Source organism: Dipodomys spectabilis, unplaced genomic scaffold, assembly GCF_019054845.1.
Source record: "Dipodomys spectabilis isolate Male_0828 unplaced genomic scaffold, ASM1905484v1 ptg000422l, whole genome shotgun sequence".
NCBI classification, from domain to species: domain Eukaryota; kingdom Metazoa; phylum Chordata; class Mammalia; order Rodentia; family Heteromyidae; genus Dipodomys; species Dipodomys spectabilis.
Window position 1 is genome coordinate 7,303,842 of NW_024871099.1, and position 102,121 is coordinate 7,405,962.

The following is a 102,121-nucleotide window of genomic DNA, read 5'->3' on the forward strand; positions in this document are numbered from 1 at the left end:
GCTCTAAGGCCATGCCTCCTCTGTGTGTGTGTGTGTGTGTCTGTATTGTGAGCCACAACTCCACTTACAGCTTGTTCTGATGATTAACTGGAGATCAGAGCCTCTAGGATTTTTCCGCCCGGGCTGGCTTTGAACTGTGATCCTCAGATCTCAGCCTCCTGACTTGCTAAGCTCTGGGCCTCATGCTGTATTTCAGAAAGGATGTTGTGCTTTTTTTTTCTTTTGCTCCCTGGGCTGGCCTTGAATTCATAACCATCCTGCTTTCACCACTCAGAGAGCTGAGATTACAGGTGTGTGCCATTTCGAGAGAGGAAAAAATCAAGGCCCAGAGACACTTGGTTTTGCCAAAGGTCACACAGCCAGGCTGATCTAAACTAAAATCATCAGGGAATAGGGAGGAAGAGGAGTTTACCTTGAAGACTCAGGGGATGATGGGGGGGGGGATTGCTTAGTCTCCAAGGATGGGTGGTCGCATACAAACCCCTTTAACAGCAGGGCTAGGTGGAGGTCACAGCTCAGGCTAGGGAGGGGCAATGTCTCCGTCCCAGCACCTCCCCCCCCCCCAAAGATGCAGCTAGAAGAAGGGATGTTTGTTTCCCTACCACCCACCCTCTGCTGACATCACCCCTGAGCAGCCAATGGCTGGGGTCTTCCTCTCCTATCCCTCCCCATCCCTTTTCCCCCTCAGCCTAGGGCTGGGACAGGTCAGACAGGCTGGAGCTCTGGAAGTCCTGGAGGCACCTGGAGGTCCCAGGGTAAGCAATCAGCTGGCCGGGCCCCTCCAGGCCCAAGCTGAGAAGTCTTGGGAACGAACTGGGGGTGGGGGGAGGACCCGGGGAGGTTTGGGAGGTGCTGGGGCTAGGGCGGGAGGGTGACAGAAGAGTTCAAGGCAGGCAGGGTGCTGGTGGCTCACACCTGACATCCTAGCTATGCAAGACGTTGAGATCTGAGGGTCACAGTTCAAAGCCAGCCTGGGCAGGAAAGTCTGTGAGACTCTTTTATTTCAGTGAACCATCAAAAAAGCCAGAAGTGGAGCCGTGGCTCAAAGTGGTAGAGCTCTAGCCTTGAGCACAGCACCCAGAGGCTGAGTTCAAGCCCGGGACTGGGGCCAAAACGACAACAAGCAAAGGGAAAGGGACAAACTTGAAAGCCAGACCCCGGGTTCAAATCCCAACTTCCTCTTCTTTCTGGCTGTGCGGACTCAGGCAAGATGTTTCGATCTCTGTGCCTCAGCTTTTCTATCTCTAAAATGGGCTGGTAGACGCCACCTCACTGTACTGAGGTGGTACATGATGCGGTTTATAAAGCTCTGGGGGTGAAGCTTTCTGGCCCATGAGAGGGGGGCGGGCTGGGGAGCCTGTCTCTGGGGATTGCACCTCTCACTGCTGCAGTTAAGGGATAGTGATCACTGGGGAAGCTGAGGCTGGACAGGGGACCCCATGAGATAGATGGACTGACGGATGCTGTTGGAGGCTAGTTAATATCCATTAGTCATTTCCTGCGTACTGGGGCTATTCTACGTACCTGCCAGTCTTCTAGGCCACTTGATTGGTTCCACTTGACAGGTGGAGAAACTGAGGCCCCAGAGGGAAGGTCCTCATAGCTGGGAGGGGTGGGAGCGGGGACAGAGTGAGGCAGTCCAGCCAGTGCCTTAGCACCTCCCCTGCTGGCCCCTCATGGCTTCAGCCAATGTCCAGGGGCCTGCAGGCGTCAGGAGGCCTCTGATGACATCTGAGCTTGATGGTGGTCTCTGGGGAAGAGTGGGCCAGAAGGGTCTCTGGCTCCACAGAGGGGTCCTAGCCCAGGTGACAAGGCCCCCCCCCCCCACCTTCCCGGCCACAATGAAGATGTTGAGCAGCCCTGAAGGGCGCCTCCAAATTGTGGGCCCCAGTGTTAAGTAAGGGCTCCAGACAGCCGGGCACCAGTGGCTCAGGCCTGTCATCCTAGCAACACAGGAGGCTGAGATCTGAGGATCATGTTTCAAGGCCAGCCTGGACAGGAAAGTCGATGAGACTCTTATTTCCAATTAGCCAGCAAAAATAAAAGCCAGCAGTGGATCACACCCAGGTCCTGAGTTCAAGCCCTAGGACTGGCACAACAACAACAACAAAAACAACCAGGTCAAAACAATGGTTGGCATCTAGAAGGTTCTGCCCGGTTTCATTCACCTGGGCAGCCCTGTGAGATTTTCCATCCAACCTCAGTTGGGACCCCTGGAAGGGGTGTATGTGGGTCTCCTCTCCCCCTGCCTGGTGGGATAGGCAGGGCTGGGAACAAGGAGTACCTGGGGTGGAGTGGGTTTCCTTCCGGAAGCTTCCCTCACCCCACCCCAGGACCTGCCACTCAGGAAGGGCACAGTTAGGCTAAATATAACCTGGGCTGGGCAGCTGTCCCAGGCAGGGATGAGGAAGGAGGGTGCTCTCTTGCCCCTGGTGCCAGGCTCTGGGTAGGACTCTCTTTGTCTAGGCTTGGAACTGGGAGCCTGAGGCCCATAGGAGGGGTTCCGCACCTCTCCCACACTTGACATCTACAAGTGCTACTAAGCCCTATGCCCCCCATCTCTCCCCACCCCAAGGTAGAGTGCCACCTGTTCCATGGTTCCTGGTAGCTCTTCCCGGCTGGGGTCAATCTTTGTCTCTCACTTGTTTTATTTTTGTCAGGTGCTAGGGCTTGAACTCAGGGCCTGGGCATTGTGCCTGAGTTTTGGTGTGCAAGGCTATCACAGTCTATGACTTGAGCCACAGCTCCACTTCTGGCTTTTTGGTGGTTCATTGGAGATCAGAGTTTCAAGGACTTTCCTGCCCTGGGCTGGCTTTGAACCGTGATCCTCAGATCTCAGCCTCCTGAGTAGCTAGGATGACAGGCATGAGCCACTGGCTCCCAGTTCTTATTTCTCAACTTTTGAGAGGTACCACCGGGCAGGGTGAGCCAAGGCCTGGCACAGGAACACATTCATGGCACCCTCAACCCCTCCCTGCTCATGTCCCGGATGCCCTGCAGCTCAGGCTCTCCCAGGGCTCCACACCCTCCGTGCAAGTTGCCTAGAGCAGGCACAAGGGCCCTGGGTGCTAACTCTGCCTGGCTGTGTGATTCTGGACAGCTCAGTTTCCCCTCTTGGAGCCTCAGTTTCCCCTCTTCACCGGTGTGATTTTGAGGCCTGTGCGATCTAATCCAGCACCCAAACCAGAGTGAGCCCGCCCTCCCCCAACAAAGGAGCCAGCCTGGGAGCCCCCGGCTGGGACCCCTGGGAGATCCAGGGAGGTGCCCTCTGACACTGTGGGGGCCGACTGTGAGGTGGAGGCCGCAGGGTGCTGAGGGGGTCTTGGTTCTGAGTCCTGGCTGGTAGTGGGCTATGAAGGGCCATTGTGTCTGCGGGTGGGTGGGTAGCGGTGGAATGCGGACTGGCCAGCAGACGGGCCATTGTGTGAGAGAATGTGCTGCGTGAGGTCTGACCTTTCTCTGCCAAGTAGGGGTTGGCGGGTTGGCATGCCAGGTGGGGGCCAAGCTTGGAGTTGGAGGTGGGGGGGTGGGCAATCTCTATGTCCATTCCTCCAGAATGGGGCCAGGCAAGAGGCCGTGAACCCCTAGCTCCGTGCGCTGAGCCATGTTCTCTGAGCAGACAAGATGTTCAGGGTGAGAAAGCAAAGTTCAAGCTGGGCACCAGTGGCTCACACTTGTCTAGCTACTCAGGAGGATGAGATCTGAGGACTGTGGTTCAGAGACAGCCAAGGAAAGTCCATGAGGCTCTGATTGCTAATGAGCCAGCCAAAAGCCACAAATGGAGCTCTCTAGTGGTAGACTATCTTAGGTACTTAGGAGGCTGAGATCTGGAGAATCACAGTTTGAAGCCAGCCAGGGCAGAAAAGTCTGTGAGACTCCCAACTCTAATTCATCAGCAAAAAGCTGGGTTAGAGTCATGGCTCTAGTAGGTAGAACACCAGCCAAGCAAGCAATATGAGGGTGAAACCCCCGACTTCAATTCCTGGTATAAGAGGAAAAATAATTATCAACTTCACAATGGTCTGTGGGGCACTTAACTTCAGCCAAGAACAAGGATATTCTTTTCTTTTTTGTTAGTCATGGGGCTTGAACTCGGAGCCTGGGCACTGTCCCTGAACTCTCGCTCAAGGCTAGTGCTCTACCACTTTGAGCCACAGCACCACTTCTGGCTTTCTGGTGGCTCACTGGAGACAAAGAGTGTCACAGACTTTCCAGGCTGGCTTTGAACCGCGATCCTCAGATCTCAGCCTCCTGAGTAGCTAGGATGACAGGTGTGAGCCACCGGCGCCTGGCACCACTTTATACCTATTAACTCACAGCACCCTCAGAACAGCCTTGCCAGGGGCTGCCCTTCTCCCACCTTATTAGCCAAGGAAGGGGAGGGGGCTTTGTCCACCGGGGGAGGGAGGGAGGGACTAGAACTATTTTACAGGAAATTCTCCCTCTTTCTCTATGCCCTGAAGTGGCTGGCACGAGGGCTCAGCTGCCAGACAGATCTAGGAGTCAGTAAAGGTTTCACCATCTGTGGCCCATCTGGGCCATTTGGGGCTAAGGTTCGTTGAACCTCAGTTTCCCCACCTGCACGCTGTAGACGAGGTGCTGGCAGAGCCTGCTCTGGGAGGGCCAGGCCCTGAGGAAGTGAGTGGTGATTGATAATAGTATGCAATTGATTCTTCTAGAGTCCCGGACCCAGGAGGCCCAAGGTGCTGGAGGTGACCCTCAGGTGAGCTCTGACTGATGCCACATGTCCCTTCCTGCCTCCCTCCCTGGCTTGGGTGGAGCCTCAAGTCCCGTTCTCTCCCTGGCAGGCAGCAAGACCCCAACGGAAGGGTTTGAGCCCTGCAAACAGCTGTCCTGCACCTTCGGCTGGGCTCCTGTTAGGAGAGAGTACCTGTACCCAGGCGGCGGTGAGGGGACACCACGGGTGGGGCTCTTCCCACCCCCTTTTTTCCCCCCTCCAAATTTTTGGTGGTAATGAGGATTTGAATTCAAGGCCTCCAGGAATTAGGCATGTGTTCTACTGCTTGAGCCATGACCCCAGCTGGGTTGTTTTTTTTTGGTTTTTTTCTTTTTTTGGTTTCATAGGGCCTGAACTCTGGGCTTGGGCGCTGTCCCTCAGCTCTTCAGCTCAAGGCTAGCACTCTACCACTTGAGCCACAGCGCCACTTCTGGCTTTTTCTGCTTATGTGGTGTTGAGGAATCAAATCCAGGGTCTCATGCATGCAAGGCAAGCGCTCTACCACTGAGCCACCTTCCTAGCCCTGGGTTGGGTTTTTTTTTTTTTTTTTCCCATATAGGATCTCAAGCTTTTGCCTGGGCTGGACTGGGATCAAGATTCTCCTACTGCTAGGTGCTGGTGGCTCAAATTGGTAAAGCACTACACCTGTAAAGGATTACACCTGTAATCCTAGCTACTCAGGAGGCTGAGATCTGAGGATCTCGGTTCAAAGCCAGCCCGGGCAGGAAAGTCTGTGAGACTCTTATCTCCAATTAACCACCAGAAAACCAGAAGCGGTGCTGTGGCTCAAATTGGTAAAGCACTAGCCTTGAGCAAAAGAGTTCGGGGACAGCGCTCAGGCCCAGAATTCAAGTCCCACAACCACCAAACAACAACAACAACAACAAAAAGATTCTCCTACCTCCACCTCCCAACTAGCTAGGATTAGAGAAGTGCCCTACCGCACTTGGCCATTCCCTTCTGACACCTGCCCAGACCTCCCTAGTAAACCTAACATCCACCTTCATTCCTTCCTGATCTTGAACCTCTATATGTGCCCTGGCAGGCTCAGCGGCAGCTGCTCCATGCAGAACTGAAGTTGGTCCTGCAGCAGAAGGAGGAGAGGAAGCAAGAGCTTGGGGCTGGGGAGACTTCCAGCAGCGCCATGGAGGTCAGGAGCCGGAGTGCAGAGGTGAGTGGCCACTGGCCTTTCAAGGGGCACAGAACAGGGCAGCCACAAGACACCTCCATGCTTCTTTGTGCCTCAGTCTCTCCATCTGCAATATGGCAAGAGATTTAACTGTGAGAGCCAAAAAAAAAAAATACCATATATAAAATGCTTAGTTCAGTGCCTGATCCAGACCTCAACACACAACAGCTAACTGATTGGGTCATAGAGGACTTAAATTAATAATGAGCTACAGAAACTCAGTAGAACCAGGCACTGGTGGCTCACATCTGTAATCTTAGCTACTCAGGAGGCTGAGATCTGGGGATTGAGGTTTCAAGCCAGCCAGGGCAGAAAAGTCTGTGAGGCTCTTGTCTCCAGTGAACCAGCAAAAAGCCAGAAGCTGTGGCTCAAGTGGTAGGGTGCCAGGCTTGAGCAGAAAAACCCAAGTGAGAGCTCAAGGCCCTGAGTTCAAGCCTCAGTACCAGCATGAGCCATGCCTGCTTTCTCACCTACTCAGGAGGTAGAAAGAGGAGGATTGCAAATGTAAGGCGGCTCCAGCAAAGCTATACAGACCCTGTCCAAAAGAGGACAAAATTAAAGCAAGAGGACTGAACATTCTTGAGGCTGTGGGTTCAATTCCTAGTGCCAAGCAAGTATGCAGGAAAAAAAAAGAGGAGACAGGAAAACAAAACAAAACAGGTAGAAATCCTTCCTCAGAACAAGAATGAACAAACAGTACCTACTTTGGCTGACATCACCTCTTTTTTTTTTTTTTGGTCGGTTGTGGGGCTTGAACTCTGGGCTTGGGTGCTGTCCCTCAGCTCTTCAGCTCAAGGCAAGTGCGCTACTGCTTGAGCCACAGCGCCACTTCCAGTTTTCGAGTGTTTTATTGGAGATAAGAGTCTCACAGACTTTCCTGTCTGGGCTGGCTTTGAACTGCAATCCTCAGATCTCAGTCCCCTGAGTAGCTAGGATTACAGGCGTGAGCCACTGGTGCCTGGCCCTGACATCACCTCTTAAAGTCTCAGTTTCCCCATTGATGAAATGAGGCATCTCTGGCCATTTGCACAGTCTGGTGCTACAGCATCCTCAAATAGTGGTGACTATGGCTGTGATGATGATACAACATTTTCATTGATTTGTCCTACTATGTGCCACACAGAGTAGGTCTACTTTTATAGGCTCTTCACTAACGATGGGGTGCTAACAAGGGGGTCACTAATGTCTATAGGATGACCTATGGTTTCTGGGTTCAGAGATGAACGGACAAGGCCTGGCTCTTTAATTTGCTGATTGGTATTAGGCAAGTTACTTCACATCTCTGAGACTTAAGTGTTCCTCAGGTGTGATTGCCCAATGTTGTAGAGAGGATGAAATGAGATCTTAGGTAAAATGCTTAGCCCGGGGCCTTTGAAGCCAAAAAGGAAGTGGAGATGGCCTTATTAGACCCTGTTCTCTTAGAGACCCTAGCATGAGAGTCTGGCCCAGCCCTGCTCTGTTCCTCTCCAGTCCTGTCTGGTCTCAAAGCCCCCTGCCCTGCTCTCTGCTTCTTGAGGTCACAGTTCACAATCAGACATTCCTTTCATCTTTCCCGATGCTACCTTCTACAGCAGAGAGATGGGCCAGAGACAGCAAGGTGGTCCCTGAGAGACACAAGGGATTGGATTCCTAGACAGAACTCAGGTATCTCACTTCCTCTTTGGGGAGGCTTCTATGCGCACCCCATTTCGTGCACTCCAAAGTCAGAGTGAGCCTGCACCATTTACAGTAAATATCAAGAATGCCACCATTCATTACCCATACCGTGCCCCCCCCTTCACTGGATTCCCTCTCCTGTGGGCGTTATGCAAGAACACGGGGTTATACAGTCCACAATAGAGCTCAGTGTCACATCATGTGTGAGCCCACAGCGGAGCAAGTCCCCCACTCCTCCATCCTGCATGGTTTAAGAGCCCAGCCCTGTCCTAAGAGTCCCATCCTTAATCCCATTGAGGGTGAGACTACTGCTCATACCTGTATTCCTGGCTACTTTAGGAGACTGGGATCTGAGGATCACGGTTCAAGGCCTGCCCAGGCAGAAAAGCCTGGGAGACTCTTATTGTCAGTTAAGCAACTAGTCAGAAGTAGAGCTGTGGCTCATTGGTAGAGCACCAGCCTTAATCAGACAAAACCAAGTAAGAGCGCCAGAGGCTAAGTTCAAGCCCTAAAACTGGCATTCACACACACAAAAGCCCCACAGTGCAAATCTACCCTTAGCATTAGATTCTTTCCCTGCCTCAAACCCAGCGTAAACTCCAGCCACACCTCTTTCTTTTCTCTGAGAGAACCTTGAGGAATCTTATTGGGCCTCTGGAGCCTGGGCGCTTAGTCCCGCCCTCCCCGATTGGGCCCACCCTAGACATGGCCCCGCCCTCGAAGAGAAGCCCCGCCCCCATGTACAGCCCCCGCCCTCCCCGGCTGGCCCGGCTCCTATTGGTCCCTTCCCGGCCATGGCCCCGCCCCCAGAGCTTCCAGCGCTCGTGGGACGGGCTGTTAAACTGTAAGGCGGATCCTAGGGGGTGAACCTCCGGCGCTCACGTGCGTGCAGGGAAGACGTACCCCGAGCTCCCGCTACGAGCCGCTTTTAAGCGCTATGGCAACTTCTGGGCGAGGTTTAGCCCAGGCTCCCCATGGAGACCCCTTGCTGCCTTCCGCAGGAGCTGAGGCGTGCGGAGTTGGTGGAGATCATCGTGGAGACCGAGGCGCAGACCGGCGTCAGCGGCATCAATGTCGCGGGCGGCGGCAAAGAAGGGATCTTCATCAGAGAGCTGCGCGAGGACTCACCCGCCGCCCGGTCTCTAAGCTTGCAGGAAGGTGGGCGTGGTCACGAACTGGGCGTGGCCTCTCCGCGTGGGTGGAGGCCCGGCGAGAACTGACAGGGGTGTTGTGGGCGTGGCCTGCGTGTAGGAGGCAGGATTAAGAGCCTGGGGCGGTGCTTTGCGTGTGGCTGCCTGCTGATGGTTCTGAGCATGCTCTGAGGGTTCTCGTTATTGTTTTGGGATTGAAAATCCTTAGTTAAACCCGGTGCTACTCAGGGGGCTAAGATCTGAGGATCACAATTTGAAGCCAGCCAGTACCGAAAGTGTCCGTGAGACTCATCTCCAATCACTCAAAGATCGGAAGTGGATCTGGGGCTCAAAACGGTAGAAAGTAAAAAAAGAGTTCAGGAAGTAGTCCCAATCCATGAGTTCAAGCCCCACGACCCATAAAAACACAAACCTTGCGGGGCTGGGAACGTGGCTCAGGGGTAGAGTGCTTGCCTTGCATGCATGAGGCCCTGGGTTCGATTCCTCAGCACCACATACACAGAAAAAAACTGGAAGTGGGTGCTGTGGCTCAAGTGGTAGAGTGCTAGCCTTGAGCTGAAGAGCTCAGGACAGTGCCCAGGCCTAGAGTTCAAGCTCCACGACCAGCAAAAAAAAAAGAAAGAAAACACACACACACACAAATCTTGGTTAACTAGTGCATGCTCTTTCTGTGCCTTAGTTTTCTCATCTTTAAAATAGGAACAATCAACCGGGCACCAGTGGCTCATGTCTGAAATCTAGCTACCTCAAGAAGATGAGATCTGAGGATCATGGTTCAAAACCAGTCTAGGCAGGAAAATCTGTGACCCTTATCTCCAGTGAGCTACTTAAAAGCAGTGAGAAGTGAAGCTGTGGTCCACGTGATATAGCACCAACCTTGAGTTAAAAAGCTGGGGACAGTGTCCAGATCCTGAGTTCAAGCCCCAGCACTGACACACAAAACAAATCAACAAGATAGGAACAAGCCGTACTGATCTCATGGGGTTATTATGTAGAACAAATGAGTCAGTATTTAAAACAAAACAAAACACCTTGCACAAGGTTAAGTGGCAAATAGTAAGCACTTTGTAAGTGCTAGTTAATAGTTGTGCTGTTAGGGCCAGAGAAAAAGGGTGGAGTTAACTTGGGAAGGGCATGGAGATGCAACTTATTCATGCAACAATTATTAAGTGCGTGCTTTCCTTCTGAGACATTACTTAAGTGCTTCCTAGTGGGCACAGACATATTTAAAGAAAATAAATAGTAAATTAGATGTGTGGTTGTGCCTGGAGCAAAGCTGCATTTTTACATCAGGTAGATGAGAAACATGGAAAGGCTGAAGGAGATAGGGAACAAGCTCCCGAGGAATATAGCTCAGTGGTAGAGCCACTTGCTTAGCATATTCGAGGCTCTAAGCTTGATCATCCTTGAGCAGAAAAAGCTAAGGGACAGTATCCAGGCCCTGAGTTCAAGTCCCCCACCACCCTACCCCCCCCAAAAAAAGACTAAGTATTTATTTATTTTGCCAGTCCTTGGCTTGAACTCAGGGCCTGCGCACTGTCCTTGAGCTCCTTTTGCTCAAGGCTAACACTCTTGCACTTGAGCCACAGCACCACTTCCGGTTTTTTCTGTTTCTGTGGTACTGAGGAATCGAACCTTAGGGCCTCATGTATGCTAGGCAAGCACTCTACCACTAAAACACATTCTCAGCCTAAGATTGGAGGTCTTTTATTCCTGGAGTCTGTGAGTGAAGGGGGAGGAGGAGGTTGATCTTGGTGAACTGGGGCATCAACAGTACACTAACTGTAGGGGCAGTGTTGGGAGCAGAGACAGGATGCTTAGTGTTAAATGGTGTTGGAGATGGAAAAGAAGGATTTGAATTCTGGACCCATTTTCAAGCTGGAGCCTAGCTATTTGGGACTAGCTATAGGGTATGATGAAGAGAGAGGAGTCCCAGATCCAGGGAGGATGGAGTTACCAGTTCTGCAAATGGAGTACCCTGGGGCTGGGGCTTGCTTGGGAAAAGACTAGAAATAGTAGCATGTTTGCAAGCTGATGGGGATTATGTAGAAGAGGTGTGGGGAGAGGAGAGGAAAAATTGTCCTTGGGCAGGCAATGGAGGATTGGTGTGAGCTAGTCATTTCATCCCTAGGAACAGGAGAAAAATCACCACTAAAGAAGATAAGTCTGGGAGAGAGTGAGGGAAGAAGTGACATTGTCCAAAAAGAAATTTACTCATTACCTGATTTATGTAACCCTTTTGCACATCATCGTTATAATAATACTAAAACAACAACAACAATAATAATAATGAGAGCCAGGCACTGGTGGGTGGCTGTAATCCTAGCTACTCAGGAGGCTGAGATGTGAGGATCACAGTTGGAAGCCAGCCAGGACAGAAAAGTCTTGGTGTGACTCTTGTTTCCAATTACTCACTCAAAAACCAGAAGTGGCACTGTGGCTCAAAGTGGTAGAGTGCTAGCCTTGAGCAAAAGAGCTCAGGGGCAGTGTCCAGGGCATTAGTTCAAGCCTCATGACTGGGTGTGTGTGCGTGGGGGCAGGGGTAGGGGGGTGGAGGGGAAAGACAGGTCTGTTGGGGACCAGAGGCTCCTACCTATAATCCTAGCTACTCAGAAGGCTGAGACAGAGATCTGAGGATGGCAGTTCAAAGCCAGCCCGGCAGGAAAGTCTGTGAGACTCTTATCTCCAATGAACCACCAAAGAGCCAGAAATGGAGTTGTGGCTGAAATGGTCGTATTAGCCTAGAACACAAAAACTCAGGGACAGCACCCAGGCCCTGAGTTCAAGTTCCAGGACTGGCACAAAAATGAAAGAAAAGGCATGGGAATGTAGAGAAGTCACCATCAGATTCGATTTTCTCAATAAAGAACAGCGTGTGAATTGTAAGGCTGGAGGAGGCGACCCTAGGTAGCACTGATTTGTTTGGGATGGGGGGGGGGCAGGGTCAAACCAATGGGGCGGAGCTCCTCGGGACCTCGCTGCACCGGGTGGGTGGAACCAAAGGACAGGACCTTAGACTTCAATTGGATGGGCGGGGCAGATGGGCGGGACCAGATGAGACCACGCCTCCGTCCTCCTCCTCCCTCCCTCCCTCCCCCCCTTTGCAGGGGACCAGCTGCTGAGCGCCCGCGTGTTCTTCGAGAACTTCAAGTACGAGGATGCGCTACGCTTGCTTCAATGTGCCGAGCCTTACAAGGTCTCCTTCTGCCTGAAGCGCACCGTGCCCACCGGGGACCTAGCGCTGCGGCCCGGGACCGTGGCTGGCTACGAGATCAAGGGCCCGCGGGCCAAGGTGGCCAAGCTGGTACGCGTGCTTAGCCCGGCCCCGGCCCCAGCGCAGGCCCCGGCCTGCCCCAGCGATCCGGTCTGTGCGCCGTGAGCTCCCTTCCCAGCCATCGTGGGCCAGCCTTGCCCCCTCTGTCTCATCACTAATCCAATTCTAATCCATCCTCTGTCCTTTGCTCTCTGCTCCCAAAAACTCCTCCCCCAGGAGGGGTCCCACCTATCCCAGACCATGCCCCGACCCCCCATCCCATCTTAGGGAATCATCCTTATGATCAGATTCAAGCTCCCTAGGGGTACTGGAAAGCAAGAAGGCTGAATTCCATGCATGAGTGATGCTCAGTTACCGCTGGACAAGTGTCTGTCCTTCCCTGAGCCTCAGTTTCCCTATCTCTGCAATAATGGTGTTGGGGAAATGCCTGGAGAAGGGCTTTAGAAGCCTTGGGTCCCAGTTTTCATGCTCCTGTAGGTTCCCTGTGAGATTCTAAAGGCAGCCTGTGCCTTCCTGGGGAAAAATGGCAGGCAGGAAGAGGGGGACAGTGTTTTGGAGACAAGAGATTACCCCCAACATATCCCCAGTCTGGTGCACTCAGTGGCAGTTCGGGCTCTTTCTGTCCGCTCCCAGCCTCCCACTGTCCCACCGCCTCCCGCCTCTCTCCTCTCTCCCCAGAATATCCAGAGTCTGTCCCCTGTGAAGAAGAAGAAGATGTTGGTGGTGCCTGGGGCTCTGGGGGTCCCTGCAGACCTGGCCCCCGTTGACGTCGAGTTTTCCCTCCCCAAGTTCTCCCGTCTGCGCCGGGGTCTCAAAGCTGAGATCTCCAAGGGTCCTGTCTCAGCTGCCCCTGCCCGCCGGCGCCTCCAACTGCCTCGGCTGCGGGTTCGAGAAGTGGCTGGAGAGGCCCAGGCAGCCCGGATGGCTGCTGCTGCTCCTCCCCCCAGGAAGGCCAAAGTGGAGGCTGCTGAGGTAGCCACAGGAGCGAGGTTCACAGCCCCTCAGGTAGAGCTGGTTGGGCCTAGGCTGCCAGGGGCTGAGGTGGATGTCCCTCAGGTCTCAGTCCCCAAGGGGGCCCCCTCTGCGGAGGCAGGCAGTGGTTTTGCCCTCCTGCCAACCCTTGGGCTAGGAGCCCCAGCTGTACCTGCTGTGGAGGCCCCAACTGTGGGGATCCAGGTCCCCCAAGTGGAGCTGCCCACCTTGCCCTCGCTCCCCGCTCTGCCCACCCTTCCCTGCCTGGAGACCAGGGAAGGGGCCGTGACGCTGACAGTCCCCACCCTGGATGTAGACGCGCCTTCGGTGGGGGTGGATCTGGCCTTGCCAGGCTCAGAGGTGGAGCCCCGGGCAGAAGTGCCTGATGTGGCTCTGAAGATGCCCCGCCTCAGTTTCCCCCGCTTTGGGGTTCGAGGGAAGGAAGCCCCTGAGACCAAGGCAGTCAAGGGCAGCCCTGAGACCAAAGTGAAGGGTCCCAGACTTCGAATGCCCACCTTTGGGCTTTCTCTCCTGGAGCCCCGGCCCTCTGCCCCCGAGGCTGTTGCAGAGAGCAAGCTAAAGCTGCCCACCCTCAAGATGCCCTCGTTTGGCATTGGAGTGGCAGGGCCTGAGGTCAAGGCACCCAAAGGGCCAGAAGTGAAGCTGCCTAAGGTCCCTGAGGTCAAGCTCCCCAAAGTGCCAGAGCCAACCCTTCCAGACATACGAGTCCCTGAGGTGAAACTCCCAAAGGTGCCAGAGATAGCCGTGCCAGAGGTTCGACTCCCAGATGTGCAGCTCCCAGAGATGAAACTTTCTGAGATGAAGCTGCCCAAGGTGCCTGACATGGCGGTGCCTGATCTGCAACTCCCAGAAGTCCAGCTCCCCAAAGTGCCAGAGATGAAGCTGCCCAAGGTGCCCGACATGGCGGTACCTGACCTGCGACTCCCAGAAGTCCAGCTCCCCAAAGTACCAGAGATGAAGCTGCCCAAGGTGTCTGAGATGGCTGTGCCTGACGTCCGACTTCCAGAAGTCCAGCTCCCCAAAGTGTCTGAGCTAAAGCTCCCTGAGATGAAGCTGCCCAAAGTCCCTGAAATGGCTGTGCCCGACCTGCACCTTCCGGAGGTGCAGCTCCCCAAAGTGCCCGAGATGAAAATCCCATCCATGAAACTCCCCGAGGTGAAGCTCCCCGAGATCAAACTGCCCAAAGTCCCCGAGATGGCCGTCCCCGACCTGCACCTTCCGGAGGTGCAGCTCCCCAAAGTGCCCGAGGTGAAGCTCCCCAAAATGCCCGAGATCCCCATACCTGACCTGCACCTCCCAGAAGTACAGCTCCCCAAAGTGTCAGAGATGCAACTTCCGGAACTGCAAGTGCCGAGCGTCCCAGAGGTGTGCCTCCCTCAGGCCCCGGAGTTGAAGGTGTGCAAGGTGCCAGATGTGCAGCTCAAGGTGCCAGATGTGCAGCTCCAAGCTGCTGCAGCCGAGCAGGTGGAGAAGATGGAATTTGGCTTCAGGATGCCAAAGATGACCATGCCCAAGTTAGGCAGGGTGGGGTCTCCAGCACAAGGCAAGGTGGGTCCTGAGGACTCCGGGAAGCTGGTCAGCCTTCCCTGTTTGCAGCCGGAAGTGGGAGCTGAGGCTCGAGGGGGTGTCCCCTCCCTCACTCTGCCTTCCGTAGAGCTGGATCTGCCAGGGGCCCTTGGCCTGGAGTCACAGAGCCAAGCAGTTGAAGCAGCTAAGGTGGACCGGCCAGAGGGTCCCAGAGTGGTAGCAGGTGTTGGCGAAGTGGGCTTCCGGGTGCCATCCGTTGAGATCGTGACTCCACAGCTCCCCACTCTGGAAGTTGCAGAAGAGCGACTGGAGATGATGGAGATGAAGTCCAAGCCCTCCTCCTCCAAGTTCTCCCTGCCTAAGTTTGGACTCTCAGGATCAAAGGCGGCCAAGGCAGAGGCTGAGGGGGCCGCACGAGCCAAGCTGAAAGTGTCCAAGTTTGCCGTTTCACTCCCCAAAGCTCGAGTGGGAACTGAAGCTGAAGCCAAAGGGGCCGGGGAGGCAGGCCTGCTGCCCGCGCTCGATCTGTCCATCCCACAGCTCAGCCTCGATGCCCATCTGCCCTCAGCCAAGGTGGAGGCCACAGGGGCCGATGTCAAGCTCAAGGGGCCTCGATTTGCACTGCCCAAGTTTGGAGTCAAAAGCCGGGACACTGAGGCGGGAGAAGTGGCACCAGGGGTAGTTGAGTTAGAGGGCAAGGGCTGGGGTCGGGATGGGAAAGTAAAGATGCCCAAGTTCAAGATGCCATCTTTCGGGCTGGCCCGAGGGAAAGAAGCAGAAGTCCAGAGTGGACGGGTCAGCCCAGGGGACAAGCCAGATTCCACAGTTGGAGCACTTAAGATCCCCGATGTAGAGTTGGTGACAATGGTGCCCCAGGAGGAAGGTGGGGCCCAGGGGGCCGTGGCTGGGAGTGCGGCACAGCAGGTGTCCTCAGCCAAGCAGGCCCACACTGAGGGCCATGATGGGGTCCTCAGGATGCCCCCACTGACCATCTCCGTGCCCCAGGTGGAGCTAGCCAGCTTTGGGGAGATGAGGAGCCCGGGGCAGCAGGCTAAGCCTGGAAGCCAGGTGGCAGGGGGTGAGCTCTTAGTGGGCGAGGGGGTCTTTAAGATGCCCACGGTGAGCGTGCCCCAAGTTGAGCTCGATGTAGGGCGGGGCCACGAGGCCCAGGCAGGCCAGGGAGCCACAGGCGAAGGTGGGATTCGGCTGAAGTTGTCCACCCTGGAGGCAGATGCCAGGGGAGAGGGTGGCGAGGAGCAGTCCCCAGGGGCAGAGCGGACCTTCCACCTCTCACTGCCCGAGGTAGAGCTCTCCCCACCGGCCGTGGGCAGCCACGCCGAGTACCAGGTGGCCGAAGGTGGAGGGGATGTAGGACATAAGCTTAAGATGCGTCTGCCACGGTTTGGCCTCGTGCGGGCCAAGGAAGCTGGGGAGGAGGGAGAGAAAGCCAAGAGCCCCAAGCTCAGGCTACCCCGAGTAGGCTTTGGCCAGAGTGAGTGGGTACCCGGAGAAGGGTCCCCCAATTCCGAGGAGGAGGAGGAAGAGCACACTGGGGAGGGAGCCTCCAGCCACCGCAGCCGGGTTAGGGTCCGCCTGCCCCGCGTGGGTCTAACAGCCCCTTCTAAGACCTCCAAGGGACAGGAGGGCGAGGCCGTCTCCAAGTCCCCTGTTGGGGAAAAGTCACCCAAATTTCGTTTCCCTAGGGTGTCCCTGAGCCCCAAGGCGCGAGGCGGGAGTGGGGACCAGGAAGAGAGTGGGTTCAGGGTCCGGCTGCCCAGCGTGGGGTTCTCCGAGAACGGGCCTCCAGGGCCCAGCAGGGTGGAAGGCACTCAGGCTGCTGCTGTCTGATGCCCTAAGTAAATGGAACCCTCCCTCCTGTCTTCCCACCCTCCCCTTTCCTCTCCCAATCTCCCTCCCCTGTTTTGTGTGTGAGATACTAGCACTAACCCCCTAAAAGGCCCACAGGTGGCCAGCTGACCCCCAACAGGGCTCCAAGACTTGTGCACTGCTCATTGGCAGGAGCGTCTGTCATGCCACGCCATGTGAATAAAATAATCCCCACGTCACTGTGCGTGCAGTTTTCTGTATAGGTCTGGGTATGTGGGTGGGTGCAGAGAAAGGAGCCCCCCAAAAGGAGGTTCACAGCTTCTGGGGAGGAGAAACAGGCCACCCAGGGTCTGAGAAACAGTAAAGTAGTGTTGGGTAGGCCCTGGTGACAAGTGGCCCATCCTAGCTCTTTAGAGGGTTGTGTGTGTGTGTGTGTGTGTGTGGAGGGGGTGTTACTAGGATTTGAACTCAGGGCCTGAGTGCTGTCTCTGAACTCTTTTGCTCAAGGTTAGCACTCTACCACTTTGAGCTACAGCACTACTTCCAGTTCCCTGGTGGTTCATTGGGGATAAGAGCCTCACAGAAGCCCAGCCCTGGTGGCTTGCACCTGTCATCCTAGCTACTCAGAAGGCTGAGATCTGAGGATCAAGGTTCAAAGCCAGTCCAGCAGGAAAGTCCATGCATGATACTTATGTCCAATGAATCACCAGGAAACTGGAAGTGGGGCTGTGGCTCAAAGTGGTAGAGCACTAGCTCCCAGGCCCTGAGTGAAAGCTCCAAAACTGACAAAAAGAAAAAAAGCGTCACAAACTTTTCCACCTCGTCCTGGCTTTGAACTGTGACCCTTAGACCTCAGTCTCCTGAGATCTAAGCTCTAGGGTATCAGGTGTGAGCCACCAGCACCTGGCTTCCCAGAAGCCTTTGCAGAGGACTCTGGCGAGTCCCCCAGCAGAGTGTAGCTGTGGACCCCTCTGCCTTAGGCGCCCCCCACCCCATGACACCTATCTTTTCCTCATCAGGCTTGTTTCATGGCTCTGTTCACCTCAGCCCTATCCAGGAAGTCCTACCCATTCCCTCTTGGCAATCACAGATTCGAGCCTCCACTCTACACACTAGACTGTCTCTTAGGATGAGGTCCCAAGGTCCTGGAGTATCTACCTGTCCACCTGTTCTTGAGCCATGAGCCATTTGTCCCGCTGCCCCTCCCTATTTAGGTTCTAGGCCTCCATCGCCTACCTGCTTATTCCTAAGTATTGCCCCTCCACACCCGACTTTGGCCCCTTTTATTCTCACACCTGCTCATCTCGTCACAGGGGCACTGGCTCCTTCCTCCCAGCCTTGGCCGGCTTCGAACTGTGATCCTCAGATCTCAGGCTCCAGAGTAACTAGCATGACAGCGCCCAGTTTTTCTTTTTGAGGCAGGATCTGCTAACTTGGTCCAGGCTGGCTTTGCACTTTGATCTTCCTTCCCCTCTGTTGTGATTACAGGCATGTCATTTCCTGGCTGTCATTTGTGCCTGGATTTTCTCTTCCATATGATTGCTACTCAATCAGTGTTTAAGTGTTTAATCTGACCTAATCTGACCTCATCATCTTCTCCCCTACACTTCTTGTCCATGTCTCCAGAGACTGCCCTGGACCTGGTCCGATACAGCCCCCCACTTTCAGTCTGTCGGCCCCTGGGTTGTCTTCCTGAACTTACCAAAATGACTGATCTACCACCTTCTGTGTTTTATCTGCACCCTGGGTCACCTGAGTGCTGCCCTAGCTTACTGCTGGGTTTGGCCCTTTCCAGTTACTCTTAGCACATAGAAAAATACTTTGTGACGCTCAGGCCTTAACTTTGCCCTCTCTCCCTCAAAGACCCTGTGTGGCTCCCTAGGGCACCTAAAACCAAGTATTCAGGGCCATGCCCTGGCAGCCATCCGCTCTGGCATGGATTCGCTGGAAACACACACACACACTCACACACACACACACACAAACACACACACACCCCTAACTCAAAATGTTTGCCTTTTCTCACTCCGGCCTGTCAGTTGGTCTGCATCCATGTGTAAAGGTCCCACGCCAGATTCCAGGGTTCCACCAGTGGGTGGGGGAGGGGACCCGACCTGGCACCCCATCCCCCCATTCCAGCCTGGGGCTCAGGTCTCCAACAACAGAACCAGAGCCACTGAGCAACGCTGGAACCCATTCGGGGTGGCCTGGGGCCCCTCGTCCCAAGCCGGGAGGGCTTTGGGGGAGGGGTGCAGCCCCTGACCGACTTGCCTTGTGGCCAAGGGGGTTGAGGGGTACTGGGGAGGCAGGAGGGCCAACCTGCTAAAGACAGGCACGAATTCAGTTCTCTTTCCCCCCCTGGGGGTCTTGAGGGGTCGGCAGCTTGTGCTGGCTCAAAGCAGACAGCAGAGCCTGTGGTTCCCGGGACAGAGCAGGGTGGTGATTGGTGGCATCATGGCCACCATCCAGTCGGAGACTGACTGTTATGATATGATCGAGGTGCTGGGCAAGGGGACATTTGGGGAGGTGGCCAAGGGCTGGCGGCGGAGTACGGGCGAGATGGTGGCCATCAAGATCTTGAAGAATGATGCCTACCGCAGCCGCATCATCAAGAACGAGTTGAAGCTGCTTCGATGCATGCGGGGCCTGGATCCCGAAGAGGCCCACGTCATCAGATTTCTGGAGTTCTTCCACGATGCCCTCAAGTTCTACCTGGTCTTTGAACTGCTCGAACAAAACCTCTTTGAGTTCCAGAAGGAGAACAACTTTGCACCTCTTCCTGCCCGCCATATCCGTACCGTCACCCTACAGGTGCTCCGAGCCCTCGCCCGGCTCAAGGAACTGGCCATCATCCATGCTGACCTCAAGCCGGAGAACATCATGCTGGTGGACCAGACCCGATGCCCCTTCAGGGTCAAGGTGAGTGGGCACACCTTGGGTGACAGCTTTGCCCAACAGCGGAGACTCAACATTCATGTCTTGCTTGGCCTACTCTCAGCCCTGAATTTCCTCCTCCCCTCCCCTTTGTGTCTCTTCTCACTGCTGGCTCCCAATTCCTCCATTTCCCCTTCCTTCCTTCCTTCCTTCCTTCCTTCCTTCCTTCCTTCCTTCCTTCCTTCCTTCCTTCCTTCCTTCCTTCCTTCCTTTCTCTCTTCCTCTCTCTCTCTCTCTCTCCCTCTCTCTCTCTCTCTCTCTCTCTCTCTCTCTTCTTTCTTTCTGTCATGGGGCTTGAACTCTAGGCTTGGGCACTGTCCCTGAGCTCTTCAGCTCAAGGTGAGCGCTCTACCACTTTGAGCACAGTGCCACTTCTGGTTTTCTGGTGGTTAACAGTAGATAAGAGTCTCATGGACTTTCCTGCCCAGGCTAGCTTTGAACCTTGATTCTCAGATCTCAGCCTCCTGAGTAGCTAGGATTGCAGGCATGAGCTACCAGCACCTAACTCTCTCTTTTTTTGGGGGGGGGGGCGGCGTCTGGTCGTGGGGCCTGTACTCTGGACCTGGGCGCTGTCTCTCAGCTCTTCAGCTCAAGGCTAGTGCTCTACCACTTGAGCCACAGCACTACTTCTGGCTTTTTTCTTTTTGCTTATGTGATGCTGAGGAATCGAACCCAAGGCCTTAGGCATGCAAGGCAAGCGCTCTACCACTGAGCCACCTTCCCAGCCCTAGCTCTCTCTCTTTTTATGTGTGCTGATGCTTTTTTTTTTTTTTAACTCAAGGTTAGCCTTCTACCACTTCAGTAGAGTGGTAGTATGTTAGCACTTTACCATTTCTGGCGTGTGTGTGTGTGTGTGTGTGTGTGTGTGCACGTGCACCATCCTGAGGCTTAAACTCAGGCCTGGGCGCTGTCCCTGAGCTTTTTCACTCAAGGTTGGTGCTCTATCACTTGAGCTCCAGCTCCACTTGTGACTTTTTTGGTGCTTCAGTGGACATGAGTGTCTCCAACTTTCCTGCCTGGGCTGGCTTCAAACCACTATCCTCAGATCTCAGCTTCCTGAGTAGTGAGGATGAAAGGTGTGAGCCACCAGCTCCTGGTTTCCCCATCCTGCTGCTGAGCTCCCCTCCATCCCAGACTTGAGGACTCCCTATTCTATACCATTCTCCATTCAGCACCTCTGACCCTTATGAGGCTGACACTGTATTGGGGAGACTGAGTGATCAAGGTAAGGGGTAAAATGTGGTTTGTGAATGAGGAGAGAAGAGGAGATTGTGGAATCTTGGTTAGGGGTGGCAGATGGTCATGACTGGCAATTTAGGTGATGTAATTGGAAAGACCTCTGCAAGTAGGTGATATTTGAAGGATGTCCTGATGAAGGGAGAAAGGGAGCCATGGAGGCATCTGGAGAAGATACTGGACATCTGTCCAGATAAGAGCCAGTGCAAAGACCCTGAGGTAGGAGCACATGCTGCTGAATTGATGTATAAAGAAGCACTGAGGACGTCTATGGGGTTGCAGCATGAAACAAAGTGAATAAGATCAAGATGTGATAGGGTTAGGGCTTTGGCTTGGACGCTGAACAGAGGAAGGACATGGACAGGCTGGGATGCACGTGCCGTCTATGGCTGTGTGGTGGGAGGCAGGAAATGAGCAAGAGGACAGAGGTAATGAGACAGGGTCTAAACATGGTGAGTTCTGGGTAGGCCTGGGAGCTTTGAAGCCAACCTGGGTAAGAAAGAAAAGTCCCCAAGATTCTGATCTCCGATGAACCACACCCAAAAAGCTGGAAGTGGAAGTGGTGGCTCAAGTGGTAGAGCACCAGCCTTGAGTGAAAAAGCTCAGGGACAGCACCCGGGCCCTGAGCACAAGCCTTAGTCCTAGAACATAAAAATAAAACCGGAAGTGAAGGTCACAGGCAGCCAGCCAGCCAGAGGCAAATGGCAGATGTAGAAGGACCCCCTAAGAAGAGAGAGCAGGCTATCCCCAGCACTGCACCCACCCAAGAGGACCTTTTCTCTCCCACCCTGCTCTCCCACAGGTGATTGACTTCGGCTCCGCCAGCATTTTCAGCGAGGTGCGCTACGTGAAGGAACCCTACATCCAGTCTCGCTTCTACAGGGCCCCCGAGATTCTGCTGGGCCTGCCCTTCTGTGAGAAGGTGGACGTGTGGTCACTGGGCTGCGTCATGGCTGAGCTGCATCTAGGCTGGCCCCTCTACCCGGGCAACAATGAGTACGACCAAGTGCGTTATATCTGTGAGACCCAGGGCCTGCCCAAGCCACACCTGCTGCACGCTGCCCGCAAGGTCCACCATTTCTTCAAGCGCAATCCCCACCCAGATCCCACCAACCCCTGGCAGCTCAAGTCGTCAGCTGATTACCTGGCGGAGACCAAGGTAGGGAGGCAAGCAAGGGGCATGGGTGTGTGTGGGGGGACAGTCATCCAGTAGACTGCTCCAAGAAGAGTCTAAATTCACTGGGTGCTGTGGCTCATGCCTATAATCTCAGCTACATGAGAGGCAGAGATGGGAGAATTGTAGAATCTGAAGGCAGCTCTGGGGAAGAGTGGGGGAGGTAAGGGAAAAGACTGAGACCCTACTTTAAAAATAAAGCACGGGGCTGGGAAGGTGGCTCAGTGGTAGAGCGCTTGCCTTGCATGCCTGAGGCCCTGGGTTCAATTCCTCAGCACTACATAAGCAAAAAGAAAAAAGCCAGAAGTGGCACTGTGGCTCAAGTGGTAGAGTACTAGCCTTGAGCTGAAGAGCTGAGGGACAGCGCCCAGGCCCAGAGTTGAGGCCCCATGACCGGACCCAAAAAAACAAACAAACAATAAAAATAAAGCAGCAGGGTGCTGGTGGCTCACACCTGTCATCCTAACTACTCAGGAGGCAAACATCTGAGGATCACAGTTTGAAGCCAGACTGGGCAGAAAAGTCTGAGAGAGACTCTTATCTTCAATGTATCACTCAGAAAAAGCCAGAAGTGGCCGGGCGCTGGTGGCTCACGCCTGTAATCCTAGCTACTCAGGAGGCTGAGATCTGAGGATCACAGTTCAAAGCCAGCCCAGGCAGGAGAGACCGTGAGACTCCTATCTCCAATAAACCACCAGAAAACCGGAAGTGGCGCTGTAGCTCAAGTGGTAGAGTGCTCGCCTTGAGCTGATAGAGCTGAGGGATAGCGCCCAGGCCCAGAGTTCAAGCCCCACGGCTGACCAAAAAAAAAAAAAGAAGAAAAAAAAAGAAAAAGCCAGAAGTGGGCTGGGAAGGTGGCTCAGTGGTAGAGTGCTTGCCTTGCATGCATGAGGGCCTGGGTTCAATTCCTCAGCACCACATAAGCAGAAAGAGCCAGAAGTGGCGCTATGGCTCAAGTGGTAGAGTGCTAGCCTTGAGCTGATTTGGCTGAAGAGCTGAGGGACAGCGCCCAGGCCCAGAGTTCAAGCCCCATGACCAACAAAGAAAGAAAGAAAGAAAGAAAGAAAGAAAGAAAGAAAGAAAGAAAGAAAGAAAGAAAGAAAGAAAGAAAGAAAGAGCCAGAAGTGATACTGTGGCTCAAGTGGTACAGTCTTAGCCTTGAACACAAACAGATTAAGGGACAGCCCCCAGACCCTGAGTTCAAGCCCAAGGACTGGCAAAAAAAAAAATAATAATAGAGAAAGCAAAAGAGGCTGGAAGCATACTCAAGTGATAGTATACCTTAGTACATCTGCCTAGCAAACATGGGATCCTGAGTTTAAAACACGCCTCCCCCCCCCCAAAAAAAAAAGAAAAAACAAAACCTGCCAGGTGCCTGTGGCTCATGCTTGTAATCGTAGCTACTCAAGAGGCTGTGATCTGGGCTGGGAAGGTGGCTCAGTGGTAGAGTGGTTGCCTTGCATGCATGAGGCCCTGGGTTTGATTCCTCAGCACCATAGAAGCAGAAAAAGCTGGAAGTGGTGCTGTGGCTCAAGTGGTAGAGCGCTCGCCTTGAGCTGAAGAGCTGAGGGACAGCGCCCAGGCTTGGAGTTCAGGCCCCACGACCCACAAAAAAAAAAAAAAAAGTTTAATATCTGAGGATTGTGGTTGGAAATCAGTTCAAGCAGCAAAGAATCACTAAAAATCTGGAAGGAGAGCTGTGGCTCCAATGGTAGAGAGCTAGCCTTGAGTGAAAAAGCTGAGTGCCCAGGTTGTGAATTCAAGCCCTTAGGACTGACTCAAAGAAAAAGAAAAAAGGAAATAAGATAAACAAAAAAAGTACCCCTCCCCGCCAAAAAACAAAAACAAACAACAAACAAACAAAACACAGGGTATGAGTGATTAGGTTAGAACTTCCTAGCAGCAAGAGAGCCCTAGGTCTAATCACAGACAGAACTGGATGTCAAGGGGCCCCCATAGGGAAAGTCTGGCATGCGAGGCCTGGACACTGGACACTGGTCAGTGCAGTGTCTCCCTTCACCCCGCCTTCCCTCGCCCCTGTGTCACCAGGTTCGCCCCTTAGAGCGTCGCAAGTACATGCTCAAGTCTCTAGATCAGATGGAGACGGTGAACGGCGGCGGGGCCAGCCGGCTGAGCTTTCAGGACCGTGAAGCGGTGGCCGAGCTGGCCGACCTCAGGAGCATGGTGGAGCTCATCAAGCGCATGCTCACGTGGGAATCCCACGAGCGCATCAGCCCCAGCGCCGCCCTGCGCCACCCCTTCGTTTCCATGCAGCAGCTGCGCAGCGCCCACGAGACCACGCGCTACTACCAGCTGTCCCTGCGCAGCTGCCGCCTGTCCCTGCAGGTGGAGGGCAAGGCCCCCCCGGCCATGGTGGCCACCGCTGAAGATGGGGCCCCTTATTACCGGCTGGCCGAGGAAGAGGAAGCCGTGGGCATGGGTACCGGGCCCTTCTTCTGGGATGAGAAGGCACCAGGCATGCAAAGAGCCATCGATCAGCTGGATGACCTGAGCCTCCAGGAGGCAGGGCAAGGTCTGTGGAGCGAGGCCCGGGCTGACACGGTCTCTGACATGCTCACTCCACTCAAAGCAGCCACCGCTGGCCGCAGGGTCCCTGACTCAGGTCCGGAGCCCATTCTGGCCTTCTATGGCAGCCGTCTGACCGGTCGCCATAAGGTCCGGAAGCCACCCATGGGCTCCAAGTCCAACTCCAACTTCAGCAATCTGATCCGGTTGAGCCAGGCCTCCCCCGAGGACGACGGGCCCTGCCGGGGCAATGGCTGGGAAGAAGGAGAAGGCCGAGGGGCTTCCGTAGAGCTGCCCACCATCCCGCAGAGGGACGGGGACGGGCCCAGTATCAAGGACATGACGATGGATGCTGAGGTAAGCCACATGGGCAGGTGGATGGGGAGGGGTTTCCTCCAGCTGTTTGTTTTTTTTTTTGAAGGGGGGGAGCAGTCCTAGGGCTTGAACTCAGGGTGCTATCCCTGAGTTTCAGGGCTCAAAGCTATGCTCTACCCCTTGAAGCCACAGCTCCACTTCCAATTTTCTGGTGGTTTATTTGAGATCAGAGTCTCACGGACTTTCCTGCCTGGGCTGGCTTTGAACCGTGATCCTCAGATCTCAGCCTCCTGAGTAGCTAGGATGACAGGCATGAGCCACCAGCACTGGGCTCCTCTGTTTTATCTGCAACATATTAATTTATCTTTGAATATGGCAAGACTTACTCCACACTAACCCACATCTGGGATGTAAGATTCAGCAGAATGCTAACCTATCCTGCTAGGTGATAGATAATGGCGTCTTGCGTTCACACTGATACTCCTAAGACAGGACAAAGGCTTGGCCATTTTTGCTGTGGTTCAAGTGGTAGAGCACAAGCCTTGAGCTGCAGTGCTCAGGGACAGCGACCAGGCCCAGAATTCAAGCCCCACGACTGACAAAAAAATAAAAAAATAAAAAGGCTAGGCCATTCTAACCCACCTTCAGACTGTAACTAAAACTCAGGACCTAGTAATATATCTGGAAGAACTGACATGTGCGGGAGAATACACCTGTCATCCAAGCCACTCAGGCAGAGGTAGGAGGATTTTGAGATTAAGGACAGTACAGGCAAACCTAGCCACATCCTGTCTCTATAGCAAAACAAAGCTAGGCCTAGATGGCTCACACCTGGATATGAGTTCAGAAATAAGAAAGGAGCCGGGTACCGGTGGCTCACACCTACAAACCCTAGCTACTCAGGAGGCTGAGATCTGAGGATCAAGGTTCAAAGCCAGCCTGGGCAGGAAAGTCTGTGGGACTCTTATCTCCAATAAACCACCAGAAAACCGGAAGTGGCGCTGTGGCTCAAGTGGTAGAGCGCTCGCCTTGAGCTGAAGAGCTGAAGGACAGCGCCCAGGCCCAGAGTTCAAACCCCGCCACCGCCAAAAAAAAAAAGAGACGCAAGAAAGTTGCTGGGCACTGATAGAATTGTCCTTACAGAGGACTATACTCCATCTCTGAGGTCAGAGGTCACCCACACTTGTTGCTGACACCTCCCCTCCCCCTTCTCCCCTTGCAGAGGTCTGGGCCTGAGCTCTTTGAGCCCAGCAGCTGTCCTGGCGAGTGGCTGAGTGAGCCAGAGTGGACCCTGGAGAGCGTGCGGGGATCGCGGGCTCAGGGGCTCCCACCCCGGCACCCCCACCCGCATCCTCACGGTCCACCCCGCGCTACCACTTTCCTGCAGCACGTCGGCGGGCACCACTGATGGTGTCACCCAGCTTTGCCCATGACCGGGACCGCGCTAGCTGGGCTGGCATTCTTCCTCAACCTGAACTGCTCTACAGAGCCATCCCCAGAGCCTACAAATTATTCTTACACAAAAGATAATTATCCAGAATCCTCCCTTTCCCTTCCCTCCCCCCCAAGTGCATGCCTGCACCCCTCCCTCCCCAAACACTGGAGGCCTCTCAGGGTCTGGCCCATGGCCCCCTCGGCCAGGAAGGCAGGAAGATGGATGCGCGCTACTGGCCCCGAGCTCGCTCCCGGCTCTGCTGTCTCTGCCTATTTCAATAAAGAACTGTTCTAGCACTTCCTTGTCTCTGGATTGGCACTTAGGAATCTGCCTCCAGAACATTCTCTGGGTTTCGGCGCAGAAAAGTCCTCAGGCTTAGATCTTGCCTTTGGTGCACGCTGTGGTGTTTAGGCACGCTGGTTCCCCCTGGGGACAAGGGTGATGATGGTTCAGGTCATGCTGGATCTAGGTGCCTGCTCCCTGTGTGTAGCACGTGCCAGCCCATGCTGGCTCCATGCATGCTCAGCCTGTGCCAGCTCATGTGCATTGTCCACTGGGGGCTCAGGACACACCAAAACACACAGGTGTCCCCTGTCAAGGGCTTAGCATATTGTCACACACACACCCAGAGACCCACACCGGCTGTCCCTTAGCCCTGACACCCCCATCTGACAGTAGTCGGTCAGACACAGGTGGTACAGACAATTATTTACTTATTATAATCTTGGGCCCTCTTTGCCCTAGAAAGGAGGGATAGCCTAGGGGTCTGGGCCCAGCATGCACCCCCACTTCTTTGGGGGTTCCCTCCCTCAGCCCTGCTAGGCCCCAGGGGCCACTGCATTAGGCTGGTGGAGGGTAGAGGTAGAGGGGGAAACTCAGGGGAGAGCCTGTGGAGCCACAACGTGGGGTAGATAGAAAGCAGGGATATGGAGAGGGGGACCGGAACCCAGAGTCTGGGTCTCTGGGACTGTGGAGTGGGGTGGCAGGGGTTGGGGGGAGCTTGAAGGTCTTGGCTTGTCCATTGGACCAGGTCTCAGAGCAGGCGGCAGGCATTGCCCACGCTGTCGGCTGAGGTGTCCAGGTCGTGGCTGTAGGGGGAGTCCCAGTCCCTCAGGAAGATGGCCTCCAGCTGGCTTCGCAGGCCGCCATGCCCATTCTGGGTCACAAGCAGGGAGGTTCCTGCCGTGTCTGTGAAGTAGCTGCCTGACCAGTTGGAGGTTCCTTTGGATGTGGGGTAAAGAGTTACCGGTTCCGTGGGGTGTCCAGGCCCTGGCACCTGCACACTCCTTCCTTCCAAACCACTCCCCCACACCTAGCCATGATGCTCCAACACTCACCGATGTAGGCCGCACGTTCGGTCACCATGTATTTGTTGTGGTTCACACGGGCATAAGGGATGCGGGCCTGGGCCTCATCTGCAGGGACCACGAAGAGTTTCTGCCAGGGAGAAGAACAGAGGGGAGGGAAGGGAAGAGGAAAGCAAGGAAAGTGAGGTTCAGGTGTGGGTGGAGGGGGGTCAGAAAAGTCCCAAGAAAGCTGGGCACTGGTGGCTCACACCTGTACTCCTAGCTACACAGGAGGCTGAGATCTGAGGATCATGGTTCAAAGTCAGCCCAGGGAGAAAAGTCCCCGTGAGACTCTTATCTCCAATGAACCACTCAAAGCCTCAGGATTGGAGGGTGGTAAGCAAGTGGTCCCCAACTGCTGCACCTGTCCTCCATCCTCTGCCTGTGTCTCTTTGTTTAAAAAAATTTTTTGTCAATTGTTGGGCTTGAACTCAGGACCTGGGCACTGTCTCTGAGCTTTTTTGCTCAAGACTAGCACTCTACCACTTTGAGCCACAGTGCCACTTCTGGTTTTATAGTGGTTCACTGGAGGTAAGAGCCTCACGGACTTTCCTGTCCCAGCTGGCTTAGAGCTGCAGTACTCAGATCTCAGCCTCCTGAGTAGCTAGGATGACAGGCGTGAGCCACAGCACCTGGCCTGGGTCACCATTTTTTTTTTTTTGGGTCCAGTCATGGGGCCTGAACTCTGGGCCTGGGCGCTGTCCCTCAGCTCTTCAGCTCAAGGCTAGCACTCTACCACTTGAGCCACAGCGCCACTTCCGGCTTTTTTTTCCTGCTTATGTGGTGCTGAGGAATCGAACCCAGGGCCTCAGGCATGCAAGGCAAGCACTCTACCACTGAGCCACCTTCCCAGCCCCTGGGTCACCATCTTGTTCCAACCCTCTGCCCCTGTCTCTCATCAATCCCCGACCCTCTGCTGGTGTCTTTACTTAGTGCCTCTCAATGGCCAAAGCTAGTCTGGTAGAACTTACCACCTGGATGTCAGAGTGGGTGTGGTTGTCCCTCAGGGCAGCCAGGGAGAGCAGGAAGGACCGCATGGACGGCTCTGAGTGTCCCCAGCAGCTGATGAGCAAGCGAATCTTGACTCCTCGCTCATAGGCTGCCCGGCGCAGCCCATCGTCGATGGTAGGCCAGAACCTGGGGACGGAGATGAGGAGGGCAGCCTTACCTACAGCCTGCACCCTCAGCTCTGGGGATCCAAGCCAAGCCCTTGTGTTGGCTTCCAAGAGCACCCCTAAATATCTACTGTACTCACGGCTGGCTCCCAGCCCGTTCCTGTCTTCTTTGAGCCCTCATCCCCGTTCCAGACCCCCAAAGCCTTGTCCCCCATCATCTTGTCTACTTATCCCCACACAGCCTCCTCCAATACCCCCTCCCCAGCCCAATCATCCCTTTGTTTTGTTTGTTTGTTTTTTTGGGTCCGGTTGTGGGGCCTGAACTCTGGGCCTGGGCGCTGTCCCTCAGCTCTTCAGCTCAAGGCTAGCGCTCTACCACTTGAGCCACAGCGCCACTTCCGGCTCTTTTCTTTTTGCTTATGTGGTGCTGAGGAATCGAACCCAGGGCCTCATGCATGCAAGGCAAGCGCTCTACCACTGAGCCACCTTCCCAGCCCTCATCCCTTTGTTTTGTGTGAGATAGGGTCTCTCTCTCTCTGTAGCTCAGGCTGTCCTCAAACTCAAAATGCTCCTGCCTTGGTCTCCTGAGTTTTGAGATTATATGTATCTCTCCTCTGTGTGTGTGTGTGTGTGTGTGTGTGTGTGGCGCGCGCGCACGTGTACACACACACACCAGCACACACACACACACCAGTCCTAGAGCTTGAACTTAGGCACTGGGTGCTGTCCCTGAACTTTTTTGCTCAAGGCTAGTACTTGAGCCACAGTTCTACTTCCGGCTTTTTGGTGGTTAACTGGAGATCCATCTCATGGGTGTCCTTTCTTCATTCCTGGCCTTTGAACCTTGATCCTCAGATCTCAGCCTCCTGAGTAGCTAGGATTACAGGCGTGATCTATCAGCATCTGGCCAACCTTAGTATTCTTAGCTACTTCCTACATCCATTTCCAATCTCAGCTTGTGCTTAGATACTTCCATATTCTCCCTCTCCGTCTCCCTTGCTCCCTCTTTCCCTGTTCCCTCTCCCCCTCTTTCTCTCTCCCTCTCTTGGAACCGAGGGCCTTGCAAATGCTAGGTAAGCACCCTTCCCCTGAGCTGTACGTCCTTGACTTTTTTGTTTTTGAGACAGAATCTTGCTATGTAGCTCAAACTGCCCAGAACCCCCCATCTCAGCCTCTTGAGTGCTGGGATTACAGGAATGTATCACCACACCCCTTCCAGACCATGATTGCAGCTGCCCCAAACCCCACATTTCACACCCCTGGTTCAGGCCTCTAGTTGCCCCGTTCCTTTTGTTTCCCTCACCCCATCCAGTCCCCGCCTCGGACATCCGGTGGTGTGTCTGCCACTTCCGTCTCCCTGTCTGCATCTATGCTCTTGTCTGCTCTCTGAGCTCCTTCATTCCCTCTCCCCACGCAGGGGCTCCCCATCCCAGCCCTGTCCACGCCCAGCTGCACCTGCGAGGGTGGGAGAATTCCATGGTGGGCAGGTAGTTCATGACTGCGATGTAGATGAAGCTCCGTGCACTGTCCACCACGTTGAGGAGGGCCTTCAGGTCTGGGGTGCGGCTACTTGGACACAGGGGTGGGGGTGCACTCTGGGGGTGAGAAGAGAATCACAGAAAATGTCCCGCAGAGGCATGGTTGGGGGTTGAAGGCGTGGCTCAGTTGGTAGTCTGCTAGCCAATGAGCGAAAACATCAGGTACCGAGTTCCGAGTCCTGATCTCAGATCAAAAACAAAACAAGAGGCATGATCATAGTGACCCCTGTGTATGGCCAGCTCCCCATGAACCAGGCCTTCTGGGTCTTATTGAGTTCCTCACCTCTGAAGGTGAGGGGACAATAAACTATGTCAAAAATAGGCTCAGAGACTTGCCTACGGTCACACAGCTGATGGATGAAGCCAAGATTTGCACCCAGACTGCCTGGTTCCAGAATTTATGCTTTGAGTGGTTCCTCATTCAGCATCAATATTGCTTGGAAACTAGTTAAAAATGCAAACTGTGCTGGGTACAGGTGGCTCATGCCTGTAATCCTAGCTATTCAGGAGGTTGAGATCTGAGGGTCATGGTTCTATTCCAGCCTGGGCAGGAAAATATGTGAGACTCTTAACTCCAATAACCAGCAAAAAGCTGGAAGTAGAGCTATGGCTCAAGTGGTAGAATGTCAACCTGGAGCAAATAAGCTAAGGAAGCAGGTATGGTAGTATATGCCTGTAATCCCAAAACTTGGGAGGCTGATGCAGGAGGACATTAGCCAGCTTGGGTTATATATCAAAACCCAGTCTCAAAAAAAAAAAAAAAAAAGAAGTAGCTGGGCACCAGTGGCTCATGCCTATAATCCTAGCTACTCAGGAGGCTTAGACCTAAGGATTGAAGTTCGAAGCCAGCCCGGGGCAGGAAAGTCCATGAGATGCTTTTTTTTTTTTGGTCGGTCATGGGGCTTGAACTCTGGGCCTGGGCGCTGTCCCTCAGCTCTTCAGCTCAAGGCCAGCACTCTACCACTTGAGCTACAGCACCACTTCCGGTTTTCTGGTGGTTTATTGGAGATAGGAGTCTCACGGTCTCTCCTGCCCGGGCTGGCTTTGAACCGCGATCCTCAGATCTCAGCCTCCTGAGTAGCTAGGATTACAGGCGTGAGCCACCAGCGCCCGGCCATGAGATTCTTATCTCCAATTAACCACCAGAAAACTGGAAGTGGTGCTGTAGCTCAAGTGGTAGAGCACTAGCCTTAAAGTGAAGAGCTGAGGGACAGCGTTCAGGCCTAGAGTTCAAGCCCCACTACCAACCCCCCTCCCCACCCCCAGACCCCCAAAAGTAGTCAGTACTGCCTGATAGAACTTTCTGGAATAAAAAGGTTTTCTCTGCACTCCCCAATATAGCAGCCACTTGTCACATGCAGATTGTCACCATATTTAATTTTAATTAATAGATTTTTTTTCCCCTTTCAGTTGTACTGGGGATTGAACTCAGCCTTGCATGCTCTGAGCAAGTTATTCTACTTCTTTTGTTTTGTTTTGGGTCCGGTTGTGGGCCTGAACTCTGAGCCTGGGCGATGCCCCTCAGCTCTTCAGCTCAAGGCTAGTGCTGTACCACTTGAGCCACAGCGCCACTTCTGGCTTTTTTTTTTTTCTTTTTGCTTATGTGGTGCTGAGGAATCGAACCCAGGGCCTCAGGCATGCAAGGCAAGCGCTCTACCACTGAGCCACCTTCCCAACCCCAAGTTGTTCTACTTGTTGAGCCATGCTTCCTAGTCCTAATTTTCATTAATTTAAATGGAAAGAGCCACCTCTTGGTGACTGCACCAGACAATAGCAAAGGTTTGGTGTGTACTATACCCAGAGGTTGGAAAAACGTGGTACCTATTTGCCAGATAAAACAGAGGCCAGCCAGCCAATAGTGGCTCAGGCCTCTAATCCTAGCTACTCAGGAGGCTGTGAGCTGAGGATTGTGGTTCAAAGCTGGCTGGGCAGGAAAGTCCATGAGACCCTTATCTCCCATGAGCCACTGGAGCTGTGGCTCAAAGTGGTGGAACGTTAACCTTGAGTGAAAAAGCTCAGGGACAGTGCCTAGGCAAAAAGAACAACAACAAAACAGAGGCCAATGGAGACTGAACCCCAGCCCAGGCCCCTGACCAAGCAGAATGCCATCACTAGGCAGGGCCATGATGGAGGTCATGACCGTGGCCTGCTTCTCCCAGACTTACCGCCAGATAGGCCAGAGCTGGGGTGCCATTGAGGCAGATCTCCATTGGTGTCTCTTGATTGTAGTGTGTGTCATAGGACTGGGGCCAGGTGGATGGAATGGAGCTGCCTGCCTGGCCCAGGAACCAGTAGGCCTCAAAGATTTTGGTCAAGTCTTGAGCCAGACAGCTGCAGTTGTACATGACCACACCCAACTCCTTGACCTGTGGGACAGGGGCGGTACTGAGCCTGGGGACAGCCAGGGGACAGGAAGACAAGAGAGCAAGGAAGATCCCCTCTGCCTGCTCCTCCTCTTCTCTGTCCTTTGGTCTCTTCCACATCTTTACCCTGCATGGATAATATTCTAGATCTTCTTCTCAAGTTCACAGGCATGAACTTGACTCACATTCCAGCTCTCCTGAAGGTTCACATAAACTCTTGCTTCTACCCCAACTCCTGTTCCATCTTTGGCATAGGCCAATGTGTTTCCTCCTCCAGGAAGCCTCCCTGGACTGCTCAGATTATGCATCACTCCAAGGCTCTGACCCTTCAGCCTCCACCACCATTCTATCTATCTATCCTGTCCCAGATGCTCTGCCTGTGTCTTATCACATCCTTGCCCCTCCACCTGCCCCTCTCCATCTACCCCAAACCCTGAGGCCTCTGAGTGCCACTGGTGCTGGTCCCGGCTTCCAAACTGAACTGCAAGGTCAAGATATTGGCAATGTGCCCAGCATCCCCCAGGGTAGAGCAGGGTTTAGAAACAGATGCACAGGAAATGTATAACGAAGGCCACCTGGATGGGCAGGGTTTTCAATACCTTGTATCTCAGGGGTGGCTTTCATGAGGAATTAGAGGAAGCCCGGGGCTGGAGCTGAAGGTGGGGAGTAGGGACAATAGAGAGATGCACTGAGGGTGTTCAGGCCTGGGAGGAAAGCTGGGCAGGGTGAGGGCTGACCTGGGTCAGGGACCGCCAGTCCATGTTGGCACTGCCCAGGTAGAAATGGGTCTGGTCCACCACCCAGAACTTGGTGTGTAGGACGCCATGGGTCAGCTTCTGCATGTCCACCATGCGGACCTGGGCACCTGAAGCCAACAGTGACCACAATCAGGGGGCTGGCTTGTGAGGGGGGGCCCAGGCCTGCCACCCCAACCATTCCCAGCTTACCACTCTGCAGCAGGGCTTGAAGGTCCGCCGGTAGCTGAGGCCCATTGGGCCTGCTCACCGCGACACGGACCTTCACACCCCGAGGTGCCAGGGCCTGGAGCTGCCGGAAGACCTCCTCACCCTGCAGGAAAGAAGCAGATTCTCTGGGGCTGGGCCAGCCAGTATGCCAACCTACCCCCAGTCTTGAGTTACCCCAGTAGGGTTGGATTTGACTTTGAGATGTCCAGGAGCCTGTAATCCTAGCTACTCAAGAGGCTAAGATCTGAGGATCACAGTTCGAAGCCAGCCTGGGCAGAAAAGTCCTTGTTAGACTTTTTTCTTGTGGTCGGTTGTGGGCCTTGAACTCTGGGCCTGGGCGCTGTCCCTCAGCTCTTCAGCTCAAAGCTAGCACTCTACCACTTGAGCCACAACACCACTTCCAGTTTTGAGTGGTTTACTGGAAATAAGAGTCTCACGGACTTTCCTGCCTGGGCTGGCTTTGTGTTTTTTTGTTTTTGTTTTTTGCTGATAGTGGGACGGAACTGAACTCTGGGCCTGGGCTCTGTCCCTCAGCTCTTCAGCTCAAGGCGAATGCTCTACCACTTGAGCCACAGCATCACTTCCAGCTTTTTCTGCTTATGTGGTGCTCAGGAATCGAACCCAGGGCCTCATGCATGCAAGGCAAGCACTCTACCACCAGGCTACCTTCCCAGCCCCTGGGCTGGCTTTGAACCTCAATCCTCAGATCTTAGCCTCTTGAGTAGCTGGGATTACAGGCATGAGCCACTGGCGCCTGGCTTTTGTTGTTGAGGTGAAGTGTCACTGTATAGTCCAAACTCCATCCTCTTATCCCAGTCTCCCACATGCTGGGATTACAGGCAGCACCATCACACCCAGCTGAATAGCAATATCTTAACAGCAAAACCTTACAAAGGGATGATTCTGTGTCGGGCATGGATTTGGCTCGTCTATCCTAACATGAGCCTTGCAGGGCAGCCATGCATTTTGGCCCAAAGGCACTGAAGTTGCAGTGCTGTATAAGGCTGGAAGGCTGGCAGCCTCGCTCAAAGCTGGGAGTGAGTGATCACTTGTCTTCTCTCCCATGTCTTTGTGGGATAGAGTCAGGGTCACTTTGTAGCAAATGACATCTGCCAGTCTAATTCCCCTTGTAAGCAAACCTACCGTCTGGCATTCAGAGGCCTCCAGACGATAGTGAAAAACACCCCAGTCCAGACAGCTGCTTCTGAACATCTGGGAGACAGGTCTGCCTGTCTCCAGGGTGTGTGTGTGTGTGTGTAGGAAAACTTCACCTTTCCCCACTGCCACTCCCTCCCCCCCCTCGATGCTCCCTAGGGTCCAGGCTGATGATGGGTACCTGCTGGGCAGAGGGCTCCTGTGTGTGGGTGTCATTGTTGGTGAGGGTCCAATAGAAGGAGGCGATGTCCAGGCTGCTGTGGGCCCCAGCAAGCAGACCCAGCCAGGCCTGGCTAGTGGAGGGGTTACTGGTGGTGGTATTGGGGAAGTCCAGGCCCTCTGGAATGCTCTCTACCAGCACTGCTCTGGGAGGTGGGGTAGGAGGGAGAGATAAAGGGACACCATCAGCCACAGGGGACAGGAAATAAAGGGCTAGGAGGTTGTAAGTATTTGTACATTTACTCAGGACTCTTGTGGGTCTCCATGTGTCTAGAGGTGATGGGGAAGGTGTGTGTGTGTGTGTGTGTGTGTGTGTGTGTGTGTGTGTGCGCGCGCGCGCGTGCACGACAGCCCTGGGACTTGAACTCAGGGCCTGGGCACTGTTCCTGGGCCTCTTTGTGCTCAAGGCTAATGCTCTATTACTTGAGCCACAGCACCACTTCTGGCTTTATTGAGTAGTTTATTAGAGATAAGAACCTCATGGGATTTTTTGGCCCAGGCTGGCTTAAAATTGCAATTCTCAGATCTCAGCCTCTTGAGTGGCTGACAGGTATGAGCCACTGGTGCCCAGCTTTCTGAGCTTCTTTTGCTCAAGGCTAGTGCTCTACCACTTGATCCACAGCTCCACTTGTAGCTTCTTTTGTGATTATTTAGAGATAAGAGTCTCAGGGATATTTCTGCCTGGGCTGTCTTGGACCCTCAATCCTATTCAGCCTCCTGAGTAGCTACAATGATAGGCCTGAGCCACTGGCACCTGGTTGTCTGTGAGACTTTTACCTCCAATGAACCACCAGAAAACTGCAAGTGGTACTGTGGTTCAAACTGGCAGAGCTCTAGCCTTGAGCAAAAAGACCTCAGGGACAGCACTCAGGCCCTGAGTTCAAGCCCCTCCACTGACAAAAAAAAAAAGCTAGAAGTGGAGGTGTGGCTCATGTGGTAGTGTGCTATCCTCGAGTGTGCCTGTGTGTGCGTGCATTCAAGTGCACACGCGCGTGCATGCACACACACACAGCTCAGGGACAGTGCCAAAAGAAAAAAAGAGAAAAGAAAATGCCATGCGTATGCGTGTCTATTTGTTCCCAGACCTGCATAGAAGATGACGCTGTGGCTGCCATGGAAACGGTATGCGTGGGGAGAAGGGGGTGGGCGTATATGTGCTCGGACATCTGCATTACCAACTTCCCCTCCATACTGGGTGTGGCTGGGTGGGTTTAAGTGTACCTGGTTTGTCAGGGCCCCTTCCCCCTCCTTCCTCTCATCCCCCCCTCTTCCCTCCCCCTCCCCTCCTCCTACTTACTCGCAGGGGTCATAGCATGGGGCTGGGCGCTGGTTGGGCCCAAAGAGATGCAAGTCTCCATATTCCCAAAGGAACAGCTGAGTCATCAGGGCACCAAAGCCCACCACTGCCAAGATAAGGACCAGCAGGACCCAGCGGGCTTTCTGCGGGAGGAGGAAGAGGAGGCAATCAACCTGCCCAAGTCCAGCAACCTAATCATCCTGGGACACATCAAGGGTTAACAAGGCTAAGTTTACCTTCTCTGCTGCCTTCCAGGCCTCGATCTCATTCAGGTGCAGCTCAATCGCTGACTCTTCAGCAGGCACCTTCAGCTGGAGGATGGGGACAGGGCAGGCCTGTGGGTCTCCTGCCCTCCACTTCACCTGGACCCTCCCCACGGAGTCCCCATCCACCTACCTCCTGATACATTAGTTTAGGCTTCATGTTCCCTGACAGCTGGGGTGCAAGGGTTCGCAGAGCACAAACGGGAAGGGTCTCCAAGCTGGGGTGGGGGGAGGGAAGCAAGCACCATAGAGGGGTGTTAATAGGGTTTCAAGGGGATATCACACAGAAAGCAGATTTAGTCTTGGCCAGTTATCACTGCCCAGGATCACGAGACCCTTGGCACTGTGCCAAATCATCCCCCCAAAAGAGGGAAGCTAGATGGTGTCTGGTCAGCAGGGATTTCGAAATCCTCCAAAGGTTCCACGCCTCTGCCTGTCACCACTGTGTATCACCTCCCCCCACCCCCCCACCCCCCGTGCCCACGCTGCCGCCCTTCATCCTCATCTGAGCTCCAATAGAGATCTCACCCCCCACAAAGATTCCCCTGGAGGGAGTCAATGGAACCCCAGATCTCTGCCCTGGGCTGACTTTTCTTTCTTTTCTTTTCTTTCTTTTTTCAATCCAGCCCTGGGAAGCTTTTTCCAGGTGGCATTTCTGACCTCACCTTCAGGTAACCACCAGACCTGACAACACAGGACCCCAGCCTCAGGCCCATCGGGGGCCCCCCCCTCCACCCATTCTCCCGATTTCCCCTCCCCTCTCTCCCCGTGAAAGACTTGGGTCTTACTCAGCAGGCGGCTTGCTGCTACGTCTGCGTCCGCGGGGCCCCAGCTTCTGCCCCAACAGGCTGGGCAGGAGGAGGGGCGTGGCTTCGCTGAACACGCCCACTGCAGCGGGGCGCCTGCGCAATACATGCGCGCCGGCTCCGCTGCAGCGGGGTAAGGGGGCGGAGCCTCCGGATAAGGCCCGCCTACCTGGCCGGGGGTGGAGTTCTGTGTTAACTGGGAGATGGGGTTTACCCTCTCCTGGACCATGAGGAAGAACAGGGAGGTTACTCCAGGTTAAAAGAAAAAAAAAAAAAACCCAACAAATTTTATTATCATTATTTTTTACCATGGGTTTACAGCACCTAGTTAAAAAATACACAAAAGTTGGGCTGGGAAGGTGGCTGAATGGTAGAGTGCTTGCCTAGCATGCATGAAGCCCTGGGTTCGATTCCTCTGTACCACATACACAGAAAAAGCAGGAAGTGGTGCAGTGATTCAAGTGGTAGAGCTTGAGCAAAAGCAGCTCAGGGACCAGTGCCCAGGCCCTGAGTTCAAGCCCCAGGACTGGCAAAAAAAAAAAAAAAATAACACAAAAGTACTACTGAGGCTGGGAAATGTGGCTTAGTGGTACAGTGCTTGCCTAGCATAAATGAGGCCCTGGGTTCAATCTCTTGATACCACATAAACAAAAATATAAAATAAACAAAAAATTTTAAAAGTACTAATGAAAATGCTTATAAATAAAATGCAGAAGGGAGATCAAAGTTCAATAATCTAGAGATGAAGTGGGCAAAATTCATAGCAAAAGTGGAGGGATATGGGAAGAAAAGGGGAGTGATGGTGGCTGGGAATGTGGCTCAGTGGTAGAGCGCTTGCCTTGCATTCATAAGGCCCTGGGCTCAATTCCTCAGCACCACATAAGCAGAAAATGTCAGAAGCGGTACTGTGGCTAAGTGGTAGAGCGCTAGCCTTGAGCTGAAGAACTGAGGGACAGCATCCAAGCCCAGAATTCTGGCCCCATGACCAACAGAATAAAAAATAAAAAGAAAAGGGGAGTGATGGTATGTTTTCTGTCTGGCTGTCTGGATTACAGCATTTGATTTGTATTTTAAAGGCAGATGCTGTTTTGATAAGGATCAAAACAAAATATTTTTTGAGGCTCATTTCTCAAAGCAGGATTTAAAGCCATAGCTAGAGAGGGAATTAAGAAGTACAGAAGAATCTCTCATTTTATCGCTCTCACTTTTTTTTGGGGGGGGTCCGGTCGTGGGGCCTGAACTCTGGGCCTGGGCGCTGTCCCTCAGCTCTTCAGCTCAAGGCTAGCGCTCTACCACTTGAGCCACAGCGCCACTCCGGCTTTTTTCTTTTTTCTTATGTGGTGTGAGCGCATGCAAGGCAAGCGCTCTACCACTGAGCCATCTTCCCAGCCCCGCTCTCACTTTTTTGAGCCACCATCTTGCTATTCAGGCTTTGAATATACATATACACATAATATGTATATATATTTATATATATTTGTATATATCCATATACATATATGTGTGTGCATTACACAACTTTTGGTGTCTCCAGGTGTTCTTGGCTTGTAGGCATATCACTCCAGTCTCAGCCTCTGTGTGGCATCTAGTCCTTATACAGACACATGTCTTTGGGTATGAGGGCCTAATAAAATTCAGGTTAACCTCATCTCAAGATCCTAGGTATTTGTCTATGTGTGTGAGGGTTTCACTGTAGAGCCCAGGCTAGCCTCTTGTGTGTTTTTGTGTATGTTGGGATACTGGGGTTAGGACTCAAGGCCTCCACCACTCAAGCTCTTGAGCTATGTCCTAGCCCTATTGGTTCAAACCTTTTGTTGTTGTTGTTCCTGGGACTTGAACCCAGGGCTTAGGTGTTGTCCCTGAGTTCTTTTGCCCAAGGCTAGCACTCTACCACTTTGAACCACAGCTCCATTTCCAGTTTTCTGGGGGTTGACTGAAGAGACTCACAGACTTTCCTGCCCAGGCTGGCTTTGAACTGCAATCTTCAGATCTCAGCCTCCTGAGTAAATAGGATTACAAAGGTTAGTCACTGGTGCCCACCCTCTTTTTCTTTTTTTGTGGGTCAGGGGGCACTGTGCTCAGCACTTCAGCTCAAGGCTAGTGCTCTACCACTTGAGCCACAGCACCACTTCTGGTTTTCTGGTGGTTTACTGGGATAAGAGTCTCACAGACTTTGCTGCCTGGGTTGGCTTTGAATTATGATCCTCAGATCTCAGCCCCCTGTATAGCTAGGATTACAGGCGTGAGCCACCTGCATCTGGCTCTTTTTCTTATTTTTGAGATAGGGTCTTGTGCTTGTTTGTATGTGCTTTTTAAAAAATATAATAGTTTATTTTATTTTTGAAGTAGCCTACATTTGTAATATGAAGGGGGTACATTGTGATATTTCTACACGTGCACACAGTGAACTTTGAACAAATTCACCCATCATATTAATCATCTTCCTATTGGTCCCCTGGGTCTTGTGCTTTTTGCCTGGATGGCCTCAGACTGCAATTCTCCTTCCAGAGCAGCTGGGATTATAGGCATGCACTCCTGGACCCCTAAATGCACATGATTTCTATATAATTCTATATATATATGATTTCTATAATGAGGCTTGGCCCTCCAGGTAGGGTGCACCCTCTCCTAGATCCCAGCTTCAGAGGATGGTGGCCCCAGCTGCAGAAGGAATATGGTTCCCTCACTCCAGTCCCAGATCCAAGCATGAGGGGCACAGGACAGGATATAACTTAAGTAGTCAGGGCAGCTGGGAACATTCTAGTGACCCCAAGCCACTTGAGTGACTCCAGTGCCACTAACTCAGGCTGATCTTCCTGCTCTGCTTCCTCTTGGATTTGGGGCACACCTTGGCCAGGTAAGCCACCCCTTCTAAGCCATAGAATGACTATTGTGAAAGCCCAAAAATCCAAGCTGTGAGACCCCAAAAGGATTGGGGTTTGGAATGCCTTCTCCCAATGTACTCTCGTAATGCTGAGAGTTTTCCTGGAAAGTTCAATCAGTCCTGGCTTAAGGGAAACTCAGATTTTACCTTAAACTGTGTGGGAACCTAAGGGTAGACTTAGGTTTATGCAAATTGTAGACTGTTGACTGTTTAGCTCTCCTTCCCAGAATAAGGTCACTTACCACTTGTATACAAAATATTGTCACAAGTTAGTACCTTACTTCCTTGAACAAGACCAATAAAAACTTTGGTTAATGGAACCTTTGATTTGTTGCCTGTGGAAGACCACGGGTCCCCTAGTACCCCAAACCTCAGTTGCATGGTCTGGTCTGTTACTGCGTTGCTCCCGGTTGCAGCTGATTAAGGAGCTCAGAACTCTTCTGTGGTTTCCACTGTCCACAGAACACCTAAATTATTATTAACTCCTCCACCACCACCTCCTCTTCCTCCTCCTCCTCCTCTTCCTCCTCGTCTTCTTCTTTTTCTTTTTGCAGGATCTGGGGCTGGAAGACAGGGCCTGGGCGCTGTCCTTGAGCCTCTTGGTGCTCAAGCCTAGCACTCTACCACTTGAGCCACAGTGCCACTTCTGGCTTTGAGTAGTTTATTGGACATAAGAGTCTCATGGGGGACTGGGAAGGTGGCTCAGTGGTAGAGCACTTGCCTTGCATGCGTGAGCCCCTGGGTTCGATTCCTCAGCACCACATAAGAAAAAAAGCCGGAAGTGGTGCTGTGGCTCAAGTGGTAGAGTGCTCGCCTTGAGCTGAAGAGCTGAGGGGCAGCGCCCAGGCCCAGAGTTCAGGCCCCAAAACTGGCCCCCCCCCCAAAAAAAAAAAAAAAAAGAAAGTAAGAGTCTCATGGGGACTTTTTGGCCTGGTCTAGCTTTGAACTGTGATCCTCAGATCTCAGCCTCCTGAGTAGCTAGGATTATAGGCTTGAGCCACCAGCGCCAGGCAGAACATCTAAACTTCTAACCATGTCCGATAGGGACTGACTTGGAAAGAGACTGACTTGGACAGGCTGCATGGACCCTCACTTGCCAGGGCAGCTTCAGTTCCGCCTTCCCCCTTCATTCCTGTCTCCATTCTGCCTCCCTTTGAAGTCCAGCCCTGGCGATCCCAGGGTGTCCCATGGGCCCTGACCCTCACACGCCCCTTACCCCTGTTGTCGCTCTATTTCCTACATCTCTTCCACCTCTGGGTCTCTATTTCAAAGACACCTGCCTGCAGGTCTCAGCCTGGGTGGCCACCCTATTCCTAGCTTTTACTTAACTTTCTGATCTCCCTTTCACCTAAATTTGACTGGCTCCTCCCCTGCTCAAAGTTCCCCGGTTTTCCTAGAACAAAAATCCCAGTTCAGCTGGGCGTCAGTGGCTCACGCCTGTAATTCTAGCTACTCAGGAGGCTGAGATCTGAGGATCAAGGTTCAAAGCCAACCCTGGCAGGAAAGTCAGTGAGACTCTTATCTCCAATAAACCACTGGAAAACCAGAAGTGGCGCTGTGGTTCAAGTGGTAGAGTGCTCGCCTTGAGCTGAAGAGCTGAGGGACAGTGCCCAGGCCCAGAGTTCAAGCCCCACGACCGACTGAAAAAAAAAAAATCCCAGTTCCTCCTCATTGGCTTTCAGGGCCTTGAGTGAGCTTCCCTCAGTAACCTCTTTCACCTTTTTGTTTTTTTTTTTAAACACCCCAAGCCTTATTGAATATCTTTCAGTTCCTTGAACTGAAACCACATATTCATCACTAAATCACTGTGGCTTCTCCTGCGCAGCACAGCTTCCTTTGAACCCTTCCACACTTTGGTATCCCGCTCAGCATATATACCACCTCCTCCAGGAAGCCTTCCCTGATCTCCCAGGGAAGCCACTACAGGCATCTCTCTGGAGTCCCACAGCCCTCTGTGCCTTCCCATCCCTTCTCCAAGCCCAGAGCTATCTCTGGGCTGTCACTGAAATGAAGGAAGGTTGGTGATGGCCCCTGGGCACCCTCCAATATGGAGACCAGGAGGGGGAGTAGAAGGAAGACTCTGAAGGTAGCGTGAAGATCGTGGGGGTGGAGTGACTGCTGTGGAAGAGGGGATGACACCACGGGAATGGAATGACAAGTGCAAGTGGGGTGGGGGTGGGGAGCAATGGCAGTCAGCTGACAAAGGGAGTAGAGGAGATTGGATGGGGGAGGGGGATGTGCACAGCTAATTACCATAATGGTCTAAATGTCGCAGCAAACCAGGCATGACACCAGGACACAGATGTGTCCGCAATTGCCACACGCCTCCCCTGACGTGGATGTCCTCCTGTGCAATTTACACACGAGGAATCTGGGGTTGGGATTGAATTAGATGTTCAATGTTTAGGGAAGGGCTGAGATTCTAGGTGCACCTCAGGTAACGGCTCCAGAATGGAGTTATGATGGGAGAAGGCGAAGCCCAACACAAGGATTATAAATGATGGACACACGGAAGGAAGGAAAATGACTATAAGGCTGGGTATCTTCTGATGGAGAAAACGGTGCAGGAAGCACTGACATGACTGTTGCAGCACGGGGAGGGGCAGGGAAAAAAGGAAGGACATAAGAGGGCAATGACCATAGCCAGGGATGAGATGCTCACGGTCACCTGTAGCCTCAGCACCCTGGAGGCTGAGGCTGGAGGATCGGGAGTTTGAGGCTTAGCAGGGACTTCAGAGCGAGACCTGGTCTCAAACAAACAAATCGGGGGAGAGATGGGAACAGGAAAGGGGGCGGTGGGGGAAGAGAAAGATTTAGAAGTGAGGGCTTCACGAAGCAGAAATGGCAGCGAAAGAGGAGAGAGGCGGGAGGCTGGAGGCGATGACGATTCAAAGAGGGGGCGATTGCACACCTAAAGGCAATGAGGGCTTAAGAGGAACGCAGGCGAATTTAAAAGGTTGATGACGACAGAAGGAAGGTGATGCTCACAGGAGAGTACTGACGATGGGCGACGGAAGGGATGGAGGACAACATAAGGGGGATGCATTGCAAACGAGGGGGTAACTCAAGGGTGGCCAGTGAAGTGTCGTACCCCTAGATCGCACAGTACCTGTACTCCGCGTCGGCCGCTCAGGACCCAGCCAGCACGCAAGCAACCTTCGAGGCCGGAGCCCCGCCTCTCCAGCCCACCTGTGCGCCTGCGCATTCCAACTCCGGCCGCGAAGGGGCGGGGCCCATGTCTGCGCCCTTCTCATTGGCCGCTTCTCCTCAGCTAGCGCGCGGGGGCGTCGAAGCAGTCACGTGATGCCCTCTCGCTGGTTGTGGCGGACCGGAAGGCTAGAGCGTCCGTGGTAGCTAGCTCAGAGTGACTTCGGTGCGGGGCGGAACTTCCGGGGCGGGAGGAGGGAAAAGGGTTATCTGACAGTTGGTACGGTCTGGAGGGCGGGCGGCGCGTGTCGGTGCTACCGGGCCGGGTGAGCTAGATAAGGCGTGAACCGGGAGAGGAGGGACTGGGCTGGGTGGGATGCGGGATGGAGGGCGTCCGGGGCTCCATAATCACAATCCAGGCTCGGAGCGCTTTCTTTCTTTCTTTGCGCCTTAGTTTCCTTCTCTGGAAAATGGGGCGGGGGGGGGGGGGAGGGAGGTGGTCAAAATCCGACGGTAGCCCTCGCTTTGTGGTGACCACTTCGTCACTAGTCGTTTACCATTGGCCTTGAGGCGCGGGAAGGCTCCTTGGGTTTTCAGGCCGGTGGATTTGAGTTCAAGTTACAGCCCCGCTGTGTGGCAGCGGGCCCGTGCCTTTCCCTCTCTGAGCCTGTTTCCCCGCCTTTGCTGGGAGGGCTGATGGTCCCAGTAGCACAGATTCATTGGGTGGATTCTGAGATTTCTTCTTAAGCATAGTAAGAGATAGATCCGGGACTATAATAAAAATATTTTTTTCCAGGGTCTGGTAGCTCACGCCTAGCTACCCAGGATGCTGATATCTGAGGGTCGTGATTTGAGGCCACCTCTGGCAGGAAAGTCTATAAGACTCTGATTTCCAATTAGCCACCAAAAAGCCGGAAGCAGAGCTGTGGGTCAAGTGGTAGAGCATTGGCCTTGATTAAAAAAACAAGAAAAAAGAAAGCTCAGGGACATTGTCAGGCCCTCAGTTTAAGTCCCCAAACCAGCATACCATTGCAGGCAGGCGGGCATGCGGGCGTGCACACACACACACACCACACACAGAGTTCTGAAAGTCAAGGGTATACCTAAAAATCCCCCAAAAAAGTAACAGGGAAGAAGCTCAGAGATGGCCATAGGAGACATAAAACTGGTCCTGGGGCAAAGTGACTTCCTGCTTGGCCACATTTGTGGGGTCCTGTAAGTATAGTTTTGTTTTTTTTCTTCTTCCTTGAAGATGACTGGTTCATATTCATCAATTGGACAAGGAAAAAGTGCTTTGCCATCCTAATGGAAAACTTAACTTTGCTTTCCATAAGAAAAAGGAAAACTTAACCTGAAATATAATGGAAATAAAATAGTCCAATTATAGGCAGTCAATGAAAGGTAATTGAGAAACAGATGATTAATACTATTTGGTGATATGTTGTCAGATCCCATGGACCCCATGAAGTGGTGGTGGGGGCAGTGTATGTGCATGAATGCATACGTGTGCTGGTGTTATGGCTTGAACTCATGGCCTGAGTGCTGTCCCTGAGCTTTTCTACTCCAGGCTATTGCTCTACCACTTGAGCCACACCTCCTCTTCTGGCCTTTTGCAGGTTAATTGAGCTAAGCATCTCGTGGACTTTTTCTGCCCAAGCTGGCTTTGAGCTGTGATACTCAAAGCTCAGCCTCCTGAGTAGTTTAGGATTACAATGAGCTACCAGTGGTCAGCTCAAGATTTATTAATTAAGTACATACTTACCACTTGCTGAATATTGCTCTAAGGGCTTTAAGATTATTCCCCTACCTTTTTTGGGGGACAGAGTCTTCTCATATGGAACCCAGGCTGGTCTTGAACTTGAGATCTTGCTGTTTATTTTATCCTAGTGCTGGATTATAGTCATGTGCCACCATACCTGGCACTCATATTTTAAAGAATAATCTTAATTATTTTTACTATATAGTTGAAGGAGATGAGTTCCAAGAAATTTAAGCCACTTGCTCAGAGCAAGGGTTAGGAGGTGTTAAATCAGTCAGAATTTGGATTAGTGCTAGTAGTTGGTAAATTACTATTAATTTGGAAAATGGTAATTAAATGAGTAGGGATCTGACCTTTTATTTTATTTTTTACCAGGCCTGGGGCTTGAGCAAAGGGCCTAGGCACTGGCTTTGAGCTGCTTTTGCTCAAGGCTAGCACTCTACCACTTGAGTCACAGGGTACTTCCAGCCTTTTCTGTTTATGTGATACTGAGGAATTGAACCCAGGGCTTCATGCATGCAAGGCAAGCACTCTATCACTAAGCCACATTCTCAGCCTGGAGATGGGCTTTTAAGATGGTAGAGGAAATTGTGCATGGTAACACATACCTGTAATTCTAGCACTTGGGTAGCAGAGTCAGGGTCATGAGTTCCAAACCAGACTGGCTTCCATAGTGAGACCTGTATCAAACAAAAACAAAATGATAGGGAGAGGAAATTGAGTCCAGTGAAGACTTCTATCAGAGTGGGGGGGGGGGGAACAGGAAGATTTTGGCAATGATTACTTGAGGCCTTCCAAAGGCAAACCACAGTCCCTAGCTCTCCATCAGTCAGGTGCTAGTGGCTCACACCTGTAATCCTAGCTACTCAGGAGGCTGCAATCTGAGAATCACAATTGGAAGCCAACCCCAGGCAGAAAAGACTCTTATCTCCAATTAACCACTCAAAAATCAGAAGTGGCATTATGGCTTAAGTATACTAGCCTTGAGCTCAAAGAGGCTCAGGGACAGTGCTCAGGCCCTGAGTTCAAGCCCCACAACTGACAACAACAACAACAAAAGTCTCTTCATCAGCTTTAACCATAGCCATTGGATTGACTTGTGTTCAAGTCCTGCCCCTATTGTTACTTGCTTTATTATGTTGGGCCTATCACCCACTTTTATATACATGGGGCTTGGACTCAGGGCCTGGGTGCTGTCCCTGAGCTTCCTTTGCTCAAGCTAGCACTCTTCTACTTGTGTCACAGCACCATTTCTGGCTTTTTCTATGTATTTTGTTCAAGATAAGAGTCTCATGGACTTTCCTGCCTGGGCTGGCTTTGAACCCGATTCTCAGATCTCAGCCTCCTGAGTAACTAGGATTACAGGCGTGAGCCACCAGTGCCTAGTTCATCTATTTTTAAGTTTTGTGTTGTTTTCCTGTTTTGCTCATTTTTTGCTTTTTTTCTCTTCCCCCTCTTCCCCCTCAGGTTCTTTGTGAGAAGTCACTGAGATGTATGTACTCAGTTCCTGGCACATAGTAAACACTCGAAAGGATCTGCTCCATGGGCTTCTGGATCAGGAAGAACTTGTTTTTTAATCCCAGTAAGGTCAGTTGCATGATGTGACCTTTGGCAAATGACTGGTCCTTACTGAGTCAGATTTTTTCAATTGATGAAAACAGAGCTAATTATAGTCTTTGCTCATGAGGCCACTGTAAGACATGTGTCGAGTGTTCAGCTCTATCCTGGTGTGACTAAGTTAATACAGCAAGACCCTGGCTCAGTAACACATACAAAACTGGGAGACAGGGAAGGAAGGGAGCTTTCATCGTTCACACAGCCTGGTCTCAGTTCCTTTAGACATAGAAACTAATCTAACCTTCATTGCAAACCTCTAAGGTGAGTGACATTCATATCACCCCACTTTTCAGAGGGAGACACTGAGGCCAGACTGGCAAAGTAACTTGCCAAGACCATACTGTAGTAAGCAACAGAGGCCCTTCCATCTGGTTCCAGAGCCTTTACACTTAACCATTATGCCATCAAAATAGGTTAGGGAGCTGTGCATCAGAAACTCCCACCTGTCAGCTACTCAGGAGGCTGAGGATCACAGTTCAAAGCCAGCCTGGGCAGGGAAGTCCATGAGACTTGTCTCCAATTAATTACCCCAAAAGCCAAAAGTAGAGCTGTGGCTAAAGTGGTAGAACACCAGTCTTGAGTGAAAGAGCTAAGGGACTAAGTCCAGGCCCTGAGTTTAAGCCCTGTGACCAGCAAAAAAATAAAATAAAAAAGGCAAGAGAGTGGGGCTGTCTAGAGTGCCTGGCAGAGGGGAGGGACAGCCTGGCCAGGTAGGAAGGAGCCAGGGTAAAAGGAGTTGGAGGGGAAGGACAGGGCAGTGTGGCCAAGTGGTCCTGGAGGCTGATGGCATCGCATCGCATCATTGCTTTGAGTGTTGCCGTTCTTCTCATCATGCTTTTAAATGAAACTTGGTCGTTCACTCGCCTCCAGCTACACAGGCTCCTTGCTGTCTCTCAGATGAGCTCCTGGCTCCGGGCACTGCACTCACTGTACCTTCTGGAACACTGCTTCTCCATCAAACCACCCTGCTGCTCCTCTCCCCTCCAACAGTCTCCAGGGGTCACTTTCGGGCTTTTTTAATCACCGTGTTGAAAATTGCAACCTCTCTTCCCAAAGCCATCCTGCCAGCTTTTAACACTGCAGTGTTTGCCATTTGCTTGTTTTCTGTCTGCCTTCTCCACTCACCTGCCCCTCACCTGCAGGCTGGGCTCCATAGTATGGTCCCCTTGGGGGTCTCTGAGTGCTCTTACATAGTATTATGCTCAGGTGGTCTTTTTTTTTTTTTTTTTTTTTGGTCGGTTGTGGGGCTTGAACTCTGAGCCTGGTCACTGTCCCTCAGCTCTAAAGCTTAAGGCAAGCGCTCTACCACTTGAGCCACAGCACCACTTCTGGTTTTCTGGTGGTTCATTGGAGAGAAGAGTCGCAGACTTTCCTGCCCAGGCTGACTTGGAATCATGATCCTCAGATCTCAGCCTCCTGAGTGGCTAGGACAAACAGGCGTGAGGCACTGGCAACCTGGGCTAGGAGGTCTTGTTTGGCTGGCTGGCTGAGTATACCTGGTAGGTATTTAGGGCAGAAGGTATCCCTTTCCTGTCCCCTGTTCCAGCCGGACCCCTTGGGGTGTTTGGGACTGAAGCTGTGCCTCATCACAGGCAGAAAAGATAGTCATAGCCGCTCTGCCCCAGGCCAACTCCTGCCAGCTGCTCCAGGCTATTCTTGGTTGATGACCCCCTAGCCCAGGAATGCTCTTGTGCAGGCAGACAGACAGACAGGCACCGGGAGAGGGAGAACACACTCACAACCCCAGCGACTCATGGTCTCTCTCCTTTCTTCCTCTGTTCCAGGCTCCAGGGAGCGGGGTCAGGGCCAGGGAGAGGATGGTGTCGGTTACTATGGGTGAGTCTAGCCTTCCCTGTGGGGTCCTCTCTCCCCACTAGCCTTCCTGAGGTCCGCCCTTGTTGGTGGGGGAGGGAGAGCCAGGTCTCTGTCAGAGCAGCTGTGTTGTGATGACGAAGGTAGGGGTGGGGCTAGGGCCTTGCGCCAGGCAACCTCTGCCTGCCCCTTCTCCATGTCTGTGCTCCTGGCTGCCTAGCTTGACCATGAAGAACTTGGAGTTCCACCTGGCCAGTCAGCTTTGCTTTCCTTTCCTCAGCTGTGAAATGGAGATAATAATTCTGTGTGTTGGGTTTGAAGTGGTTAAGCATGTAAAGTCTTGGGCATAGCTCTCAACCGATATTAACTTGGTATTGTTATGTGACTTACCCTCAGATTCTTCCTTGTTATCTATATCTATTTGTCTGTCTATTTATCTATCTATCTGTCTAGCTAGCTAGCTAGCCAGCTAATTGTACTACTTGGGATTGAACCCAGGGATTTTTTTTTTTTTTTTTTTTAATTTTAATCGGTCATGGGGCTTGAACTCTGGGCCTGGGCGCTGTCCCTCAGCTCTTCAGCTCGAGGCGAGTGCTCTACCATTTGAGCCACAGCGCCACTTCCAGTTTTCTAGTGGTTTATTTGAGACAAGAGTCTCACAGACTTTCCTTGCCTGGGCTGGCTTTGAACTGTGATCCTCAGATCTCAGCCTCCTGAGTAGCTAGGATTACAGGCATGAGCCACCGGCACCCCGCTGGGATTCTTTCTTCAGGGCTGATGAAGGGCTCTGGTCCTATGCATGTCCTCAAAGATGAGCTTTGGCTGGCTGTCCAAAAATCTCCTTGGGAGAGATGTGGCCCACAGATCTGCCCCTGAGCCTTCTATGCCACCCATGCAGTAGCTGATCCCTCATGTCTTTCACAAATATTTTTTTTGGGAGGGGGGGGTTTGGGTCCAGTCGTGGGCCTGAACTCTGGGCCTCGGTGCTGTCCCTCAGCTCTTCAGCTCAAGGCTAGTGCTGTACAACTTGAGCCATAGTGCCACTTGTGGCTTTTTTTCCCCTGCTTATGTGGTGCTGAGGAATTGAACCCAGGACCTCATGCATGCAAGGCAAGCGCTCTACCAATGAGCCACCTTCCCAGCCCATCCCTCATGTCTTGTGCTCCACTCTGTACCTCAGTTGTCTTATAAGTAATACAGATTTCTAATTCGCTAAAATAGTATAAGCTGGGCATGGTAGTGCAATGCCTGTAACCCCAGCTACTTGGGAGGCAATGCTGCTTGACTCCTAGGTGGTCCATTGTGTGCAAAGTGTGCAAGCCTGCAGCTATTGCAGTTTTGTTGCTGTAAAAGATGATGGTTCCCACTTTTGGGCATTTACCCAAACGATTACAAACAAGGGTATACCAAAGCTATCAGCACAACCGTTTATCACAGTATTATTTACCATAGCTTAAATATGGAACCAACCCAGATGCCCCTCAGTAGATGAATGGATCAGGAAAATGTGATAGATCTATATGCTGGAATTCTACGCCTCCATCAGAAAGAATGACATTACCCCATTTGTTAGGAAATGGAAAGACTTGGAAAAAAATATATTAAGTGAAGTAAGCCAGGCCCAAAGAAACATGGGTCCCATGGTTTCCCTTATTTGCAATAACTCGTATATGTCTAGGACGAGCAGAAAAGTTAAAAAGTTATGTATATATAACCATATAAGATGATGTTAAGCAAAATGAACCCTAAGATAGGAACACAAGTGGTTTTTTTCTTTCTTGCTGTTATTTTTAACATATTTATGATGTACTATGTGATTTTTTTTTTTTTTGTTTCTTTTGTATGTTCTTCTCCCATGGTATAACCCCTGTTTTCACTGTATTTGATTCCAGTGCCCTGCATCTTGTATATACTTTTTTCTAATTTGGGGAGGGGAAGAGAACTAACAAAATGCTGAAATAAGGATACAGGCTGACCTACTGTAACAATGAGATGTACAAGACACTATGTTGAAAACAAACTTTAGAACTTGGTTGGGGGAGGAGTTGGGGAGGTGGGGAGGAAAGGGCTATTAAGGGTAAAACAAAGGAGGAGGTAATAATGCTTCATAGGAAATGTACTCATTACCTTACTTGTGTAACTGTAGCCCCTCTGTACAGTATTTTTTTTTTTTTTTGGGTCTGGTTGTGGGGCCTGAACTCTGGGCCTGGGCGCTGTCCCTCAGCTCTTCAGCTCAAGGCTAGTGCTCTACCACTTGAGCCACAGCACCACTTCTGGCTTTTTTCCTTTTGCTTATGTGGTGCTGAGGAATCGAACCCAGGGCCTCAGGCATGCAAGGCAAGCGCTCTACCACTGAGCCACCTTCCCAGCCCTCTGTACAGTATTTTTAAAATAAAAAACATTAAAAAAAAAAAATGATGGTAAGAATAACTGCACTCTGTCCTGTCTACCCTGAAGCCACTTCTGAGTGGATCCAGTTTTTTAAAGAAGCCGGCATTCCCCCGGGCCCTGCTGTGAATTACGCTGTGATGTTTGTGGATAACAGGTGAAGCAAATGAAGGGACAAGTGAGCTTGGGCGGGGGGAGGCGGAGCTGGCCCGTCCCCGCCCACCTTCCCCTTCCATGCAGGATCCAGAAGAGCATGCTGCTGGACCTCAACAAGGAGATCATGAACGAGCTGGGCGTGACGGTTGTAGGGGACATCATCGCCATCCTCAAGCACGCCAAGGTGGTGCACCGCCAGGTGGGTGTGCTGCTGCAGAGCCAGCAGGAGACCTGGTGGCAAAGGCAGGTCAGCCTGGGTGCCAAGGCTGGGTCAGCTGTTTGCTGTATGCCACAGGCATGTCACCTCACCTCTGTGACTTATTTTCTCTGTTCAGCGAGCATGTCTATTGTGAAAGGTGTTTTTGAGTATTAAGTGGACAGGCACAGGCAAAACTGCTAGAATCTGGCCTCAAGAAACGTTCTCTGTAATTATGATCATTGCTGACTCTTATTTTCCTCATTCTGATTGTCACCTGCCTTCCTGGCCTTCTCTGTCTCCAGGCAGGAGTTTGTGCTGTGGGACTGGGGTGACATCCTGGCCCTTCCAGTATGGCTTCTCCACTTGTCATAGTGACCCACCTCCCCACACCTCTGAATAGGCTGCACACCCTGCATCGGGTGCTGGTGTCTCTACCAGAGATTATGTGGCCTGGAGGGAGGTCCTTACTGAGTACCGGCGAGGTATGGGGTGCTATCTCTATCCATTGCACACACGAACTCCTTGACCCCTTAGGACTCCGCTGGCCCCAGCAAGAGACTTGCTGCAGAGCTGAGCTCTCAGGACCCTGCTTTATCCCTATACGGTTTCTGATTCCTTCTAGTAGCTTCTTCTAGCTCAGGCTCAGGCCTTGAGCTGTCCATCCTATGGACAGGATTCCTCAGTAATGCTTCCTCAAAGAGGGATATTAGCTCAGTGGAAAGGGCAATGTGCTAAACATTCTTTTTTTCTGTAAGCTTTTTGTTTTTAATTTTTTTGTTTGTTTGTTTATTTATTTGTTGGTCATGGGGCCTGAACTCTGGGCCTGGATGCTGTCCCTCAGCTTTTCAGCTGAATCAGCTGAAGGATAGCACTCTACCACTTGAGCCACAGCGCCACTTCTGGCCTTTTCTGCTTATGTGGTTCTGAGGAATCGAACCCAGGGCCTCATGCATGCAAGGCAAGCGCTCTACCACTGAGCCACCTTCCCAGCCTCTCATTTTTAATTTTTTGTGGTAAGCATGCTGGGGCTAGAACTCAGGGCCTCCTACATACTGAGCAAGTGCTCTACCAACGAACTCCTTTCCCGGCCTCCTGTTTGTATTTTAAACTTTTACACTTGGGATTGTGTGTGTGTGTGTGTGTGTGTGTGTGTGTGTGTGTGTGTGTGTGTGTTTTCCTGGAGCTTGAACTCAAGGCCTGAGTGCTATCCATGAACTTTTTCACTCAAGGCTGGCGCTCTACCACTTGATCCACAGTTCCACTTCCAGCTTTTTTGGTAGTTAATTGGAAGTAAGAGGCACAGATTTTCCTTGCCTGGGCTGGCTTTGAATCAGGATTCAAAGTATTTTCATTGTCCTTTCCTTGTTTCAATCGTCTTGACCATTTTGGTTTTAGGGATGGAGACCAAACCCAGGGCTCTGAGATTGCTAGGCAGGCTCTCTGCCACTGGCTGCCTTGACAGTTGTTTGTTTTTTTTTGTTGTTGTTGTTGTTCCCCACGTGCCCTCTCCTCCCCCCAATGGCCTGGGCACTGTCCCTGAGCTTTTGTGCTCAAGGCTAATACTCTACTACTTTGAGCCATAGCTCTACTTCTACTTTTCTGGTGGTTAATTAGAGATAAGAGTCCCATGGAGCTGGGCACTGGTGGCTCATGCCTGTAATCCTAACTACTCAGGAGGCTGAGATCTGAGGATTGCAGTTCAAAGCCAGCCCTGGCAGGGAAATCCATGAGACTCTTATCTCCAATGAACCACCAGAAAACTGGAAGTGGAGCTGTGGCTCAAAGTGGTAGAGTGCTGGCCTTGAGCAAAAGAGCTCAGGCATAGTGCCCAGGCCCTGAGTTCAAGCCCTATGACCACCACCAACAAAAATTAATCTCTTGCACTCTCCTGTGCAGGCTGGCTTCAAACCATGATCCTCAGATCTCAGCCTCCTGACTAGTTAGGATTATAAGGATGAACCACCATTGCCCTGCCCCTTGACAGTTTTAAAGTTCTGCTCAAATATTTCAGGAACCATCCCTTTGTTTCTGGGTACGTGATACTTTCCTCTGGTCAGGAGCAAGATGGTTCATGCCTGTAATCCCTGCCCTCAGGAGGTGGAGGCCAGCCAGGCTGCATAGCAAGTTTGAGGTTAGGCTGGGCTATTCACTGCGACCTCCGATCTCATCTCCAAAAAACAAAATGGGTCAATGCTGCTTCTTTGGTGTTGAATTTCTGACCCTCCAACTGCTGCCCAGATCTCCAGTCCCCATTCCTCTGGCTGACTCTATTCCTATTTTTCATAGGACGTATGCAAAGCTGCCACGGAGTCGGTGCCCTGCAATCCCAGCTCCCTCTCAGGCGAGCTTCGCCGTGCTGCCTCTAGCGGTGAGTGTTGTATGCCCAGAACCACCTCTTCACCGCCCTGGCAGGAACAGGGAAGGCACTTTTGTTTGTCCCATCCTGTGGTTTGCACAGGTAGAAACAAAGCCACCTGAGGCCCTCCTTCCCAGGGAGACAGTAGACTGGGCAGCAAGTAGCCATTGTCTGTCATCTGTCTGTCTGTTTCTGTACTGAAGATTGAACTCAGGGCTTTGCGCTCACTCCTAATCCATGTGTATGTTTTTTTTGGGGGGGGTCATGGGGCTTGAACTCGGCCTGGGGGCTGTCCCTGAGCTCTTCAGCTCAAGGCTAGCGCTCTATCACTTGAGCCACAGTAGTGGTTTATTGGGGATAAGAGTCTCACAGTCTTTCCTGCCCGGGCTGGCTTTGGGCTGGCTTTGAACTGTGATCCTCAGATCTCAGCCTCCTGAGTAGCTAGGATTACAGGTGTGAGCCACCAGCGCCTGGCCATGTGCTTGTTTTTGTGCCAGTTCTGAGGCTTGAACTCAGGATCTGTCCCTGAGCTTTTTTGCTCAAGGCTGGTGTTCTGCCACTTGAGCCACAGCTCCACTTCTGACTTTTTTGGTGGTTCATTGAAGATAAGAGTCTCATGGACTTCCTTGCCCAGGCTGGGCTTCAAACTTCTATTCTTAGATCTCAACCTCCTGAATAGCTAGGATTATAGGTGTGAGTCACTAGCACCTGGCTTTTAAAAAATCATTTTTCGAGATGGGGTATCTTGTTGTGTAGCCCAGGCTGGTCTTAAACTCTTAACCACAAATGACCCTCCTACTTCAGACTCCTCAGTAGCTGGTACTACAGGTGCTCACCACTATGCCTGGCAAAACTGTGGTTATAAACACAGACATTTATTCCTTATGATTTTATGGGTTGGCTGGTTATTTGGGCTCAGAGCCAGCTCAATGGATCCCAGTGGTACCATGGCAGCTGAATTAAGGTTGGATGATCAATGATGGCTCCATTCACAGGTCTGGTAACTTTGTTATTTGGGCTTACAGAGGTGACTTGGCCAGTGCCACTTGTTGCACAGCAGGCTAGCCCAGGCATATGCCCACTGCAGTGGTCTCCGTAACAGCAGGCCCCAGTGCTCAAAGCCCCTTGCATAGTATTTGCTCTTTTTTAATTGTCAAGAAAAGTCATGTGGCTGAGCTCCATCTGTGTGGGCTGGAGCGACCCAAAGGCATGGATGTGGGGAAATGGAGCCAATCAGGGCTCATTTCCACAGCATCCATAGCACAGCCCCAGGAAAGGATTCCACTATGGTGAATGGCTTTCCAGACATAGGACACTCCATGCAGCCCCATGCTCACTGACCCCAAGTTCCAGTTCTTCCTCCTGGGAGCACACCCAATCAGCATTGCTATCCTTCCCTGCAGCTGCCTCCCGAATGATCGCCAACAGCCTGAACCGAGACTCCCCGCCCAGCACTCCCCCCAGGCGGCCAGACACCAGCACCTCCAAGATCTCTGTCACTGTGTCTAACAAGATGGCTGCAAAGGGTGCCAAGGCTGCCGGTGAGGAGGCAGGCTGTGGGGGAGGGGCTGGAGAATATAGATGCAAAGGTTTTGATGGTGGGGGTCATGTTCCCCATACCCTAGATGTGTAGAGCATGTGGGCCTGAATTGCCTCTGAATTCGGCCATCATCTCCACCCTGGGAGCCTCCCTGGTGGTTCAGGAAGACACAGAGGTCTTTTTGAGACCGGCTCTCATTCTGTAGCCCAGGCCAGCCTTGAATTCTCCATCCTTCTACGTCAGCCGCAGGAGAGCTGGGGTTTCACATTGTGCGCCACTACACCTGGCCACTCAGTCTTTTTTTTTAAAAATCAGGTGTTCCCTGAGTTCCCACTGGTGTTTGATGCCTGGGGACAAAGGTAAAGAACCCACCATCTCTCAGCAGCCAGAAGGGTCCTTGTAGACCTCCAGTCTGACCCCCTAGGGGTTCCTCTTAGTTGGATAATGAGGCCCAGCCTTCCCCACAGGGCCCCTGGAGCCTCCATCGCCTGCATCTCTTCCTCTTGACCACTAGCTCAGTGTGCCTCCCAGTCCTCAGTGTGGGCCTTCATCTGGAAACTCCTACCTGCCTGGATTTCTCCATGGCTGGTTTTTGTTCCTGTGCCCTGTCTCATTCTAAAAGTTGGGAGCCTTTCTAGCCCCCATCTCCAGCATACTCTGGCTTTCTTTGTCAGCTCATCATGATGGTCTAATGCATATGTAGAAACTGAGGCCTGGGGGTAGGGGGGAGCTTCATTTTTCTAATGTCCTGTGTTCTCATATGACACCCCCTGTCATTGCTTGTGTGTCTGGAAGAGCCCCACCCCTTCTGGCCTTTGATTAGTGTGCCATGAACTAGAAAGTTCAATTAGCAACTATGGCACTGAAACAATGGTGATCAAGAGGGACTGGCCTTTTCATCCCTTGACACTTGAAGGAATTAATTTTTTCTTGGTACCAGTACTCTTGAACTCAGGGCCTGGGCTCCGCTCCTTAGATTTTTTTGCTTAAGGCTGGTGCTCTACCACTTCTGGATTCTTGGTGGCCAATTGGAGATAAGAGTCTCATGGAAGCCAGGCCTGTAATCTTTAGCTGCTCAGGAGGCTGAGATATGAAGATCATGGTTCAAGGCCAACCCAGGTAGGAAAGTCTGTGAGACTCTTTGCTCCAATTAACCACCAAAAAACTGGAAGTGCCATTGTGGCTCAAAGTAGTAGAGCGTTAGCATTGAGCAAAAGAGCTCAGGGACAGTGTCCAGGCCCTGAATTCAAGCCCCATGACTGACAAAAAATAAAAGTAAGAGTCTCAGACTTTTCTGCTGGACTGGCTTTGAATGTGATCCTCATATCTCAGCCTCCTGAATAGGATTATAAGTGTGAATCACTGATGCCCATCCTGGAATTTTGTGTGTATGCCAATATCTGGCATTGTACCACTTGAGTCATGCCTCCAGTCTGCTATTTTGCTACTTAATTGGAGATGGAATTACAATAAGTTTTCTGCCCTTGCTGGCTTCCACAAGTAGTCCCCCAGGTCTCCTCCTGAGTAACTAGGATAATAGGAGTGAGCCACTGTGCCCGGCTTGTTTAATTGGGCTACCAGATGTGGTAGCCCAAGTCTGTAATCCCAGCCTTGAGTCTGAAATGTCCCAGGCTAGTCTGGGATCGCAGTTAGTTCAAGGACAGACTGGGCTGAAAAACAAGCAAGCCCGGGGCTGGGAAGGTGGCTCAGTGGTAGAGCGCTTGCCTTGCATGCTTGAGGCCCTGGGTTCGATTCCTCAGCACCACATAAGCAAAAAGAAAAAAGCCGGAAGTGGTGCTGTGGCTCAAGTGGTAGAGCGCTAGCCTTGAGCTGAAGAGCTGAGGGACAGCACCCAGGCCCAGAGTTCAGGCCCCACGACCGGACCCAAAAATAAAACACAAAAAAACAAGCAAGCCTTTTGCTATTACAAAGAAAAGGGCACCTTCTGCCTGGCAGCAGCTATTAAGTAGGCTGGGGCAGGGGAGTCTAGTAAAAAAACCATAATTTATAGTTTACTTTTTCACTCTGGATAGTCTTTTTTTTTTTCTTCTCTTTTTTCTGGTAGGGGAAATAAACCCAGGATGTTGCACTTGCTAGGCAAGTGCTTTGCCAGTTACATGCCAACCACTGTAATTTCCAAATAGAAATAATTCAGCTTGATTACTTGTTAAAAAGTGAGCATTTAAAAGAGAGAGAATGGGAGAGAAAGCGAAGAAAAAAAAGTGTAGCTGTGAAAGTGGTACCTGTGGTGTTCTAGAACCTTCCCACTATCCAGTGGGTTCCTTGTGTAAAGAGATTAGGCTGGAGACCCTGGTGGGCCACAGAGAGCCTGAGATCCCCAGAGCTTCCTGTGACCTCATCCAGGCCTGGGAGCTCCTGGCTATGTCAGAGCTGTAGGATAAGGGGTTCCGGTCAGGCACGGGTAGAGATGAAGGGCAGCAGTGTGCCCTCTGCCAGTGCCAGGAGAGCGGCCTATCCCGGTGGGTGCTGACCCTGTCCGTGTCTCCCCACCGCAGCTCTGGCCCGCAGGGAGGACGAGAGCCTGGCTATTCCTGCCAAGAGGCGCCGGGTCACTGCGGAGATGGAGGGGAAGTACATCATCAACATGCCCAAAGGCACCACCCCCCGCACCCGCAAGATCCTGGAGCAGCAGCAGGCCGCCAAAGGTACTGGCCTGGGGTGCACATGGCATTGTGCGCATGCCCAGGGCACGCTGGCTGGCATTGCAGATGGCTCTTCCACCCCTCGTTCCTGAGGGCGGGGCATGGAGTCTGGGAAGGCTTTCATTTTTATGCCAGTTGTGGGGCTTAAAGTCAAGGCCTGTCACTTGCTCACAGCCGTCTCTACTCCCTGAGCCACACCTCTAGCTTTTTGCTGGTTATGTGGAGATGGCGTTTCTTGGACTTTATTGCCTGGATGAGCTTTGAACTACGATCCACCCGTTCTCAGTCTGAAGAGTAGTTAGTTAGGATCACAGGCATAAGCCACCAGTGCCCAGCAAGATTTGTGTTTTACTTAGGGAAAGCACTCATGATCAGATCCTCAGAGGCTGTGTCCCCAATGTAAAAGGAGTAGGAGGGGCTGGGATGATGGCTCAGCGGTAGAGTGCTTGACTCCCATGCATGAGGCCCTGAGTTCGATTCCTCAGCACCACGTAAACAGAAAAGCGGAAGTGGTGCTTGGCTCAAGTGGTAGAGCACTGCCTTGAGCTGAAGAGCTCAGAGATAGGGCCCAGGCCCAGAGTTAAAAAAAAGCCCCACGACCGACCAAAAAAAAAAAGGAGTAGGATTAAGAACCCTCACCCCCATTTCATGAACTTGTACTAAGGTACAGGGAATTTTCAGTGTCAATTTGAGTTGATCTTTGGCATTTGACATTTGCCAGTGAGGAGGCAAAACCTGACCATCCCTGCTGGGGCTGAGTGACCGGTGTCGGTGCCAGCTGTGCCATCCCTTAGTATCTGCACCTGGGACCCCAAGAAGGGCTCACAGTGCTCCCTGATAGTTTCATTCTCTTCCCAGGTCTCCATAGGACATCTGTGTTCGACCGCCTTGGAGCTGAGACCAAGGCAGACACGACCACAGGGAGTAAGGTGAGTGGCATGGAGAAGTGACTGCCCTGGACATCTCTGCCCTCTTCCTGCACCTGCCCTGGCCCATCTCCCAGCCCCACTTCTCTTCATTGCTCTGGTGGCTTTCCTGGCTCTCTGATCACTACTAGGTTTGCTCTCTGCAGCTACCCCTTTCCTGGGGCCCAGCCTAGGGTGCCCACCTTCCCACACCAATTCCTGAGTCCGAGGATTCCATGTCCAGCTCCTCCACCACCCTCCCTCCTTGGAGAGGGCGGTGACCTCCTGATCAATCCCCACAGCTGTCACACCACTGCAGGAGCATGTGCTGTAGTGGACAGCTGTCCTCCTCCCCCTCAGAGACCCAAGGCTTTTCTGTGCCTACCATGAAATTCACACTTCTTGCTGGGGCCCCCGAGCCCACTGGCTGTCTGGGTGACCATGGTCAGGCACTTAAGCCCTTATGCCTATTTCCTCAGATCAGGCAGGTACATGTGAGAGGGGGCATCTTGGGGGTGGTAAGCGCATCTTAGATGCTACCTTTGAGGGACTCTATAGAATATTTCCTTCCTGCCAATCACCAGCGCACGCTCTGCCTCTGTCCCGCCTCCCACAGTGACATGTGGAAGCACTCAGGGGATGGACTGTGTCCTAGTGAGTAGTGATTCCCCTGGAGGGCCTGGCCGTCCCTTTCTTCCCTGTCTCCCACCCTCAGATCTCTCTCTGTTCACACTCCTTGAAGAATACACCGCTGTCTGACAGAAGCACTGGTGGTGTCGTGTCTGGTTCCATGCCTGACTCCCTACTGGACTGTAAGCCCATGAGGGCAGGCTAAGGCCGTCCTGGCCATCTCTAGGTCTCTAGCCTGCCCAGCCTAGGACAGGGTGCAAAGTCAGGCTCACCAGATGGCCGAAGGCATCTTTGTCTCTGTGCTGTCCTACAGACCTGGCCGCTGTCTTCCCTCTGAGTGGCACATGCTGTCCCCCCATGCCCACATGAGCCCACTTCCTCTGGCTCTCAGAGCTCAGTAGCTGTGTTCTTTGTCAGGGAACCTTGCTTGCTGCCAGGCCAGCTCCCTGAGTCCCCCATCACGGTCCTCACCACTGTCTCAGTTGTCACCCATGGCTGTTTCCCCTCCACTTGCCCCCTGTGTGGAGGAGGAGGTGGTAGGTTGAGTGACTTGGGCCTCTCTGATGTCAGCCCACAGGAGTTTTCAGCCGCCTGGGGGCCACCCCAGAGATGGATGATGATCTGGCCTGGGACAGCGACAATGACAGCAGCAGCTCTGTCTTGCAGTATGCTGGGGTCCTGAAGAAGCTGGGGCGGGGCCCAGTGAAGGCCAGTCCCCAGCCAGTCCTGCCGGTCAAAGCCAAGGCCACAAGCTCCAAGGCAACAGTACCCACTGCCCCAACGCTGCGGCGCCTGGCGCTCTCCTCACCTCCCAGGCTCGAGAAGAAGTCAGAGTCCCTGGCCAAAGTGAGCATCATCCACAGACTGGGCAAGGCCGCCCCAGTGTCCGAGGCCCAGGACAGCCAAGTCACCAGCACCAAGAGTAAGTCATCAGCCAAGGTGAAGGTCACCATTAAGAGGACTCCGGTGGGGCCCCGGGGAAGCAGTTCCAGTGAGGGCCTTGGTGCCCAGATGGATCACACAGGCACCGTGAGCGTGTTCAAAAGACTGGGCCACAGGACCTTCTAGCCCACGTGGAGGGTGGGAGAGGGGGGCGGGCTTCCCTGTTCCCTCCTCCTGCTGATTCTGGACAACATGGCTGTCGAGTGGCCCCGCTGGGCTGAGCCCTCTGCTCTGGGATAGTCACTGTGGCTGGACCTCACCTGCTCTGGGATGGCCCCTTCTCTCCTGCCCTCTGCCCTCCCCCATGGCCTTGGCAAGACCCTGCTTTTCTACCTCTCCCTAGCGCCCTCCCCTCTCAGCTGCCCCAAACTCCCTCTCCCTATTCCTCGTCCACAGAGACATCACCCTAAGGTCCCCTCATATCCCCCCCACTTACTTCCCTTACCCCCCCCCCCCCCCAGCCACTCTAGCCTCCCTTCCTCCCTTCACTCTTTCATTTCTCTTCTGTTTTCTGTCCCGGTGGCAAGGCCCGACTCTCCGCTGCATCCTGCCCGACCCTCCTGTGCCTCCGGCCTCTCAGCGACCCCCTCGCCGACGCTGGCGTTGAGCCTGTCGAGACTCTTAGCTGTCCCTGGGCTGCTGTGGGGTACCTGGGTGTGTTTTCCTCTCTCAAAAGCCCTGCCCGGGACTGGTGGGCAAGGGGGTATCACAGGGGAGACTGATCGGAGAGAGAAGACAATGGCGTTTTAATATATTTTTTGTGAGTTCCCATCTGTTTCCCTCCCCTCCTTGGGGTGAGAGGCAGGTCAGGTTTTCACACCAACACAGTGCTGGGGTTGCAGGGGCGGGGCGGGGGGTGTCACTGGCCAAGTGACGGGGCTCGATCCCGAAAAGCTGAGTTCCTGCACACACTCAGGCCCCATCTCCATTCTGTTAAGCCACCTCCTCCCCCTACAAACAGAGCTGTCACTCTGCCACCTCCCATCCTGTTTCTGTCACTCTGCCTGTTGTTCCTACCTGGGCTCCATTTGTGAGCACTGATGGGTCCAATCTCGCTCCTTGCTCTCAGCAGCCACACTTCTGTCATAGAGACTGCCATGGGCAGGGCAGGCCAGGCTTCCCCCCCCCCCCCGCCTCCCCCACCCCCACCCCGGTTGGAACTCTGTCCTCTTTAGTGAGGGAGAGGGTGTCTGTGAGGATGTGGTCCATAGAAACTGGCTAGGGCACTGCAGGGGTGAGGTGGGAGAAGGCTCAGAGGAGGTGACACAAGCAGTTTTGCAAAGTCCAGAATATGCTGGCACAGGGAGGGCTGGGACAAAGGCCTTGGGCAGGGGGACAAAGAGCATGAAGAAGGCTGGCCTACAAGTACAAGCCTTCAGTTCTTTCAGGTTAGGCTGGTGGACTGAAGCTCTGACGGCCTGGGATGGCTCTATGTCCAGTGTTGGAGAGCTCCCATCTCAACCAATAAAAGCTGGGTATGGTGGTGCCTGCCTGTCATCCCTGTTATGGTGGCCCAGGCATAAGCCAGGGATCCTATTTGAAAAGTCTAAAAGCCTGAGAACATGTCTCAAGTGGCAGAGCACCTGCCTGAAAAGCTTAAGACTGTTAAGTTCAAATCCAACTACCTCAAAAAAAAAAAAAAAAAAATCAGGCTAGGCATGTCTATAATCCTAGCTTCTTAGGAGGTTGAGATCTGAGGATTGAGGTTCAAAGCCAGCCTGGGCAGGAAAGTGTATGAGGAGACTCTTATCTCTAAAAAACTACTCAGAAAAAGCTGGCAGTGGTGCTGTGGCTCAAGTGGTATAGTGCTAGCCTTGAACAAAGGAAGCTCAGGGACAGTGCCCAGTCCCTGAGTTCAAACCCTAGCACCAGCATCAGAAAAATACAGATAGATAAATAAATAAATAATTAGGCTAAGTGTTGGTGGCTCACGCCTATAATCCTAGTTCAAAGGTTCAAAGCCAGCCTGCACAGGAAAGTCCATGAGATTCTTAAATCCAAAGAACCACAAAAAGGCTGAAAGTGGAGGTATGGCTCAAGTGGCAGAGCACTAGCCTTGAGCAAGAAAACCTTAGAGACAGTGTTCAGTCCTAGAGTTCAGACCCAGACCTGGCAGGAAAAAAAAATCTGAATACAAAAAAATCACTTTTTTTAAAACTTAATTTTAAAGTGAAGGAAAACTTAGAGAAGTGAGAGAAGCAGCACCAGAGATTCAGTATGCTCTTTACTCAACTTGCTACTTGTTTATAACTTATTCCACCATGCGCTTAACCCCTGCTTCCCCCACCTCCAGGAGACATACCTGTCCATCCTGCTTATGTGTACATTGGGTTTTTTTGGCACATCTCAGAGTTCACTTGGAGAACTTCGTGCCCCCTTTGCCTTAGAGTACTTCAGTGTGCAGCCCTAAGGACAAGAGCATCTCTTTCATAAGTACAGTATAACTATCAAAATCAAGAATCGAGGCTGGGCATGGTGACCCATCCCTATAATTCCAGCTATTGGGGAGGTGGGAAGTGAGAAAACTACACTCTGAGGCTAGCCCTGGGCAAACCTATCATCGTAGCTACTCAGGAGTCTGAGATCTAAGGATCTCAGTTCAAAGCTAGCCCAAGAAGGAAAGTCCTTGAGACTTTTATCTCCAATGAAACACACGCACACATACACACACACACACACACACACACACACACAGCTCAAGGACAGTGCTCAGGCCATGAGTTCAAGCTCTAGGACTGACACAAAAAGAAAAGGGGGTGCAAATTGGGTTGCCCTTAGAATGCATGAGGCCTTGGATTTGATCTCCAAGCACTGCAGAAAAAAATAAAAATAAAACAACAAGGAAGCATTGGAGACATGAATGGACATGTTACATTGTAAATCTCAGAACAACCATTTGGAGTTGAAGAGAAGCAAGAAATTTAAAATGGAAACAATCTACAACTCATGTTGCAATTTGTTTCAGTTGTCCTAATAATTGTTCCTGATTGTTACTCCCCCTGAGGCCTCACTGAAAATCCAGTTGAAAATCATGTGTTTTTCTGTTTTTGTTTTGATCCGGGAGTTTCACTGTTTAGCACCAAGCTGACCTTGAACTCATTGTCTTTCAATCTCAGACTCTTGAATGCTGGGATTATGGGCTAGTGTCACTACAGCTGATTCATTTGTGGCATTAAGGTGACATAAAAGCTTGCTTTTGTACCATGAGTGTTAATGTAACAGCACAAATATCCTCCAAATTGCTCAGAAATTGAAGAGACAGCTGAGTTCCAGCTGCATGGCCAGCTCATGTGGCTCCATCTTGTGGCAAGATCATGAATAGAGTTAAGACCTTGCCCCATTAGGTAGCAGTGAAATTGTACTATAAATATCTCATTTTTTTTTCTTGATAATATGGACACTATGTTTTAAGAATGTGACTTTGATAAGGTTAAAGCTCCGTCTTGATCTGATCTTCATTACAGGCCTGAACTTGTCTACTAACGAAAGATTGAACAAATAAAATAATGTCCTACCTTCATTATGTATCCCACACAGTGCAGGGTCTATGTTCACAACCTTGTTAAAAGTTGCTTCGGGCAGGGACAGATCTCTTTAACCGCTTCTCTGTAAAGAGTGGGCGATGTTGCAAAGCAGTTCAACCACAAGTCTAACTATTCCAGTCTAGATCTCTTTCTGAACCCCAAGAGATCTCCAAATGAGAGAAAGTCTCAGCTATCTTGTTCTGAAAGAGAGAGCTTTCCCTCCAAACTCCTTCCTCCCAAATCTGAACAAGCAACTCTGGGGGTACAGCTTTCAAATCCAACCTCCGTACTCTTCCCCTTCTTGCCAGGGAGCCTAAGATGTATCTCTTCTTCCTTGGAGGGAAAGAACTTCAAGTAAAGTAATCCAAGAGGGTTCTGGGGCCTTCCCAATAGCTAGCTATTAAGTGTGAGCCACCATGCCTGGTTTGTTGATGGAGATGAGGTCTTGCTAACTTTTTTGCCCAGCTTCAAAGGGGGAAATGGTTAAATATTCCTCAACAATCCCCACTCTGTGTAGGATCTTTGTGGGGTAGTGCTGGATACTCATTGATGACTGAGTCCTGGTCTCCTTCCAAAAAGGACCCTTTGTGCCCAGGGAAACAGATTTGTCACCAAACAATACTCTAAAATGGTTAGGGATGTGAAAGTAGACACTGGGCAGAGTTACCAATACTGTTTGATGTGGAAAGACTATAAATTAGGAGTACAGAGTTGTGCCTTACTTATCAATATAGGGCAGTGTATTAAGGACTGTTTTCAGCATTGAATAGTTTATTTTGGGGAAAACTAAGGCCCATCCTTGAACAGGACTTGCCAAGAACCTGAGAACTTGTTAGTCTTGGGCTTGAACATAGGGCTTGGGCTTTGTCCCTGAGCTTTTCTGCTCATCTACCACTGAGACACAGCTACACTTCTGGTTTTCTGGTGGTCCTCTGGAGAAAAGAGAACATCATGGGGATGTTCTCTGCCCCGCTGGCTTTGAACCATGATCATCAGATCTCAGTCTCCTGAGTAGCTAGGGTTACAGGTGTGAGCCACCGGCACCCAGAAGGATTCAACTCTTAACCAGTCATTTTTCTCCCCAGTATGTATTTGCCAAGCTTCCTAGCATACTGTAATCCTAAGTTTAGTAGGTAGCAGTCACCTCCCAACCTGTGAAAGAAAAAGAAAGGGACTGGAAGCCAGATGCTGCACAGCTCTCTAGAACCCTAGTTAATACATGAGTCAGCCAGAATCTCTGTAAAGCTTTTTTTCCTTTCTTTTGATTTTTTTTGAGACAGGGTCTTGCTACATGGAGCTCAGGATGGCATTGAACTCACAATCCTCCTGTCTCCCCTCCCTAGTGCTGGGATTACAAGTATGTTCCATGCCCTTCAGGCTTCTAAAGCTTTTTGTGAGGGAGGGCAATTATTTTTTTTGGGGGGGGGGGGTGGGGAGGTTGGTCATAGGGCTTGAACTCAGGGCCTGAGTGCTGTCCCTAAGCTCTTGCTCAAGGCTAGTGCTCTTACCATGTTTTTAGCTACAGTGCCACTTCCGGTGTTCTGGTGATTAATTATGGAGTCTCAAGGACTTTTTTTCCTTCCTGGGCTGGCTTTGAACTGTGATCCTCACATCTCAGCCTCCTGAGTAGCTGGGATGACAGGCCTGAGACACAGGCACCTGGCTGTGAAGGAAATCATTACTAAAGCATCTGTGGGCCCAAGTTGCTGCAGATTTTCTTGGCATTCTGTAAGGTTTTAGGCAAGGAAAGAACACGCAGGAGGAGGTAAATGTGAAGAAAAGGAAAGCTTATTGGAGTATGCTCCTGGGCAAACTCCCTGGTCGGGATTAGAAAGGTCACCCAGAGTCTGGTTGTAGCAGGGTTATTTGGCCGGGGTCAGCAGGAAATTTTAGCACATAACTTGTTTTGCGAGTTTGAACAGTTTCGGGCTAGTGCCCCTGAAGGACAGGACGATTGGGACGGTGGTGTATAATTGGGACAGGTGGTATGTAAGGAAGTGGCTTTTTCTCAGCTTCCTCTGCCCTCCAGTGACCTGTCACATTCGCATTTTGGACTCGTAGACTGTCGTTCTGATAAAAACATTCTGTTTCCAAGACATCGTTCACGGTTTCTAATTTACAGCTAGGTATACTGAGGCTCAGAAAGTGGGTTCGTGGTCATCCATAAGGATGAAATTCAAATCTGATAATAGTGCGGCTTCACAGCCTAAGCTTAAGACAGGCCACCACACTGAAAAAGAAACCCCTGTCAGCGGGGCACTGGTGGCTAACCCCTGTCATCCTAGCTACTAAGTTGGCTGAGATCTAAAGATCGCGGTTCGATGCCAGCCTGTGCAGGAAAGTTGGTGTGAGACTCCTATCTCCAGTTAACCAGCATCAAGCTGGAAATAGAGCTGGAAATGGTTCAAGTGGTAGAGTGCTAGCCTTGAGCAAAAAAGCACAAGGGAGGACCCAAGCCCTGAGTTCAAACGCGCACGCGCCCCGCGCACACACACACAGAGAAAGAAACAAGCCCTTCCCAACTCCCCAGGACACACACACACACACAGAAGCCCAGGAGACACACACACACACACATACACGCCCTTCCCAACTACACACACACACACACACACAAAGAAACAAGCCCTTCCCAACTCCCCAGGACACACACACACAGAAGCCCAGGAGACACACACACACACACACACACATACATACATACATGCCCTTCCCAACTACACACACACACACACACACACAGAAGCCCAGGAGACACACACACATACATACACGCCCTTCCCAACTACACACACACACACACACACACACAAAGAAACAAGCCCTTCCCAACTACACACACACACACACACATACATACATACATGCCCTTCCCAACTACACACACACACACACACACACACACACACACACACACACACACACACACACACACACACACACACACACACACACACACACACACACGCCCTTGCCAACTCCCGCTCAGGCTCTTTAAGAAAGGCGGAAGCCAAAGCACCAATGAGAGCAGAGTAAAACAAGATCAAAGCGTGAGTAAATAAGAACCAAGGGCTGCTGGGAAATAATCACAGCCCGGGGCCGCCAGGGAAAGTCTGTGCAATGGGGTTCTACTGCGCCTGCGCCGGAATTTTATCACGCCTGCGCAATACCCTACTTTCAGTCCTGCGCCTGAGCGAGGTTCCCCACGCAAACTAACATTGCCTCATCCACGCAGGCGCCTTACTAGGAGCCCGCCCGCGCTCCACTCCTTGCGCCTGCGCACTGGTGCTCTCCGAGCCCAGTCCTCGCTCTTTGTACGTCAGTTCCTGTTGACGGCGGGGGGCGGTATTTCCTTGGGAGGGGGCGGTGAGCGGGGGCTGGGGGGAGGGGGCGGGGGGGCCGCGCCGCGCGAGCCGTTGGGTCTGGCTCGGAGGAGGCGTCGCCGCTTTCACTGCCGGCCCGCTGCAGTCACCAGGAAACACCAGGAGCTGGAGCCAGCGCTGCGTGGCGATGGGCGGGGGTAGAGCCCCGCCGGAGAGGCTGGGCGGCCGCCGGTGACAGGTGAGTGCGCCAGCGCGGGTCCCTCAGCGTCTCCCCCTCCCCCGCGATGGTCGCGTCCGGGCCCCCCGCGGTGCCGCGCTGGGCCGTACCACCCGTGCCCGCCGGGAGGGGACCACAGTCCCGAGCCTCTTTCCCTCCCCCCCCCCTTTTCCGGAACTGAATGGGGGTGGCTGCGCGGGGGCGGTGGGACTAGCCCAAAGAGGACGGGGGCGGCGGGCCGTACCACCGGACGGCCGCGGGGGGGGGAGAGCACCTAGTGTGTGAGGGTCTAGGGACACCGACCCTAATAACGTGGGCGGGCTAGGTGTGTGTGTGCGGGGGGGGGGGGGGGAATCTCATGCCTAGTATGCGAGGACGGAACCTCTGAAGGGGCCCACCACGTCGTTCCTACAGTGTTTTTTTTAGAGGGATGGGGGGGGGTGTCTGGAGCGTGGCCTATACCACGGGTGGCCATGAAGGGGGCCGTCTGGATTATACCAACAAGGCTGGGGGGGGCGTCCTTAGGACCCAGCGCCGCTTTGCGAGGGGGGGCGCAGGGATGTTTTTACTCTCTGAAGGACGGGGCACTGACGGGTGGGGAGATCAGGACCGGCACCAACGGGCGTCAGGGATGTACTTGGGGGCTCCGTGCTGCCGAGCCGTGTGGGGCACTTCTGTTTCCTGTAGTTTAATGTGTATCGGTGGGCGTTTACACGGAGCTCACCCTTAATTTGGGTGGTTACTAGGCTGCTTTGAACCCTAGGCCTGGACTGCCCTGGGCTCCTTTTAGAACCCTCTCAGATTATTGACTTGGAGGTGTGGGATATCCTTTTGGCAATGGATGCCAGCCTTTGACATCTCTTCCTTCCGGGAGGCGGAAAGGTACGTCTTAGAAGTCGCTGAAAGTTGTCTGAGCTTTAGGCTCCCTGTTATGAAGGCGAGAAGGGCATTGGGCTTGGATTTGAGGAGTTGTGTTCCTCTCTCCTCCCCCCCCCCCCCCCCCCCCCACCAGTTGCTTGTTGAGACTTGACAGGAAGAGTGTTTGGAGGGACAGTTCTCCCTCAGGGCAAGGTAGTTGAGATTCCGAGGTCCCATTCCTCTCATTTTGAGACCTCTTGGGATTCAGCAAGAGGCCTAGGCTGGAGTAATTAATCCGGGTTGTGGTTGGGCTGCTTTTCAGCGTTGTCCACTCTTCCCAGAGTAACAGTTGGAGATGAATCTGTTTCTGATCTAGGTGGGCAGTGGGTGTGAAGGGGACCAGGCACCCACCGAGATAACCACAGGCTCCTCCATCCCCAGCATCCGGGCTGTTTGTGTCTTCAGTTACCAGCCCAGCAGCCCTTCATGTTTATGCTCAACTGTTGAGCGATAACAGTTGGCCTGTCCTACGTGAGGCTGATCACTGTTTTCCCAGCTGTTCCTCTCTGCATGGGCTACAGGAGCCCAGAGGGGGCTTCCCCCACCCCCAGCCCAAGAAGGAAGGCTGCTCTGAAGGACTCAGGCCAGTCAGATCCCCCGAAGTGGTTTCTTTTGTGGTTTCTGGGCTGCTGCTTGGAGCTACCAATCCTAGAAGCACATGACCAGTGCCCCTGCTCCCTTGGCCAGCTTGTGACCTTGGCTTACCCTGTAACCTTCGCTCTGAGTCTGGTTTTCCCGGAGGACTGGCTGTAGTCCCTGATTGACCCAGCTGATGGGGATGGGGATGAGGTCAAGAGGGCGCACTGTCCCCAAAGCCTAACGCCATTCCTGGAGAGACAGATCCCTGGGTCCTTAGAGGCAGTGTGTTCTCCAGCTGTTAGCTCCTGTTCACCTGATGGAGTCCACCGCATCAATAAAAACAACCATTGAAACCAACAGCCAACCTTACCTGAGTGCTTCCTGGGGGCTTGACACTTGACACTCACCTCACAGGTGAACTGCCCAATATCCTAGGTGAGGAAACTGAGGCACACACACATTTCCAGAGTGAGTGACTAGCAAGTGTTTATTGGGCATTTGGCCCATGGTTGGCACATGCAGGCTTCTTCACACATGACTGAAGCCTCAAAACATACATAGAATTTCATTTACAGAGCCCTGTGAGTGACGTCAGAGTGTGATACCCATTTTACAAATAAGGCTACCTAGGCACTGAGCTAAGACGGTGGTTTTGTTTGGGACCTAACACTATGCCTGGCTCTGGGCTTGGAGCTTTATCCACAATTTGTTTCTCTTACTTTTCTTTTTTTTTCCAGAGTCAGAAATTGAGGTCTGGAGGAATTATCTTTTTCCATGTCTTATCAGACTATTGGAAGCCAGGCTGGGGATTGAACCCAAGCCCATTAAGTCCTGGTGTCGTACAATCTTTCTTTACCAGGTCTCAGGCCTGGTGTGACCTGTCCTCTTAACCTCTTCCCTGGTCACTTCCTTCCCTCAACCTGAGCCTGAAGATGCTGAGTGCTTTCTGTCCTGTCAGTGGCTAGTTCAGCACTTCTGTGCTTTCTGGGAAACTTGGGGTCTCCTCCAAGTTGAGAGCGTTTTTCTTCCTGAGCAGATGCTTTTAAACCTGAGCTCTACCACACCTCACCCCTTTTAATTTTTATCTTATTTTCCAGGTATGGTCTTGCATTTTTGCCCAGGGCCAACCCCAGACCTTGATCCTTTTGATCTTGTCTTCAGTCGTTGGGATTACAGTTGTGTGGGGACAGGAGCCAATGGGAAGGCCACACAGGAGTAGCAGGGAATGACACAGCCATCATGGACCAAGCAATGCTACAGGCAGGATAGTGATATATTCTGGTGCTTTCCCCTGGGGGCTGTGTGAATGCAGCCACAACATTGCCTCTGTCATGGGTTCTGCAGCTAGCTGTAGGAGTGAGTGAATTAATACACAAGAAGCTCTGAAGTGTCAGTGGGCAGTTACACCATTTCTTTTATTGGGGGGGGGGGCTGTCCGGTCGTGGGGCCTGAACTCTGGGTCTGGGCGCTGTCCCTCAGCTCTTCAGCTCAAGAGGAGCACTCTACCTCTTAAGCCACAGCGCCACTTCTGATTTTCTGCTGCCTAATTGGAGATAAGAGTCTCATGGACTTACGTGCCCAGGCTGGCTTTGAATCATGATCCTCAGATCTCAACCTCCTGAATAGCTAGGATTATGGACATGAGCCACCGGTGCCTGGCTTGTCTTTTTTTTTCTGCTAGTCCGGAGGCTTGGTCTTAGGTCCTGGGCACTGTCCTTGAGCTTCTTTTGCTCAAGGCTAGCACTTTACCACTTGAGCTACAGTGGCACTTTCAGCTTTTTCTGTTTATGTAGTACAGACCCAGGGCTTCATGAATGCCAGGCAAGCATTCTACCACTAAGCCACATTCCCAGCCCAGCATAACACATCTTCATCAATAACATCCTCCCCACCCCCACTCCCACCCCCACCCTCTCACCCTGTCCTGAGGCTTGGACTCAGGGCCCCAGTGCTGTCCCTGAGTTGCTTTTGTTCAAAGCTAGTGCTTTACCACTTGAGCCACAGCTTCACTTCTGGCTTTCTTTGGTAGTTTAGTGAAGGTAAGAGTCTCATAGCCATTCCTACCTGGGCTGGCTTTGAGCAGTAATCCTCAGATCTCAGCCTCCTGAATAGGATTACAGGTGTGAGCCACCAGTGCCAACAATAGCTCTCCATTTCAAGTCTCCTACTGTAGCTCCTGGAGTAGCCAGGAGGGGGAGAGTAGGCATGGCAGCCCTTGCATGAGTTATGGGTTTGGTCCTGAAATCACTGGAGCTCAGAACACCATCTGTTGAGTGTTGAGTATTACATCAAGTGCTAGACATGTGGGGTACACACAAGTGTACCCTTGCAGAGCTGAGGGAGAGCAAAGAGGTAGACTAGGTGAGAGGGTGAGGAGGTGAGTGCCTGGCAGGGAATTCAGAGCAGGAGGGGACTGCCAGGAGCATCTGTACACGTAGGGCTGCTCCTGACGGGCAAGGTACGCAGACAGTTATGTGGGAGCAGTGGGACAGGCTCACTGAGGTGTGTGTAGCTGGGCAGAGCCAGCGGGAACAGCTGGGGCCTAGGGCCCCAACAACCTTGTCGACTGTGGAGGAGTTTGGATTGGGCAGATTTCAGGTGACTTGGCCCTGAAGGGTCTTGGCTTCTTAGGGGCACTGGATTTGACCTTGCTTGGGCTGGAAGTTTCCAATGCCTTCCACTTCCCCTTTGAATGAAATCACTGGGCAGAGGCTCCGAGACCCCCCTCTCTCTGCTGTGGTTTTTCTCACGGTTCCCCTGAGCAGGGGGTGGAGGGTAGGGGCTGTTGCCCTTAGGGAGAAAGGCAGCTGGAGGGGGGTTTAGTGGACTGACTTTGCTGTCCAGCCCTGCCAGCCGCACTGATGACAAGAACAGAGCAGAACAACAGTCCCACCGATAGCAACCGCCCAGCGACTGCTCTAGAATGGAAGGCCTGGGTCCTGGGGCTTGCCTTCCAGCAAGGACTGCACATCATGTTGGGGTTGATAATGTCCTGATAATGGTGGTGGGGGTGGGGGTGTCCTGGTCTGGCTTGGGCAATCAGGGAGGCCTCTCTGGGGAGGTGACCCATGGACAGGGCCTGAGGGCCATGGAAGATTATTGTAGGTAGGTCTTAAGTGAAGATCTTATGGGCTTGAAGGAACTGTTGTCACTTGGGTGGTGACAGCCTCTGAAACCAGTGATGGGTCTCACTTCCTAAGCTTAGCACAGTAAGCAGAAGGCTAGTATTTGTTTCTCCCAGGCTCGGTCTCATCTGGGGTGCTATCCTGAAAGGAGTGCCCTCTCTGCCAACATGAGGCTCTAGAAGTCCTCCAGGCTAGATTGGCAAGTACTGCCTTCTGCTCTTGATCTTGGACCATGGAGGACGACAGTCACCCCTCCCTGGGCCTCTAGCCTCTCAGGGCTCTCGGCAGAAAGCCGGCAGCCACTAGGCATCTGGGCTGAGTAGTGGGGTGGTTCTGTGGCGGGCTCTTCTGGACAGTCAGCCAAGCAGTAAGAGGCCCAGCTGGGGGAGCAGCAGGCCTGGGAGCCGGACCAGGAGGACGGAGGGAGGGAGCAAGTGTGGGTGGGGCCTGGGGTGGGATCGAGGCCTGTCCCCCTGAGGCAGGACCTGCTGCCAACTCGGCAGGCACCCACAGCAGGGCCCGGGTGCTGTGGGTGAGCTGAGCAGGACTGCAGGGCCGGGCCAGCCGAGGAGCCTCCGTGGCAGAGGTCCCTGTCGAAGTTCCTCCAGCCCAGCCACCCTGGCAGAAAAGCTCATCCACAGACGTTGTTTCTAAGGGTGAGGCCAGAAATCCCAGCCTTCCTTGGTTTGCCACCTGGGGCCCCTTTCTGAGCTGTCTATAGCAGCTGCCACTGCCAGGTCCCCTCCTGGCCTGCTCCCAGGCTCCTTAGGGGCAGTTGATCATTAGCCTGCCCTCACTCGGCCTGGCCTGCCTAGTGACCCAGGCGCCCTGGCTGATGGGTGGACAGCCCTTCTGGCACCCCACAGGTGCCATGGAGCCCCACTTCTCCTGGGTGCAGCTTGATTGCTTGAAGATGATAATGCTGAGCAGGGCTGTGGGGGAGGGGGTTAGAGAGCCTGCCTCCAAGTGGGCAGGCAGGGGAGCGGGGTGAGCGTGGGGATCAAGGACAGCCTGTGTGTGGTTGGCAGGGTGGGTTCCTGATTGGAGTACTGGATGTGTGAGGATTCTGCTAGCTGAGTTCCTTCCCAGGTGGGTTCTACACTGAGCTGCTGTTAGGGTTCTCTAAAGACCTGTGTATAAATGGGAAACTGAGGCACAGAACATGCTATATAGCATTTTCAGGTTATTCTTTATACTTTTTTTTTTTTGGTGCTGGTCCTGGGCTTGAACTTGAGACCTAGCTGCTGTCTCTGAGATTTTTTTTGCTCAAAGCTGGTGCTCTACCACTTGAGCCATAGCTCCATTTCTGGATTTTTTGGTGGTTCTTTGGAGATGAGTCTCACAGACTTCCCCACCTGGGCTGCCCTCAGATCTCAGCCTCCTGAGCAGCTAGGATTACAGCTGTGAGCCACTGGGCTTGGCTCTTTGTTTTTTGTTGTTGTTGGTTGTGGGGCTTGAACTCTGAGCCTGGGTGCTGTCCCTCAGCTCTTCAGTTCAAGATGAGCGCTTTACCACTTGAGCCATGGCACCACTTCCAGTTTACTGATGGTATATTGAAGATAGGAGTCTCATGGACTTTCCTGCCCTGGCTGGCTTTGAACCACAATACTCAGATCTCAGCCTTCTGAGTAGCTAGAATTATAGGCATGAGCCACTGGCATCTGGCTTGTTTTGTTTTTTGAGCCAGGATCTTTCAGTGTAGCCCAAACTGGCTTAATACTTATGTTCCTCCTGCCGCCGCCTCCCCAGTGCTGGGATCACAGGCCAGCACAAGTCTTAACTCTGTTCCTCTTGGGAGAAGCTCTGTACTCAGCCTCCTGCTGGGCCCTGCTCTGCACCCTGGGAGCTGGGTACAACTGTTTGTCCCCATTTGCGAGGTGAGGAAACAGGCGCAGGGAGGCTGTGGCACTTCTTGGGGTTGTAAGTGAATCCTCTGGGGCCATTCTTCTGACTGACACTGTGGCTGCAGTTCTGGGGTTATCACCATGTGTGTAATGAATTCTAGACAGAGCTGGCTGCAAGTATTTCCCCTGGTGTCCTGGAAAAGCCTCCATTTGGCTGCTGGGGGAGGTGGGTGTGGCTGCTTCCCACCCCTCCCTAATGTGGGCGCAGCCTTGGCCCTGGCCAGCCTTTCCTAGAGGCAGGGGAGAGCTGAGTGTGGGAGGCCGCCCACACGGAGTCCCGACTTCCCGAATGGCCATAGGAGCTGGTCCCTGGCTGGCTTTTGGCCATATCTGTATTGTGGCCCCTATGTCCGTGTCATTTTGGGTGCCAACAGCCTGCCAGAGGGGCAGAGAAGTAGCATTTACCTATGAGAATGGCTGAGGAAGAGACAGTGGGATAGGTAGCTGGACTTGGGGGGCTCCTGATGAAGGAGAAGCTGGCCAGAAAAGGCAGAGTGAAGGGTGCACAGGACAGGGCACCTGGGGAAAGCCCTACTCAGCTGGCTCTGGGGCTAGAGCAGAGGCCATGGGAGCCGGGCTATGGTGAGGAGCCAGGCCAGGGGGGCGGGGGGGGGGAGGGGAACGGACACGTTATCCAGATTCAGGTGGGCCCCTAGACAGGAGCTAGAGAGAAGCAGCTAGGGCAAGAGGCAGGCCAGGTTCCACTTTGGGTCCCCTAGGACTGGCCTGTCTGGGGTGTGCAGTGGAGTTTGCATCTCTGTTTTGCTGCCTCTTTGCTACACAAAGCCTGTGCTATCGCTGCAGGAGCTCAGCACAAGAGCAGTGTTCTGGTTGTCACCCCTCTGGACCTGGACCTACCCTGTGCTGGGACACTGAGAACACGGGACCAGAACTGGCTCTGCTCCTGCTTTGTGAGGCTTCTGGTCCAGAGGACGCCCCATTGCTCAGATAATGGTGGGGCAGCTGGGGAGGGAAGGCTTACTCTGAGGGTCTGCCCTTGTGGGAAAGAGGCAGTCAGGAAGGGCTCCTCTGAGGAAAGGAGGAGTGGGCAAGTTAAGATGGGTGAATAGCAAGCTGGCCAGGGAACGTGCTGAACATGTGCAAAGGCCCAGGGGTCAGGGAAGTAGTTTTCCAAGGGACTAGCAGAAGGGGAACTTGGGTATGTTGGGGCCAGCAGATCCCTGAGGCTGCAGAATGGGCCCTGAGGCAGGTGGGTCCTGGCAGTATCCATAAGAGTGTATGTCAGGCCCCATGGGCATCTGGGAAAGGCCCTGGGTAGTGTTAGAGCTGGGCCGAGAGGATCCTGCTGGCTAAGGCTGGGGCTGCCCATGTGTGTAGCCCACAACAGGAAGCCCAGAATATTGGATGCGGTTTTTGAGGGAGCCATAAAGCCTTGGCCAGGCAGCATGAGGGGGAAGGTGTTGGGGGGCATGGTAGAGAAGACAGGAAAGTCTGTTCTGGAACTTATTCTTGTCCCAGTTTCTTTCGCAGCCTGCCCACGCCTCCATCTCGCCCTCAATCCTACCTGTTCCAGCAGACAGATGGGGCAGGCGGGGCACATGGTGGCGGAGAGAGGCGTCTAGAACGCTACCTTCTCACCAAGGAGGCGGAATAGGTAAAACTTCACATGTTCAGAAATATATAGTGTCTCCACCCACTGAGGAAAGAATGATTTAACCTGATGTGTGCTGGGTTCTTGCTGTGTCCAGATTTGGGGAGGACTTCCGGTGGAAAGTTCAGCCAGTCCTCTGGGAGGGCCATATTCTTTTTTTTTTTTGTCAGTCGTGGGGATTGAACTCTGGGCCTGTGCACTGTCCCTGTGCTCTTCAGCTCAAGGCTAGCACTCTACTGCTTGAGCCACAGCACCACTTCTGGTTTTCTAGTGGTTTATTGGAGATAAGAGTCTCACAGAGTTTCTTGCCCGGGCTGGCTTTGAACCACGATCCTCAGATCTCAGCCTCCTGCGTAGCTAGGATTATAGGTGTGAGCCACGAGCACCTGGCTTAGGACCATATTCTTCCATCTCTAAAGTCCAGGTGAGGTGATATGCCCTGGGACCCACCATGAGCCATAGCGCTTGGGTTGGGACACCCAAGTGCCAGGTCTGCACCACACTGCTGGGGGTCCTGGCCATGTCCTGTACCTCCTGTCTAGGTGGACATGACTCCTGCATTGAAATAGAGGCAAAGTGTCCACCTCACCCGTTGCTGTGCCCTTAATGCTTGCATACACACAGCAGGGACCTGGCACCTTCCATGCCATCCTTTGTCACTGCTTTGTAGTGGCAGGCCCTGTGGCAGGTATAAGGGTCATTTCCTGTAGGACACTGGTTCTCAGTTGGTATGGCTTTGCCCCACAGAAGACGCTTGCTGCTGCGCGAGAAGGGGCCAGGCGGCTGTGGCACAGGCTGGCTTTGCCACAGGCGGCATTTCATCTGTTTTGCCAAAATGTCCTCAGATTGAAAGCCAGTTTACAGGGTGGTGAGTGGCCAGTGAAGGGTTTGAGCAGGTCTTCCTCAAGACCTGGGCGAGAGGCTGATGGCAGAGGCTCCTGGGGTACGAGCCACCCACTCGGGAGCACAAGTTCTGCTCCCCATGGAACCCCAGTCAGCTAGGGGGCGAGGGAGAGCTCAGCGAGCACAGCAATGGAGCCCGGCTGAGTTTGAGCTGTTTTCTATGCGAGCATTCCAGTTTTGCTAAGTACCTACTCTGTCCATCCCAGCAGGGCAGTGGGGGTCCCTGTCCTCCCTGCTCCATGGCAGGGCAGGGCGAGGCCATGAGCAGATGGGTCAGTAAGGTGACGTGGGAGCAGAGTAAGCCTCAGACCTGTGGCCTGTCCACTCCCTTGGGAAGCAGGAGTGAGGGGCATCCAACCTGGAAGGCCTGTGGGAGGAACGGCAGGAGGGTTTGACCCTCACAGAGTCCCAGACTTGAGGAGGGTCAGACTCAACTCTAGGATTCATCTAGGCCCCACAGCCCCTACGTGGCAGAGCCCAGAGGCCCCCTTTTACAGACAAGTGAACTGAACTTTGGGAGGCCTAGAGCCATGTGGTGCTTCTGAAGGGGGTCCAGGCTGCCCCCTGAGAGCCAGCTGGGTGGAAATAAAATGTCTTCAAGCCAGGCACCAGTGGTTCATACCTGTAAATCCTAGCTACTCAGAATGCTGAGATCTGGGGATCACGGTTCAAAGCCAGCCTGGGCAGGAAAGTCCTTGAGACTTATTGCCAATAAACCACCAGAAAACCAGAAATGGAGCTGTGGCTCAAAGTGGTAGAGCACTAACCTTGAGCAAGAGCTCAGGGACTGCTTCCAGGCTCTGAGTTCAAGCCCCACGACCACCCGCAGCACCAACAAAAAAACGTCCTCAAGCATTTTTTTTTTTTGGTCATGGGGACTTGAACTCTGGGCCTGGGCGCTGTCCCTCAGCTCTTCAGCTCAAGGCGAGCACTCTACCGCTTGAGCCACAGTGCCACTTCTGGTTTTCTAGTGGTTTATTGGAGATAAGAGTCTCATGGACTTTCCTTGCCCAGGCTGGCTTTGAACCGTGATCCTCAGATCTTAGCCTCCTGAGTAGCTAGGATTACAGGCGTGAGCCACCAGCACCCGGCTGTATGAATGCCTTGGTTGGTGTATTTTTGCGGGTGGTGAGCTCCTGGTCGGTTACTAGTTTAGGGGTCACTGAGAACATTGCTGCTTGTGATCCTTCTCGTGTTTTTTTTTGTTTTGCTTTTAGTAAACAAATCACTGATTACTGTTGGGGGACTGGAGAATTGCTGGCGTCACAGAGTAGCCATATATTTTTAATTCCTACTGCCAGTTCTGTAGGGTGGTCCAACTACTTTACACTCCCTCCAGTACTGAGTAAAGAGTTCATGTACTCTGCTTTGCCAATAGGTGGCATTGTCAGGGTTTGTTTTTTTGTTTTTTGTAACTGTCTTAGACAAATGGTTTTAATCTGTGCTTCCCCATCCATGACCCATGGGATTGAGTGTTCCTTAATTGAGTGTCTGCTGTGACGCTTTTCACCTTGCCTCCCTGGTGACTCCCATCTCTTCTGCAGCTGCCACTGGTGCACACTCAAACCTGGGCTCTCTAGCAAGCCGTGGGGAGGTGAGGGGTCATGGGGCTCCCTGCTGTGGGGTGCCAGCGCCCAGGCCCCTGTGTGCTGCCTGGCCTCCCCGTCCTCCCGCCTGCGTGTCCTCGGCCCACAGCTCCCCAGCGGGCAGGCCGTCCTCTTGGCTGTGCTGCCCGGCATTTCATCACTCTGGACTGCGTCACAGACACCTCGGCTGAGGCGCCACCCTCAGTGGGAGGACAGGCAGCAGCCAGCAGGGCGCAGGGGATCTTCCAGTTCCTCCCTGCTCTCACCGCCCGCCTGAGCTGCTGTTGCCGCTGCCACCGCTGCCACTGACTTCTTAATCACTGAAAGGAGATCGTAAAAAGTGGCTGTGGTGTGCCAAGCCTCAGCTGGGGCCGCTGCCACTCGGCTGGGGACCCAAGGTAAATGGCTTCCCCTCTCTGAGCCTCTGGCCTCCCCTCTGGTGGGGTTGGGAGTGCTGGCACATTGCCCAAGGCCACCTTGACCACATCTGGCCATACCTGGCTGCCTCTCCATAGCTTTTGAACAGTGGTGATTGTGTGGCTCGGACAGTGGGCTGAGCCCTCAGCCTCAGCAGGCTCTTACGCTGTTGCTGGCCCTGGTACTGCCGGACCAGGGAAGGCAAGGGAGAGTCGAAATGGGACCTGGGCCCCCACTACTCCCCTGGACCCTAGTTCTCCTCAGCTCTTTGGGAAGTGTTCCAAACTGATCTTGTGGCTGGGGAGTGTGGTGTCAGACCCTACCTCACAGCCACAGTCCTGATGCCTGAGTGTCCCCTCCTTTCGCCTGCATCTCTCTCCCTCCTGTTTAGCATCTTGGCATTTGCCATTTCCCTGTCTGAATTTTTAAAAAAGAAATCAGTCAAGGGGCTTGAACTTAGGGCCTGGGCGCTATCCCTGAGCTCTTTTGATCAAGGCTAGCAGCCTATCATTTGGAGCCTCAGCTCCACTTCTGGCTTTCTGGTGGTTCATTAGTGATAGGAGTCTCATAGACTTTCGTGTCTGGGCTGGCATCAAGCCACGATCCTCAGACCTCAGCCTCTTGAGTGGCTGGGATGTGAGCCACCGGTGCTTGTCACGTCTGAATTATTTCCCCTGCATTTCTGCACCCCTCTCTCCCTTGTTTGCTCTAGGTGTCTGCACATGTATCCCCTGCACTTAGTGGCTCATACAGTCCCCTGCTCCCTTCCACCCTTACCCTTTCCCTCTTCCTTCACGTGTGTGTGTGTGTGTGTGTGTGTGTGTGTGTGTGTGTGTGTGTGTCTCAGGGTCTGGAATGGAGACCCATTCAGGGAAGTTTGGTGGCATGACTGATGAGCAGCTGCAGCAGGCCTGGTCATTGCTCAGAGATGTTGCTCCAGACTGGCCTCCTGAAGGTGCATTAATTGGAGTGGCATGAGCCCCCTGAGGGGTTCACAGGCTCTGAGAGCCAGGGGTGTTATAGGGATGGCCAGTTGCCTAGGGGAGCCTATAGAGGGATGAACAGGAGGCTGGAGAGGTGTGGGACTCACTGTCCTGGTCAGACTTTCCATTTTGGAGCAGGTCTCAGCCCCATCAGGCCACCTCCAAGTGATGGATGGGATTGTGTGTGCTGTGCACACTGGCAGTCATAACTGAGATTTGAGCAGAAATGGGTGAGGTCAGACACAGCTTGAGTGTGGGGGTCTGGCATAGTGGAGAAGCTCACAGGAGGCCCACCAGCATTGTGGGGACTGGGCCTGAGCCCAGTGGACAGGAGGCCGCAGGAGCAATGGGTTGTCCCAGACGGCCTTGAGCACTGAGCCCAAGAGTTGGGCTCTTTTGCCAGGAACTGTAGGGGACAAAGGAGACGTTGAGCTGGGGAAGGTCAGGGCCAGGTTAGAGGGGCCCACTAGCTTCAGGGGTGGGGAACAGAGAAAGGGGTCCAGTGAGGAAGAGGCCAGGGCCCTGCTAGTGCCCATGGGATGCACACATTGGAGGCTGACATCGGTGGGACATTGACAGTCGAAGGCTGTGGTCCCAGGTGCAGAGTGGTGGCCATGCCTGCTGTCCCAGCCCAGCGAGTCGGAGTCCAAATGTGATTCTCACCATCCTGTCTCTCCCCGTCATTGTCCGTCTTGCCTTTCCTCCCACTTCCTCCTGCTTACCGCCCTCCCTTCTGCCGGCCTGGGCAGCCTGCCACCATCACATGCCAGGCAGGAGCATGTCCGGCCCCCCACTCCCCTGGGGCACGGGAGAAAGCTGATGCCTATGGTGTCCCTAGAGTCAGCTGCCACTTCTCTGGGGGCTCCCGCAGCTCCTGACCTGCTGTCCGCAAATAACCCCAGGCTAGGAAAGGCAAAAGGCGCCTTCGGCTCCATGGCCCATGTCCTGGCCCCAGGCTCCAGGTAGGGGCCCAGCTGGCAGCTGCCTGGTGCCCTTCTCCCCTCTGCTCGGGAACCTGAGAAGCAGTGGCCTTGGCGTCTGTCAGTCTGTCGGCTGCTGGCCCCTGAGGACAAGCACAGAGGTCTTGGGGAGAGGACAGGCCCTTTGCTCAAGCCCCTAGGCTGGCTTTTGGGGTCTATGCTCAGCGGCTTGGCTGTTAAGGGTCTTAGAGCTTCCGAGATTCAGGATCCATCGGTTGTTCATGGACTGGCCTGGGAGATAACTAAGGCTGGGGTGAGGTGGGGTGGCCCTAGTGGGCCTCAAAGGTAGTAGGTCGGTGGCTTCATGGTTTGAAAGGGAAGAGAGTGAGTCTACGCACATGCGTGCGTGCAGACGTGGGGGCGCGTGCCTGTACGGGGAGGGGAGGGTGAGATAGATGCCAGTAGCTTTGAGCACACCCACAGTGCCTGAGGCTGTCTGATTCATCCTGGATTACCTCAGCGCTGGGGTATGGGGGTGACGCAGGGGGCGGGGCTGCCGCTACCTTGGTGCTGCCCAGCCAGGAGCAAGGGTGGAGGGCAGGGCCTAGGCCACAGAGAAGTGATTCCCCCCACATTGTGGTCTCTGGGGCCCCAAGAGAGAGCTCTGCCCTTCCCTCTCCCCCTAGCAAGACAGGCAGCCAGAGGGCCTCAGCTGAGGGAGGAGCTGGGGGTCCCTTCCCCTCTGACGCTCCCCTCTTGTCTTGCAGCCTCTACTCCATCCACAGCGCCTCCTGCATGTCCTGCTGCCCTGAGCTGTCCCAAGCTAGGTGACAGTGTGTCACGCTGCCACCATGAACGAGGTGTCTGTCATCAAAGAAGGCTGGCTGCACAAGCGTGGTAAGGGGCTGTCACTGCCCACCAGACTGCGTGTCCCCCCCTCCCTTGCACCCTGCTCTCCTCTATACCCTAAGGGGCAGAGGGGCAGGGCGATGCAGCCTAAGGAACCGGCGAGGGCAGCCCCAGGCCATTTGCCACCTGCATGCCACCTGCGTGCCACTCCCTGAATCTCTCAGAGTCATCCAGAACAGAGCTGTAGGTCTCCCCGCTCTGAGTCTCCAGACCTGCCGAGAGAGGGGTGACACGGCCAAATGGCAATCATGGAGTGTCTTGAGTGTCCTGGGACATCCCGGCACCTCCTGGAGGTGACACTGCAGAGGGCAGCAAGGACAGAAGTGAGTGAGGGGGCATGTAACATGAGGTGGAGAGAGCGCCATTATGGAAAGTCACAACTTAGAGCAAGGGGCTGGAGCCATGTGCTGCTGTGAGGTGCGCTGAGGTACCTGGGCAAGCTCAGAGCCTGGCAAGGGTGCCCAGAGAGGGCCAGCAAGGACAAAGGCTTGGAGGTAGGTGTGTGCCTGCCGTTTCTAGGAACAGTGTGGCTGGAGCAGTGTGAGCAGGGGCAAGGTGCAGGAGGCCAGGCAGAGCAGTGACTCGGAGCCAACAGTTTGGAGCCCTGCGGGCCATCGCTGGACCTTGGCTTCACAAAAGCCCAGGGTGCTGGGGGCCAGGCTGGACTCGATCCAGATGTATTGATGGGGAATATAAGGACCAGTGACTTCCTGGGCAGGAAAGTGCATAGATTTTGAGATCCCAAGGCTGCCTGTCCACCGGGCCAGCTGCTATGTGACACTGACAAGCAGATAAGGGAATGCTGCAAACCGGCCTTGTCCTGGGTCTGGGGAGCCATTGCATTATTCTGCAAACGTGTACTTGCAGGCAGCTCCTATGGGCTGGGCACTGCCTTACAGGCAGGCCCGCCCGGTATCACCTTGACATTGGGTCCTGATGGCGGAGTAGTGGCTTCCTGTATCCATGGTGAGGGCAGGCATCACAGAGTAAAGGCCTCTGGAGGTGGGAATGAGCTTGGCAGTGCGCGGAGAGAGGACACAGCTGGGGTGTCGCGAGGGGACCGGGTAGCAGCAGAGCAGAGGGTTGATGGGGGACCACACCTCCCCACGTAGAACAGCAGGAGAGCTGCTTCCTGCTGATATTCCTACACCTCAGTCTGGGCTCACACTGAGCCAGGGTTCTAAGCTGGCCTCGGCCACTTGCCCTCAGTGTGATGGCGATCTGTGCAGTGGGTTAGCAGCCTGGCCTCCTGACCTGCTCAGCACCAGGAGGGCAGGATTCCCGCATGGCTGGAGCACCCCAGGGTCTCCTCAGGAAATGTGAATGAGTTCTTTAGTGACTGGGGTTGTGTGGTGCGAATAGCTTTGGGGTCCAAAAGGTTCTGTGGCTCCTGTGCCTCAACTGTGTGCTGTGGGGCAGAAGGCCTGGAGGCTGTTGGAGAACTGCTGAGGGCGGGGCATGGCTCCAGCTGAGACCCAGCAGTGGCAAGGGAGGGGCCTGGCCTCTCCTACAGCATCACTGCCTCCAGACCACAAGCCTAGCCCTGCTGCTGAAATGACCCAGCCTGGACACCCCTGTCCTGGCCTTTCCCTGCCTCCCTCCCTCCCCCTTCCCTTCCTCTTCTTCCTGCTTCCCTCTCTACTTCCCTCCCTCCCAGGCTTCCTTGATGCTGTAGCTGGCAGAGGTAGTCTGAACAAGTGGGCCATGCTGCTCTTGGCACCTGTGCCAACCACCCTGCTCCTACTGGCAGAAATAATTTCTGCACTGGTTTATTGAGTTTCCACCCTGTGCCAGGCCCTGAGCTCCTGAAGAGCCCCCTGAGAAATGGGTCCTTGTGATATGCCTCTGTGTGTCTGTGTGTGCGCGCTCGCGCATGCACGCTCCTGCGTGTACCTGTGTGTGTCTGTGTGTGTGTGTGTGTGCGCGCGCGCTCGCGCATGCACGCTCCTGCGTGTACCTGTGTGTGTGTGTGTGCGCGCGTGCGCACGCACACTCCTGCGTGTACCTGTGTATGTGTGTGTCTATGTGTGTCTGTGTGTCTGTGTGAGAGACAGTGAGCAGGTGCTTGAATATTTACAAGCAGGACAAAGGGAAGGGATCTTGGGGTGGTTGGAGGGTGGGACAGCACCTGTGCCCCAGCTGGCACAGTAGTTTGGTATTTGCACTGCCCACACAGCTGTGGGTGAATCCCAGCCCATGGGACTCAGCCTTACAGGGCCACTGGGCCACATGCATTTGGAGGCCTGGGCCTCCCCTGGCCAGTGCTGAGCTGCCCTGGCCAGGATAGCTTGCTGCTTGCCACATGCTGAGGCAGCTGGTGCCCTGGGGCACTGCCACGGTGCCTTCCTGCCAGGCTTGGCCTGTGGATCACTCGATCAGTTCAGTGCCCCCACCTGCGTCAGCAGGGGCCACCTTAAGGGCTTCCCTGGAGTGGCCCTCATAGCCCCTCCCGCCCGGCACCCCATGCGTCACCATCACAGGAGCTGCCAGTGGGTGACCTCCTCCCCTCCCGCCTTGTTTCAGGTGAATACATCAAGACTTGGAGGCCCAGGTACTTCCTGCTGAAGAGCGATGGATCCTTCATTGGGTATAAGGAGAGACCCGAGGCTCCCGACCAGACCCTTCCTCCCTTAAACAACTTCTCCGTTGCAGGTATGTATCGGAACATGCAGGTCAGAGTACTAAAGCCAGTGCAGGGCCGGCAGGTCTTGGGGACATGTGGGTGGGTCCTTGACCTGGAGCCCATCTTGGGCCTTCTGCCTCTGCTGTCAGCCCTGCAGGGCTGAGCTGCTAGGTGGAGAGCAAGAAGCAGAGAAAAGCCAGGGTTCCTGTGCCCACCCAGCCCAGCCTCCATGCCCCCACTCTGTCCTCTTCCACTCCAGTTCTGGCTGCTCTGTCTTCTCCCTCTGCCTCTAACCTAACAGAATGACAGCTTTCACTCAGCTGATCACAGGGCCAGCTATTGACAGCCAGACCAGCTTTACAGACCCACAGCTCTTGATGGAGCCTGACAGGGCTGCTCCAGCCCCTGCCGCCTCCTTCCCTGCTCCCCAGAACCTGGGTGCCTGCCCTTGCCCTACACACTTCCGCACAAAGCCTTTTCTGGCAGTGTTCTCCACGTGCCCATGGCCACGTCCCTGGCAGCTTCTTGAACAACTTTCCCTGGAAAGGAAGGGGTCTCTGGCTGCCTCATGCTCATGATGTCCCAAACTGACCCAGCAACCTCCCATCTCAGTGGTGGGGATTGCCCTGTTGCACCAGAGTCCACCTTCAGGGCCTAGGCCTGGCCCTCCAGCCTGCTGCCTGTCCTTCCCTGGCCCTGTCCACCCTGTCCTTTGAACTCAGATCTGCTCAGACGGCCTCTCAGTCTCTAGTCCTCTCTTCTGTCTCTTTCTGACCCCATCCCTTCCATGGCTCCCTGATACCTGAGGACTCTCCAGGATTGGCTCTGTTTTCCCTCTGATAGCGGGCTTCTGGGTGACATGGCCTCCTTTCTTGGAGCTACACTCCTTGATGCCCTAGGCTCTGTCAGATGCCTCCTCTGGCTTTCCCTAACCCTGCCCTCCTGGCTGAGTTGTTATTGCTCTTTTGGGCACCTCCCACACACACTGTATCTCTGAGGACAAGGCCAGGGCTTTTGTCACTAAAGGGCCCCTGACACCATTTGGCTTGGAGCTGGGCACACAGGAGGTAGCTTGGGGACGGTGGTCCTGCCAGAGCTACATTCTTGCTCTTCCCTCATCCTTCATGCAGAATGCCAGCTGATGAAGACTGAGAGGCCACGGCCCAACACCTTCGTCATCCGCTGCCTGCAGTGGACCACGGTCATTGAGAGGACCTTCCATGTGGACTCCCCTGATGAGAGGTGAGGGGCTCTGTGCAGCTTCCCTTTGAAGGCCAGGGCGGGGGTGGGGGGTGGAGGGGGGGGCCGCACGGGGGAAAGGAGATGGATGGTCAGATTTCCACGGTCCTCACATAAGTCGTTTGTCTCCAGCCCTTGTGGTATGGAGTTACAGGCAGAGCTGGTTTGGCCATGATCTCTTCAAAGGGTCTGCAGGTCCCATGAGCCTCTGTTTGTTTCTAAGTAGTGAACCAGAATCAACTATAACGATCCACTTAATAGTGAGAGCTGGTTATTGAGACTGATCTGTCCTCAAGTCAAACTGGCCAGGCTGTGTCTCAGGGGCGGCCTTAGACTGTGTGGGACCCGGCGCCATGCCCAGACACACTTCGTGGGAGGGATGTTTGGCAGAAGCCTCATTCATCCATAGAGCTCTTCCCCTCCCTGCATCCTCCAAGAGGAAGTCCTTTTTGCTTTTTAATTGTGTTTTGGGGAGGATCTTCCATCTATTCACAGACTGTCTGGAGCATGATCCTCCTATTTAAGCTTTTTATAGCTGGGATGACAGGTGCATACCACTGTGTCCAACTGGTTGATTTAGATGAGATCTCAGTAACTTTTTGCACAAGCTAGCTCCAAACCATGATCTTCTTGTCTCTGCTTCCTGAGTAGCTGAGATTATAGGTCTGAGCTACTGCTTCCAGTCCCTTTTGTTTGGCAGTCCTAGGCCCTGAACTCAGAGCCTGGGTGCTGTCTCTGGGCTTCTTTGTGCTCAAGGCTAGTGCTCTACCGCTTGAGCTACAGTGCAACTTCTGGCTTTTTTTCCAGCCCTAAGGCTTAAACTCAGGGCCTGGGCACTGACCCTGAGCTTCTTTTGCTCAGGGCTAGTACTCTACCACTTGAGCCACAACTCCACTTCCGACTTTCTGTGTATATGGTACTGAGGAATCGAACCCAGGGCTTCATGCATGCTAGGCAAGCACTCTACCACTAAGCCACATTCCCAGCCCAACTTCTGCCTTTTTGTGAATAGTTTATTGGAGATAAGACTCATAGACTTTTCCTGTCCTGGCTAGCTTCAAGTTGAAATCCTCAGATCTCAGCTTCCTGAGTAGATAGGATGACAGGTGTGAGACACTGGTATCTGGCTTCAGGCCATTTCTCTCTCTCTCTCTCTCTCTCTCTTTCTTCTTTTCTTTTTTTTTTTTTTGGTCGGTTGTGGGGCTTGAACTCTGGGCTTGGGCGTTGTCCCTGCACTCTTCAGCTTAAGGCAAGTGCTCTACCACTTGAGCCACAGCGCCACTTCTGGTCTTCTAGTGGCTTATTGGAGATAAGAGTCTCACAGACTTTCCTGCCCGGGCTGGCTTTGAACCGCAATCCTCAGATCTCAGCCTCCTGAGTAGCTAGGATTACAGGCATGAGCCACCAGTGCCTGGCTCTTTTTTTTTTTGTCGGTCATGGGTCTTGAACTCTGGGCCTGGGCACTCTCCCTCAGCTCTTCCGCTCAAGGCAAGTGCTCTACCACTTGAGCCACAGCCACTTCCGGTTTTTTGGTGCTTAATTGGAGATAAGAGTCTCACAGACTTTCCTGCTTGGGCTAGCTTTGAACCATGATCCTCAGATCTCAGCCTCATGAGTAGCTAGGATTACAGGTGTAAGCCACTGGCACCTGGCTTTCAGCCTGTTTATTGGTGATTTGAACTCAGCCTTGCACTTGCTAGAAAGGAAGCTGACCCAGCAGCCTCCCATCTCCATGGAGGGGATTGCCATGTTGCACCAGAGACCACCTGAGGTATGCCTGTATTTGTGTGTGTGTGTGTGTGTGTGTGTGTGTGTGTGTAAATTTTAGTAGCTAGATTTTAGCTACTAGTTTAGTAACTAGTTTTCCTAGTTTTTTAAAAAAACATTAATTATTAAAGAGCTAATCGTTCATCATTAAAATAAAGTCTTAGTGAAATGCCATGTGCTGCTACCATTTCCCTTGAATGCAGGCTGATCTGTGTGGTGAACTCTTTCTTAGGTGTGGCATTGCTGGGGTCACAGGAATGCACATTGGATTTTAAGAGCCTTATGTCTCCAAACACTTGGATTTTTACCTATCTGAGCAATAGCAGTGCTGGCTCTGCAGGCCCTCCCTTTCTGTGTGGATGAGCCATGAGTTTCCTTTTCTGAACTGTCTGTTCCTATAGCTTATTTCTGTTTGGTATTGAACTTTTTCTAGTTCTTACCTAAAAGTTCTCTGTGCATGAGGGTACTAAGCCTTTTGTGGCAGGTGGCAAATGTGTCTGTTCTCTATCCTTTCAGACATTGCTTCAAAGAACACTTTTTTTTTTTTTTCTGTCGGTTGTGGGGCTTGAATACTAGGGCCTGGGTGCTGGCTGCCCTTGAGCTTTTGTGCTCAAGGCTAGCGCTCTACCACTTTGAGCCACACTGCTACTTCTGGTTTCCTGGTGGTTAATTGGAGATAAGAGTCTCATGGACTTTACTGCTTGGACTGGCTTCCAACCACAAGCCTCAGATCTCAGCCTTCTGAGTAGCTAGGATTATAGGCGTGAGCCACCAGTGCCTGGCTGTAAAACACTCTTGTAGGGCCTTAGCTGTGTCCAGGCAGAGCCCTAATAGGGCCATTGAAGTGACCGTGGTGCCCTGGAGGAACTGTCCTGTCTGCCATCCTTTCTATGCCACCTGCGTGTTGCCTTTTGAGCCAGTGTGGTCAGTAGCTACACTGTAGTTCTTGAGCCTGCACAAAACAATCATAAGAGGCTGCCACGGGCTGGGAAGGTGGCTCAGTGGTAGAGCGCTTGCCTTGCATGCCTGAGGCCCTGGGTTTGATTCCTCAGCACCACATAAGCAAAAAGAAAAAAAAGCTGGAAGTGGCACTGTGGCTCAAGTGGTAGAACGCTAGCCTTGAGCTGAAGAGCTGAGGGACTGTGCCCAGGCCCAGAGTTCAGGCCCCATGACTAGACTCCCCCCTTCCCCCCCCAAAAAAAAGAGGCTACCACAGTGTCTACTATAATTATTGTTGCATGTCTCCCCAAGGTTAAAAATAGTCTCACCCACTGAGGGGAACAGATTTAACATCTCAGGCCAGCTGAGGTGTTAACCCGTTGAAAACGAAGGGACAAAAGCACTGGGCTGCCAGTAAAAGCAACATCTGCATGAACAGATGCTTAGCCCTGGGGATTTATTATTTACTTATCTATAGTATTTATATAGCCTGGGGATTTATTACTTATTGGGCTGGTTTTGCAGGACAGATCAGAGCTGGTCCTGGAGTTAGGCAGGAAGAAGGAAAAAGAGGGAAGGAAGCCAGGCACTGATGGTTCACACCTGTAATTCTAGCTGCTCAGGAGGCTGAGATCTCAAGATCATGGTTTAAAGCCAGCTCTGGCAGTAAAGTTCATGAGACTCTTAATCACCAGAAAACCAAAAGTGGAGCTGCCGCTCAAAGTGGTAGAATGTTAGCCTTGAACAAAGGAGCTCAGGGATAGTGCCCAGGCCCCGAGTTCAAGCTCCACAACTGACAAAAAAAGAAAAAAACGGCTAGGAAAGAGAACTGACCAGCATCTGCAGAGGCCTGGCGGGGATGCAATTTCTGTGTCCCCAGAAGACAAAGGGGCAGGCATGTTGGGGGAGAGGAAGCGGAGGCGTTTGAAGCTGGCCTTGGCCCTCAGATGAGATCCTTGCAGGGCTTGGCAGACATGGGGTTGTTAGAGATTCAGGAGATGACAAACAGGAAGCAATTGAGCGGTACCTGGCACACAGTGTGGGAGCGGGGCAGGGAGTGGGCCAGAGAGATGACCTAGCTTCCAGTTTTGCAAGGCAACTTGCCCTTCATTGTGGGGAGAATGCTGTTGCTAAGACTTGAGGGATTGGGGAGCCCCCCTGCCTTCCTCTTTTGTTCAGCCCTCTGCTGTCACTGGAGAGAAAACTGCCTGGACTGCTGAGAGATCAAAGCCCAGATTCCTGCCCTTAGCCTGGGGGAGGCAGGAGCCAGGAAACACAGCTAGGGGAGCTTCCATCAGCTCTGCCCAGGGCCGGCTCTTGCTGTCCTGTGGTCCTGCCTCGCCTAGGTCCAGGGCTGCTATCTGCTCAGCCCATTAAACATGGGGGACAGGCAGGCAGAAGGTGCCCTGGTGGCTGGATGCTGCCCAACACTGTGGCACCCTTGGTGCTGGGGTGCTGGTTGCTTCTCTGACCTTCCACCAGGTAGCAAGTGACTCTCCCCCCACCCCACTCCTGTCTCCACCCTACTGCCAGCTTGTGTCCCATTTAGAAAAATGGTGGGAAGTATGAACAAGGCCCCTGGGTCTGCATGTATTGCTGCCCTTCGCCTCATGTACACTTTCACACCGAACTCTTGCTGCAGTTTTTCTTTTTTTTGGTCAGTCATGGGGCTTGAACTCTAAGCCTGGGCTCTGTCCCTCAGCTCTTCAGCTCAAGGTGAGTGCTCTACCACTTGAGCCACAGTGCTGCTTCTGGTTTTTCTGGTGGTTAATTGGAGATAAGAGTCTCACTGCAGGGTCTGGCTTTGAAGTGCGATCCTCAGATCTCAGCCTCCTGCGTAGCTAGGATTACAGGTGTGAGCCACCAGGGCCCCTCTCAGTTTTTCTTCTTGATGCCAAGCCTTGAACTTGAACTTGGGCACACACTTTATGACAGCACTCCTAGTGTTTGTCCCTGTGAGGTCATGTTGTCATTACCACGCTGGAGACAGTGATGCAGGCGCAGCCACATCCCTGTTGAAAATGTCTGAAGCTGAAATGCTCAAAAAGCTATAACCTTGAGTGTCTGCAGGGTGCTCAAGGAGTTTGAATTTCTAGTTAGAAATCCTCAAACAACTGCAAAGTCTGTGCACATATTCCCAAATCTGAAAAACTCCCAGGATGAGAAACACTTCAGATCCCGAGCATTTATATAAGGTGCTTAGCCTATTACATACATACATACATACATATTTTACTAATATTCTAAGTCCATGCCACTACCTGAATTTCTCTGTTCTCTTCAAAATATTCTTTTTCTTTTTTTTTTGCTGGTCCTGGGGCTTGAACTCTGGGCATGGATTCTGTCCCTGAGCTACTTTTTTTGCTCAAGGCTAGCATTCATGGACTTTCCTGCCTGGGCTTTGAATTGTGATCTTCAGATCTCAGCTTCCTGAGTAACTAGGATTACAGGCCTGAACCACTGGTCCCTAGCCGAAATCTTCTTTAACCAGGATTTATTCAAGGTACCTCTAACCTGTTTGCTTCAGTGTTTTGCCTGTTTTTCCTCCAAAGACACTGCTATTCTTGGTCGGCCAGTCTGTCATCTTGTAGAATGTTCTGGATGTGACTCTTCTTCTTTTGTTTCCTCCATTTCCTAGGGAGTCATGTCTATAGCAGGGGAGGCAGCCTTCAGCCCTACCTCTCTACTTGGCAGATAAAGTTGTGTTGGAATGGGACCAGTCCATTTGCATGTGCATTGTCTGTGGCACTTTTGTCCTGCGGTGGCAGATTTTATAGTAGCCGTGAAGGACACATTGTGGCCACAATGCCTGAAAATCGGCTCTCCTACTCTTTATGGAAAGTCTTGGCAGCGTCTGCTTGGTGTCACCTTTCTGATGTAATCCCTGGGGCTTAGAACTCTAGAGTGGGGTAGGGCAGGGTGGAGTAGGAAGGGGGGGGCTCAGTGGTAGAGCACTTGCCTAGAGTGTGCAAGGGCCTGGGTTAATCCCTCGAACTGTGGGGAAAAAGAACAAGAATTCGGAATGGCTTTTAGTCCCACTTGGTGTAAAGTTGAGCGTCTGCCATGCTCCTGCCACAGTCCTGTTACCTGCCCCGTGCCACTGGTGCCTTCACTCAGCCTCACGCATCTTCTCTCCCTTAAATCTGCCAAGCACACCCATGCTTTGCCTCAGGGTCTTAGCACTGGCTGACCCCTGTTCCCTAGGATCTCATCAGATGCTGTCTTCTCACCTCTGTTCCCCTTACCCAGCTTTATTTTTCTTTATAGTGACTGTTCACCAAGTCTGGCATTTTATATTTGCTTATTTGTGCCTGGTACATGAATGGGTGTTCAGTACTCAGTTCTCTTTTAGATGAATAAAAATAGTTAAATCTCCTGTGAGCAAGATTGCACAGCCAGGGCCATCTGTGTTCCCAGCCATAAGTGTGCTTCCCAGCTGGAGGAGGTCCCCCGGGGTCACATTTAGATTCTTAAACATGCTAACCACACATGCCACTGAACTATGTCCTGGACTGTGTGTGTGTGTTGGTATGGGGGCTTGAACTCAGGGCCTGGTGTGTGTGTGTGTGTGTGTGTGTGTGTGTGTGTGTGTGTGTGTGTGTGTGTGTGTGTGTGTGTGTGTGTGTGTGTGTTGGTATGGGGGCTTGAACTCTGGGGTGTGTGTGTTGGTATGGGGGCTTGAACTCAGGGCCTGGGCATTGTCTCTGAGCTTTTTCACTAAAGACGAGCACTCTACCACTTGAGTCACAACTCCCCTTCCAGCTTTTTGGTGGTTCATTGGAGATAAGTTTCATGGACTTTCCTGTCCAGTCTAGTTTTGAACCAAAATCCTGAGATCTCAGCTTTCTGAGTAGTGAGGATTACAGGTGTGAGCCACAGTGCCCAGCTTCATATGTATGTGTGTGTGTGTGTGTGTGTGTGTGTGTTGGTCATGGGGCTTGAACTCTGTGCTTAGATGCTGTCCTTGTGCTCTTTAGCTCAAGGTGAGCACTCTACCGCCTGAGCCACAGCGTCACTTCCTGTTTTCTAGTGGTTTATTGGAGATAAGAGTCTCATGGACTTTCCTGCCCGGGCTGGCTTTGAACCGCAATTCTCAGATCTCAGCCTCCTGAGTAGCTAGGATTACAGGCGTGAGCCACCGGTGCCCAGCATTTTTTTTTTTAATTGTCAAGGTGGTATACAGAGGGGTTGCAGTTACATAAGTAAGGTAATAAGTCTATTTCTTGTCAAACTTGTTGCCCCTTCCCTCATTTTTCTCCTACTTTCACTCTTATGTGTTCTTGATGACCAGGGTGAGGCCTGTGGAACTGGCCGTTCACTGCCATGGCTTTCTGATCTTTGGCCAGGTGGGGGGGTCAGTACTTGCCCTGGGGACCAGTCCAGAGTTGGGGGGTTGTTGGAGATAGTTAGGCTGCAGCTTTGGGTGGGAGCTCCCCTCTGCCCCAGACACTGTGTTGCAAGCCCTGGAGGAGTGTCCGGGACAGAGGCCCTTGCTTTTTCTCTGGAATTCTGAGTGCTGAAACCTTACAACCTCAGTCCAGTTGGAACTGGATTGGTGGCTGGCAAGATGAGAGCCACAATCACCCCCACCTCCTACATCCTGGTGGGGTCTCTGAGTTCTTGTTGTAGCCGGCAGTTCCAGTAGGGGTGGGGGGACAGGTCTGAGCCCCACCCAGTGTCTTCTGTGAAACCAGGGATTTCCCACTGGACTACATGCTGCACCCTGGAGTGCTGGCTTGCTTCTGTCTTGCCTAGTTCCTAAAGGCAGGAGCAGGAAGGGGTGCTTGCTGCACTGCAGACCTACTGTGCACCCCCCAGCTGCTTCCCAGCTGTGTGGTACTCTGCCACGCTTGGTCAGCAGGCTCCCGTGTGGCCTGATATTTTTCTGCGGGACCATCTCAGAATCTGTATGTGAACGAGACTCTTCTTAGATCTTCCTGTTAGGAGAGTTGTGATTTTCTTTTTCAACCACTTTACCCTCAAGGTCATCATTTCATAATTCCTAAGAAAACAGTGGTAGATAAAATAGACTGTTCATGGTCCATGTTACTACCCCACCCACCCTCCCTCTTTCACTTTTTTGCTTTTCGGAAAACAGGAACATTAATACAGGGATGGGTTTAGGTCGTGAGTTGTCCAAAGGGGACATGGGTTAAAGCCAATTGAGCAATGCTGGCTGCAGGCCACGGTGGGGAAGAGGCAGTGCCACTCTGCCTGCTCTGCAGGGCCTCGCTGTGCAGAGGCCCTGGGCCTCACGGGTATGTCTGCCCACATACCTGAGTACCCACTGGATCCTGGGGGCACACCACATTCAAAGCAGATGGAAATCCTTGCCCTCGGGGGCCAGCGTAGCATAGTGGGTGAGGAATGAGGGTTGTAGGTAGTTTGCTGTTGTTCAGCCTGGCATACATATGTATTTTTTGTCTCTGGTCATTTGACCTTGTTAGAACAGTTTGCTAGTGTCAGAAGAAAATTCTTTCCCAGCAATTTTTTTTGTGCTTGTCCTGGGGCTTGAACTCGGGGCCTGGCCACTGTCCCTGAGTGTCTTTTGCTCAAGGCTGGCATTCTACCACTTGAGCCACAGCTCCACTTCTTGCTTCTTGGTAGTTTATTGGAGATCAGAATCTCACAGGCTTTCCTACCTGTGCTGTCTTCGAACCAGGATTCTCAAATCTCAGCCTCCTGAGTAGCTAGGATGACAGGCATGAGCCACCAATGCCTGGCTCCCAGCAACGTTGAAGTCATGAGTGTCAGAGCTAGCTTATGGTTCTCAAGCAGTCTCACTGCTGCTGGGGCCACCATTTGTGGCCGTCCTGGTGTCCTGGTGGGCTATGCCTACACGCGAGTCCTCCAGCTGCTTTGCCTCTTGAATGCTTCCTTTAAAAAAAAAAAAATCCCCCTGTGCCAGTTCTGGGGCTTGAACTCAAGGCCTGGGTGCTGTCCCTTAGCTTTTTTGCTCAAGGCTGGTGCTCTACCACTTGAGCCCCAGGCTCTACTTCTGACTTTTTGCTAGTTAATTGGAGATACAGTTCTCATGGACTTTGCCTGCCCAGGCTGGCTTAGACCTGAGATCCTCAGATCTCAGTCTCTTGAATAGCTGGGATTCCAGGCGTGAGCCACCAGTGCTTGGCCTGAATGCTTCCATTTATTCTTGGTTTTCCTTTGCTGAGCAGTGATGACTTGTAAACTTGAATTTGAGCTTAGGGGAGCACTGGCCTTCCCTCAGGCTCAAGATGGTGTCAGGGTTTATGAGCACCAGCTGCCCCCCCTGACCATTTCTGTTACCTGCTTCCAGGGGTCCTCAGGACGGACCTTTCTGGGAGGTGCTCAGCTCTGTGCCCTCCCTGCACTGCCCCCACTGTGCAGCAGGGGCCCGTGTAGTGCCCATCGGGCCGCGTCAGTTCTGTAGGCCCAAAGGGGCTCTGCAGTCTGCAAGCGCGTTGCGGCGGGGCTGGGCTGAGTGGGGTCTCACCTCGTTCCCACACAGGGAGGAGTGGATGCAGGCCATCCAGATGGTCGCCAACAGCCTCAAGCAGCGGGGCCCAGGTGAGGACTCGATGGACTACAAATGTGGCTCCCCCAGCGACTCATCCACGCCAGAGGAGATGGATGTGGCAGTCAGCCGAGCCCGGGCCAAGGTGGTGAGTGCTGGGGTAGTGGGGCCCGATGACCTGGCTCCCCAGGTTGTGGGTGCTGGAGAGGCAGGGGAGCCTGGTCCTTTAGCCACAGAGCTGAGGGTGGTGTTGGTCAGCACATCTTGCCAGCTGATTGTGGGGTGCTGATGCCCCTTGCTTTTTGCACCGCAGACCATGAATGACTTCGATTATCTCAAGCTCCTGGGCAAGGGCACCTTTGGTAAAGTCATCCTGGTGCGGGAGAAGGCCACGGGCCGCTACTATGCCATGAAGATCTTGCGGAAGGAGGTCATCATTGCCAAGGTGGGCACCCCTGGACCTCAGCCTGGGGCTGTCAGAGACCTGCTAATGCTCCCCACACTGCTGTGTGCCTTAGTGGTGTGGCTCAAGTGGTAGAGCATCGGGCCCCGTGTTTCAGCCTCAGTATCACGAATAACAGAACTGCTCTACACTTCTGACTTTAAGACGGTGCCATGGGCACCGGAGTCTGGCATCGCCCTGCTGAGGGCTCCCACAGCTTGCTTTGCTCCTGCTACCTGTGTAGCTCCTCCTTGCCTGAACTGCACCGCATGGATAGGCGTGGCCCTGGGTCACTCACCTGGGCTCTGTGTCTGCAGGATGAAGTCGCCCACACAGTCACGGAGAGCCGGGTCCTCCAGAACACTAGGCACCCCTTCCTCACCGTGAGTGGCTCTCCCTTCCCAGGCATCAGGACCCCCTGGGTACGGGGGGGTTTGTGGGGGGGAACATCTCCATAGTGGGCAACTTCATGTGAGCAGGTGTGCCTTGCCCTAACTTTATACTGTCAGAAGCAGGTGTGGTCCAAGTGTTGCCCATCAGCCTGGCTCAAGAGGGCTCCCGAGCAGTTAGCTGACAGAGTGAGAGTGAGTGAGTGAGTGTGTGTGTGAGTGTGTATCTGGATGGAGGGAGGTGGGGAGAGAAAGAGCACGTTTAGTGTATTTTGCCACTAAAGCAGAGGAGTGAATTGGTGGCAAAGCTCCGGGTGGTGAGAATGTCCCTTCTGCCCTGGCGGTGCCTGGTCCTGGGCTGAGCAGTCTAGTGCGGAATGGGCAGACCCATCCCTGGCTGGCAGAGCACTCCCTGTGCCCCTTCTTGCCCCAGCTGCCCTGCTCCCTCCCGCAGGCACTCAAGTACGCCTTCCAGACCCACGACCGCCTGTGCTTCGTGATGGAATATGCCAACGGAGGGGAGGTGAGCTGGCCACACCTGTGGCGTGCCTTCCAGGGTGTGTGCGACAGAGGGCTGCCTGGTGACGGCGGGGTGGGGGGATGCTTGCTCAGTGCCTCAAGCACACAGCTATGAGCTGGGACAGAACCAAATCCGGGTCCTGAGGCATGTGGCGCTGGGCAGCTGGCAGTGCCAGGAAGCTGTGTTTGGGGCTCCAGAAACGAACTGCATCACTACATTATGAGCATCTGCTCGCTTTGTCCCATTCCCCCTCCACACTGATGTCCCCATTCCTGCCTGGCCCCTGGTCCCTGTGGAGCAGGGCTGGGGTGCCTGGCTGAGCGTGCCTCGCCCACACAGCTGTTCTTCCACCTGTCCCGGGAGCGTGTGTTCACGGAGGACCGCGCGCGCTTCTATGGCGCAGAGATCGTCTCAGCCCTGGAGTACCTGCACTCTCGGGATGTGGTATACCGAGACATCAAGGTGAGCCCAGCCACCAGCACCAAAGGTCCACTATGTGCCTGCTTGTTGGGTGCACCCTATACTCTCCCACACTGGCCCCAGCGCCCACTGCCAGAGAATGGCAGGATGCCAGGTAGCAGACACCACAATATACCGCACCACCCAGCAGCACAAATAGAAATCCTAGACCCCGTGAGGGGAAGCTGAGCCCATGCGCTGCACATGTGAAGAGGACTGAAGGGGTAGCTTGGGGCGGGGGCAGACATTTGGCTAGCATTGAATCCCTGGGTTCCACCCCCCTCTTAAGAAAAAGCCTATGAAGACAAAGAAGGTTCCAGCTACTTGTAGTGGGGCACATATGAGTCTCAGGTCCTTGACCTGATGGGGTTGCACAAACACAAACATTTCCTTTGTGGTCCACTGGTATGTTTCATAATTAAAAGAAAAATGTGGCTTAGTGGTAGAGTGCTTGCCTAGCATGGGTTCAATTCCTCAGTACTACATACACAGAAAAAGGCAGAAATGGTGCTGTGGCTCAAGTGGTAAAGTGCTAGCCTTGAGCAAAAAAAAGCTCAGAGACAGTGCCCAGCCCTGAGTTCTAAAACTGGCCAAAAGAAAAAAAAAATATGAGCAGTGCAGTGGCTCAAGCTTGTCATACTGCCTACCTGGGTGGCAGCAGTGGGGAATCTGGGTTTAAAGCCAGCTCAGACATTTCATCTCGGCCAGTGGCTGGGCATGTAGCACACGCCTGTCATCCCAGTGAGTGACGCCCAGAAGCACAGAAAGGATGCATCCAGGAAGAGGGACAGGGCCACGCCTGTGTGCTGTGGCCCTCTTGGCCTCTGGAAATGGATACCCAGGAGCCTGTGACGTGGCACCTACCACCCCGGGCCCCAGCCCTGATACCTGGACTTTTCCTGCAGCTGGAGAACCTCATGCTGGACAAAGATGGCCACATCAAGATCACTGACTTCGGCCTATGCAAAGAGGGCATCAGTGATGGTGCCACCATGAAAACCTTCTGCGGGACCCCGGAGTACCTGGCGCCCGAGGTGCCTGGGGCTGGGGGTACAGGAACACGGCTCAGGGCACAGGGACCCTGATGGGGCAGAGCCGCACCCCGGCCCCGCCCCGCCCCCAGCCTCTCCCTGGCCTCTTGTCAGGTGCTGGAGGACAACGACTACGGCCGGGCGGTAGACTGGTGGGGGCTGGGCGTGGTCATGTACGAGATGATGTGCGGCCGCCTGCCCTTCTACAACCAGGACCACGAGCGCCTCTTCGAGCTCATCCTCATGGAGGAGATCCGCTTCCCACGCACGCTCGGCCCCGAGGCCAAGTCCTTGCTTGCCGGGCTGCTCAAGAAGGACCCCAAGCAGAGGTAAGGGCTGGTGCCCGCCCTGCCCAAGCCACCAGCTGCCACTGTCCCCTCAGCCATACCCAGTCATCTGCGCCAAGCGTGTGGCCCCACCGCTGCACCTGGACTCGGCAAACCCTGCCCTCAGCCTTTTCCCTGTACTGCCTTTTACTTATTTTGTGATACTGGGATTTGAACTGAGGGCCTTCTGCTTGCTAGGCAGGTGCTGTACCACCTGAGCCATGTCCCCCTGCCCCTGGACTACTGCTGTATTGGGACACTGAGTCTTGCTTAGGGTAGCTGAGTTGTCTGTGGTCAGGCCACATGCCAAGCCGGCCCTGACCCCTCCCTTTCCCAAGCCTGGGCAAGGGCAGCTGGGAGGCTGCTCAGCGCTAGGTCAGAGCTCCCTGCCTCGCCCTCCTCTGTGAGCCAGTCCATGGCTGGGGCCCTGCAAGCCCAGCTCCTGGAGCCCGCAGCTCCCGGAGGCAGAAGCTCATGGTTGTCTCTGCCCAGGCTTGGTGGGGGGCCCAGCGATGCCAAGGAGGTCATGGAGCACAGGTTCTTCCTCACCATCAACTGGCAGGATGTGGTACAAAAGAAGGTGAGTGCCCCTCGCCTGCCCCCCCCACAGGAACCCTGCAAGGCCTTGCCTGTTCCTGGGGACCTGGGGTTCCTGAGTCTGGGGTGCTCTCCTCTCTCTGCAGCTCCTGCCACCCTTCAAACCTCAGGTCACCTCCGAGGTGGACACCAGGTACTTCGATGACGAGTTCACCGCGCAGTCCATCACCATCACACCGCCGGACCGCTGTGAGTGCCTTGGGCCCCGCACTGCTGCACCCAGCACATGCTGGCAGGCCCTGCTCTCTCTTTGCAAGGCCTGGTGCTATTGTTTTTCTTGGTCTGGGGAGGGTCACAGGGAGCTGGTGGGGCTGGTAGGACTCACATTGGCAGTCTTCCCGTACCTACCTAGGACTGGAGACAGAGTCCACCGGGGAGCTCAGGGCAGCGTGGAAGCCCAGGGATAGCCAGCGGAGGGTGGGGGTAAGTTAGGGACAGGCTGCAGGCCAGATACATTATGGGAACTCCAGGGTTAATGGGGACCTTGTGTCTGGGAGCTAGGAAGGGCTCTGTGGTAAAGAAGGACAGCATCAGGGCTGAAGGTCCCCAGGCTGTGGTAGCCTCTACCACAGTTCTGAGCTAGACCCAGGGGAGGGGACATCCAGGCAGGCCCAGGCCTTCTGACCTGCAGAACATCCCAGGGAAAGGTACCTCACTCTGCAAGCTGGGCCTGCAGAGGGCCGCAGCCTCCCCTGTCCTGCCCAGGGGACCTCACCCCTCCTGGGAGGTGGGGGTACCCTGGGCCTCTGCAGGTCTGCTGTCTCCACCATACCCCCTCTCACCCCACAGATGACAGCCTGGGCTCACTGGAGCTGGACCAGCGGACGCACTTCCCCCAGTTCTCCTACTCAGCCAGCATCCGTGAGTGAGCGCCCGCACCTACACCTGCACGCGGGACACGCGGACACGTGCACGCCGCCTCCCTGTGGCCACCTCTGGAGACGCGCACGCCACTGCCCGCCACCTGAGTGGCTTTTTAAAACAAACTTTATATTTTGCCTTTCTGGTTTGTATCCCCATCCTTCGCCCCCTCCCCTTCCACTTCCAGCTCCTCCTCAGTCTTCACCCAAACTCAGCAGTCTCCCCTTCGGGCCTGTCCCTCTCCTGCCCCACCCCCGGGTGGGCTGTGGGGGCAGTCAGGGCTCTCAGCACCGGCCCAGCGCCAGCAGAGCGGACACCACGCAGGCAGCTGCCTGTACTGCTCTTCAATATGGAGGCCGCTTCTGGAGATCTGGTCACTCCAAGTAGACAGCCGCCTTCACGTCCTGTCCCCTGGCCTGGCAAGAGCAGTCTGCCCCATTGCGGGGAGAAAAGCAATAATGGCCGGGGACATTAAAGTGAGAGCTGGGGTGAGGGAGCCAAGGCTTCCTCACCACCATCCATCGGAGCAAGGTCATGCCTCTTCCTAGGCTGCTCTCCTGACCCTGTGGGTGAGGCCGGAGGCCGGCCAGCCCAGCCTCAAGCCCCGTGCCTTACCTGGGCTTTCCTCCAGCTGCCCTTACATCCCGCTGGACTCCTGGCCTGGCTGGGCGCCTTTGTGGTGGAGGGCACCTGGGCTGTTACACATCCCACAAGAGACAGTATTGGGCTTTGGACTCGGGTCAGGGGTGGAGGTGGAGGTCTCTGGTACGCATGGGGGTCAAGGCCTCTGAGAACGGAGGCCAGGGCACTGCACCCCTCCCCATCTCCAGGGCCCTGTGTTTGCAGCCTTAATATGAGCATGAATGAGTGTGTGTGTGCAACTTGGACTGTGTGGGCATCTGAGCTGCTGGGATGCACGTCTGTGTGTGTGTGTGTGTGTGTGTATGTGTGCGCGTGTGCATGCACTCAAACAGGCAGATATCCTGGCCCTTGAGTGTGTGCGGTGAGGGCTCGGGGTCAACCTCCACCTGCCGCCTGCCCACCTCCTTTTTCCTCTTCCCATCCTCTCTGGTGTCTGGAATTTAGGTTTTATGGTTTTGACCTCCCTGCCCAACCTCCTCAGACTAGGCAGTTTATGAAAAGGCAAGGAGGAGTGGGTGGGCAGGAATGTAGGTTTTGTGGGGTGTCTTTTTCCTTTGTGTGTGTGTTTATTTGACAATTCTTTCCCCCCCCCCCCGCCCCCCCCCAGCCTTTCCCTCTCCTATTTGTACGGTACAAGCAATAAATTTCAGACCAGGGCCTCGCCTGCATTCTATGGACATTGCCCCAGCCTTGTAACCACTGTGGGGTTGGTCCCTGAGCTCCACACACCTGCACTGTTGCTGTTTTGGAGCCCTGCAGAAAGCTAGGCAGGTGGAGGGGGCAAGTCTGGGCTAGTGCGGTTGGGGTGAGTAGAGGGGGGCGGAGCAGGAGGTTGTGGGAGCAGCCAGTGTGGTATGCTGGCTGGGGCTGGTAGGGGCACTGCTGCCTCAACCCCTGCCCCCCACCTGTGCTGCAGCCAGAAGCCATGAGACCCCACATTTCACCACCAAGACTGGTGTCTCAATATGCCAGATGGAGGACCTGGAAAGACCAGGAGCTCAGGGGTGCAAGGCACTGGAGTCCAGATTCCAAACCAGAACCAGAAAGCCATCTCTGACGGGGTGCATCTAATGGGCACAGGAGACAACAGAGAAACACGAGAACAAAGCTGACCATCTGTGCAACCAAAGAGAATGCTACTGGGGTTTACCCAAAGTATGACATGCAAAGTCTGCCCTAGGCAGTAGAAATGAGGAGGGCAGATGGAGGCCACGCCCTCTCTTGGGGTGTGGCTGGTGCTGACTATGGCTTACAGGATGACCAAGGGGAGGGGCGTGTACTAGAGAAGACACCTGCCATAGTGGCTAGGACAACCCTCAGAAAGGCACACGTGACAAAGGCTGGCCCCAGCTGGGGGCACTGGTGACAGGTGGCTGGATCATGGGGATGTGCTTTCTTAATTGGTGACTATCTTGAGTTGGTTACTGATGGGGCTACTAAGGAGTTGGAGAGAGCTCAGTGGACAGCATGCCTTTGAAGGGCCTATGATGTCCCAGGCCTTTCCCAGCTGCTTCCTGATCCAAGAGGCGGGCAGCTCAGCATCACTACCCTTCCCTGAAGCCTTCACCTCAGGCCTATTTCCACCAGCAGTTCCAAGATAGCCCAGGCAGGAAAGTCTGAGAGATTCCATCTCTAACACAGTTCTACAAAAAGCTGTGCTGGTAGCATGGCTTAAGTGGCAAAGTGCCAGCCATGGGCCCACAGTCCAAGTAAGTTTGAAGGCTTAAGTTAAAACTTGAGTACTAGCAGGGCATCAGTGGCTCACAGATGTAATCCTAGCTACTCAGGAGGCTGAGATCTGAGGATAGCAGTTGAAAGCCAGCCCAGGCAGGGAAGTCCACAAAAAAATCAAGAACTCAGTCACCCAGTCAGGAATTGGAAGATAAAGCAGAGGAATTACATCAAAGACACTTGAGAGGAGAAAAATACAAATGGAAATTTACAAGCCTCTGGGAGATCCTCAAAAGACTAATACTAGCTGGGCACTTACAAACCTTGTTACTCAAGATGCTGAGCTCAGGATCATGGTTCGAAGCAGGCCCAGGCAGGAAAGTCTGTGAGGCTCTTCCAATAAACTCAGGAAAAGCCAGAAGTGGTGGTATGGCTCAAGTGACAGACCACTAGACTTCAGCACAAGAGGCTCAGGGACAACGCCCAGGCCAGAGTTCAAGCCTCAGGAGCAGAGGGTGGGGTGGGAGAGGGTGAGTGCTGGGAAGACCAAAGGTATAGATAAACTAAATAATAGAGACCAGGCACCAGTGGCTCATGCCTGTAATCCTAGCTACTAAAGAGGCTGAGATCTGAGGATTGCAGTTCAAAGTCAGCCTGGGCAAGAAAGTCAGCAAGACTCTTATCTCCAATAAAGGACTCAGAAAACTGGGAGTGGTGCTGTGGCTCAAGTGGTAGAGCACTAGCCTTGAAGAGCTGAGGGACAGCACCCAGGCCCAGAGTTCAAGCCCCATGACCAACAAAAAATAATAGAAAATATCCCCTAACCATGAGAAGTTCATGCAAGTACAGGAGGCTCAAAACCAAACAGGCAAGATGAAAGGAACACCCCTGGACTTACAGTTAAAGCAATATACAGATCAAAGAATACTGAAATCTATAAAAGGAAAGTAACAAGTCACATATGAGTGCAAACCTATTAGAATAACACACCCTCTAAAGGCAGGGAAGCATGGAAAGACATACACCATGAAAGATAAAAATTGTCTATCTAGTGTGCCCATCAAAGCTATTCCTCATAATTGAGAGAGAAAAAACTTCCACAATAAACACAAGCTAATGGGCCTCAGGACCACAAAACCAGCCTTGCAGAAGTACTTATAGG

At 53.2% G+C, this 102,121-nt stretch overlaps 5 protein-coding genes across 10 annotated transcripts; 4 read left to right on the forward strand and 1 right to left on the reverse strand.

Moving 5' to 3' along the window:
* The first annotated feature begins 678 nt into the window (after positions 1 to 678).
* Prx (periaxin) lies at positions 679 to 16,569 on the forward strand. The gene is made up of 6 exons (XM_042667965.1): positions 679 to 755; positions 4,680 to 4,723; positions 5,784 to 5,909; positions 8,585 to 8,741; positions 11,842 to 12,038; positions 12,687 to 16,569. The coding sequence occupies exons 3-6, from the start codon at positions 5,883 to 5,885 to the stop codon at positions 16,374 to 16,376; spliced, it is 4,071 nt and encodes a 1,356-aa protein (XP_042523899.1). The 5' UTR covers positions 679 to 755; positions 4,680 to 4,723; positions 5,784 to 5,882; the 3' UTR covers positions 16,377 to 16,569.
* Positions 16,570 to 18,809: 2,240 nt separating this feature from the next.
* Hipk4 (homeodomain interacting protein kinase 4) lies at positions 18,810 to 26,194 on the forward strand. The gene is made up of 4 exons (XM_042668205.1): positions 18,810 to 19,274; positions 21,328 to 21,684; positions 23,749 to 24,582; positions 25,763 to 26,194. Exons 1-4 carry the CDS (start codon positions 18,810 to 18,812, stop codon positions 25,946 to 25,948), a joined length of 1,842 nt encoding a protein of 613 aa, XP_042524139.1. The 3' UTR covers positions 25,949 to 26,194.
* Positions 26,195 to 26,671: 477 nt separating this feature from the next.
* Pld3 (phospholipase D family member 3) lies at positions 26,672 to 43,130 on the reverse strand. Of its 2 annotated transcripts, XM_042668107.1 has the most exons (13): positions 43,036 to 43,092; positions 37,025 to 37,211; positions 36,370 to 36,454; positions 36,210 to 36,284; positions 35,974 to 36,116; positions 34,639 to 34,822; positions 33,285 to 33,405; positions 33,075 to 33,202; positions 32,140 to 32,340; positions 29,892 to 30,031; positions 28,293 to 28,458; positions 27,313 to 27,412; positions 26,672 to 27,196 (listed from the first exon to the last, which is right to left on the reverse strand). In XM_042668107.1, the coding sequence occupies exons 3-13, from the start codon at positions 36,394 to 36,396 to the stop codon at positions 27,009 to 27,011; spliced, it is 1,473 nt and encodes a 490-aa protein (XP_042524041.1). In that variant the 5' UTR covers positions 36,397 to 36,454; positions 37,025 to 37,211; positions 43,036 to 43,092; the 3' UTR covers positions 26,672 to 27,008. The 2 variants fall into 2 exon arrangements, with proteins under 2 accessions (XP_042524041.1, XP_042524039.1); XM_042668105.1 differs by lacking the exon at positions 37,025 to 37,211 and having other exon boundaries at positions 43,036 to 43,130.
* A 200-nt stretch (positions 43,131 to 43,330) lies between these two features.
* CUNH19orf47 (chromosome unknown C19orf47 homolog) lies at positions 43,331 to 61,130 on the forward strand. Of its 3 annotated transcripts, XM_042667928.1 has the most exons (11): positions 43,331 to 43,399; positions 46,300 to 46,419; positions 48,234 to 48,285; positions 50,719 to 50,806; positions 50,890 to 51,004; positions 53,291 to 53,372; positions 54,764 to 54,901; positions 57,417 to 57,566; positions 58,422 to 58,492; positions 59,669 to 60,020; positions 60,568 to 61,130. In XM_042667928.1, the coding sequence occupies exons 2-11, from the start codon at positions 46,375 to 46,377 to the stop codon at positions 60,645 to 60,647; spliced, it is 1,173 nt and encodes a 390-aa protein (XP_042523862.1). In that variant the 5' UTR covers positions 43,331 to 43,399; positions 46,300 to 46,374; the 3' UTR covers positions 60,648 to 61,130. The 3 variants fall into 3 exon arrangements, with proteins under 3 accessions (XP_042523862.1, XP_042523859.1, XP_042523861.1); XM_042667925.1 differs by lacking the exon at positions 60,568 to 61,130 and having other exon boundaries at positions 59,669 to 60,302; XM_042667927.1 differs by lacking the exon at positions 60,568 to 61,130 and having other exon boundaries at positions 43,334 to 43,353; positions 59,669 to 60,302.
* Positions 61,131 to 66,830: 5,700 nt separating this feature from the next.
* On the forward strand, positions 66,831 to 99,939 carry Akt2 (AKT serine/threonine kinase 2). Of its 3 annotated transcripts, none has more exons than XM_042667890.1 (14): positions 66,831 to 67,125; positions 80,819 to 80,948; positions 83,484 to 83,612; positions 84,714 to 84,825; positions 94,016 to 94,169; positions 94,335 to 94,466; positions 94,781 to 94,846; positions 95,307 to 95,375; positions 95,712 to 95,834; positions 96,737 to 96,865; positions 96,977 to 97,191; positions 97,681 to 97,768; positions 97,872 to 97,974; positions 98,575 to 99,939. In XM_042667890.1, exons 2-14 carry the CDS (start codon positions 80,903 to 80,905, stop codon positions 98,652 to 98,654), a joined length of 1,446 nt encoding a protein of 481 aa, XP_042523824.1. In that variant the 5' UTR covers positions 66,831 to 67,125; positions 80,819 to 80,902; the 3' UTR covers positions 98,655 to 99,939. The 3 variants fall into 3 exon arrangements, with proteins under 3 accessions (XP_042523824.1, XP_042523823.1, XP_042523825.1); XM_042667889.1 differs by lacking the exon at positions 66,831 to 67,125 and adding an exon at positions 71,983 to 72,382; XM_042667891.1 differs by lacking the exon at positions 66,831 to 67,125 and adding an exon at positions 78,000 to 78,129.
* The last annotated feature ends 2,182 nt before the right edge of the window (positions 99,940 to 102,121 follow it).

Bases quoted from the DNA above. Each gene is read 5' to 3' on its own strand.
- Pld3 (XM_042668105.1), bottom strand. From the start codon at position 36,396: ATGAAGCCTAAACTAATGTATCAGGAG. The intron at 36,285-36,369 runs GTAGGTGGATGG...CCCATCCTCCAG, and splicing joins CTAAACTAATGTATCAGGAG to CTGAAGGTGCCTGCTGAAGA. The intron at 33,203-33,284 runs GTAAGCTGGGAA...TGTTGGCTTCAG, and splicing joins TCAAGCCCTGCTGCAGAGTG to GTGCCCAGGTCCGCATGGTG.
- CUNH19orf47 (XM_042667925.1), top strand. From the start codon at position 46,375: ATGGGCTTCTGGATCAGGAAGAACTTGTTTTTTAATCCCAGTAAG. The intron at 46,420-48,233 runs GTCAGTTGCATG...CCTCTGTTCCAG, and splicing joins TGTTTTTTAATCCCAGTAAG to GCTCCAGGGAGCGGGGTCAG. The intron at 51,005-53,290 runs GTGGGTGTGCTG...TATTTTTCATAG, and splicing joins CCAAGGTGGTGCACCGCCAG to GACGTATGCAAAGCTGCCAC.
- Hipk4 (XM_042668205.1), top strand. From the start codon at position 18,810: ATGGCCACCATCCAGTCGGAGACTGACTGTTATGATATGATCGAGGTG. The intron at 21,685-23,748 runs GTAGGGAGGCAA...CTGTGTCACCAG, and splicing joins ATTACCTGGCGGAGACCAAG to GTTCGCCCCTTAGAGCGTCG. The intron at 24,583-25,762 runs GTAAGCCACATG...CTCCCCTTGCAG, and splicing joins ACATGACGATGGATGCTGAG to AGGTCTGGGCCTGAGCTCTT.
- Akt2 (XM_042667890.1), top strand. From the start codon at position 80,903: ATGAACGAGGTGTCTGTCATCAAAGAAGGCTGGCTGCACAAGCGTG. The intron at 83,613-84,713 runs GTATGTATCGGA...TCCTTCATGCAG, and splicing joins AAACAACTTCTCCGTTGCAG to AATGCCAGCTGATGAAGACT. The intron at 94,467-94,780 runs GTGGGCACCCCT...CTGTGTCTGCAG, and splicing joins AGGAGGTCATCATTGCCAAG to GATGAAGTCGCCCACACAGT.
- Prx (XM_042667965.1), top strand. From the start codon at position 5,883: ATGGAGGTCAGGAGCCGGAGTGCAGAG. The intron at 5,910-8,584 runs GTGAGTGGCCAC...TGCCTTCCGCAG, and splicing joins TCAGGAGCCGGAGTGCAGAG to GAGCTGAGGCGTGCGGAGTT. The intron at 8,742-11,841 runs GTGGGCGTGGTC...CCCCCTTTGCAG, and splicing joins GTCTCTAAGCTTGCAGGAAG to GGGACCAGCTGCTGAGCGCC.